The sequence below is a fragment of the Gobius niger genome (genome assembly GCF_951799975.1).
Source record: "Gobius niger genome assembly, chromosome: 10".
In the NCBI taxonomy this organism is placed as follows: Eukaryota; Metazoa; Chordata; class Actinopteri; order Gobiiformes; family Gobiidae; genus Gobius; species Gobius niger.
In genome coordinates, this window is record NC_136861.1 from 23,797,019 (window position 1) to 23,938,069 (window position 141,051).

General features: G+C 41.1%; 12 protein-coding genes across 14 annotated transcripts; 9 read left to right on the forward strand and 3 right to left on the reverse strand.

Annotated features, from left to right (window-relative positions):
* The first annotated feature begins 7,562 nt into the window (after window positions 1–7,562).
* On the forward strand, window positions 7,563–24,738 carry baiap2l1b (BAR/IMD domain containing adaptor protein 2 like 1b). The gene is made up of 14 exons (XM_079565000.1): window positions 7,563–7,895; window positions 11,279–11,354; window positions 11,628–11,714; window positions 14,398–14,459; window positions 15,360–15,431; window positions 15,572–15,706; window positions 17,024–17,176; window positions 17,266–17,421; window positions 17,487–17,571; window positions 17,693–17,909; window positions 18,953–19,015; window positions 20,371–20,584; window positions 23,766–23,815; window positions 23,889–24,738. The coding sequence occupies exons 1-14, from the start codon at window positions 7,842–7,844 to the stop codon at window positions 23,959–23,961; spliced, it is 1,497 nt and encodes a 498-aa protein (XP_079421126.1). The 5' UTR covers window positions 7,563–7,841; the 3' UTR covers window positions 23,962–24,738.
* A 933-nt stretch (window positions 24,739–25,671) lies between these two features.
* bri3 (brain protein I3) lies at window positions 25,672–28,493 on the reverse strand. The gene is made up of 3 exons (XM_079565001.1): window positions 27,947–28,493; window positions 27,323–27,431; window positions 25,672–25,978 (listed from the first exon to the last, which is right to left on the reverse strand). The coding sequence occupies exons 1-3, from the start codon at window positions 28,092–28,094 to the stop codon at window positions 25,846–25,848; spliced, it is 390 nt and encodes a 129-aa protein (XP_079421127.1). The 5' UTR covers window positions 28,095–28,493; the 3' UTR covers window positions 25,672–25,845.
* Window positions 28,494–29,685: 1,192 nt separating this feature from the next.
* Window positions 29,686–40,635, forward strand: tecpr1b (tectonin beta-propeller repeat containing 1b). The gene is made up of 26 exons (XM_079565378.1): window positions 29,686–29,843; window positions 30,023–30,125; window positions 31,455–31,686; window positions 31,759–31,941; window positions 32,033–32,155; window positions 32,236–32,358; window positions 32,765–32,939; window positions 33,143–33,243; window positions 33,323–33,424; window positions 34,095–34,219; window positions 35,033–35,571; window positions 35,834–35,940; window positions 36,072–36,227; window positions 36,955–37,104; window positions 37,178–37,335; window positions 37,645–37,751; window positions 38,240–38,333; window positions 38,408–38,504; window positions 38,584–38,663; window positions 38,742–38,798; window positions 38,872–39,046; window positions 39,124–39,259; window positions 39,338–39,430; window positions 39,506–39,612; window positions 39,685–39,804; window positions 39,915–40,635. The coding sequence occupies exons 3-26, from the start codon at window positions 31,462–31,464 to the stop codon at window positions 40,050–40,052; spliced, it is 3,471 nt and encodes a 1,156-aa protein (XP_079421504.1). The 5' UTR covers window positions 29,686–29,843; window positions 30,023–30,125; window positions 31,455–31,461; the 3' UTR covers window positions 40,053–40,635.
* Window positions 40,636–40,791: 156 nt separating this feature from the next.
* lmtk2 (lemur tyrosine kinase 2) lies at window positions 40,792–57,030 on the reverse strand. Its single transcript, XM_079565377.1, has 13 exons — window positions 56,537–57,030; window positions 53,277–53,410; window positions 53,031–53,184; window positions 52,817–52,893; window positions 52,613–52,731; window positions 52,416–52,503; window positions 48,852–48,982; window positions 47,662–47,746; window positions 47,451–47,572; window positions 46,944–47,093; window positions 43,620–46,515; window positions 42,855–43,177; window positions 40,792–42,558 (listed from the first exon to the last, which is right to left on the reverse strand). Exons 1-13 carry the CDS (start codon window positions 56,628–56,630, stop codon window positions 42,534–42,536), a joined length of 4,398 nt encoding a protein of 1,465 aa, XP_079421503.1. The 5' UTR covers window positions 56,631–57,030; the 3' UTR covers window positions 40,792–42,533.
* A 667-nt stretch (window positions 57,031–57,697) lies between these two features.
* pvalb5 (parvalbumin 5) lies at window positions 57,698–60,302 on the forward strand. 2 transcript variants are annotated; one of them, XM_079565393.1, is made up of 5 exons: window positions 57,698–57,818; window positions 58,106–58,182; window positions 59,035–59,167; window positions 59,628–59,737; window positions 60,102–60,302. In XM_079565393.1, exons 2-5 carry the CDS (start codon window positions 58,122–58,124, stop codon window positions 60,122–60,124), a joined length of 327 nt encoding a protein of 108 aa, XP_079421519.1. In that variant the 5' UTR covers window positions 57,698–57,818; window positions 58,106–58,121; the 3' UTR covers window positions 60,125–60,302. The 2 variants fall into 2 exon arrangements, with proteins under 2 accessions (XP_079421519.1, XP_079421520.1); XM_079565394.1 differs by having other exon boundaries at window positions 59,041–59,167.
* Window positions 60,303–64,082: 3,780 nt separating this feature from the next.
* On the forward strand, window positions 64,083–66,389 carry LOC306969696 (parvalbumin beta-like). Its single transcript, XM_079565391.1, has 5 exons — window positions 64,083–64,166; window positions 64,816–64,883; window positions 65,411–65,543; window positions 65,767–65,876; window positions 66,096–66,389. Exons 2-5 carry the CDS (start codon window positions 64,823–64,825, stop codon window positions 66,119–66,121), a joined length of 330 nt encoding a protein of 109 aa, XP_079421517.1. The 5' UTR covers window positions 64,083–64,166; window positions 64,816–64,822; the 3' UTR covers window positions 66,122–66,389.
* Window positions 66,390–67,511: 1,122 nt separating this feature from the next.
* On the forward strand, window positions 67,512–69,143 carry LOC306969695 (parvalbumin beta). The gene is made up of 5 exons (XM_079565390.1): window positions 67,512–67,668; window positions 68,000–68,064; window positions 68,197–68,329; window positions 68,675–68,784; window positions 68,872–69,143. Exons 2-5 carry the CDS (start codon window positions 68,004–68,006, stop codon window positions 68,895–68,897), a joined length of 330 nt encoding a protein of 109 aa, XP_079421516.1. The 5' UTR covers window positions 67,512–67,668; window positions 68,000–68,003; the 3' UTR covers window positions 68,898–69,143.
* A 2,643-nt stretch (window positions 69,144–71,786) lies between these two features.
* On the forward strand, window positions 71,787–73,740 carry pvalb8 (parvalbumin 8). The gene is made up of 5 exons (XM_079565392.1): window positions 71,787–72,193; window positions 72,556–72,621; window positions 72,946–73,078; window positions 73,217–73,326; window positions 73,488–73,740. Exons 2-5 carry the CDS (start codon window positions 72,561–72,563, stop codon window positions 73,511–73,513), a joined length of 330 nt encoding a protein of 109 aa, XP_079421518.1. The 5' UTR covers window positions 71,787–72,193; window positions 72,556–72,560; the 3' UTR covers window positions 73,514–73,740.
* A 6,808-nt stretch (window positions 73,741–80,548) lies between these two features.
* aimp2 (aminoacyl tRNA synthetase complex interacting multifunctional protein 2) lies at window positions 80,549–83,225 on the forward strand. Of its 2 annotated transcripts, none has more exons than XM_079565133.1 (4): window positions 80,549–80,797; window positions 81,313–81,531; window positions 82,020–82,254; window positions 82,467–83,225. In XM_079565133.1, the coding sequence occupies exons 1-4, from the start codon at window positions 80,669–80,671 to the stop codon at window positions 82,850–82,852; spliced, it is 969 nt and encodes a 322-aa protein (XP_079421259.1). In that variant the 5' UTR covers window positions 80,549–80,668; the 3' UTR covers window positions 82,853–83,225. The 2 variants fall into 2 exon arrangements, with proteins under 2 accessions (XP_079421259.1, XP_079421260.1); XM_079565134.1 differs by having other exon boundaries at window positions 80,549–80,683.
* Window positions 83,226–84,308: 1,083 nt separating this feature from the next.
* On the reverse strand, window positions 84,309–86,944 carry zbedx (zinc finger BED-type containing X). Its single transcript, XM_079564898.1, has 2 exons — window positions 86,628–86,944; window positions 84,309–86,365 (listed from the first exon to the last, which is right to left on the reverse strand). The coding sequence occupies exons 1-2, from the start codon at window positions 86,817–86,819 to the stop codon at window positions 84,674–84,676; spliced, it is 1,884 nt and encodes a 627-aa protein (XP_079421024.1). The 5' UTR covers window positions 86,820–86,944; the 3' UTR covers window positions 84,309–84,673.
* Window positions 86,945–90,479: 3,535 nt separating this feature from the next.
* LOC306969693 (voltage-dependent calcium channel gamma-4 subunit-like) lies at window positions 90,480–102,505 on the forward strand. Its single transcript, XM_079565388.1, has 4 exons — window positions 90,480–90,994; window positions 99,194–99,277; window positions 100,415–100,555; window positions 101,731–102,505. Exons 1-4 carry the CDS (start codon window positions 90,772–90,774, stop codon window positions 102,255–102,257), a joined length of 975 nt encoding a protein of 324 aa, XP_079421514.1. The 5' UTR covers window positions 90,480–90,771; the 3' UTR covers window positions 102,258–102,505.
* A 5,180-nt stretch (window positions 102,506–107,685) lies between these two features.
* On the forward strand, window positions 107,686–125,978 carry cacng1b (calcium channel, voltage-dependent, gamma subunit 1b). The gene is made up of 4 exons (XM_079565389.1): window positions 107,686–108,056; window positions 119,086–119,160; window positions 123,099–123,236; window positions 124,534–125,978. The coding sequence occupies exons 1-4, from the start codon at window positions 107,816–107,818 to the stop codon at window positions 124,764–124,766; spliced, it is 687 nt and encodes a 228-aa protein (XP_079421515.1). The 5' UTR covers window positions 107,686–107,815; the 3' UTR covers window positions 124,767–125,978.
* Window positions 125,979–141,051: the final 15,073 nt, after the last annotated feature.

The following is a 141,051-nucleotide window of genomic DNA, read 5'->3' on the forward strand; positions in this document are numbered from 1 at the left end:
GCACACTCTGAATCAACAGCATCACTTCAGCCTTGAGTGAATCGTCCTGCATGTTGAGGAGGCGATCAGTGAAGCATGAATGAGCATGACACGGCGACTGCCCCGATGCCAGACTAGCATAAGCTTTGTGTCGGAGCCGCTGACTCCTCAGACCCCACAGATCACCCCCGGACACAAGAAGCAACCAGGTATGTGTGCAGGAGCGCTGTCTTGAATCCTTATGAAACGATAATACACAGCTCCAACCTCCAAGGTCAGCGATGTAGCCTGTACGCTCCTCCTGTGCACTCCACGTGCGCCCAAGAGCGTGCTGGGTAAAGCTGAGCCAGATGCAAATGTTGTCTTGGCGTGAGCTTAACAGTGCAAAAGTGAACCGCTTATCATGGAAATGCAAGCACGCCTGACTTGAGCCCAGGCAAATCTATGAACTTTTGCATGCTCTTTGGATCGGAGTTGGAATGGCCTCAGGCTTCATAACAGGGAGAGTGTAGTGTACATTTGTTAAAAAACTAAACATTTTCTGTCTTTGTCATAGTTAAACAAAAAGACAAGAGTTTTTCCTCAATAAAAGGAAGATGCATCGTGTATAGAGAAGAATCAAGCAGTCGTTTGTTCCAAATGGGGGACAGTGATGTGCCATTGATATGCGCGGTCAGGATGAATGTGTGGCAGCAGTTTTCTTGGTGCAGCCTCGCTCGGTGCCAAGAGCCCATTGCCACCTGAGCTACACCTGAGCTACACCATCGATCATGGCCACATGATCGATCACAAAAAGCAGGGAGGCGGAATCGTGATGCCAAAATGCCCCGACAGCTCCAAGGTCATCCGTGTTAACAACAATACATTTAGCGTAAGTGGAAAAACAGGCGAAAGCAAGACAAGCAGTTCTTTCCACAGAGAAAGGTCGCCGTCGTCGTGGAGCTGGAGGGGAACATGACCATGAAAACTAAAACAAGATCAGAAGTTCACTTCCCTGTAAGGTTCTTGTTTTTTCCTGTCAATGTAAAATTATTTCCTATAATGTGCATGCTCTTTAAAGCAGTACTTAGTAACTCATACCCCTAGTTAGCTTTGCCCGTTAGCCTTTTAGCTTCTTCTTCGTGATTCCATTAGTGTGTATAGAGTTCGGGAATGTCCACAGTTACCATGGAGATCCGCCATCTTTGCAGCTGTTAGCATACATTTCCATAGACTAACATTAGCTAAAAACAGTATAAAAAGTGGAGAAAAAACCAGTGGAACGACTCTGTTAGCTGCTGTGATACTGCTTGTAAATACATCTAACACACTGTGGTCTCCAAGTGTTTTAATGTGAACAATAACTCCAGTATTTTAACTTTTAAAATCTCCATTAGTTTACAATGGCTGCTAATCCCATAATGCTTAGCGATATGACGTCACATTCCCGAACTCTATTGGTGGCTCTGGGTCGGAACAGGAAAGTTGCAATTGTGGTTTTCTGGGCAGAGACACCAGGGGGAGATGAAAGACCCCCCCCAATCATCCCATTAACACTTGTATTACCCCCAGACGGACTATGAAAAGGATTCATTAAGGAAAACAAGTTACTTTGTACTTCTTTAAAGCACTGGCTCCAACCTACAACAAAGGCAGAGGAATAGCATATATGATAAAGTGCATAATCCTGTCATACCACATCACAAGAAAAACTCGACTGAAGAAAAAGGCTCTGATTGAATCACAAACAATCAAAAAGCTCTGTTATAGTTACACACGACCTGTTGCCATAGATACCAATGCAAGGCCACTGCACAGTTTTACTTTTGTGTTAAGCATGCGTAAGAATATCAACAATATCCATCCAGAAAAAGGCGATGGTTCTGCAACAGAGATGGGGAAAAAAAGTGAAAGTCATTAACAGCCATCTGTCAACACATTTCCGGCATACAATAAATATGCAAGTCCTCGGGGTGGGGAGCACAAAATGAATTCAGTGAAACGGGTCTCAGGTGATGGGAGGAGTGCGGGCCTCTGCCTCGACTCTTCTAATTAGAATCTGGCCTAAACAGAGCCGGCGGGACACAATGTATCGGCTGCACTTTGTCCTGAAGGCAGCTCTGTTTCTAAACTGACTCTAAAGCAATGTTAGCTACAGCAATAACAACTTTTCACACCTTTGGTTATATATATATGTATCTTCATTGCTGAGTATGCTACAACCATTTAAATGTGTGTGAGGGATTGTGTGTTTCCCAGGATCAGCTAATGCCCTTGCAAACACTGAAATGAATATTACATGTTTTCTGTAAAATCACGCAGGCCTAAAATAAACCCAGACACCAACCTTCAGAGTGTACTGAAGGCCACACAATGACAAAGAACGCAATTAGAGTGTAACTGTGCTTTCAAAGAGACTGTGTCCCTGAGTACTAGGCTTTGTGGAGGTGAATGACAGCTCTTCAAGACAAGAACCGTGGGCGACCGGACTCTGTCCCGCATACGGCTTTAGAGATGTTTGGTGTGATCAAAACGTCTGGATTCCACGAGGAGCGGGTGTAAACGTGGTGATTACGGGATCAGATACAGAGGTAATGTCGCCACCAGGCATCGAGGCGTGTCTCTAAATGTTTACTGATCACCCAGTGCGCCGCTCCAGGCTAAAACAAGCACAAAAAGAAGGCTATCTCAGTAAATTGGATGTTTTGGCTTGGCTTGTGTTAATTTATGGTCCGGTCTTCAGTATTTTCTTGTAATGATTCAAGGACAGAAGTAAACTGGACCTCAATGTATGTATCTTTTTATTTGAAACTAGTGAATTTCTCCATTGTGAGATCAGTAAAAGCTTATCTTATCTTGATCTACATCTTTGGAACCCTAGCGCAGTGCCCTGTGACCCTAAGGAGTGGTTCCAGATAGATAGATAGATAGATAGATAGATAGATAGATAGATAGATAGATAGATAGATAGATAGATAGATAGATAGATAGATAGATAGATAGATAGATAGATAGATAGATAGATAGATAGATAGATAGATAGATAGATAGATAGATAGATTTTCAAGCTTTAACTCCAATATAAGAACACCATATTCTCAACATCTCACTATCAGAGGCAATCAGAACCATTCACTGTAATTTCCCCTGTTTGCCTCACAAATTCTGGGGTCCCACAGCAGTGAGGCGTGCAGAGCCGCTCCCTGGAGTAAGGTTTGGGATCATGACGGCTCTGCTCACTGTGGGTAAATGTTTATGGTGTCAGTGCCACTTGCTGGGCCTGTACATGGCAGGGGACCTGTGTATCCCCCCCCCCCATGCCGCTGCTCCAGTGAGATGTGCCACTTGACATCAGGAGTGTTATTAAATTTTCACACACGGCTGACCACAATATCAGCAGAAGCACACATCCATGCGGAGTGCCCTCAGGCTTGTGTGTGGGGCGGAGAAAAGCCTGAATTATTCTGTTTGGGAAACACAGCCATCATATAAATATTTCCTATACTTGCTGTTGTCCATAATGTCATTCTACAAGTTTAATCTGGGGTGCTTTGCCGTTTCATTGTAGCATTTACAGTTGCATATTTGCAGTCTCAAAGACCTAAAAACCAATGTACCTCTATGTAAATGAATGAGTTACGACATTGAAGTGAGCTGGTAATTGTAGCGTGGCTATAATTGAATGATAAACTTGTTCTGTGATTTTGCCAGAATTCTGGAATCTCTGTGTTCAATTCTCAAAACAAAGTTTGCGTAAAGCCTTGAAAACAATGGACCATTTCTTCTGAAAGTACCCCCTTGAGCATATAAGTTTCCCCCAGGCACTCTGCTCTCACCTCCATCATCCAGATCAAGATCCGGGTCCTCAGGTGCTTCACTGCTCCTGACAGGTTGTAAAAACATGCAAGTACAATAACGTCTACAAATACAAGCACTAAATTTAATCGTAAGAATTAAATAATTCATTAAACTTATAAAGCGCTTTTCTACTTTTATCAGGCCCAAAGCGCTTTACAGTAAGTCACCCATTCACTCTCTCACCAATGTACGCACACACTGGAGGCAAATAGGGTGAAGTGTCTTGTTCAAACCCACGACCTTCCGATCATGAGACGACCCACTCTACCAACTGCACCACCGTCGCCCTTAAAAATGCTTTTTCTTTTCCCGATGCTGATCTATGTTTCATGCATCAAGGTGTGTTGCAGCTCCATACAGCACCATCACACAGTGTGACTGCTGCTCGGTCAGTAGTAAGAGTGTGATACAACATCAGTGACAACAGATTGAGGAGTGTAGCAGCTATATTGGAACTCATTACTCAGTTATCTCTACCAAGCCTGCTATACATCATATTAGTCTGTCTTTCTGCGCATAATGCTGCGCATGGGAACTGGCGGCTCAGCATTTTTCACTGTGAGCCAGCAGTTTCATCTCTATACAAAATGAGTCTGGTTGCATGAGGCACAAAGTTAGACAGTTTGTCGATTTTGATTTACATTTAATTTAGGTATTCATTGCCATATTTGACAAGCTTTAGACATGAACTATCAACACCAACAAATAATTATGTTTGCATTAAGCGTATAAACTTTGAAAAAACATCCTAGTTGCACTTAGAGCCCAGCATGAGAATCGGCAGAAAACTGGAATTAAAAAAGTGTAGGACACAGTAGTTAAAGCCACACTACAGTGTATTTCAGGATAATGTGTTGCTATGTTGCTAAGAGACCTACACATTTCTTCTTCTGAAACACTGAAGAGGCACCAAGAGCCTCCCACACCTGCAGCACAACGAGGCATCCGGGAAAGACTCACAGCTAAGCCACACATTAACTGCTACGCTCTTCACAGAAGATGGTGAAAGACTGTTGTCTGGAGTGGAGGGACCTGCGCAGGAGGAAGAGGAAGGAGGAGGTGAAGGAGCTGATCAGTGCAGGACACCATGCTCTGAAACCGGGACAAACCCAGGAGGCGCTGCACCATTTCAGGGGATCAGAGGAGCACTGAAGGCAGTACTCAGGTTTTTCCGACCTCCATAAGCATTCTGGCCGGTCCACAGTGGCAGCGCGGCTCAGTGGCAGCGGCTCAGGACTAACACCTGAAAACAATTTTGTTGTACACACACCTCTGTTTCACGTTAATATGTTTGACTCTCGCCCAGTATAAAAAAGTACCTTACTAGTGCAATTCATAACTATTTTTTCCCTCCTCTGCTATCCTTACGTGCCATATTTAAACTGCAGAATGTTTAAAAACTTAGATCAAACGGACACAATGCACTCAAAGGATTCTGTTTTGTAATGTTGAGAAAATGCTGTTGGCTCTACATTCCACTGAGCTGTGATTTCAAAACGTGCAATTGGGTTTCAGCTTAAGGTCTTAAAATTCACCCAACAGATTTGTTATTCATTTCATGGCAGAAAATAATGAGCGTCATCGCGGGCGTCAAAAACAGCTCAGAGCTAATGGCACAAACGAACGAAGAATGTTTTGCAGATTTGTTGCATCCTTGGTGTGTTATCAGCGCAGTCATGAAGAGGATGATTAAAGCACATGAGCTTTACCTGTTAGAACATGATTTTTGAATAATGTAGCTTTGTCTAGGGATACAAAAATAATGCATTGTTAAGCCACAGTCTGTGTTTTAGCTTATATGAGCGCTTAGATAAGACATACGATAGAACTTTATTGGTCTCACAAAGGAGAAATTCACTCGGAGAATGTCTGAAAAGGAAGATGGCCTTGCTGGAGTAGCTGAAGGAGGCTCTGTTGAATATGACAGCAGTGGCACAACGCGGTTCACAGGCTGCTGTCCTTGGGGAGTTTGCACGTCAGAAACAATAAATGAGTGGTCACATGGCAAGAGCACACGCAGGGCTGGAATAAGCTGTCCAGGACTATGTACGTAAACTATAGATGCTCAAAGACAGATAATATTGTTAATATTGTTTAGTGTAAAGAACTCAAAATGTCTGAACTCAGTAAGATTCATTCGCTGTTATGCATTTTATGGTGATGTACAGATACATGTATGTGGATTGGTCGACTCACTGTGAATATTTTATGCTGCAGTGCAACAGTTTCCAGTATGAATAGAAAAAAACAACGTATTGCAATGATGATGTGTAAGATGTGCAATCATTGTCAAAAATTGAAGTACTTGAATTATCATTTTGAAGTTGCTGAAAATGACCCGTCTCTTGACTGATATTTACTATTTTGCATATTTTGAATAAGTCACAGTTTCTTTTCATATTTACTCGACATCCCCCATAGACATGGACAAAGGCAAGGTGGGTAAAGTGTCTTGCCCAAGGACACAATGACACTGGTAGGAGCCGGGATTCAACCCGCCAACCATCTGGTAATAAGGCAAACCACTCTGCAGTCTGAGCCACTGTATTATAATGGCCTGAGCTGTGTTTTTTGTCAGCCATCCAGTGAGTTGAGTAGATAACGAGAGCCAAGATAGAAAGAGGAAATTGACACCAAAGCTGTTTTCTTCTTCTTCTTTTTTTCCATTCAGAGCCTAATTAAATCGTACGCACTACTACACGGGACATGGACCATTTCAGAGCCCCGGGCCCTAATCACATAGTACATTCAGCTGCCTTTGTTACAGCCCGTGACTGCAGGGAGCTGTCCGATGTCTCACCATCAAATGACATTTACAAAGAGTTGGATTTTTTTTTTGGCCTCACACAATTGAAAATCATTCGATCTGGCTTTGAGGTGGGAGTGAAAAATGTCAAAAGCATTCCGCATTAATGACTCTGATAAGGTGAAATCTGGACGATGATAGTTTACTCATTTGCTGCTGCTACAATAGAGTGCTGTAAGGTTGAAAAAAATAAAAGTGCAACTCTATTGATTAGGAGAGTGCTTATTACTTAAACGAGGGTGACATCTAGTGGTGAATAATTTCATATGTAAGAAAGTTGAAGTAGGTTGTAAAATTTGGCATATAAGCAATACAAATAAATAATAATAATTAATATTCTAAATGAATAAATAAATGGTAACATTGACAAACTAGTAAATTAAACGATGTACAGCCTATGTGGGCTACTGTACATCCTTATTGTTTTTCCACGTGGCGACACATTTCTGTTTAGCACATTTTTAAATAGTTGTGCTGGGTTTCAAATCGGTTTTAAATTGTTATTGTTTTTTCGGTAAGCTCATCTCGAGATATTTAAAATCATCCATAAATTATTCTGATTGTAATAATGGTTATTGCTAACCTTTTTCTTCCCCCCCCCCCTGCCTGTAGCCTGCAGAGAGCGTGTCCACCTCTCCACCTGGTCCATGGCGCTCGTGTTTTTGTCAAGCGATAATTATCTGGAGCGATTCAGAGATTTCAATGTAAAACCATTTCAGCCCAGCGCGTATGGCTATGGCTGGCTCATGGTCGACATTGCTTTCTCTTGAACATGGTTCCTGTTGGACGCATCTCTAAAACTCGAAGCCATGCGTAAATCCGCTAATTGACGCAGCCATTCTGAAAGGCGCATACCGGAAAAGTAGCTATATCTTTTGTTTTTTTCCCCTCCACGTTCTGCAACTTGACTCCTCCACCTTTCACTACCTCCGCAGGCCCCTCCCCGGGACAAGTTTGACAGCTTTGGGGCTTCACTCGGCAGGACTGCGGCGGCAACAGGCGGCGGACACACTCTCACTCACTTTTACCATCACCTGCGACTGTACTTATCGGATACGCGCGGGTTTTGCGTCTCTTTTCTGGCTATGGGGAACTACAGGAATCCACACACGTAGTCCCTTTTCTTTCCCCGGTTGAACATTGGAGTTAGTCGTTTCTTTCTTACTCTTTCTCTCCCCTTTTTTTTAATCATTGGAAGTCACGGATAAAACGGGTCAACATGTCAAAAAGCGCCAGTGAGGAGGTGAACAAGCTCACGGAAGGGACATACAAGGTGAGTGTGAAGAGTTTGTGGAAATATTGGGGGGAAATGTAGCCTATCCTTGAAACGAAGAAACGTGCGGGTCAGGCACTCTGCTATACTTCACAGGTGTTTTTTAACGAGTGTGGCACGTGAATGCACCAGCTTTCAACTTTACTGAAAAGTTTACATTACCAGGCTATCCCTTGTTATTTTCAGTGTGTATATATAACGATTTTCTTTTGATTGTGTAAAACGGTCACAGAGCAATATGGAAACTCGTTCTCTTCTCAGGTAAAATGACAGTTGTTGAATCACTAGATTGAGGATAATAGATAGCCCCACCCGAGGAGTGCCGTGAGTGCTTACTTTTTGAGATAGGCTGCCAACCTGCCCGACCCACCCTTTGCGTAACACTTCTGTGGAATGATGGCATCTGTTCTGTGTGCGCATGCTATTGACGTGTGGATGTTGTGGCTCATTTAACTGGAAATCCTCTGCATTGTGACTTGGTATTTTAGATATTGTTGCTACACAATTGCAGCAGTAACCCTCTTTTTATCCCCTCTGTTTTACTTTTCTGGGCTAAAGTAGCCTAATCCATGAGGCAGCAAATGACAAAGCAAATGCAGCAAAATGATACATGTCCAAAAACTATTATAATAAAACAGTTTTAAAATCCACTTTATTTCTTGCACATTATATAGCATAATCAGTTACCAACGCGCTAAGCAGTTTATGTTAAACAATGAAACATTTCCCATATTTGGTTTCACAAGTCCCCGCTAAAATAGTATAAAAGGTATTCATTAATCTAAACTGATTTAGCTATAACATTATATTTACCATTGTTAACATAAATTGTGTCAGTATAGCAACAGTTGCAGCTTTTTCTTCATGACACCTTAGGTTGAAAAAACAATTTTAAGTTTTTATAGCTCTCTCTCCCTTGAGACAGCCAGTAGCTCCTTGGTATGATGAAGCAGCCAGAGGTTTAATAATTTAGCTGGCTGTGTGTGTTGTGTGGTAAGATTATACAGCAAGTGTTCAGTTGCCATCACAAAATGCACGCTGCCCTATGAGCTCTCTGTGTGTCAGGATATGTGTCAGTAGTACAATGCACTATCCAACACCTTTACAGTGATTGATTCTGGGCAAATAAGTAAGTAAGTGCTTTATTTGTCATTGTACAACCGTACAACGAAATTGTGTTCAAGTGTTAGTCCTGACCTGCAGCGGAGGAAACCTGGCTGTCCTCAGTCTCCCCTGATCCTCTGAAACGTTGGACCTCCTCCTGGGTTTGTCCCTGTTTCAGAGGGTGGTGTCCTGCACTGGCCAGCTCCACCTCCTCCTCCTGTTCAGCTCCCTCCGCTCCAAAACAGTCTTTCACCATCTTCTGGGAAGAGCTTAGCAGTTAATCTGTTTTATTCTCCAGTGAACGTCCATTAGCCAGAACACTTGGGACAGAAGGCATGTGTGGCTTAGCTTTGAGTCTTGCCCGGATACCTCCTCGTTTGTCCCTATTTTTGTTTCCTGTAGCGCCTCTGGTAACGCCTCCACTGTGCTGCAGCTGTTGGGGGCTCTTGGTGCCTCTTCAGTGTTTCAGAAGAAGAAATTTTGTCCAATCCAACTTTATTTTTATAGCACATTTCATAAACAAGAGTTTCTGTTTAGAGAAGAAGACATTTGTAGATCTTAAATGTCTTAAGCTCATAAGCTAGCTGTTTGTTTACTTTTAAAAAGCTGCTTTCTTCTTGCCTGGCACAAGCCAGACTGATCCTCCATGTTAAGAGATACATGGGGGATACAGTCTGGAATTGTGCGATTTCAATTTCGCTGGCTCCGAAATTACCAAAACAAGCCAATCATAGCACAGGAGGCGGGAGTTAACGGTGCGTCCTCTTCCGCGCTAGGATTTCCCATCAAACATGTGCTCCTCCTGTAGCCAAAACAGTGAAGATGGTGGCCGCGACACAACGATCTTTTACCAGTGCCCTTCTGTTTTAACTGGACTTGTCCTTAAAGCCACAGTAAGAAGCTGCTCTGAGGGCTTTCACCAGAACATTTACTCAACTGCACGTGTGGACGACAAACAATCATGGCGGTGTTTGATTGGTTCGCTCTTGTTCAAACTGCGATCGTCAGCCCCGCCTCCAGTCTCGATTTGGAAATCGCGTCTTATTGTCACCATTTCCTGACTGTCTTTATAATACAGTCTGGCTTTGAGCCAGGCTAGCTTTCTTCAGGACCTTTATGGAGTCTTTGCTGTAAAAAGATCCACCGATCGCCACAAAAACACAGCAAAGATGTACAAAAGTATCCATTAAAACCATGTGGAACACAGAAACCACAAATGCCGTTCGCAGAAAAAGGTTAAAAACACAGCAGTGTAGCGAGGGAGGTTGCTGCTTGTTTACACGTCGCCAATATAGAGGGGGTTTACCCTGGACCACTTCCTTCTTTTGGTTTTTCAGGTACCCAATAGAATTTTCGTTAATAAAGAAAATTTGAAATCGCCAAAAATCAGGGGAGAGCGGGGTGGGTTGAGACACATAAAATATTTCTAGCTTTACTGCCAAGGCTTTCAACATTTTCAACACTCTCCAAAACACTGAATATATAGCTCTTAATCATGAGGCTTTGATATTCAGTAGAAACAGATTAATACAAATTTTAATTATTGTGATGACATGACCCGAGTCAGTAAGGGGTCACTATTCTGAAAACGTTTATCCATAACAGGAATATCTTATAGAATTGTTATTGTTTATTTGGCAAAGGTTATTAAAGCATAGTGTTCGTCATTACTGAACTTGAATTACTAACCTCGATAACCACCTACCGATAAGTCTGATCTATTATGTTTCCTGTAGACCTGACAGTTCCTCCTACAGATAAAGGGATACCAAGCATGACAACAGCAGTCTCTGGATTCACAAGTTCTATTAAGGTCTTCCTTGTCTGGGTTCACAAACAAAACAGAAGATCCACAATAACAGACCATCCACCAATTCTTCAAAACATGTTTACCAGGTGTCAGGGATGAAAGGTTTGGGACATCAATGTCATCTGTGTGAGTCAACTCCCACCACAACATTTGACCCAACGCTCGCTCCCCTGTCAGACATTGTAGATTTTGTCACCAGCAGCCAAAAAACAATGATTAAGATACCTACTTAGTCTTTAGATTATGACTATTAATTATGGAAATTATGATGAATTGATGGGTTTTGAGGTGTGTTTAGGATCGTTATCCATTAGAAGCCATTGTCTTTGACCTCAGCTTATGAACATATGGTGTTGTATTTGCATTCATAATTGGTCGGAACTGAATTGAAGTGAAGACGCAGGAGAGATTTTCTGCTGATGACACAACTTTTGCATGCCACTGTATTGAGTTTTGTTTCCTTCAACAGAATGTAATGGAACAGTTCAACCCAGGGCTGAGGAATCTGGTCAACCTGGGCAAGAACTATGAGAAAGCTGTGGCTGGTAAGAGGTTTCCTTTTTATATTGGATAAACAAATGAGGACATATTGAAATAACACTTATTTATTTAGTGTTTTACTTATGATTAAAACACACAATTTTAACACAAATGAACACAAGGGGAATTAGGGAAATTCGCAAATTCATTATAATGCATAAACTAGCTTACTTACTTGCATTACAAGGACACATTCTATTCTTTCCATACTCACATTCATCCAAACAGTACTTTAGTTATATGCTGCCTTACTAATAAGATTTTCATTTTATTTGTAGCGATGATTCTGGCCGGGAAGTTATATTTCGATGCTGTGTCAAAGGTTGGAGAGAATGCTACAACATCCCCAGTTTCTAGAGAATTGGGTAGGTTTTCATGTTTTCATGTTGGTGGCTTTATGGGTTAGTTAGTTAGTTACTCACTCTACTATGGTAAACGGTGAATGATGAAAAAGCCTGCACACTTACTCCAAAAAGACAGTATTTATTGAGACAATGTTTAATTTTTTCATCATTCACTATAACGACGCAATGGTAATGACTAATCAGTAACCATTTGGGTCCCTTGCTTGTTGAATTTGTAAAACCCATCGTATGTCATGGGTATGCTCCTGGTTTCTCACATCAAATGCACTATGGCTTAATCCTCCAGCTATTTGAACACTTGGTCAAGAACCTGAAGGCTGACAGCAGTCATCTTCCAGGGGACCATCCCATCCTTTATTATCACACATTTTTGTTTTAATAACCAGCAGTTTGGCAAATAGTTGTGTTATGCTTGTATGCAAGCAAGGCCATGCCTAATTTACAATTCAATTATGTTGGCACGTTGAGTCACAGCCATTAGTGGCATTCTTTGATTAAACCATAATTTGTTGGTCAACTCTCAAAAACTGCTAATTAATTTCAGCATCAGTGTAAAGCACCACCTGGCACTGCACTGTCTGGTTCCTGGCTCTGCAGTTCAGTGCATATTTGTTTTTCTAAACTATTGATGTGGGTAGAATATTTAGAATAATCATTATAAGTGACCACAGACAATGCTTTTAGCTTAGCAGAGTTATTGTGGTTTACCCACTGAAAATGCACAAACCTATAATACTGTTCCAGTGTAGTAGCTAAGCGGCTACAAAGTTGCTGAATGAATCTTGGGATTTCTCATGCGGGACAGCTCATGGATGTAGTGAGGCAGATCTGATGGAAACCTGAGCTCTAGTGACGCGAAGCCGGCTCGAAACTTGAGCCACTTGAGAGTCACTGGAGGACTAGTGCTCCTTGCCTGCTTTACCTTTGCCTCCTCCTGCTTCTGTGTCCTAGTTCAGATGTCAACACGGCTTTCATTCAAGCACTCCAATATCCACTCTGTTTATATTGTGAACAAACCATCCGATCCTCTCATCGATCAGGCAGGGGTTTGTACCAGAGGAGTTTGCATGTATATGTTAAGTTGCTTTATTTGTTAATATACAACAACTGTACAATGACATTTGTCCTCTGCATTTGACCCATACTTCGATGCTGCTGGGGGAAACCTGTCCGGAGCAGGGGGCAGCCTCATGGGGCGCCTGGGGACCAATCTCCAGATGTCAAGCCAGGTTAATGGTCAGAACCACCTGACTGGAGGATAGTGTATGTTTTCGGTTGATGGGGGAAACTGGAGCACCCGGAGGAAGCGCATCCAGACACAGGGAGAGAAACATGCAAACTCCACACAGAAAGGCCCGTATGGTCCGGGAAATGAACCCAGGAACTTTTGCTGTGTGGCAAGAGCGCTAACTGCTCAGCCATACCATTATTATTCACTGCACTGTTTTTGGTCTTGTAAATGTTGTAGATCATCGTCTGCTAAACTGGCACCAGAACCACTTTACATGATTCATGTTTGCATGCTGTGTCATGTGGCTGCAGCCAGTGTGGGTGTTTTCCTCGTTGCCCAAAACCACAGAGGACTCTGTGATGTGTCCTGCCAGTGATTTGACAGTGGCCAGGGTTGTCTGAGGCAATAGGCTTTATTCATTTATACACATTCAGAGGCATGTTCAGTTTGGGCTCATCCTATAAGACACCAGTGTTCTCCTCCGTGTTTTTCGTGAACTGTATCCAGGTATGACTTCATGAGGCAGGTTGGAGCCTGGATAAACAGGACTGTGACCTGCCTGCTTTTATCAGGGTTCAGTGTGCTGAGTATTGGCACTAGTGACTGAGACTGTCCACATAGTGACACAATCTCACAGTCTCGCTCCTCCTCATTACTTAGCACACCTGTTACTTGGCAACAGCAATCACAATAAACAATCTCGTCTCAATGGTTATGACGTGTAGCATTTGATACATAGGTATGAAATAACTGCAGTCCATTTAACCCATCAAGTATGGGAATACTGTTAAGTTAAGGTTTTAGAGTTAAATTATCTAAGAATGTTTCTTTTGTAGTGTATTTTTAAGCCCAATTGTCATAATGCTTCTTTTTTCATTATCTTGTCCTGTCAGTCACCAAAATGAGCTGCTCTTCTTTAGAGTCAGGTGTGGCCGAAGGCAGTGACTGAGGAGTTTGTTTACATGTCCACATGACAGTACAGCTGTCAGATAACATATTCAAATGTCTGACATTTCGGAACAGGGCATAGGCGTTATCTGTGTTTTACAGATAGACACAGTAATATTGTTCATGCTATACATTTGCATCACATTTACAGGTGTGTGGATTATGTCTCATCAACTTGAAGAAATGCAAATGAAGAAAAAAATGCAATGGGAAACTGCTCAAACATGATTCGAAGTAGTGCATCGGTACATGCTGTGTTAAGCTCCTTATTGCTGAATAGAAAAACTCACACAATATGTTGGAAAGAAACTATTCATCTTGGAGGCCATCTGGTTTGGACAGATTGCAATCACAAGTATTACCCACGACATTTTATTAGTTTTCGTTCTACTGAGGTCGTAGTTTTGTCACACAGCAGCAAAACCTAGCTCTGTATTTCAAGTAATGTCTTTCAAAGTAGTCATTCTCCTCTGACTTGAATCTTTGCTCTTGTTTTTGTGCCAGGTGTGGTTCTGATGGAAATCTCAGAGGTTCACCGGAAAGTTCATTATGAGCTGGAAGAAAATGTAAGTGCATTTATTTATACTGTACAAATATATATACATATATAATATATATATCTTTGACTAAGGAGATGCATCTCTGACATGCACAGAGATGCTTGGGGAGCTGCAGAGTCTGTGTGGAGACGCGTACAGGGTGGATACAGTAGATACACCTGTTGTGTTCTTTCCAGAGAAGACTAGACAGGCCTAAACATGCCCTCAGAGCACCAGCGGGGGTTCCTGCAAAACAATGCAGAGAAATAATATGCATGCTATTCTGAAAGATAAAGAAACTTGTCAATTGTGATTGTTTTTGTGCTTTATAAATATAGCACAAACCCACATCAAGGAGTTAAGAGAAACGACAATTCTGATTCATATAAATTGACAAAAAAATCTTTTGAATGTTTGAATCTTAAGGGGCATGTGGTTTTGTAAATGAAGGTTTGTGCCTCAGCTCTCTGTGTGGGGTTGTCTTATTAGTGAGTCACAGAATCAGTTCACAGCGTAAAATAGAAACAGTAAAGCCCTGATGAACCTGACTGAGGGTGTGTGCTGGATATTTGTGTGTTTAGTGAAGCCTGGATGTGCCCCACGTGGGTGCTAACTGTATGGCAACACGGTTCTGGTGATGGAAGCGCTTCAACACCCTCACAGTAACGACAGCGCTGCAGAAGGCTGTGGGCTTTCCCACGCTTTGTCACTGACTCATTCAGACGCGCAACCTTGGACTTGGCTCTCACCCCCGCACACACGCTCCATACTCTCTCCCAGTATCACTCCACTTCTCACTTTGAGACTAAAAGTGCTTTTCCTGTTATCTCCAGTGACAGAGAAGCTGACAAACTGGTCCATCCTCCTTATTGTATTTATACTCACCCATGTCTCTGTGTCCTTCTCTCCTCACGCCTCTTCATGAAGTTTAAAAGGTTTCATCGGGAGATCATCACAGAGCTGGAAAAGAAAACTGACATGGATGTCAAATACATGACAGTGAGTAGACTGCATTTTGAGCGTCTGTCAATAACAAAATAACTTTGTTCTAAAGTGCTAACAGAAGTTAATTTCAGTATTTAAGAATGAAATAACTTTTTTATAACATGGTCTGATGACATTACAATACATTTTTCTAGGCCACTTATAAGAGGTACCAAATGGAACACAAGATGAAGCAGGATTCTCTAGAGAAGTCTCATTCAGACTTGAAGAAACTAAGAAGAAAAAGCCAAGGCAAGAACGCCAACAAGTATGAAAACAAGGAAAGTGAGGTGAGTAGAAGTTTTAGTGTGTGCAGGCTCATCAAGGCCGACCGCTGTGCTTTGCAAAATCATTAAATAATACATTCCTCACTCACACACAAACTGGGACTTTGTGCTATGCTAATTGTAGCTAAAATGTCAGTCTTGTCAGCAAATTCCCTTGGGTGTGTCTGTACATCTGTCATTCACAGGGACACTTTGAAGTTAAAGGAATTAGGAACAGGTTCAAGACAGTACCAAGTGTCCTTTTTTTTCCTTTCTTTTTTAATAACAATTTAGCTTCTGAAAGTTGACACATTCTTGAAGCCCTTCCTTGAAGCTGAAGCTACCGGTTTGCAGAGAGGCTAAAGGATAAATTGTCTGAGCTTAGTGAGTCCAATTTGAGGATCGACTTTGCAAACTAACATGTATATCCACTCAAATGTGTAGCTACATGCTCTCCCTGCGCACCAAATAACTATTCAGCCGTGAGTCACCATTGGGTAGACGAAGGTGCGTACGTAAGCCTGACCAGTGGCTGTTTTTCTCCAGCACCAACTGCTCTTGATTCAAGATTCCAGCATCTGAATAGCACTTTATTTTTGTATTCACAGTATTCATTATCTAGAACCACCAACCGGAATGAGCAAAAGCAATATTTTTGTGCTGGGGCAAACAAGTGACTATTTTGTACTATCTCAAACCTACCACACGGCATCAAAACTTAGAAGCTAAAAAATCACTGATCGTTTTGGAAAAATGTATGAAGGTGAGAAGCAAAGTGGGGAAACTAGGCAGATTATTTCTTTTATCTGAGCTGACACTGTTGTTTCAATAGGGACTCACAGATATAAATGTGTTGTGTTGTGTCGCTGCAGCCTTTGTTTTAAGAAAAGAAACCAAAAGAATGTAATGACTAACTTATACTAAATACTAAACTAAAATCACAATTGTTAACGGTACGTTGTATAATTGCTGATCACCTTTTTATTGTCAAATGTACATTTTTCCATTTATGTCCCATAATTTCCCACCGAGCTGACTTCTGTTTAAATGGTTCGCCAACACACGCGGTCTGAGCTGATAAGTCGGAGCTTCCCTTTGAAGTGTAAGCCGATATTTTATAATGACTGCAACAGCGAGTAGGCTATTTGGAAGGAATACATCACCTTTTGTTACCCTGCATCCTTTGTGTTGCTTGTGTATTGTCAATAAAAGGGAACACATTGATGCTAGGCATGTGGCTCTCAAGATAAGCAAACCTGTTTTATCAAAAGAGTTTCCGCATTATTTAACTTATTCTCCAAATGTTAACTAATGTCATCTTTTCCTTATGCGTGTTGGCAGTGCCTGGAGACCTTGACGACGCGGCAGATGGATATGCAGTTGTTTATTGCAGATGGCTGTAAAGAGGCGTTACTGGAGGAGAAAAGACGCTTCTGTTTCCTTGTGGACAAACACTGCATGTTCGCGTACCAAACTGCTGCTTTCCATGACAAGGTTATTCCAATGCAAAATGCATGCTGATGTTTGTTTTTTTATCTCTGTTTGCTCAACTCTTGTTTGTGCTTTCTGTTTTTGTTGAGCAGGCCAAGGATATTCTCAAAGCAAAGATAAACACGTGGCAGGATCAGTGTAACGATGCCACAGACATGCCCGACAATGTCCTGACCATGATCGAAGCTCTGCGCGCACCAGTGTCCATCACGCCTATGCCCTCCCCCTCGCCATCTCGTCATAGTGTGGTAGGTCTTTACCTTTTCCCACATGAACTTATGTGTCTCTAAGTATTTCCTTTTGTCACCGGCAGAACATATCTGATCCCCCGGCTCCCCCGAAAAAGGCTCAAATTAGTCCACTAGCAAACCTGTTTGATCAAGGAAACCAGGAACCAGGTAAATGTTATTTGTACAATGATATTTTCCACACCGCTCTGCTGAATCATTTAATAACATAGTATAATGTATTTTTGATTGACTGCGTGTTAAAAGTCCCATGTGTGCTTGCCTTTGTCAGTTTCAGACCATGGTGATGACGGGGGCCTCTCCAGGTCTGTGTCTGTGGCCACAGGTCTGAATCACGTGGTCAAAAGGCCTCGTGTGCGAACCATCTTCCCACACAATGCTGGCAACAACAGCACTCTGATCAGCTTTGATGAAGGGGACTTCATAGTTCTGCTCATCCCTGATGAGAGGGACGGCTGGATGTACGGAGAACTGGAAAAGAATGGAAAGTTAGTCAAATAGGCCTACTCTCTTATCACTGCACATTCTGCTCTATGTGTGAACTAGAAGCTCTCGTCACACATTCAAACATGATTGTTCTGTTTGAGTCCCTTTATGTGGTCAGAACTGCTTTGTCCAGTGAGTTAAATGGTTCCAGTCTCATAGTTGTGCAAGCACTGTGTATAAAACACACAACTGTAGGCTCTGAAGAAACGCGTTGTAATGATGAAATCCAAGTGCAGATTCAGGCTATAGTGAAGGTGATTCCAGTGAGGGAGAGAGAACCACACAAACCCCATGCTGCTCATTTCCCTGACAGATTTATGCTGTAACTCATGCCACGTTAAGTATTAATAACCCGATGTTTGTCACTACAGTTGGCATCACCTAACTGAAATCTTCATATCATCCAAGTTGTTGGATTTCTCTGTCAGCCCCTTTTATATTTGTTCAGACACATGTTGTGACTCACTGAATAGTGCTACATTTATGGTGAAACCATAAAAACCAAAAGTGCTTTGTTCAAAATGTATTGTTGTAGATCCAACTGCAATGTGTTTCCCTGAAGCAAATCCAAACAAACAGCGCTGTTTTTCTAAATACCTTACCCTGTTGTTACCAATATCCAGCGCGCCTTTATCCCAAATATGGAGGGGAGTCAAAAATGGGGTGGCTGTATTGTGTATTACATGTACTAATTTACATGTAAATTCTCAGATATTTTCTCCTCTTCTGTTTATCCAAAATGCTGTGGCATTTCTTAGCTCACCATTCTGAAGTCAAGTTTATTTTTGAACATGTGTAGGCTGTAACAAATGACTGTATGATTTCTCTTGGTGAGAAGCACCATAAGTGCAGGTCATTGGTGTTGTGACTCTGATACATTATGCTCATCAGAATAGTTTGTTTTGCAGTACAGACTATTATAACAATTATAGTCTACTCTAACCTCTAATCATGTACAGTTCTGTCTTAATTGTGAATGCTTAAAATATTATTGTGTGTACTGATTTCAGGACAATATCTAATATAAGTGTCCTCGTCTGTGCAGGAGGGGCTGGTTCCCTTCGTCGTACTGCCGTGCAGTCACTGAGCCACTGGTGAATAACAACAGGTAAAGAAACGTGTCCAGTGTCCAGGCTCATGTTGCAGCCAGCTGTATTGTTGGCAGGGCTTCCTCCTGTTACTCCCGTTAGACTGATAACCTTTATAATTCAGTGCTGGGCTCTCCTCTTCCTAAACCTTTGATTCCCAAAGTGTTTTATGCCTTATTCATGTTTTAATTTAATATGGGGAGTTGTCTTCAGGCTTTTCTTGAATTAGGTAATTCCCTCTTGCTTGAACATCTTAGATCTAACATACTACTCCTCCCTCAGAGAGACTCTTACAAAGTACAGAAACCACAGTTTAGACTACATCATGCACTGGAGACACTGATGATACCTTACTGTACATTACACAAGGCTATTCTCTTTCGAAAAGAGACATGTGTCATGATTTATAGAACAAAGGTAAATGCAAAATCCGCTGAGTTTGTTGTTAGTTGAGCTAAGATTAAGGTGTCCCTAAGGTTAAAGTGTCCCTGTAGGAACATTTGTCCTCGCCACATAATCCATCATTCAGCACTGCTGAGGCAACCTGCCAGGAACTGTGGCTGTGTTTGTCGAAACGTCCAGAGTTTTGTCATTCAAAACAATATTATTAAAGGAATAGGCCACCGTTATTACATACCGAGATATGTTCTTACCTTAGCTTTGACGAGTTCTTTAGGACCTGTCTGATCTTCACCCGTGCCTTCAATCACGTAAACACAGCACAGACGGCGTTAGCATTTAGCCTCTCCCTCTCTCCACTATAGCTCCAAAACAGGTCAAGATAGAAGCTACCAAGCTCTTCCACGTTTTCCCTATTTAAATATGGTTACGTGAAGTGTTACACTACAAAGTATAATTACACAAAATTAAACAATGTGGATTTTCTAAGCGGATAAAAGGGGGAACTATAATGTAAGGCGTAATAATACCAGGAGTAATTTGGCATCCGCACAGTAAAGTGAAGATTACTGCGCAGTAAAGTGAAGATTACTGCGTGGATTTGGTAGCTTCTATCTTGACCTGTTTTGGAGCTATAGTGGAGAGCAGGAGAGGCTAAATGCTAACGCTGTCTGCGCTGTGTTTACGTGACTGAAGGCACAGGGGAAGACCAGACAGGTCCTAAAGAACTCGTCAAAGCTAAGGTAAGAACATATCTCAGTATGTAAAAACGGTGGCCTATTCCTTTAAGTAAACAAAGAGTTAACAACTCTGCATGGCCACAACTGTTGCATACCTCTAACACAATACAGCATGAGAAATCATTATTTAATTAATTACTGAATGTAAATTTGGAACAATGAACAATGTGACTGCACAATCTCCATCTATGTTCTCCTCAGATATTTTCTTTACATGTCTGTCATCTTCTTCCCAGCGTCTCTGTGGCCCCGTACCGCAGCAGGAGTGTGGTGAACCTGCACCATCAGGACACCGAGACTGACGAGGCGACCATGGTGCTGCCCCCTGCGGACTACTGTGACACGTCGTATCAAAACCCAGCCAAAAACAGCATCTACTCCACAAACAACCACCACCAGCCCTCACCCACTCCCTCCGCAGCCTCTTCCTCATCATCAGATCCAAACACGGCAAGTCTTTCATCTCATGTTTGTGTCTTCTTGTATTTTAACTGTATAGGAAAGAAGGCATGTGTAAACTGACGAAGATAGTTGCCCTAGAAGTGAGTCAGAAACGTGAATGAACTGAAAGACCTTTCGCCAGTTTTGTAGCATGTGACATTTGACATTCCTTGCTACTTGTTGTCAGGTGGCTGAAGGTGTATACAGTAGATGCTTTCCTCAGCTCTTTTCTGTTGATGAAGGCCTTTGAGTGTAAATTGGTGGTGTCATTGCCTTGAAACTTGAGCCCTCTGTGATACATTTGGTGTCACCTGACTTTCCCAATAATGGCAGCCAAATATTTCTATGCCGTGAGAGACCAGTACTCTAGTTTCATTTGACTTCCTTCATCTTATTATTCATTACTAAAATAATAAGTCTTTTTCTTGTGGATTTAAAAACTAGACGTTTCCGAAATGGGAATAGCTGGCACAAAACTCCTCCAACTTGTGGTTAGTAAAACCTGCTTACCGTTTGAATTATACCCTCACTTCTCTTTATTACAGTCTCATGTCTGACTAGTGGCCAGAGCTTGTTGTTCAAGACACTGACATGTGCTATTACTGTATCCCCGAGTCTTGATTTACATATTATGCAAAGAAAGAGCAAAAGCTGTGGCATTATTTTCAGAAGCTAAATGTAAATACTTGGCGGCCAGTGTTTGCACCATCATCCGAGCAGCAAACACTGGCTTCACTTTTATGGACGAGGTGTGGGCTGTTCATGGTGTTTCTGTTTCTCTGCCTCTGAGTGTTGTTTGTAAAATAACGCCTTTTATGTTTATAGCTGGGCGCATTAATGTAGGCATGTGTTTTGAAATGCATAACCGTGGTAAATGCTACAGAGACAATAACGGTGTCTTTTGCTTATATCTGAGAGAAGTGACGGACATTAACGCAAAACTTTAATGTCATTTAAGTTTGAATTATCTAAAGGTGACTGTAGTTTTTCTTCCTCCTGCCTGTGTAATATAAGGAGCAGTTTTCACAGTGTTTGTTCCTCATTCCTTTGGGCTGGTCCCATCGGTTTTATCTGCACATCCCCACACCTGCCCTTCTCCTTTGCATACCTATCATTTCATCACTCTCTGTCCAGACGACTAAAGGTTGTTTCCACATTAGCTCAACACCTATTTTGTTTGCAGTGACTCAGGAGTTTGCTTTCTTACACAAACAAATCTCAGAATAGAACAGGTTTATGTTGCGTCCAGCAGAGGGTCTGCGTTCCTCCTCTTATTGTATTAGTGCATTGTTGGTTACTAATGTGTATCTTTGTCTTGTACTTAAGGAAAAGGGCCATTGATCATTAAGTTTATTTTTGAAGAAGTATGCCATGATTGTTGTGAATACTAGAGCCAGTTTCCGACCAAGCAGGTTGGTCCAGAGAGCGAAAGGTGAGAGGTGGCAGTCTGGGGAGGTGGGGTTACCCAGGAATGCACTGTCACTGTAAGGAAAAATGCTCCCTCGCTGGTTTGGCCTTTTGTACCGAGGACGGGTAAGAGGAGGGCGTTTGTTTGGAGATGGGTCAGGATAGGGCTACAACATTTTGAATAAAATGTTGCGATTTGTGATGGTTTTGAAATGTTTTCTTTTCATATTGCACTTTATTAAATAAGTTCATAAGCTTTTACTTGAGAGAAACTATGCACAATTATTGACACAAGGACATGTATAGAGAGATCTAAACTACAAGATCAGCAGTGTCTATACATGAGAAATCCATATGGAGAAATACGTTATATTCATATTCATCGGATATTAATACTTAAGTAATTGGTGTTGTTGCGGTAGTGACCTGAACTGATACTGAATCAGGATCACTCACTAACATTATTGTTGCTTTTATAAGAAAACATGGGTGTTTTTATCTACGCATGATGCACTAGTCAGGCTTGAGAAATGTCTGTTTTACACAAATGAAGGCAAAGGGAGTGGATGCTTCTGAGAGATAACGCTACAACAGGGATTATTTGGTGCACAGTTCCTTCGCATTCACTGCGATCCACTGTTGACACCTAGTGGTAGCTATGACACATTACAGGAATGAAAATGCAACCACTTCCTTGTTGTGCTGTATTTCAGTTACAGTAATGTTCAAGCAGAGGTGGGTAGTTCTCAGTTACATGTACTCAAGTACATTTACTTGAGTAACCTTTTGACATAATTGCACATTTGCAAATACTTTTTTCATACAGTATGTTTCACTTCTACTTGAGTAATGTTAAAATGAAGTATCTGCACTCATGAGTAAAAATAAAAAAGTAACTTGTGCCATTGTGATTAAATCTTTAAGTGAAATATCTTCATTTTGATTCACATAATAGATGTGTTTTAGTTGAAAAAGGAGAATCAAGTGCTTCACAGAGGATCACAAAAACATTACATTACAGAAAAATTAACATAGAAAAAATCACAATCACAGCCTAGTCAAGTAAAAGCTCGTCTGAAGAGAAGTGTCCAGCTGCTTTTTGAAGAATCAACAGAGTCTGCTATACGTAGCAACAGAGGAATGACGAGTCTCCTCTGGTTTTAAAGTGGGTCCTTGGGACAGTGAGGAGGTTCTGGCCCGAGGACCTAAGGGTGCGACTGTTCTATCATGTTTTGTTTTGTTTCTCATAATTTACGCCACGACTGAATCGTAAATCAGACTTTTATGCTGAAACAGTTACTCAGTACTCAAGGAAAATTTTCTCCAAGTACTTGTTTACTCTTTCTTGAGTAAATATTTAAGTCACTACTTTTTCCATGCCGTTGCCATGGGAATACCTTCAGTGAACAGCTGATTGTTGTTACGTGGCTGATGATGCGTTGCACGAGTGTGAACACAGACTGAACTAACTTGAAGTGAATTCAGCTGAAACTAGGCGGTCTTGGGTCGACCCATAAGGACCACCAACATGTGTGAAAACGCCCCACGTTTTTTGCTCCCACCCCTCTCAATCATCACTGCATTAGTGGAACCAATATCGGTTCAAGGCTCAGGTCACAATAATATACACATCAGAACCTAGTTTAAACTCCTTTTCCTGTGGCTCTTACCCTCAGAAATAGTCTAGTTAAATTTTAACACAAGCCTCTTGAGATGGCCAGGTCTGAAACGCCAAACAATTGTCTTTTTTGATTGGGTCTGAGATGTGTTGTGTTTTTCACAGATGGCACAATCCAACGGCACCTCCAGACCAGCGTCTGCCCCATATCTGGCGTAAGTCACTCAGATCCCTCAGTAGCATTATCCTTCCTGCATTTGTTCTGATGCTAAATTCTTTTTCCCACAGTGGAGGAAACCCTTTTGCTACTGTCCGGCTACGTCCCACTGTCACCAATGACCGCTCGGCACCAGTCATTTGATGTGGCCCCGTATGAGTCTCCCACCTGCTGCAGGACCCAGACTTTGTCATTGAAAAACTTTTGGTCCAGTCCAGGTGAAACGGAACTTGGCCAGCACTGACTTGAAAAATGCCATTGGATTATGAGATCTCCTGACTGCAAACTCTCAGACACTCCTATATTTAAGACTTTTTCTCTGTAAGTTCTGTAAGTCTTTAGTTTGTGGTGGTGATGATATGCAAGTTACCACGTTTGGACCTGCACTTGACACATTTAATAAATATGGTCAAAATACCTGTCGCTTTGCATAGTGAATGTTACATGTTATTATTGTTGCCATAGGACAGTAGAAATTTGTACTGTTGAGGACTGTATTTAAGATGTGTGTGTGTCACTATTGCTTATGATAAAATTAACTCTGCTGCAAAAAAAAAAAAACATTTTACTCCGAATAAAAAGCCCAGAGATGATCTCCATCCAAGTGTCTTATACTTGTACGACAAACGCAAATGCAAGTGTTTCTGCCTGTTTCTGTAAGATATCAGTCTACGATGGAAGTTTCCATCATCGACAGAGGTTCTTTAGTTGTCATCCGGTCTTGGTAGTTTACAGAAAGACAGTGTAAGAACCTTTGTCTACAGTGTTTATTGCCATCAACATTTTTTGTTTTAAGATTATCACGTCTTTGCCTTAACCATGGACATACGATTCTTATTATAAATATATTTAAATCAAATTGTGGACAAATATAGTGCAATTATTTTTGCTTTAATTATTACAATTATTTTATTACCGCAGTGTGTGTGCACTTTTTGGGTTTAAGCCCAATACTGCATATGTAAATAAAGATTATTTCTGCATTGTGTCCTCCCCTTTGTAAATAAATACACAGATATGTGTTGCGCTGGTGGATGTTAATGTCATGCAATTAAGACTCCCAATCAATGTTTTGCGTAGCATTATTTAATTACAGTAACTTGTGTATAAAAGAACCCCAAACAGCATGTGCAGTTTTCTGATGTAAGGTTTAAAATAATTCCCTATTTCTACCAGACAGCTTTATAACATGTTACAACAATGGAAGACATTGACTATTGATTAAACCCAATAACTGGAACAGACTCAGTTGATTGTCTGGGTTGGAAATAAAAAGTCCACACATAATCGATAACTGGCGTGTCTGATTCTGCTCCACGTGTCAAACGAGGAGGCTGCAGTTTGAAAGTACACCCAGAAGTGGAGTAAAGTCCTACAGTGATTGGCTGTAAAAGCTGAGAGCTTGTCTGATTGTATGTTCCTGAGGTCTGCATTGGCCCTGGAAAAGCACAATCTAGCAGATTAAATAGTCAGTGCAAATATGGCCCCTACATCGATAAAAATAAACAAGTATTTACATGGTATTATTATCCCCATCATTTAGAAAAGTTCTCATGCAATCATCAGTCATTTTGAATATATGATTTGTATTGGCTAATTGAGCCAAAATTAATCCATTGGCAAAAATTAAAGCACTTAATCACTAAGCAGAAGGGAAAAAAAAGAATATTCTTATCAAAATATTAGGTATGTAATATACAACTGGGACAATCTGCTCATATTAAAATAACTCAACTTAAATCACAAAACAAAAAAGTGGAATTTCTGATGATCTACATGACATGAAGGCACTAACATTTCCATTTGCTAGATAATATAATTCTCCAGCACATGATCCACATCATTTAACTGTACATGCTCTAAAATGTCAACATAATTCATTGTAATATCAGGTTGGTAATAACGTACTGTCATCTATGTAAAGTAAAGATTACAAAATCAAGACACAAAGATGTCACATTGAGCGCGGTACTGTAGATGTGAGCAGTGAAACAGGAGCAAATTCGTGTTGGAAATGGTTTGGTCTCTTTAACCAAAAGTGGCCCCACAGTTGGGACACCTTCTCTGGCGCAGTGCAAAGCAGAATAGGATGCCCAAGGGAAAGAAGAAGATGGCGCATAAGATGCCCAGACACGTGAAGTCATCTTCCAAGACCCCCACTCTGCAACAAATGGGGTCAGATTCAGAATTGGAAGATTATTCCAAGAGAAGTTGTACACCAACACAAGATGTATCGTATACCCCTTTAAACAAGTTAATTCAACAGTTCCAGTCAGAGCCTGCTATTAATACTTACCTATACTAGGTTAATATCTATCAATTAATCCACCCATCTATTATCTTTCTAGCAATCTCTCTCTGACTGTATTGAAACAAGACTTGAGTGGGTCAAATTAACTGAGAAATCAAAAGCACAAAGCTGTAAGTTCTGTAAACTGTACAGCACACGCTTCATGGTCTCATGACCTCAACTACATTAGCTGGAGGTTTATCAATTTGACACTGATACAGGAGGAAGTGTACACATGAGAATGAAGAACATAGGAAACCACTGGTTCTGCTATTTAAAAATATTACTGAGAACAATCAGGGCAGAATATATATTAAGAATATAATTAATAATAATTCTCAACAGAATTGTCTGCAAATGTGTGAAACATAATGTGAAATCTCATTTTCAGTACTTGACATGTGACTTGACTGTACTATTAACATCATGGCAAGTTACACAACCTTCTTTGTACTCCTGCTTCATGCTGTTCCTTATTTCACAGCATGTGTTTATTTCAATTGTCACGTAAGCTCAGAAACAAAAACCTGTGACCTGACTCACCGCCTGTCAGACGCATTTTCAACAACAAGATCATTACTAGTCCTGGTCATTCTATGATAAATAAAAACTAATTATTTTACCATGTTGTTCAAATGGGTCAAATGTCTAAGAATAATTCTCAGGATATTATCAATCTCCACCCACTTATTTGTGCCGCGTGGCGGGGCAAATCACACTGCACCAGCCCATTATGGTTCCTTCAGCAAGTGGTGGGTCCATGGCCCCCATGAAGCTCCTTCAGACTCTCATCATAAGGGGCTTTTGAACCCCTCTTTGTCTGACACATCACCTGGCTTGGACTTGTGTGACATGGAGACTCCACCGGGGTAATGATGCCCTGGCAACATAGTGCTCGGATCATTCGGGCGCTCAAACCCTCCTCCACGTCTAGGTGGTGATTCGATGAGAGTCTTACAATATTACAGACTATAGGCAATAAATAAACAAAACACCGTCTATGACCCATGTCAGGGCATTCATGGCCACACCTGTCCATCACATGCCTGCAGCTGACATCAGCTGACAGTAGGCTGACTCATTTGCTATAAAACTATTCACAGCATAAAACCAGAGCAGAAAATGTTTTAGTCACAGTGAACATGAGTTAACTCTTATTCAGTGAATAACACAAGCAGCTGAATAGTAACATCACATGAAGAGGAGAGTGCTCACCTGCAGGCCGGACAGCCACCCACCACCACCACAGAGGGCTGAATTATGGCATATGTCCCGGGATAGGGCTGCTGGGCTACAGCAGGGGCCGTCTGGGCAGCAGGGTATCCTAGATCGAAAAATACTATTTATTTTCTACCTTGACCCACAAATAGCATTTAATATAAATTGAAGAAAAATATCAGAAATAGGTCTACGATTGAATAACATAACTAGTGTCACACGGAAAATATCCAACAATGTTTTTATTTCTTGTGTGACAGTGAACTTTGAAACCGTTATCAACAGTCAATATGTGGCCATGTTCTGATAAAGAAGGGTTGACATGGTTCATACAGACCTTATGACAGGAAGCTACACATTCATTATGAGAAAACGAGCACTTCCTTCATGCAACCTGCACCCGTCACAGTCACTGGCTGTTGCATGTCAGAGCAACAACTATAGCTTACTGTACAAATACTGTCCCTTCCCACATAGAGTTCATATCCTAAAATGTTTTAAAACATCTAATAGCCTTATTGACAGCCGCTTGGATACAATGAATCAAACTACTTTGTTTGACTATGTTACTTCGTCGTAAACGGAAAGTAAAAGTTGATCACTCAGAGATTCAATACTTGCCTTGGCCCTGGGGGTACTGGTACGGCGGAGGGACAGCGGCAGGGATGGCACCATAGCCTTGTTGTGGTGGTGGGCCATACTCGTGGGCTCCCGGGACAGCGTTATAGGCGGGAGGTCTGTCCTGAAGCAGAGGTTTATTGTCCACCATCTCAGATGTCCGGTAATGCCTTGGGTTGCCCTACAATCTACACTTGAAAATACTTGTAAATTAAGTAAAACACAATGTGTAACTATGTTGCAACATGTAACGTTGAGTCGACAAGTGCAAACAAAAACCGCAGCGAAAAAAAGGAAACTTCGTCTCTTTCCATGCGCCAACTTTCCCCTCTGGCGACAAAAAGAAAACGCAAATCTTCAAATATCCACTGTCAAGATCGGAATGTTGTTAAACAGTCTGGTAATGGTTAAAATAGCTCCATTTTGCTCTTTATAATTGGTCCTTTGGCACCAAGACAACAGTTTTCAGCCATCACAACGCCCTGAAACTAAGCTGAACTCTGGCTTTTCCTTTCTGTCTGGATTGTCACAAGAGAAGAATCATGTGACGCTCTGCTGTTGCGCCTCTGCGCAACAAAAGCCTCTTAAAGCGACAGTGCAAGAACATTGCAGCTTCTTCTTTGAGCATACTGCACACGTAAGGTTGTACTTCAAACTTGAAATACCAGAGGTTGATTTAAAAAAAAAAAATATTGTTGGCGTATAGACTATTATACGAACAAATGATGGACACCGGGATTTATTTTAGAACGCCATGAAGACCTATGTTCAGTGCACCCTCTGACATTCTCTTACATAACCCTCCACGTTTCATAATATTTGTTTTCTGGTCTATATTCTCAAATAAATTATTCTCAATATACAATTATTATTAATAGGCAACATTATTATTATGATTATGATTATTTTATTATTATTATTATTATTATTAATATTATTATTCTCGTCGTCGTCATCATCATCATCATCATCATCATCATCATCATCATCATCATCATCATCAGTAGTAGTAGTAGTAGTAGTAGTAATAGTAGTAGTAGTAGTGGTAGTAGTAGTAGTAGTAGTAGTAGTAGTAGTAGTAGTAGTAGTAGTAGTAGTAGTAGTACACATTTATTTTATTGTATGTATTTATTTAGAAGATCAATTATTGAATGTATTATTCCAGACTTTCATTTCCAATCGGTCACATGCAGACACTTGTCCGGCTGAACCTTGGAGACTGACAGCCAACTGTCATGTCACACCTGGTACCAGAGTAACAGCTTAGACACTTTTGTAAGCATGCGAGTCCAAGCACATGAAAGATGAAGTCATGGAAACGCCGAACAAGACTAAGCCATTATTTGGTGGAATTAGGCCCTATATCAAATAAACAATATGACCATTCATCTCATGGCATTCATTGGGTTGTATTATTATACTGTTGTCATGGCTGTTGGAGGGCAGATTAATTAATTTTATTTTAAATAATAATACAACAGTATCACAAAACTGCTGTGCTCTATCCAAGGTGCTGAAACGCGAAGTCAATTACAATAGGTCTTCGTTTACAGCTTCATCTGCTGTTCGAACAGGCCTAAGTGTAACCGAACAGGTGAAGACAATCTCGCAGTTCAATAATTAATTTAAAGCTGAATAAATTATTGAAATATGCACGTCCATCAGCGGAGTCGGACAGACAAAATATTCCGGGTGTCCAGTGCAGGACCAATGGAAAAAGCGCATCTCACGCTTCTTGTTTCGCATCGGCCAATCAGAGACGCGCTTCCTCCATTTCCTGTTGTGGACTCGGAGTTGAGCCGAGCATTCCTCTGCTCCAGAGTTCAAATCATTGTGGGAATGTCTCATTTCTTGACTTTTCCCATCCAGAGGCTTGAACCCTTATGAGAAAGCTGACCATGTGAGTTATTTTTTTATATTTGCCTGTTTCCTATGTGTGATCTTTCTTGCAGTTTGTAAACAGCTTAAGACTCAATTACGTTTTGTACATTTGCTGCTAGCTGTCTTTTTTTGTTGTTGCAAATTTGCATTTTCTATGCACATTAACATTTTAGTTGTTTCACTGTGCTCTTTGAACAGGCTGCCCAGGCATGGCCCTCAGAGGTAATGCTAGTAGCTGCTGCACCTGTGTCATGTCGCGTCCACTTCTCCCTTGACAACCGCGGCTCGGATACCTACACAGGTAGATCCTTATGGCAGGGGTAGATCCATATGGCAGGGGTAGATCACTGAGTGCCTGCGACTATGGATTAGTATGTGCTGCATAGCGTGTGCTACGACTTTACAATAGTAAACTAAACAAACGTTGTAATGTAGTCCAACCAAACATTTGTATGAGGTAAATGGATGCATCAATCAAATAGGCCTGCTTCTCATTCAGTGGGTTTGACCATAATTACTTTTTCCAAAGAATACCCTGAGGGTTTTAAGACGTCTTTTGAGGCGTCTTTCGACAGTGGAGGATTAGTACAGTATCAGTTTCTGAATGTAAAAGTAGCCAGCAGAACAAATTCTACTTCCGGGAAATTTCAAGTTAAGTGCAGTCAATCAAACGAGCAACAACTGTCAAAATAAAGGGAACATTTTCTATCGGAAAAAAAATAAAACAATGAAAAAAAAAATGATAGATAGATATATATTTTTATTTTTATTTTTTATTTATTTTTTTTATATTTTTTTTATTTTTTTTATTTTTTTTTATTTTTTTTATTTTTTTTATTTTATTTTATTTTATTTTATTTTATTTTATTTATTTTTTATTTTATTTTATTTTATTTTATTTTATTTTATTTATTTGACACATACACAATTTACAATTAACATAATGTGACAACAATAAATGCAGTAACAACTAAAAGTGTTCACAGGCCTGGTTTTCCTTTAGCCACAGTTTAAAACGTGCTTTAAAAGTGGCCAGAGTTGGAGTCTCTCTGACTCATAAAGGGAGACTATTCCAGTACTTGGTGCCTTTTACAGAGAGCACAGTCTGTCCAAAGGAGGTTCTCCTGTGTGGAACCTCACAGTCTCCTCGAGCTGATGCCCTGGTGCCCATCCCACTAACAGACTTTGGCTTGATGAAATCCTGCAATGGAGGTGGAGCAAGTCCATGCAATACTTTATATACAAGGCAACCATATTTAAAATTAATGAAGTTATCAAAATTGAGTAAATGATGCTTCTCTAAAACAGTGCAGTGGTGAAAGGAGAACGGTTTCTTGTCCAAGATTTTTATGGCTTTTTTAAAAAGAGACTCTATTGGTTTGGGTGTTGCACCAGCAGCAAGTGACCATGTGGTTATACAATACTCTAATATATAATATATATGTATATATATATATATATATATATATATATATATATATATATGTATATGTGTATGTGTATGTATATTGAATGTATTTTGTGCACTACCATCTTTCCAAAAGAAAAGAATATAATAGGTCATTTATTATTGTTTGCATTAGTATTTTTTTGTACTACATACCATTTCTATAAATATATATCTGTTCAGGGTCATCATGCCCATCACTCTGCTCTGGGCGGTAGATGTGTACGGCAGGGTGTACAGCCTGTCTACAGCCAGTGAGCGCTGGGTGCGTGCGGATGACATGCTACTGGAGCTGAAGCGAGTGTCCGCAGGGAAAGGCCGCTGTTGGGGGATAGGCTGTGACCACCATGTTTACCTCAATGTAATGCCCAGCGAGACACCTATTCGCTACAGAGAGGAGACCTATGAAAACCAGGTTCAGATTATAAGTAAAACATTGTAATTAGTAACAACATAGGAATAATAGCTGAAAATTCCTGTGTCCCAGAGGTGGAACCCAGTGGATGGCTTCACTGATGTGCTTTTGCCGACTGATCGCTGGCCTTGGAGTGATGTGACAGGTTTGAACCCACAGCCGCTTCACAGCTTCCAGCTCCCATCCCGCAGCTGGGAATGGGAGGGGGACTGGTACGTGGATCAGAGCTGCAGCGGAGAGCCCAGCGAGACTGGGGTAGGAACACTAATTTGTACATTTAGAAACTTTGCTTATAAATAAAAGTTTCTACTTACATCCCTTATAACTTTTCTATTCATCTCGTCAGGGCTGGGAGTATGCTGTGGATTTTCCAGCCAACTTTTCTCCAGATAAAAAGTGGAATTCTTGTGTTCGACGTAGACGCTGGATACGTTATAGGAGATACATTGCACCAGGGAGCTGGGCAAAGGTTTGTGTCTCCATTTATTACAACTTAAGTCACATATGACATAAGTGTGTTATGTTCATATATAAATATTTGTTTTGCAGATTCCTTTGGAAAGCCCCAGAAAACCCCCACTGCCTCTTTGTGACATCAGCTGTGGTGGCTGGGAAATGAGTGACCAGTCTGGGAGGTACCCATACCTCTGGGCAGTGTCTCAGCAAGGGCAGGTCAGAATCACAAATTAAACTAAAAATATGTACAATATGTTCTCCTTTGGGGCCAGGACTCCCCTGGAAAATAGATTCCTAATCTCAGTGGGACTTTCACTTTTATTTAACCTGGTTAAATGGGTTCCACCTCTGGGACATAGGTTAAATAAAGGCTTATTTAAATAAAGGTGAAATAAATAAATTACATACCTGTCCGCCCGCAAGCTGCATGTTGTTTATTTACATTGCAGTATTTCACCAACCATGTCTGACCTCAGGAGGGCAGCAGAGCTCCACAATATGTGAAGCTTGTCTGTTAACTATTTTGGTGTCACTCTTACTAAACATATCTTGCATGACAAAATAAGGATATCTGTTGTATGAACCAAATTTTCTGCCATCTTTCTTCCTCTCTACTGTACAGGTGTGGTTCAGGGAGGGCATCCATCCACGGGTCCCTGAGGGCACCAGCTGGGAGGAGGTTGAGGTCCCTAAGGAAGTGGCTCAGTTATCAGCTGGCCCTGGAGACCTGCTGTGGGCTGTGGTCTGGGATGGGAACCTCTTGGTCCGGATTGGCCTCAGTCTGGACAGCCCAAATGGTTTGTTTGTTTGTTTGTTTGTTTGTTTGTTTGTTTGTTTGTTTGTTTGTTTGTTTGTTTGTTTGTTTGTGCATTTTATTAGTGACTGATTTCTGGCCATCTGCTTTGTCATTTACAAGCTTGATTTCTTTGCTGAAAACACTTTTACGTCAGTCAGTTTATGAATTTGATGGTTGTGAATGATGATGTGGAAATGTCGACAGGCACATCATGGACCGAGGTGGAATCACCAGTTAAAGAAGTAGAAGTCCTCCACGTTTCTGTTGGCGTCAGTGTGGTGTGGGTAGTCACTAAAGACTATAAGGTAAACAGCAGTTATCACTGAGTGATTGTTGTGTTTAGATGTTGTCAAATCAAACATGTACTTTCGTGTTCATGAGCAGGTGTGGTTCAGACGAGGCGTGAACTCCCACAATCCTTGTGGCTCAGGCTGGATCAGCATTGGTGGAGAAATGATGATGGTGGATGTTGGCCTCAATGATCAGGTGAGTGTTTGTTGCTGTTTTGGTTTTATGTTGTTGTTGTTGTTTTGTTTATTTGTTACTGCTTTTCCATTACATTTTAGAAATCAGTCACTGTCTAAATTAATTTATACATCAGTTTGCACTTAAATGGTATCGGGAAAATGCATCCCTGTGTTCCTTAAGGCTTGTTTAAACTGTTGCCTGTGTCTCCTGTCTCGATGTTATTTCTAGATAAGCTTGAAGCCGGGGTCAGAGGGACTCTCTGTATCTCTGTCTGTCGCTCTGAGGACTTTGCTAGCACTGCACTCCCTGAGCTGACCCCACCTTCAGTGTAGCTCCCCCTCTCTTCAGTCCCTCTTGTAACCCGAGCACCCCGGTGTTCCAGCCAATGTCCCCGCAGTCGCATCTCAGACCCCAGCCTTATATATCCCCAAGTGTATTCCTACGAGCCTGACATATGGGAGACTCCCTAATTAGAAGCTGGCCAAGCCGTCATCATGATGTCCCATATTTCATATTTCAGGGGAGAGGGCTTGTGTGAAGTGGCAGGTGCCCGTGTTACAGTATATGACCTTATAAAGTAACAGTGGCTTCTGTCCTGCTGCAAAGGGCGCACAGATTATTCTTCATTGTATGGCATTGCATAATATTATATATTGATCTTTCACAAAACATTTTCTACTCTTGTCAGGTGTGGGCTGTGGGTGAAGACAGAGGCCTGTATTTTAGGGTGGGTGTGACTCCATTTGAGCCAAGTGGAAATGGCTGGATACCAATTACAGCACAGTGGGGAAATAAAAAAGTTGGTCCGCACAGGTTGGTTTAACTAAAAGATGCATTATATTTGTTGTTTTGTTTTGTTTGTTGTCAAACTACAGTGTTAAGAGAGGTGAACTACACTGGAATTTCCCAGAAATATTGTGTTACAGTTAACGTGCTCTTGCAGCTGGAGTAGACAGACAGTGAAATTTAAATCTGCAGTTGTTTTTCATTCCAGCTTTCAAGGTTTTAACAGAAATAGCATGACTCGCCAACTGACTATGCGACTTGTTAACACTTTCTAAGATAGTTTTACAGCAGCAAAACCAATGCATTCCACTTTAGGGACGTAGTTGACTGGCCCATTGAAATGCAAGAAAGAAAGTGCAATAACCGTGTGTAGGCTGTTTTCTGAAGCAGAGATGCAAAGGGTTCAGAAAGTATACATATCCCTCTATTAAGTTCATTCAGTTCAGTGTTAAATTGTTGTTTTTTCAATCTCATAATTTCCACATCTAGACTTTTATGAATATTCAAAAATAGGTCCTATATAATATACTAACCGCAATAGCAGGTGTAGGTGTTGTTGCCTGTTCTCAGTTGCATTATTTATTTTTTGTCTTTTTACTTGAAAATAGACTGATCTTATAATCAGTGCAGACCTTTGTACCAATTTAAAAGAAATGTAAATTGCTACATTGTATGATCGTTGCATTAAACAAAGACAACAACAAAAATCAAATTTCATGTTTTCTTGTGATTAAAAGAGACATTGGGATAGGAAAGTTCCTGGAATGAAAAAACTCAGAGAAATTAGTTTGTCCAGTTGTTAGTAAAGTTTGTCATTATTTCTTTCTGATTTGACAACAGGGATGATCAGCTGACAGAAGCGTCTCAAGGCTCTGTCCTGAGCTGCACTGACTCGGACTCAGAGCTGGGTCCGGCAGAAGCAAAGAGCAGCACTACAGACACCCCCGCCCTGGAGGCAGCAGCCCCCTCTGTCGTGCCTTTGGGGGGAGAGAACTCATTAACTCAAGACACCCCTCAAAACACCCCTAAATCTTTCATCCCAGCCAGTGACAGTTTTATCAACAGCCTGGTTTCCGATCGGGACAAAACCTCAGCATCTCAACCCTCCATTTTAGAAGTCCCACAGGAAGACACGGCCGAGCCCTCTCCTGCACCAGTGCTTCTCACACCAGACGGTGTGTCACATGACCTGCCATGGAGCAACGTGGACTTGGAAGCACAAGCAGCAGGAGGCACACTGGCCAACAGTAGTACAGGCGTGTTGGCGTTGGAGAATCCCCAAAGGGTGGGAGAAGAGGATGGACCGGTGTGGGCCTGGATCTCTGGAGCCGGCTGTGACGTGGATGCAGAGTCTAGAATCAGCTGGCTCAGTCCAACAGGTAATAATAATACAGATGTGCAGTACTTGGCATGATTTTAGCTACATCAGAATCAGAGTCGATTTGGGGGGAAATTATTTTCATGAATAAAGCTAATTAAAGAAACAACAATTTTGAGGATAATCACAAAAACTCAATATTCCAGCACTTGTTTAACTAAAATGCATCCTTTTTATTTATTTATTTTCACATCACTAAAATATTTGCTTGCCCCAACACACAACGTGATTGATATTTTGTTGTAATATATTCTTTCCGTCAGGTGTCCTCACTAGTTCCGTGTCCCTCACTCCCGTCCAATCAGCCGCCTGGAACGAAGAGCATGAGCGCAGAGAAACCACAAGCAGAAAACCACTGGAGAGAAGCAATGTAGGGGCTAGTCTTTCAATTGTTACTAGCTAATGATTCAATCAGTTTCAACCTTTTTTTTTATTTTTTTTATTTTTTTAATATATATATATATTTTTCTTATTGCTGATGTTTTTTGGTCTCCTCCTCAGTCCGTCTGGGTGCGTAAAGGCACTCTGCGATGGTGGAGGGACTGGAAGCCTCAGCGCTGGGTCGATGTGAGTGTGGCTCTGGAACAATCGACGAGGGCCGATGGAAGGAAAGACAGCATTTTCTTCGTTTACTACACACAGCACGACGAGAAGAAGGTTGGTTGTACATTATTTTTGTTTTACAGAGTCCCCGCAACCCCCTGCTGACACGTGCACAACGACACACAAAGAATCAACAACTTAAGCATAATTCAACACAATCCAGCCCCCCCTCCTGAAAGACAAACTCACCAACATGCAGGTCGACCCACTCCTCGTGTCCTAGATCACAGATTACCTGACCGTCAGACCACCATTTTTTCCAGTTGGGGAGTAACATCTCTGACTCCGTCACCAGCAGTACCGGGGCTCCACAGGGGACGGTTCTTGCGCCTCTCCTCTTCACTCTGTACACCGTGGACTTCAGGCACAGCACTGAACTGTGTCATGTGAGAGGGGAACCCTGGAGATGCTGCTTTCTGTGATGGACAACAGCGATCACCACACTATATGAGCTGGTGATGGGGCAGAGTAGCTCAGTGAGAGGCTGCTCCTCCTCAAAGGATAGACTCAGGAAATCTTCTTGCCCGGAGTGATTAGGCTGTATAACAAATCCTTGGGTGGGAGGGGCTAAATGGGAATGATTGCTTTACAGTACTTTTATTTATTCTCTGCACTGTCCTATTTACTGAATGTTGTCTAGGTTTTAATGTTTTTATGTATGACGTATGCGTGCAGCTGATAAACTGAATTTCCTTTGGGATTAATATATTGAGTATATTTAAGTATGTTGTATCGGATCGGATAAATTAACATGCCTTGCCTCTTTCTGTTTTTGTTGTAGTACCTTCAGGTGTTCATAAGTGAAATCACAGCACTGGTTCCAGTTATCAGGGACTGCTACTACTCTTTTGCTGTGTACACCTCCCAAAGAACCAGGCAGAGGTGGCCTTTGGTTCTCGCCGCACAAACTGAAAAGGACATGAATGACTGGGTAATATTACAAGCGCAAGCTCACCAAGCTGTCTCATTTAGCATACTTGAACATTTGATTGTTTATCTTTTAGTTGTCCCTGTTGTCTGACTGCTGCTGTGAGTGTCGAGGGATCAGCGGTCCACCGTCCAGACACGCCCTCTGGTCCACCACCTCAAAAGGAGACATTATGGTTCACGAGCCTTCTTTCACACTGGAATCCCCTGCAACTGCATTCTCCTGTGATCTCATGTAAGATCACAGAGGCGGGCAGTGCTGAGTAGCTTTTATAAGTAACTGTACTTAGTGTCTGTAAGTGACAAAAGCTTCAAAGTTTGTTTAAACTTCAATTCGATTTCTGTATATTTTTCAATCTACTCTTCTACTGTCTTTTTTTGCAAATGTTTGTTACTTTTTTTTCTCTTTTGGCTGCCCAAACCCTGCTCTAGCAATAACGTCTAGTTCTTGCACGCTAACTCAAAGCTAACTTACTAACAGTTTCTCAAAGTGACTAACACATAACACTGGTGTGCCATTGCTTTGTGCTGTGCGGTGCTGCAGGTTCTGGCGGCAGGTCCCGGGACACCTGCGCTGTGTAGAGTCCAACAGTCTGGGTCTGGTTTGGGGAGTCGGGTGGGACGGCACCACCTGGGTCCACAGTACGCAGGGTAAACGCATGCATGATTATGTTTACCCCGAGACCCTAATCATCTGCACGCTGCTGAGTGCCTGTGAGTCATGGTTGAAGGAGTGTGTGAGGAGCTTGCAGCTTGGGTTTGGTGTCGAATGCTGAAGTAATCCCACTCAATACAACAATATCACTTTCAATGTAATGATTGATAAGTTAGTTGCTTGCCCTACTTCTATTTCACACTTTCTTTTTCTTATTTTTTTGCTTCTTAATATTTAAGTGCCATATTTATACAAACCCAAATTAAATTAGATTGGCACAATACTGACACCATGATTGCAGAAATTTGAGATATTTTACAATTGACTGAAAATCTGGTGGCAACACAAAACAGTGCCAGACAAGGCAAAACAAAAAAAAGAATGTATATTTTATGAATACAAGCATACAGTGTATTTAAGTTTGTATTAAACATATCATATATCCCCAAGATTTGTACAATCTTACTGAGCGCTGTGTTTTTAGATGCTGCAGCTGAGATACCACAGCAAACAGATGTCCGAAATATATATGTGTATGAAAATCAAAGATGGAACCCAATGACTGGATACACAGACAAGTATAAAATCTACATTTTTACTTGTTTCACTGTTTCTCTTTACAAAATCTTTTTTTTAATCATTATTATTCCAGGGGACTTCCTACAGATCGCCCGATGTGGAGTGATGAGAGTGGGCTGAAGGAATGCGCTAAAAGCTCAACTCACCCGCCCTCCCCTCAGTGGACCTGGGTAAGAAATACCAAATAATGCACAAATCTAAAATACTTATCTGCTTTAATAATGCCTCTGTTACCCTTTTTATGATAAGGTTTCTGAATGGGCTGTGGACTACAATGTCCCTGGTGGCACTGACAAAGAAGGCTGGCAATATGCAGCAGACTTCCCAGTGTATGTAGCCACTCTAGTGGACAATCTTACTGAAAGTAAATGATTAAACAACGTAATAGCTCAAGTCTTCTCCTTCAGAACATTCCACGGCCACAAAACCATGAAAGATTTTGTCAGAAGAAGGAGATGGATAAGGTGCAGGCTTCTCTCCACTTTTTCATTTTTTTTTTTTTTTTACTTGCACTCATTTATGATGCTTTGATCACAGAAAGTGCAAGATCACACTGCGAGCACCATGGCAACAGGTCCCGCCCATCCCTCTGAGTGACATCTCGCTGATGCCCTGTCTGGCCCAGTGCAGGATGGAGCATGTGCCTGTGTGGGCCATCAGTGAGAAGGGGGATGTCCTGTGCAGACTGGGAGTGACCCCACAGTGCCCTGCTGTAAGAACATAGAGTGAAGCTCATGTATCTGCTGAACAGGAATCATTTGAGAAGTGTTGTTTGTCTGTATTCCACAGGGGAGCTCCTGGCTACACGTTGGCACAGACCAGCCTTTTAAGTCTGTTTCTATCGGTGGAGCTCACCAGGTGTGGGCTATAGCCAAGGATGGATCTGTGTTTTACAGAGGCTCTGTGTCGCCTCAGAACCCAGCTGGTGAGGCTAAAAGAATAAACTGGATGGTTGCATTGCTTTGTATCCTTTCACTGAGCCATGTCTCTGCTCCCCCTACAGGGGAATGTTGGTATCACATCCCATCTCCTCCTCGTCAAACTCTGAAACAACTGTCGGTGGGTCGTACGTCAGTGTTTGCTGTGGATGAAAACAGTGAGTAGAATCAATCACCATGAGAATTTACCAATACAAAGTACTTCAAGTAAAGTGGCTTTATTTTGACTGCAGGTAACCTGTGGTACAGACAGGGCCTGACCCCGAGTTACCCTCAGGGCTCAGCCTGGGAGCTCATCTCCAACAACGTCACAAAAGTCTCTGTGGGCCCCCTGGACCAGGTCAGTTCATGTGAAACTTGATACAGGTTCATGCCAGTAAGTTATCCTCATGAGCTTTACACATTTTCCCAGGTGTGGACCATAGCAGAAGGGGTGCCAGGATTTCCAATGGAGACCCCAGGGGCCATATGTCACAGAGTCGGCGTTGGACCAATGCAGCCTAAAGGACATTCCTGGGACTTTGGTATTGGGGTATGTCGTTTATGTAGTTATTTACTGACTGTTTATTTGAGCTTACAGTAAAGAAATGGTGTATAGCTAGAGCTGAATAAATCTGATGAGCACTGTATATTTTCCTTTAGGGAGGATGGGAGCACATCACTGTCAGGGGTAATTCAGCTGAAGCACCTCGGAGCACAAACCCACCTCCCTCTGGCCCTCGCAGCCCAGCTCCTTCGCGCCTCCCCAGCCTGGAAAATGGTGGAGCTGTGGGTGTGTAGCAACCGGTGCTTAACACACTCCCCTTTCTCTCAAATTTGGAGATTGAAAGCCTGAGAAATATAGTGTCCAAGGAACTTCTGACATACTGTACATTTTAAGCACCGGTAACAATCTCCCTGACTTCTGGATCCGTCTTTAACTGAAATTCACAGACCGTTCTCTGCGATCACTGGATATACGCGACTTTGTCGATGCGATGAATGTTAAAGCTCTCTTGATTCCAAAGCCAGATGCAAGTGTGGGAAGGATGCAAGAACTTAAAAATCCAGTGAAGTATTAAGGGCTACGGCTTGGGCATCACTTAGTCTTCACAAAAACCCAGTTACACTTACTCATCTTCAACCTTAGTTTGTTTGGTGTTGCGTGATTTGCCTGTTATTTAATTGCACGTGTCTAATTAAGCTTTATTTATTTACACGCATTTGTCAGTTTGTTCTGTCATTCGTCTTGCCTGTCAGTATTTTTGCCCACATTAATGAAATACTTCTTCCTGCGAACCCATTTTAAACAGATATATTATATTGCAAAGTCAGAAAGATATACCTTCAGCAATAACAAAATCTATGTCTACTTGGAATAAACTGTTCAACCTGAATCCTGTCGCTGACATCAATTTTACGAGGGCATTGAACTGCAAAATAAAATTAAAATAATTAAAAAAAAATCAATGTTTGGAGTTATTTTATGTTTGACACTGTTGTTTGAGGTCCTAAAACCAAATGAAACTGCTTTAGCTCTAGTAGAAAAGGCTCCACATACTCTAGACCAATGTGTCCTAGTATTGTACAGCAGGCACCAGAGTGATGTTGAAGGCAGAAGATAAAATACTGCATACACAGTAAAGTATACCTTAACCTTAAGTCCATGTTTATTTTTATTTTTTATATTAAACAGTGTAATTATAAACACTTCATTTAATTACACTAAGCATGAACAGTATGAAGTAAAAATATCACCGTTTTAAAATCTAAGGACAGTTCACATCTGCATTCTGTCTCGATATATCCGCTTTCAGCTGACGACTGATTTGAATCCGTTTAAATTACAAAATGAAACCTCATACCTTTAAATCAAATAGACTGTTCCCATTTACAAACAAAAAATCAACATTTATATACATCAGTACAGTTCAACATTAAATTACAGTTTTCAAATGTGCAAGATTAAGCAAAAATGTATACTGAGATCAAATAAAATTTCCTTAAATATATCTTCAAGTTTAACTGAAACACAGACTGCTGGTTCAACAGAGGTTTGTCAAAGACGCTGCGGTGCCAGACCTCCCACTCTTCAGATCCATAACCAGGCGGAAAAAAAGCCATCACTGCATGAGCTACAGATTGAGAATATTCCAGGTTGTGTTGCGTCAAACAAACAATCTAACACTTGATATTTTTTTCCATAGCAGTTCATCATAGGAAGAAAAGCGGTGACAGTAAAGTAAAGGCAGTAAGTCTGTAGGTGAAGCACGATGAGAAAGCAGCAGTCAGTTTTGTTCTTAGTGTCTCGTGTCGTGTGTGTGATGCCTGAGCTCCTGCACCAGAGAAACGCCAGCTCGTGCTCTGAACAATAACAGCCAAGACAAACTGATTAGCAAGAAGTCCAATGCACAACTGTACACAAACAGCTTAATACATTTTCATTGTGTAAATAAAAAAATAAAACAATCCCCACTGAACTAGTTTTGTATGGTGTGTAGGAGTATACAGGCACTACCATAAGTCCAGTGATAAACAGCACAAAGCAACATGAGGACAGTTTCCTTTTCTTGAATCTCTTCTTGAAGAGTTAATCCAACACACATTCACAGAACTCTCCAAAAGATCAAAACTGCACTTTTCAAGCGCGAGAACTGCCGAGATAAAGTAGTGATTCTTCCTAAACGTGGATTTAAACCCATGTAATGCTACAGAAGTCTCCAAAGCGGAGGATATGAAACATTAATTTACTCTTGCAAAAAGGCAACCACTGAAATAATTACACAATATGAGCAATATGAACGTTGATCAAGAAAAATCATGTTTTCTTACACAAAACCAAACAGCTTATTCCTATGAGGCTGCGTTTAACTCCAAGTGGATTCTTACTGTTGCCGAAGTACAGGAGGAGTGAAAGTGGAGACAAAAGCCCAACAATCTGGAATGTGCTTGATGAGTCTTAAACCAAAACATTGAGGAGCTCCATTTAGTGTTTTTTTTTTTTATCCAAGAGAAACTGCATGAAAAATGTAATTACACAAACGCAGACAAGAGAGTAGTGGTGTGGCACAGATTGCTACTGGGCCTCGTCTGTCTTATGGAGATGCAGCCATTTAATTTATGGTCTTGTCAGTGTAACGTACAATCTGCCTGAGAAAAACATCACCTCCGAATCCCCATAAACATCCCTCCTTTTTTTTCAGCCAAAAAAAATCAGTCGACAAAAGTGCAACTTTCAATTGTCAGTTCAGTTGTTTGAGGATTGAAAACTCTTCCACCTCCTCAGTCCCTCTCTCCATCTTCCCCACTTCCTAAAAGAAAAGAAAAGAAAATGGTTTTAAAACAAATGCACCCACAACACAGAAGCATATTTTCTTCGGAACAGTATTCTCTAATGTAATTGTTTTACCTGTAAATATATATGTGTGAATAAGTATCAAACACACTACCATTCTGCATTTCTGTGTTCTGACTTCTATGATTATGCTTCTTCTAAGGGTTCACACAACGCTAATCACCCTGTCACTCGCTCAAAGCATGATGGCCAATAGTACCTGAAATAAATGATGTGTTTGTGTGATGGATAATAACCGAGTAACAAACTTGCCTCCCTGTTCCATGTCCGAGTCTGTGAGGTGCGTGAGGGAGAAGCTGGCGATGCTGGCAGGTGAGATGGAGAAGCGCGAGTAGCTGGAGGTGGAGGTCCAGCGCGGCTCTCCGACTGAGGAAGCGGACGTGGACAGGGCTTTAGGCCCTGGAGATGAAAAGTCATCGTCCCACTCAAAGCCGCCACCCTCTTCGTCTGTGGAGCTTTCAGAGTTGGTGAACCTGTTCAGGAGGCTGGCAGTGGAACCCGGGCTGCTGAACTCTGGGACCTGACTGTTTGAGCTTCCCAAGTGGTCCCCCAGTTCTTTGGTGGGTGTTTCCTTAAAAAAAAAAAAAAGTTGAGTTTAATAAAATAAAAAATTCTCATACTGTAAGGGTTGCAAAATTAATCAAAAAAAATGTTTCATGTTCACAAAATGTCAAATCACAAAGATAATTCTTAAGGCTGTACAAGCCATAAAAAACACATATTGGCTCCTTGTAGTTAAGAAACTTAAGAAGTCTAGAAACATGTTTTGAAATGCTTGAGATTCTTGTGTAAGTTCCGACGTTCATATTTCAGTCCTTGCGTAAGTGTTAACACTCCTGGGTATGTCTAAAATGTGTGAACTGAATGTGGATTTTAAACAGGCATGAGGAATGCTAGTTAGAAAAATGTCAACTATTTTCATTTTATCCAATCTAAAAATCAGCTAAATGTTTGTCGCAAGATTTTTAGCAGTAGTGGTGGGCGTATGACATACTCCCATCATCACTCAATACCTGGTCAAAGAGGTACACGGTGACATCATCAAAGAAGGACACAGCTCTCCTGGCATTATCCGCGCTGACTCTCGCGGGCAGGACTGGAGATGTGGTGTCAACATGGAGCGAGGTGGGCTTCAGAAGGCTCCTCAGGTTCTTGGCCCCGGTGTCGTCTGATATAACGAGCGGTACGGGGTGCGCCGTCTCGTCCTCGCTGTCCGAGCTGGAGCTGTTGAGCCTGTAGGCGCGTACGTCCTCATCAGAGTCGTCGCTGTTCTCGTCCTCTTCGTCCGCCTCCATGCCGTCCTCGTGCCCGTCCAGCCTGCCCAGATACCGCCCCTCCATGTCGGGCTCTTTGATTTTGGGGCCCGCGCCGGCATGCAGCCTGGTGAGATTGGCAAGTTCATGGTTATCAGATGGAGGCGAAAGGTCATCCGATTCAATGGATGGTTCTGGTTGGTCCGTGGAGTCCAGATTTTGAGAAAACTCTGCATTTTCAGTGACATCGTTGTGGTTGCTTATAAATGGGACGGGTTCTTCTTCATTATTTACAAAAGCGTCATGTTCTGCAGTATCTAAACTGTCACCTTGTGTGTCGGAAGTGTCTACAACTTTGACTGACAGTTCAGGAATGTCTACAACCATATTCAAGTTCTCCTCTACAACCTGCGCTTCACTGTCAATCAGTGTATCCGCACTGCTCAACCAAGACGTGACCTCCGCAGAGCCTCCCGCTGCCGTCTCCTCCGGCTTCTTTTCCGGCTCGGATTCATTGTCCGAGAAGTAGGCGGAGTCTCTGTAATGGCTGCTTATGATCGGCGGATGAGGGGGGGTGTCGTTGCCCTGCTCTTCTGCGTGCTCCTCCGAACTGGCATCGTCAAGCCTCTCGGCGTCCGATATAACTATTTCAGGTGGGACCAAATTTTGAGACTCAGCCCCGAGCTCGGTTTCACTGTCGCCGATTATCCCGTTCTGGACTGGATCTTTGACTCCAGGTTGGGAATTCCACTCTGGAGATTCCAAGTTTTCCGTTTCATAACCACTATCCGCTATTTTATACGGAGGTTGGAGTTTGCTGGAGGCAGCTTGGACAACTGAATCTTCTTGCTTCTCGCCAATTGTGTGGATATCATACGAGTCAAGAGAATCTGGTGTTTCGGCAGTGTTCTCCATCGTTGCTAATGTTGTAGATATGCTGTCTTCAAGTAAACTGTCCTGGCTGATTTGATCCAAAGACGGACCAGAGACCAGTAAATTTGATCTAAGCAGTTGTTCTGCGTTATTGTCTAAAAAAGTTTCTTCATGATCAGAAAGAGTGCTCTCCAACTCGATGTCTGCATCCTCGATCAGCTCACTAAAAAGGTCATTGCTGGTCAAATCTTCGCTGTGTCTGATATTTTCAGGCATGTCACTTGCTAAAGGCTGGACGCCACTATCTGAAACGAAAAGCTCATCCTCAGAGTTAGGAGATTTGGCATCTGCGCACACAGAGTCTAGAGTGGCACTTACAGAAATCGTTTGGTCCGCATCAACTGCTAACGATTCAAACCTATCCGAGGTAGAGTCAAAACCGGAGTCTATCCCTCGGTCAGTAGACTCGAGGGGACTCAAGTCTTCAGAACGGCTTGGAAGGGGCAGCGTGTCAGTCGTGTTGTCCTCGTTTTCCACGGTGATGGAAGGCACCAGGGTTTCATTTCCACCCGGCGACTGACCAAACTCCTCGTTGGTGTGCAAACCCTTCTGTCCTGTGCTACTCAAAGTGGGTTTTAAATAAGAATCTGCGAAGCTCAAGTTGCCCAAATTGTCAAAGTTATCCCATGAAGTCATTTTGAATCTTTCCTCCGGTTCATGCGTTACACCGGGCGAGAGAAAGTTCTGCGGCAGACTGGAGAAACTAGACCTTTTCAAAATGTTGTGGTCGTTTAAAAACATAAAATTGTCCGTGAGGTTTTCAGTGTTATGAAGCCTTGTTGTGTTTGCATCTTTATCGACTTGTGCCAAATCCGCAGCGTAAAAAGCCCCTGAGCTATCCCCTATAAACGATGCCCCATAGTTTTTGTCCGTGTCTACCTCTGGAGTGATATCTTCATGAAACGGGTTTCTACTGCGTTCTGGAAGCTCCAACAAATTTTGTCTCCACAAGGGAGAGTCGTCATGCTTGGATTCTTCTGTGAAAATATTTGTGTGGTACGGGCTGTCGTTTTCTAAGGATGACCAAATGTGACTATCAGGTAAATAGGAGTCCTTGGAGTCAATACTTTGGTGGAAAAAGTCTGCATCTGTGCTCGACTCATCCAACCGGACGTCCTGCAGAACAACAAAGTCTTGTCTATTGTCCATGTCTTTCCCTCTTGAGGCATTTTCGCCAACTGCACTTTCCCCTTGGTCTTCCAGTTGGATGTAATACTCATTCCCATTGGACGGTTGCTGGGCGTCGAACACAGAGACAATCCCTGGTATTCCTGAAGCATTGTTACGAACGTCGGCAGCTCTGTTTGAAGGCTCAGGGAAATGTGCCTGGATATCCTCTGTAGACACGGGGAAGAACATGCTGTGGTAGTTCAGAGTGGTGTCCATGCCTGAACGTGCCTGGTTTCCCTCATAGTGGTCGTGCTTGGCTGCTTCCCAAACGTACTCAAAGCTGAGGCCTTTACTGGTTTCAGTGACAGTGAGAACTTCATCTATCTCCTGGCGAAGCGCATCGTCGTTGAACTGGTCCAGGATGGGGAAGGAGGAGTGGCTGATGGTCGTCTGCCGCGCGGTGGGGTTTGGCTTCAGAGCGTCCCAGCGCTGCTCAAAGTCCTCCTCCATGTCCTTCTGGCCTTGCATGCGCAGATAGATCAGCAGGCGGTGAACCTCCTCAGCTGTGGCGCGTTTATCAGGAGACAGCCAACAGAACTGCAGGACTTCATACCTACAAGTACAACAGTCAAGCAGGATAATGTTAGAGGTACGATTGTGACTATTATTACAACATAAACATTGCCCATCATGTCCACAGACATGAACTCAACACTTTCGAATCTAACCTTATTTTACAGATATCAATTAAAATCCAACCCACACCCACAGCCAATTGTCCAATCAGAAAGCCCAGAGAGCCCTATATTTTTGGTTTATTGCGTTTAGAAGTCATCTTTACAGTATAAAGTTGTAATGTAATGTAAGTACTGAAAAGGAATCTAACATTTACTCTGCAACATGTTTCTGGGAAATAAAAACAAATACTGTATTTTAAGTAAAACATTTTTATCCACTGCCATTGACAGCGATTTACTGAGATTTGGCACCATTGTTTATATTATGCGTCATCCCTGACATCCATACATCTCTCGTACTCACCATCTGTCAGAGTACGGGAGCTCCAGCTGCGGCTTAAACAGTTTCAGTTGTTGTTCTTTGATCACATGATTGAGAACCTCGCGGTCAGAAAGATGTGGATACGGCTGGTTGGCATTTTCAAAGAGCTCCCACAAAGTCACCCCCAAGGCCCTGCACAAAGTAAAATACATTAACATCCCAAGGAGTGCATGATGTGACTTCATATTCAACTGATTGTTACTTCATTAGGGTCGTTTCCCTTTCAACATAAAGATTTTTAATTTTTAACAGCATATAGTTCCTTATTGATTGCTTAGTATTTGGGCAAGTGAAGTCAGGGGGCGCTGAAAGACTTTACATTGTGGAGAGATGCTGGCGTATCAGAGCATTTCTTTTTTTGGACAAAAGCCAATCTTTGCTATGGGAGAAAAGCCGGCAGCGATATTCCATGTTGACTTGTAAAAAATATTTGAAAATCTTCACTGGGCCTAGTAACGTGCTACACACATCTAAATTAAAACAACTTACCACACATTGCTGGCCTTAGTCTGCTCTAACGTAATGACACCTCCATGGCGCTCGCGCACCAGCTCCGGTGCCAACCAGCGAAGAGGGGCAAACACATCATCCTCTGTGATGATGTAATCCTCCTATTAAAAGCAAACGTTTTCAATGTCATTTGTCAAGTACAGGATTTCTTCAGGCTTATTGTCCCCTATCAATCAAATTGTTTACTTACCTTATATCTATATGGTCCAATTCCATAGTCTCCCACTTTCACTGTAAGATCAGCTGTCAGGTAGCAGTTTCTTAGGGCAAGATCACTAGAAAATTAGAAAACATATGATTTTATTCTCATCATTAAATATAAATAACAAATAATTACAGTCTTACAGGCATAAGTGTACGTTACAAAACCTAGGTTCTACTGAAGCACCAGAGGTCATTCAGTGCCAGGACATTTGGCGTGTCTGTGTTTGCCACAAGAGGATGTCTTGTGCAGGCCACTGGACAGGCAGGTGTGTGCTGTAAGCGTAGAGGGAGGCTTTGGTTTCCCCTTTGCTCAGAGGCATTCCCTTCACACAAGGTCCAAGTTGCCGTTACTCAGCTAACGTCAAGCGTCGGTGACTAAGTGAAGCAGTCAGTGTCAAGCCCCTGAAACCCCTGGATGATCGATGGAGCCTTTCTTTAACCTTTGCCACAGACCGTGAGCCAACATATCCCATTATATCATATCCATTATACATATCCCATATATATATATATGAACTCTGACATCCTCAACAGAATCCGCTGTGTTCATGTCCTTTTCAATGATGTGACAGTATTTATCTAATTTAGCAATTGCAGATAAAAAAGTCTTTATAACACTGTTGAGTTGTAACCAATGGTATAAAGCTACCACAAATATGAGGCTATCCATTTACACTCAAAGAGCAGAATCATCATATCCCTCTGGCAGTGGACAGCTGACACTGTGGCAATGCATGGGAGCTGTGTAATCAGAGCTGCCCCGGCTTATTCTGAGCATGCAAAATAGAGCTGATGAGTTGAGCATCGTATGTTACCCTCAATCCACACACTCCTGACACCCCCGTAGCTGCGGCTGCGAGTCCGCAGACATCCCATACACGCAGGGGTAAAAATGAGAATGAAACACAGCCGCTCTGCCGCACACACCTTTTTTGGAGAGGACTATGACTGCAGCTTTCACTGAAGTGAAACAAAAAGTCTTTACAATTATTTATTTTAAAATAATTGTTTTTTGTTATTGCAGACTTTAATGCTAGGGGAGTAAAGACACATTTTAGCGTGGCTCTTCTGATTGGGAGAAAATATTTCTATGACTTAGACTAAAAATATGTATATACCCCCAGATTGTTTAATTTTACTTTAGAGAAAATCAAAGCAGACGATGGGGTTTGGTACCTGTGCAGGAAGTTGTGCTTGTGAAGATGAGTGACACCAGCTGCAATTTCACAGGCCATCTTCTGCAGCTGCAACACCTCAGCATTTCGGTACATCCAATCCTGCTGGGACATGTAGCCCCGCAAATCCCCCTGAAAAACACAAATCCTTTAGCTCTGAGTTCGAACCCATAAAAGATTCTGTAAAAGTAAGTCATGACATGAATGACCAGTTTATAGATTAATTGCAATATGAGGAGCTGCCACAAAGAGGCAGTAGACTCTCCTGTAAACTGCTCAGGAAGGGCACCAAATAAGGACAACCCTGTTTAGTGGAGCTTGATGAAGTGTCACAGACATTTATAAATAAAAGAGGCCAGTTCATGTCGGTTGATGCCACTCACTGTGCCCAACCCAAGACCAGCTGAGACTTGGCGCTTACAAGAAAAGAGAATGATACATCTATGTCAGAAAAGTACAGTATTAACAGTCCATGTATTAAATCCATTTGTTCTTCTGTTTAAAAAGACACACCGTTTCTTTTGTGGGCACAATGATCTTTACAGAGAGGAGCAGCTCATCTGAGCAGACACCTGTGCTTTTCATTCATGTGTGTAGGGTAAAATATAGAATGTGTCTCTCGGCAGGCTGGTCTGAGGGTTTGAAACTGTCTACAAGTGATATAACATTTACCATTTACATTTGGGAAATTTACATTTGTAGTGACTATGTCTAACAAAACAAACGAGAGCAAGAAAAGGATCTGTCAACGGCATCAGGATTAAAAGACAGCTTACCACCAGCCAGCTTGAGCAAGAATTAATGTGCCCATAGTCATGTCAAGTGTGCACTTTACTCATCTGAATGGGTTTACAAATGTTCATTTCCTGGGGTCACCCCAGGAAACATGCAGAGCAGACTATTAGAGGCCAAGTGTGTAATCACTTGAGGTTGGTCCAACCCCCAAATCATGCAAAACAAGTAAACAGACACACATAAACAATACAGCAGGCTTCTCAGAGGACCTCTTCACAGAAGAGCTATATTCATTGTATGGTAACTGATATGGGTCACTGTCTTCGGGGTGAGGGCTCGGCAGCAGGTGATTAGGTTGTGTTCCAAGTGGCTCAGATGTGGTGAATGAAACAATACGAGTTGTGCTTGACAGGACAAAACAATTAAACCTTTTCGTATGGTCATTAAGCCGGAGTTGGTGCACTTGTAACTGGTTCAAAACAACAAATGACTGTTACATAAAAAACAGTTCAGTTATTTTAGGCTTGTGTTACTGGCAGTCAGTACAATACAGACCTACTATAGAGTTGCGCAATTACACACATAGCAATTTTAATGTCCAAGGGTCAGATGAACACAAGCCATAAACTGCATGGTCAGAGGCGGAGTGTAAGCGGAGAAAAACATTAGGCTGTGCGGCCACACTTTAATAGCCACAATAATTGAGGAAGTCTGAGAGTTTTGGGGAGCCAAACATTTGCTAGCTGGGTTCAAACACTGTGAACCAGAGAAGGGTCTGACTAATGTCTTGGCCCAGCACCAAGAAGGAGACCCGGGCATTAGATGCTGCCACTCACATTACGGTATGTGACATTCTGTGGCCCCAGCACCAGTTGCCTGATGTATTTTGATGTCTAAAATGCTTTGAGTCAGGGTTACCTGGCACGGGGTGATATGGGACAAAAAAACACTGTCAATCAGCAGCTTGTCAGAGGGAACGTCACAGTATATTAGCTTTTTTGGGATTCACCTTGTACACTACTCAGCTCCGGTGTCACTTGCAGTGTTTCAACATCGAGTGACTGAGATGACCCAAAGAAGTGTGAGGCCAAACAGTCTTTTACATCGAGTAAGAGGGAGGAGATTTTAGAGCCCACTACAATATTCAATAAAAGAAAACTGGGTATTTTGAGAGTTGGTCTAAGGCCTAAAACGTATTTAACCAACCGTGAATGACAAGCATAGACATCACTCAGTTGTGCTTTCCCTCACACATTATCACCTTCGATATACAGTACCGATTCCTCAACGTGGCATCTTTCCTAATGGCTCCCCGACACTTGTGATAAGTCATTCACCTTGACTCATTTCCATGTCCTGTCGTTACTACAGGCGCACGTGGAGCTGGCCAGGGCATACACAATGCCAGGAGAAGGGCCAGGTTTGGGCAGCTGACAATACCCTGGGCCAAACAACCAAGTGCAATGACCGGCCTGGCATGCTCAACAAGATGGGCTGCACTTGTTACTATGTTGCACAAATGACGAGGTGTTAGGGATGAGTGGGCTATTAATAATGTAAATGATTAAAAAAGTGCAAGGGCATTAGAACTTCATTCGATATGTATGGATTTAGAAATTTTATACTAAATACATTTGGATGCTGCACAAAATGCAACACTGAAATTACATAATCAAGTATATTGTTAATCAATGACAAAAAACAAAGTATAATGAAATAACATTTCTGCACTTTTGTAGCAGAATGTAAAGTCACTTCTCTTTTTGGGCCAGACCTTGTGCCTGGCGAAAGGACTTTGCCAGGCATCTAGCGATATGGTATTTCCCGAGTGGCGGAACGGTTGTGCTATAAGCCTTCGCCACTTTCGAGAGACGAAAAAAAAAAAGACGTTGACTGAGGTGTGGTTCATTACAAGCAGCACTGATGGGAGCCTCACATTCATTTCCTCGTTTATATCCTTGTGTTTTTCCTTATAATCCTTAAGCAATATAAGCTCTCACAGGTCAAACAAGGTCCCCTCCTCTCCAATCAATTATTCGGTCAATTATTCTAAATATTATTATTCATCTGCTGCTCTGGAATCGTAACATCCCCCCCGTCATCACTTATGTGTTTTACCTGTCTGCCCAGGTTTGTTCGGATGAAAATCATATGATAACCCAATTATGCATCGTATTTGCACGTTTCTAATGGTTTGGTTAAAAAAAAAGTTTTTCTTTATTGTTCTTGTTATAATAAATGTACTTCTCTCAATATCATCTAGTACATGCATTACAGGGCAGACAAGGTGCTACCAATAAAAATGTACTAACACAGCAGCTGCTGGAGCTGACACCAGAGGAGCGTAAATGAAGCCCGTTGCTTTACTGGGCGAGGTGGGAATGTGAGAAGTCCCGGGCTTAGACTAGCGCTGGGATTTAGGAAGGAAGAGCAGGACGCGAGGAGACAGGAGGGAGCTCCCGCCTGTCAGGGTGACAGCAAGAAGCCCCGAGAATAGAAAAAAAGAGGAAGAGAGAATAAATCAAATGCCACGACGGAGTCCGAGGCATATGGGGAAACACCAAAATGCAGGAGGCTAAATTTGGGTTCAGAAAGAAAGCTCTTGAAAGTTTAGACAGACGTGTGGATGGGTCAGCTGCTGGTCAAGTCATTTGAAAGAGTTGTGCCCTGTATAACTGTGGGCTTAACAGGGTGACCGGGGCTAATTGTCAAATATCTCGACTAATGGCTTCGACAGAATGAAGAAGAGCTGTAAATAAGTGGACATCTTTAGACCAAATTCACAATAAGAACTGGTGGACTACACCGCTGAGACCATGCAGAGACTCACCATCTCACAGTATTCGAAAACAAGCAGGAAGGGAATGGCTTCGACACACTGCCCCAAGCACTGCAGGATGTTTGGATGCTGCAGCACTCTGGAGAGACAAACAAATAACATTTAACCACTCTACTCCGTTTAACTCAAATACCCAAAAAGCAGTGTCATATTACATTAAAACGTCATTAATCATATTAGTGTGTTACCTGTATGGGTCTCCTTGCTGCAGAAACTCATTCTGTTCCTTGGAGCCAGCATTAGCCTTTAGCTCTTTCACGACCACTCTGGTGCCCCCAGGGTCTGTGTAGATTTCACTTAGAAGCACCTTATCAAGACACACAGACAAGGGGCATAGTTTAATATTAGCAAAAACAAAGCAGCAGAGAATATTACATTCCCATGACACAAACCTGTCCAAACCAGCCGTTACCAATCTCCTGGATGTAACTCAGACTGTGGCGTGCTATTTGAGCTCCGGTGGGGCCTTCTGCAAACGCAAGGAACCGTCAACACAGACACATTTTTTCTTGGTGGTAAACAAACACCTTGCAGAGAAGTGGAAGAGTTGCTGCATTTGATGATAATTTAGGACCAAACGCCCTTTTTACGATCTGTTGGTCTAACCTGTTATGTGAGAGGGAGGCTGGAGGTGTGGGGGTCCTGGCAAGGCCACAGGGGACACTGCCAGGGTGTACACCTCAGCTGGAGACTGCACAGAAGGAGTATCCTCTGCCGGCGGGGTGAAGTCAATTTCATCATCAAAATGGTCCTCGAACTCCTGACAGAGGCAGAAAAGAATGATTGACAAAACGTGTATGAAAAAGTATCTACAGTATGTCTCCTTTCCGAGAGTCACCCGAGCAGTCCCACCTTGAAGTTTATCTCGTTTTCCTTGCAGCAGGTAACACAGTTCACCACCACCACCACCAGAGCCACAAGCACTGTCAGTGACACCACCAGAGACAAGCAGACGGACACAGACACAGAGTCTGTGGGGGCTCCACCTAGAATAAAAAAAAAGAACAATTAGAGTCATAAATACGGAAAAAAAATATTTGTTGTTAATGTGTTTCTTGTGAAAGGTAGGGACAAATGTGGCAGATGATTAAGCTGGATAAGAGGGCTGACTTGTGCGTGACAACAGCACAGCAGACAAAGGTTATAATGCTTTATACTCAGCTGTATTCCAATAAAAGCTCTAAAGTAAAAGGTATTCAGTCAGCAGTTTTATATTACATTTAAAAGCCTCATAATGCACGTTCTTGAACAGAGGCTCATGCTTGTGCCTCGTCTCTCACAGCTCAGAGCATGTCAGGTACATCATGTCTGCTGCAGGCGGCCTTCATGACTGCAGGGCTCACTTAGTCAAAATATTATGAAAACGCTTTTTTTGTGAGTGAATAGCATCAACATTGACATCTGAGAAAACAACAGTAAAACACATTTCACACAAAGCCTAGGGCCCTCCACATCTCGTCACATGTAATAATTGTCCAGGAAATTAGCTGCACATTGGTGTGAGCGGAGGCATAAATTAGGCCATTTAATATAATGCAGAGTGTCAGCAGTGTCCAAAGTTTCTTTCCTGCCTCTGCTACCAGTGACACACATTCAGCGGGCTGCTTTATTTAGAGCCCAAAGAGTAACCAAAATAAAACACAGCTCCAGATATTATTATGTCTAATTGACTGGATGAACGAAACATCAGTGTCTGTGAACAATGTTAAAATGACAAAGCTTTCAGACTAGTTTTCATTTCAGGCAGAGAATATGGAACAAACAGCCAAAGAATATCTCATAAAATACTGATATGAGGAGGGATTAAAGATTAAATAACGTCCTCCTGGTGGTCTCTACATCCCATTGATAACAACAACTCGAAAACTCTAATATTAATAATCATATCAATAACATCGATTACTAGTATTATTATTATTTAACTGGAACACAATATTGGCAACTTGGTAAGTAATGTCTTTGTCATTGTACAAATGTACAATGAAATTGTGTTCAGGTGCTAGTCCTGAGCCGCTGCGACTGATCACGGCCAGGATGAATGATGTGTGTGAGTGAATGTATGGTGGTGGTCAGAGGGTCTGTTGGCGCAGACGTGTGTAGTCGCGAAAGCGCTTCTGACAGTCTCCCCCAGGGGAAACTGAAGCTACAAACGTAGCTTTCCACCACCAAGTGTGGAGTGAATGTACAATTGTCTCATGTAAAGCGCTTTGTGACCATGTCTGTGAAAGGCGCTATATAAATAAAGATCTTCTTCTTCTTCTTATGACGCCTCCACTGTGCTGCCTCCACTGTGCTGCAGGTGTGGGGGCTCTTGGTGCCTCAAGAGAGTGTTTCAGAAGAAGGAATTTGTTGATCTCCAATGCCAACAAAAATAATGCGAAATCCACCAATCTCCAAAAAAACACGGCAAAACCCGACAAAAGCATCCAGTAAAACAATGTGGAGCACATAAACCACAAATGTAGTTCACAGAAAAACGCACAAAAAAAAGCAGCTGTACTGAGAGAGGGAGGCTGCTGCTTGTTTACATGTCGCCATGATGCTAAACAGTAACATACCAATACAAAACATTAATGCAACAGTGACAAAGATTGACACTGTCAGAGCACCCATGATGTAAATGAGGGGGGGGAAAAACATCACTATTTTGGTGAACGTATTGTTTTAGGAAAAAAAGTATTAGTAGTATTAGTAGTAGTATTTTACAACGTAAAGGCAACTGTGTGTCTTTCAAGTGGATACCCAAAGCTCTGACTGGTCTACACTTTTGTTTTATCTGAGTCATATCATTTCATGACGAGGGCCTAGGCACCTTCAAATGACTCAACTGTTTTTGGGACTAACACAGCGGAAAGCTGCCAGGTCCTATTTTGGATCTACTGCATATTGTAGGAACCATTCAAGCAGAGAAGGAGCTGACCCATTTTTATACAGATTACCCTCAAAAACAAGGATGGTCTGTTTAAACTTTAAACTTAGCTAACCAAAACAATGAGCAGAAAGGAGTTACAAAACCACAATGTAATTACCATGCAACAAAGAATGACACACACAGTACCCAGCTACGCCTAAGGTTAAAAATCAATGTATAATAGGTATTAAAGCAAAATAAAATAGCAACTGCCAACTAGTTTCACAGCCATAAATCTCAAGTGATCCAGGGCTGAAGGTCAATGTTAAGTAACTAAAGGAAGTCACTACTTGCCTGTGGACACCCAGGTTAAATCATTGATATTTTCACTGAACCTTTCTTTCTTTACACTAAATGCATTTCCATTATACAATTTCTGACAATCTGTGACAAACTCAAAACTGTACTTTGAAAATATAAACAAAGACGTTGCCATGTGATAAAAGCATTGCCAAATTGACTAGTAAAATATTATGATAAAGCAAACACAGCTGATAATCATTGACTGGTGTTGATAAGGTTGGCATGTCTTACAGTTACACATTACTGAGTGATTTGGGAAAACACTTTTCTTCTTAACAGGGCTGTTATAGGCCGAGACAGAAGGGCATTTGCTGTTTATAAAAACATATAAAGTATAATGTATCTGTTTATCAGTATAAAGATACACATGTATTGTTACTACTAAAATGAGCTGACCACAGATTCATAAAATACTAAAGATACTTAAGCAATCACACTTTATATAATAACATAAATACATGGAAGTTGAAAATGGGATTGGAAAAGGAAAATATTTTCATGTCAACGTCAACCATTATTTGTATTCTAAACGTTGGTGTGTCTGGACTGTAAACGAAGCAGGCAGGTTTCATTGTTTTGTAATAAATTAGTCTTAGCCTTTATGAACAGGTGCACTGTGTAGTAAATCTGAATTGAACAGGCATGCCCACATTTGACACGTTTCCTCTTGATGTATGGAAAACGGAAAAATATCAGATATACGTAAATAATACAGCTAGGTTAGCCGGCATAAAGCTACTAGTCAATAATCGTGTTGATATCTTTAGCTTGTTAGCAATCACGTTAGCACTGAACACGGAAAGCACTGAACACTGCCTGATTTCAAAAATCACCAAACACATTGACGTAGTGTGTAGTGTTAAAAAGGCGGATTTGTTTGTGTTACCAATCTGCATACCTGATTTGTGGTGATAATGAAGAGGTGCACCATCGGACACTGTGAGGAAAATCCCCAAGACCAGCAACAGAGCAAATCCATTACGGATCCCCATCCTTTCAGCTAAGCTAACTAAACGTTAGCTAAAGAACAAAAGCGACCAAAACAATAAGCGACCTCTCTGAATGCCTTATTATATTCATTTGTTTCCGTTGTATGCACGCGTATCGTACAAAACAGGTATATCTTTAGCGTTTAGCTTGTGGCTACAAACCAACTAAAGACCTAGCTACGAATGCTAACAATTTTAGCTGACGGCAGCAGTCACCGATGTCAGGTGTAGTGTTACGTTGTCCGTACAGCTCCACCATAAATCCACACTTCGCCACCTGTCATTTTAAAGGTGGGTAAATCCGTTTAATTAAATAAGTCATAAAAATATTCGATATCATAGACTTTCATGAAACGCCTCTCATCCTCAGCGCCATGTTCCTACACAACGTCACATCAGGAATGAGGCGTGCACCTGTGAAAGAGTGGCAGGCTGTTCAGCCAATGGCAATAAACAATAGACCCAACACTTTATTGGTCTGTAAATCTGCGCCTTTGAATCACTTTTTATAGAAAAGTCACCTGCCAACCATGCGAGTACGTGATAAAGCCACACATCCTAATGGTGTGTTTATTACAGATAACTGCACTATAACCATTTTGCTGAGAATTAATGGGAAACGAGTCTGCAATACATCACCAGCCACACTACATTATATTTTATGTAGCCTAGGTTTACTTGCATTTATGTTTTTAAAAATTAAACAACGCAGACATACCTACTCTTTGAATCAGCCCGGAATCTTGGCATTGTAATTTTATGATTTTCAAATCATCCTTATATGGGTTAAATCTTCTGATGCAATGATTTGTTTGTGTCAAATGAGGTTGTCTGGTAAATCAGAAAATCTTTATTTTGGTGAAAAAAATGTGTATATTTTGAATAATCTAGAACTTCTACATTCGTATTTTATCATTGCTGAAGTCACTTATTTGTAAAAAAAAAAAAAAAAAAAAAAAAAAAAAAAAAGCCATTATCATGGGCTGGTGAGCATCATAGCTGTGATTAAGTGATGAGGGAGGAGCGGGCTTTTGTCGCGTGGGGGAAATCTCTCTGGGTTTAAGGACAGAGACGTCAGGTTGGTTTTTGCTTTGTGGATTACAAACTAGCAAGAGGGTGTTGGTGGCTTACTGGCACAAATAAAAAGAGACAGAGGATACACAAAAGTGCAAACATCACTCCTAAAGCACGGTGAGTATCAGATATTTCTTCCTTTTTTACTTTTTTTGTAAAATTTTATTGAATTGTGCGTTTTCATTTGTTGTAATTAAATATTTTTGATTTGTTTTTATTTTGTCCGTTGAAAATAATGGCATTTGAGTTCTCAAATATTAGTTATGTAGTGCATTATGATTTAAAGAGGACATACCACATAAAATGAAGTTCTTGAGTATGTTGCATCACAATTAGTCTGCTTGTGCCACTCTCTTCTTTTACTGTCACTTTTTATTCTTGTGTCTGTTGTTTTTATCCCCCAGGCGGCCACCGAGGACCATGGCATTTGCAGGGATTCTGAGCGACGTAGACATCAAGGCTGCCGTCCAGGCTTGTCAAGGTGAGTCAGAAAGGCCGTGTTCTCGCTCACATCCTAAACGATACCACAAGGTTTAAGTGATTTTACCAGGAACAAGTTCCACCAGAGAGCACCTGTGTTAACCCCACTCTTTCCCATTGGGAGCACTTGTATGTTTTTCACTGTGGGAGCATGGGGCCTGTTGGTAACTAAGCAGCCATGTGGAAGGAGAACAGTTAACACCCAGAAACCAATGTTTAACTTGAGCTTTCACACACACAAACGAGGCTAAAGGGCTATTCTTTTTTTTTATATATCCCAAAGCTCTTAATAATTCATCTCTCCAAATTATATCTGCATGACAAGGCAGCCACAGTTCAAATGCTCACATAAAAGTCCTGGTGGTCTTTGTAAACCCATGGTAAGAAACATTTAGAACTTATACAGTATTTATCTACATAACATTTCAATGCAAATTTCTGCTCTTATATAAAGCCGTTCCTGATTTACTTAACCCATTTTTGCAGTTTATTAATTTTAGGCAATTTGAATAGACATTTCCGCTCTCCTAAGCATGCTGAATAAATGCCCCAAAAATGGCATTACGGTCGTGCACCCGCCACCAGCCCCATAGACTTTAAGTGTTTTGAGCACTTCACAGGCCTAATGACACGGGCTGTAATGGCAAAAGGCAGGGATATGCTACGGGGTGTATATCAGTAAATGTCATTGCCCGATGAATGAAAGTCATCTGAGCGAAAGAGTACATGTGACAACTCTATTCATCCCCCCCTCTTTTTCTGTTCTGGTTTCTGCAATGACCCGCTCACTCGACCCGCATCTGTCTGCCTCTCTTCCCTTGGTCTTTTTTGTCCTATCTGTGTTTCTCTGTAGCTCCAGGCACCTTCAACTACAGGACATTCTTTGAGCAAATAGGCCTGACCGGCGCGAACCATGCTGATGGCCATAAAGTGTTCCGGGTCCTGGACCAAGACAAGAGTGGCTACATAGAAGAGGAGGAGCTCAAGTAAGTGGCCTACATGCTTTGCTTACAACGCATGTGTGGCCTGAGGCGGAGGCCTTTGTTAAAATGGTATTTCACTGAGGATGACAGTTTGCATGAATAGGGTGCATATATACTATGTTGTACTATACTATACTATTATTACTATACATATATTATAATTATATTTATCTACACCATATTTTTACTGTGTCACCATTTCAACGCAGTCAATTCCCATTAAATGTGTTTCTTCACCCAATCTATGTCAAAACAAGATCAAGGACCAAAACACCACAGTGATATTACAGTATTGTCATCCCAATTGTCACCTATTGCGAAAGATTGTGGTGGCCTAACTGTTATACTTCCCTTTTATCTAGATGCCTATTTATAGCGAGTGACACATCAAAAAGTGACTCAGGAAAAGTTCTTTTGTTCCTTTGATAAAACAGTAACTGTTATCCGTGCATCTCCTCGCCAGGTTGTTGCTGCAGAATTTCTGTCCTGAAGCAAGAGAGCTGACAGTGTCCGAGACGAAGACGTTGATGGAAGCCGGAGATAAGGATGGCGATGGGAGGATTGGCATGGAAGGTGAAAGAAAATCTCTGCACTGTTGATCTAATGATTATCCAAGTGGGGCCGGGCAATATGAGCTGATTACATCATGATCTGATATGCTAATTTGGTCGTCATATTGTTATTCAGTGGGGGGGGTTTCTGTTTAGTGTGGCTCAATGCTCGAATACAGACACGTTTCCCTCTCACTCATCCTATCGGTCGGCCTCAATTATGCTTTGTGTGAGTGACAGAGCATAATAGTATATATCCTATACATATATGGATTTATGATGTAATGAAAAATTAAGCTAAACAAATTCTAAGTAATTCATGATATGGATTTTTTTAATATACATGTCTCACATTATATGAACCCTGTGTTTACTTCTTTCTGCAGAGTTCTGTGACCTTCTGAAATAACAACATTACTGCAACGTCATTCCTAATACGAACCATTGTCTCAAAAAAACCTGACCCTCCAGACTGTTACAGAATCTGAACAACAAAAGATGTGCACCTGCCTGCTACTTTCCCTGTACATGTGAAGAAATCAAAGATGTCAAGATCTGATTCTAGTTGGCGGAGAGTTGATCTTAGTTGTGAGTTTCCCAAATGTTTTCCCTGAAATGGAAAAATAAATGTATGTGAGAAAAAAAAATCTCGTCCTCTTTGTCTATATGTCTAAAATATATAGTTCAGTACAATCATCAGAACAATATATACATAATCAATGTTCACAATAGCAAGAGCGTCAGAGTGTGTAAGGGGTGTGAATCTATGGGCCTCACACGTTTAAATTTTGGTTCAAGGGACTCACAACAGTTCAAACACTATTTTTACTCAAGTGACTGAAAACCTATGAGTTAATCAAATGTATCCAACATGTATTAGTGTGTTATTATTTCTATTTCAAATCGGACAATTACTTAGAATGTTTTTTTTTGTTTACCTGGCCGTTATGAGGGTAAAGAAATACTGCACTTTGACAGCGCATTCACAACATTTTGGTGCCTCTAAAAATCAAATGCACCAATTTAGATTTTACTCTTTGTTTGTTTTTTCTTGGATGTCACCTGTATAGTTTACCTTGTAATGTGTTATCATATTTTAATATTATGAGACAGCGAATGGACGTGTGTGTTGAGCAAAATAGCCATGTACATAATAGTATAGTTGCATATATATATACATATATATATATATATATATATACACATCCATCCATCCATCCATCCATTTTCTTCCGCTTTATCCGGGGCCGGGTCGCGGGGGCAGCAGTCTCAGCAGAGATGCCCAGACTTCCCGATTCACGCACACCTCCTCCAGCTGTTCTGGGGGGACCCCGAGGCGACACCAGGCCAGCTCGGAGACATAGTCCCGCCAGCGTGTCCTGGGTCTTCCACGACGCCTCTTCCCACTCGGACATGCCTGGAACACCTCCCGCGGGAGGCGGCCAGGAGGTATCCGGAACAGATACCCTTGCCACCTCAGCTGGCTTCTTTCGACGTGAAAGAGCAGCGACTCTACTCCGAGCTCCTCCCGAGTAACTGAGATATATATATATATATATATATATATATATAGATAGATAGATAGATAGATAGATAGATAGATAGATAGATAGATAGATAGAGATAGATAGATAGATAGATAGATAGATAGATAGATAGATAGATAGATAGATAGATGGATGGATGGATGGATGGATGGATGGATGGATAGATAGATAGATAGATAGATAGATAGATAGATAGATAGATAGATAGATAGATAGATAGATAGATAGATAGATAGATAGATAGATAGATAGATAGATAGATAGATAGATAGATAGATAGATAGACTGCGTTCCAAATAATAAATAAATAATGAAACTAAATGAGAACAAAAGACGAATCATGACAGGTCTAGGTATGAAAACCTTCGATATTTCATGAAAGATTAAGCTTAATCATTGTACTGGTAAGAGATTTGTGGATGATTCAGAGCACACTCGGGTTTGTGCAGATAAAGGCACAATATGGACGGTTTCAGCCAGACAAACACATCAGATTAAGAGAACAGATGCTACAAAGCAGCACTGTCTTATATGCTACAAAAAGAAGAGCCTTTTTTTCCCGAACAAAATCATCTTCATCATGACAACGCACCATGTCCTGCTGTAAAGAACACCTCTGCATCACTGGCTGCTATGGGCATAAAAGGAGAGAAACTCATGATGTGGACCCCCTCCTCCCCTGACCTCAACCCTATTGAGAACCTTTGGAGCCTCAACAAAAAAAACGTCTATGAGGGTGGGAGGCAGTTTTCATCCAAAGAGCAGCTCTGTGAGGCTATTCTGACATCCTGCAAAGAAATCCAAGCAGAAACTGTCCAAAAACTCAAAAGTTTAATCGATTTAAGAATTTTGAAGCTGCTATCACACAAGGGCTCCTATGGTAAAATATAACTTGACCTGTTAATATTTTTTTTATTGAAATAGCTTTTGATTTCAGTAAATATGACCTCCTAATGCTACAAATTCAACAAATGACAATTTTCAGTTAATTACAAGCTTTAAAATGTATTGAAACGATGAGTTGCATAATAATTTGGAACAGTAGATTTTGAGGTTTTTACTATATTCATTTTTGAAAAAAATACTGTTATCACTGGGAGATTTTTTCCACCACATTTAAATGATCCTCTACCAGCTAAAGACTTGAAAATTATGCTGACTCTCATTTGAGTTGACAATTTAGAAAATCTTAGAAAAATGTCATTTGCATAATAATTTGGAACGCAGTGTATATATATTTATATATATATATATATGTATATATATATATATATATATATATATATATATATATATATATATATATATATATATATATATATATATATATAAATTCAAAACAAAAATAAATTTCCAACACATTCTACTGTTGCTACAGTTTTAGTTTTTGGGTTCTTTTTCTTGTTCATGCACGTCGGGAGACGCCTCTGATGACGACAGAAGTAGTTCCTTGTCCAGCGAATCGCGCAAGGTATTACTAGGTTTTATCTAGTGTCTTTCAAAAAGAACCCAAAAACTAAAATCTGTTATTCAAGAAGACATAATGAATGTAATAAAAGAAAAAGTGTTACAGACTTAGTTAATATACTTACTTTTATTCTGTGTTAATTTTAAACTTGGGAGATTACCAAACATTCACTTCCTTGCATCTCTGTCCTTCCTTAAGCGTATCTATGGTTTAACTATGACAAGTCCTTCCTGGGGAGAACTCAGTTTAGGTTGGAATTCAATACAATACAAATATCTACAGAAGAGGAAACCCCTCACGGGCCATGCGCCGTATCAGTGATGTAACTGGTGGGACAGGGTTTCTGATGGCTCATTATGATTTAAAGGAAGTCATAAAACTGTGAGACCAAAAGATGAAGATGTCACATGGACCATGACATATTTAGGAGACACGTCAGAAAAAGACAGACAGTGACATGCTTCCAAAAATGACTGGGTATGAATGTAGTGGACAAAGCGAAAGTGTCAGCGTCTTGCAAACGTGTTTACATGTTGAAGTGCACATAGGTTGAATCATCATTGCGTTGCCTACTAAGGCCTCGGCATTCCTTGAAATTTGAGTCTCAGCACATGGGCTTCGGTGGATGTGTATGGAAAACTATGCCTTAGGTATAGACTAGTTAACAGTACAGGACAGCGGGGAGGAAGGGCAGCACATGTCTATCATCTGCAACTATCTCAGGGTTCCACTGCAGCTCAACAGAAATAGACTCTCAACCCTCTGACCCCACATTTTTTACAAAGAGTCTCCCGGAAAACCCAAAGCACATTCTGAAAAACCCAAGGTTGATAATAAAACTAGTTTCAAAAGCAGTCAAAATGCAACATGATAATTCCTATAATAAAGTAAAATATGTCTTCTGTAGGACATTACACATTTCAAAACACAAAAAATACATTTATTTGGGTATGAAATCTTGATTCTTATTTATATATGTAATTGGGGCTAACATAATACTGAAGTTCTCCAGGCCTACCACACGAAAGATGCACTCTGACATCAATATACATTTCTGCGACCTGTGCATATCTGTATTCAAATCTATTTTATAAAGTGACAAGTTTACAACATCAAATGGAGCATCTTAAATGTTGGTCATAAATCTTGTGCGTGGCAGGAGCCAGTGAAGTCAGTTAGCAGCGGGCCTGCTCAGGTTTCCACACGTCTAGCTATAGGCCTTTGCACACATGGTAGCATCCTCATTTGTTCACCTAAAAATAGGCCTAGACTACTAGACACATTTTTTAGAAACCTACGCATCTTGGTACCCGATACTGAGACTCAAAGCTCTGTAAATGGTGTTGCTCAAGGATATATAAGAGAGAGCGTTCAGGGTGTTCTGACATTCACTCGAGTCCGCCTTGGTTTTCACTCCCCTCAACGCAGCGCAAAAGGTGAGTGGACTGGAGGCCACACTTACACAGCTCCAAGGAGAGGGATTGAGATACAAGAAAAAAGATCTGGACCACAGGGAGAAGACATAGTCCACAACTACTAGGAGCACAAGTTTGATAACTCAAAGGATCAGAGGAACGACTTTTGTGGATCATAAAAAGCGCTGTTTTACAGTAAATAGGTTTGTCAGTGGATGATAAACACCAAAGTGGAACCATGTGGCATCAGTATTGTGTTGACTGAGCTGCTCTACTTTTCCAAGGCTTCCTAAAGCTCTCAAAGGAACCACCATGCATTTATGCACTTAGATTTGTATACTGTGCATATGATCAGGACTCCAAGAAGACAAGCCATTGTTAAGGCAATGGCTAACAAGGGAACTAATAAACAAAAAAACCATCTATGTCTACTTAGATCTGGAATAGAGTAAGCAGTTGGGATGAGCAAACTCTGAGGTGTATTTTTGCATTAAAGTGCTTTACAGCCTGAAGATGGTTATGTATCAAACATAATGAGTGTTTAGGGCATTATCCTTGTTAGGTCAATTCAATTGTTTTGTTGCGGTTTATTTCACTATCGTTTTTTGATGATATTTGCATTTTGTGAGTTCATTTTATCTAACTAGAAACTCTTTCTGTTTTCCCACAGATAAAAAATGGCCTTCGCTGGTGTCCTCAGTGATGCTGATGTCAAAGCCGCCATCGACGGCTGCGCAGGTAAGCACCACTTCTGCTCCCGTGGAGTCAAGACACACACTGAGGTCCAGCATGGGCAAAGGCAACCTAAGTTTTCAGAGACACAAACAGATTTTCAGCCCTGCTGAAAGATTGTCTGGTTTCGTCCCGGTTTGGACATGCTTATCTGAAGACATTACTCATTTAGACCCCATCTAGCCTTGTAGTGCCGGTTTAGTCCTCATTTTCACAATAAAGACATTTAATGGTTAAAAAGTGGTTATAATTATAATTGGTGTTTTCAGGGACAATCAACTCTTTGGATCTATAAGACTTTAGAAACCTGTCCTAGCACAATACTGCTGGTATCATAGGCATTTTCAAACAGCTTATTTTTATCAGTTGATACTGATTAGCCAAATCAACTGAGGCTCAAATTCTCACTTTGGGAATGTGTTTCACAAACTGACAGGCTCAGCTCTCACATTACATCAACAGTGTAGTGCCGTGTGAAACTTGTCCAGTTGCCCATGTTTGAACTGAGTAGTAAAACATATGATGTTTTGCAGCTGCTGACTCCTTCGACTACAAGAAGTTCTTCAAGGCATGTGGCCTGGCTGGCAAGTCCGCTGATGATGTGAAGAAGGCCTTCGCCATCATTGACCAGGACAACAGTGGCTTCATTGAGGAGGAGGAACTGGGGTAAGACTTGCACTTTTCCCTTTAGAGCTTAAGGCCAGGGAAGCCCCTCACTGAAGATAATGCCATGACTCAGTAGCATTAGGTATAGCCATAAAACTGGAATCTTTCACCCAACATTACTCACTGCTAAAATGCCCTTGTTTTGAGGTCTTAGAGTCACAAGCTGAATTAAACTTCTGTGTGCAGATGCATATAACTGAACATGTGTTTTGCTTCTCTCCAGGCTGTTCCTGCAGAACTTCTCCAAGAGCGCAAGAGCACTCACCGCCAACGAGACCAAGGTCTTCCTGGCCGCTGGTGACAGCGACGGTGATGGCAAGATTGGAGTTGATGGTAAGTTTACTTTGAAGATTATCACATCATTAGATTAGCACAGTATCTGGCCCTGATAAATACCTTTCAATTTGATGACAGTAAATTATTATTTATCTAATTTGGATTCTTGGTAAAAATAAAATAAAAAAAAGAACTTCCATAAGGGCACTTTACTGACTTACCATTCTAACTATACTTTGTCCTTTACTAATAGACATTTTATTCTACTTTTTACAGAGTTTGCTGCCCTTGTGAAGGCATAAATTTTCATTTACCAAGAACTTCTTCTTTTCATGGAACTACGAACTCTGCAAGATACAGTAATCATCAGCTGAAAGAATATTTTTTATACCTTATTTATAAATTTGCCTGCGGACTGTTTCTCAACATTCAAACACATATTTACTGCCTATGTAAATACTGCTGTGTTAATGTTCTGGAATTACTCGTGCAAAATGTACATCACCAAAATGCACTTGAGGAAGAGTGAATAACCAGGAATAAATACTCTTTTGCTGTAAAGTGAAACAATCCAGGGCGGTCGTCTTTTTTCTGTACTAGCAATATAATAGCTGTATAGTGATGACAGCACAGATGGTGGAGGAACAGACCTACAGCTCACTTATCTCATTGCTCTTGTGAATGGGTGGGAAGCACTGACAGATTGATGGGCTTATCTAATAATTGGTTAATGGGGCAGGGGAGTGGCCACTGGACCAAAGCCAGGGCACCACACAGCACAGAGGGGCGCTCTGCTCTGTTCACTCACTCACTCTGCCCACAAACAAGCTCTACACCCGATAGCTGTCACACATAGTGCAATGAGCTGCTCTGGTCCAAGGGCTTTTTCCTCCAACCAACTGCTGTGTAGTCAATTAGGTGATGTGCTGTGGCAACAGGAGAGCTATTCGCAGTCTCTGTTGCATCAGCAAGTCCTTCCAGCAGCAGCACAAATCTGGTGCCGAGTTGCAGATCTTTAGCAAACTCAGGACTTCTCAAATCATCTACTTGACTCTCTTCTTGTGCTGGGAGAAATTCAGAAAATTGCATGTGAATTGTGAGTAAAGTGAGTCATATTATTATCAGAAGGTAAAATATCACAATGAAAATCCTCAAAGCTGATCAAATGACACTCAGGTCTTGTTACTTTAGAGTGGGAAAAATAAGTGCCTCTCCATTTGCCATACATAGCAACACTGCCACCTACTGGCTACAGGTGTGAGTACTCACCCTGAAACTTAAGTTAAAGGCAATAAAACATAAAACGTCTTTCTATATTCTTCGGATATCCACTAGTTGGGAAGATTATGGTGAAGGATGATCACTTTTAACTATAGTCAATGGTGCAGTACCTATATAAAGGTTAAAAGTAGCAATTGTTTAAAACCACCAAGAGAAACAAGAACTTTACCCATTGACACCTAACGATACTGGTCAATATAAATTAGATCGAGCAACCAATAATCAGCACACACACAGACACCAGTGTCCACCCTCGAGAACATGGTGCGTGCACTTCCAATTCGCCCTCCTCAGCAGTGGCCCGGCCTATTCTTAGCACCGGGGCAGAGGGGGGGATATCACAGACTTCTTCAAACGCACCTTTTAAGCGTCTTCATTTGTGAAACTTAAAATAGAGCTGGTCTTTTTTCGCCAACCCCCTTCTTCTTCGCGCGGTGTCAGTTGTCTTGTGCCCCGGTGTTTGGATGGAGACGAAACTATAAAAGGTCATCGGGAGCAGCAGCTAAATCACTGCAGTCGACTTGAGTCCTGTCCGTGTCATCCGTACCCTAGAAACAGAAGACAGAAGGTGAGTGAAACACAAGATAGAAAAAGACAACAGATGGGGAAAAAAAGGGATTCGTGTTGCCGCCCGCCGCTTCATCTTTGAAGAAACATTTAAAATAACGGATTTCTGGAGGATGTGTGGGGATAAGGATTACACCTGGAAGCAACTATTGTTTTATGATGAGAAATGGAAATGGCTTTCAAATTGAAGTTGCTACTTTTGGATTATTTCAGTTCTATTTATTTTGGGCCCATGAACAAGTTTACACAATAGATTTTCACTTCCCGCTGTTTTACACTTTTTCGCTTCGTTTGTTAAAACTCATGTCATGCTTACACGTTTTGTCTTTTAGCACAATGGCCTTCGCAGGTGTACTGACTGATGCTGACATCACTGCAGCCCTGGACGGGTGCAAAGGTAAAGCTTCTTCACACTTAAATGTAAATGTGTGTTAAATGTTTTGGAAGTGAAGTCAGTTTCTGTATTGCAAACTGCCCCATAGTCACAGACGGTGGAGTTTTATCTTATAGCATACCTTGTTTGATTCAGACGCTGAATCATTCGATCACAAGAAGTTCTTCAAGGCTTGCGGTCTGGCCGGCAAGTCCGCTGATGATGTGAAGAAGGCCTTCGCAATCATTGACCAGGACAAGAGTGGCTTTATTGAGGAGGATGAACTGAAGTAAGCTTTCCATACTTACTGTGCACGTCTGGGATAATAGGAAAGTCAAAAAGGTTTAGCCACTTACATTATATTATAACCCTGTCTGTGCTAATTCAAGAGTCTAGTGTGCTAATATAAAACTGTGAAGTGGAGGCAGTGTCTTAAAGAAACCGGAGAATGTATAGTTTGCATGCCATAAGAGCCAAGGTCACTTATTCATAGCGAGCCATTCAGGTGCCTGACAGAAGACTACAGTAATGCTCCTCCACTTCAAAACAAAGCCTCTGAGAGCTCACAGTAACCGCTGTCGTTATGTGTCGTGTTTGTAGAATGCTTTGACAAACCCATGTCCCGTGTGTTCAGGCTGTTCCTGCAGAACTTCAAGGGAAGTGCACGTGCCCTGACCGAAGGAGAGACCAAGACTTTCCTCAAAGCCGGAGACAGCGACGGTGATGGCAAGATCGGCGCTGATGGTCAGCATCCTGTAAAACACATTCCCAGGATGATTGTGCGCAAAATAGACTGACCAACTGTGCTTTCTGTCTGTCTGTCTGTTGCAGAGTTCGCCGCCATGGTTAAGGCATAGAGTGGCAACCGACCAACACCTACTCTGATGGAACCACCTCCCCTTTTCATCCGGATATATAAATAATTTTTATACATTTGCTTGAGAGACAATTCCTCCTATACAACACACTGTCCAAATTGATTGTGAATGTCGCTCGGTTGTGTTCATGTCTTAAATATGAATTTTGCTTATTGTAAAATTTATGATGCACTTTCCAGGAAAGAACAGTTAAAAGAATAAATATTCTTTTGCTACGGTCCCAAATTTTCTTTCATTTCTCATACCTGCACATTACACACATTCCTGTATAAGAACACCTGCCATGTAGCAAATTTAAGGTAATGTGATATATTCACATGAACAAAACAATAATAACCACTGCATGTTGTAGTTTTAATTTTATGAAGAAGATGTGAAGATCTTTTGTACCGTGGGCTACGCAAGAAGAAAATACACAAGTCATTCAAATATATGTATTATACAACCATTTATATTCAGGTCTGTGCTATCAAAGCTTGGGAGAAAGTGGCCTACCTGATGCGCATTCCAGTAATGCTCCAGTTGTAAGGTGGTTGAAAGAGTGACTACGGGAATCAGCCACTAGATGGCGCTACATCAGCTCCTGTAAGAGATGAATGCGTTGGATGTGAAGGTTCATGAAAGGTTCAATCAGTTTTCTTGCAACACTTGCCTCCTCTATCAAGCACTGATAGTGATGTAGCTCATTGTAAAATACACTCTGAACATTGCTGTAAATGTTGTTCATCAATGGCAGTATTTCATGTCATCATTTTTGTGGCAAGTGATGATCATGCCAGGCGTAGTAGTGGTTCTTGGTTGATATTTTAGATCCTTTTTTAGGCACTGGTTAGGTCTGATTTGATCTTAATCCAGGCCTGGTTGTACTTGGACAGTCAAATGTTTTATGGGGTTGTGCTTGACGTGAAAAGTTAGGATCAATGCAGAAGTTATTCCTCTATATATTTGTTTACTTATGGGGGGTCCCAAAGCAACACAAGTTGAGAACCACATCCAATTAAAAGTGGTGTTACAGGCTACAAGACTTTACACTCTTGACAAATATTCTTATCTGGCAATGCTGCCTTTCAAAAATGCAAATGACACTAATAACAGGGTGTAGGTTTCCCCATGCTTTTCAACACGGCTTTTCAACTGTGTAACACCACCTTTACTTAAATGAAGCTACAGCACCGCACAGAATGGTCATCTTCCGGTCTATACATCCAGGTCCAGGGCTCCAGAGAACATTAGCAAATGTAAATGAATAAATGATCACTCAGTAACACTATAGGGTGGACAAGGTGTCAGGATAATATGCAGGGTGCAGGGTGAGGATGGGCTTCTGCTCCCGGGTTTTGGCGACTAAATTTCACACAAATGCATTGGTCATTTTCCCCCCACACCACTAGCTTATACTACCAATATAGACATAAAGGTGAGCTCTCGAGAAAACTGCTGATGTTGACAAAATAAGATAACATAATATAGTATGAAAGTAAATTAGGTTGCAATACACATTTTGCAGATAGTACTATGTAGTTAAATAACTATATTGTTGTCATTACTGGGAAGAGACTGACCTATAATCAAAGCAAGCATAGGGCATATTAACATTTATTAATCCACTGCTGCAACATTGGTCATGCTCCATGTGAGACAGCTTTAGTGTCTTTCTACATGAAGTATGGAAATTGGTAAGTAATATTAGTTGTTCTAGATGGCAGTATTGAAGGTCCTTCCCCTCCTGTGGATGTGTTCTAGGATATCCCCCGATTAAATTTCAGGACCTACTTTAGTGACAGCTGAAGGAGATGCAGTGAGGGGAGGCGTGTGGTTCTATGCTGAAACGGTGAGCACGCAGCATGATCTGAGTTCAAGTTCAGTATGGCAAGCTGCGACCCAAATAAGAATGAATGTGTCTTATATAATGCTAATTATTGTGTTTTCCCCACAAATCATAGTTGAACTCATTTAAACATATTCAGACTGTGTTACTATACTTTTCAGGAGATAAATATTAAAAGAAATGTACCCAGGTAAAGGCTCATGGCCCACTGGTTGAGAACCAAGGATAATAAGGATAGTGTAAATCGGGTGGTAGTGCTATGGGATCTCCCTTTGAATTGCTGCATTGACAAACCTTCAACTCACCTTACATTCCCTCTCTTTCTGCAGTGTCCCCTCTCACAGGACTGCATTTAATGACCCCTCAGTTTGTTGGTGTGTCCGAGCTCCTGGGGGACACACATGCCCTCCACTGAGGGTCAATATGCAAATGTTAAAAACATATATACAATTGTTCCTCATATAAACTTTTAGGTTTCTGTTAAGTCATGGCCTACAAGACATGCACTATCATCAGAGAGGATGACCTCGGCAGCCCTCCCGTTGACAAATCTGTTTTCCAAGTCAGTGTGAGCTACATCGTACATTGTACTGCACAAGAGTCAGTGATCAGTATTTTAATGTATTTGTTTAATCCAGTGCTTCTCAAACCTTTCAAACCAAGTATCCCCAATATCTCATAAAATATTTGACCTTCCATGTACCACCAAGTTAAAATCAGTATGTGAGCTATGGACAAGCCAGAAAAAACACCTAACCTAATGCATTTGCCTACTATACCATACATGAAATGATCTGGAATGAAAATGAATAAAGTTAAATATAGCCCTAGTGGTACTCCTCTCATAGTTTCTGCTTTAATCCATTAATTCCGTATAACTTTGACATATTAATTGAAATAATAGAGAATAAGAGGAGCTGAGTTGGTGTGGCCTGTGACTCAAACAATTATTTTTCACAAAACATGATGCATTTACAGTTATGCAACTAGTTATGTGGATAAAAAAGGCATACAAAATAGAGAGATAGAGAGAGATGGAGACTGCAGTGGAACTTCCCTGCATTTAGGCTACTTCATGATGTTGGAGGTGGTAGTAGGAGGGGTGCAGAGTTGACAGAAGGGAGCGTGGAAGAAGAATAGAAGGCAGAGGACGACGCAGTTTTTTTTTTAGTTTAATTTGTTGTTTACATGGGCTTTACAGATGTCCAGGGCGTGTGTGTGACTGCCTAGCAGCGTTATAAATAGTAAAGGTTAATTAGTTAGCAGAGAAATTAGATCAGGGGCGGGCTTTTTAGAATTTGATCCCCAGACAGGTAACTCAAGCGATCTCCATTGTCACTGTAATCAGACCTATATAAATCCCACGTTGACGGACAGCAGTCACCACATAGCCTTACCACTCTCTGCTGCATCACTTCTCCGGCCGGACGAGAACACACTCCACACGGTAAGTGAGTGGCTGTGCGTGGATGAGCGCGCGGGGATGCGGGGTGATGACAGAAGCAATGCCTCGCGCTGCTTCCCTCTTCATTTATGCGCGTATTTTTGCAAAACTTCTCGCCAAAATTGGAAGTCAAAAGTTGCGCCTTGAAGTGGGAACGCATAGTGAATATAGCCTTTTACTTTTATGAGAAAATCGCACACGGACAAGATCATTTTCGAAGACACTTTGCTGAATTGGCTGAGTTGTACATCACTTTATCCAGTGTCTTAAAGGGACAGTACCCCTTTTATTACATGTGGGGTTTCCTCGCTTAGATTGTGGTTTCTGTGCATGATTACTGATGCATTTAATTGTTTTCTTTGCAGGAAAAATGTCTCTCACATCTGTCCTCTCTGCTGATGCCATTGACAGTGCTATCAAGGACTGCCAAGGTATCAGCTTCCATCAATATCAGTATTGCATACAGTTTCTATTGTAAACCTTAAAGCGTTTTGCCGCCTGTGATGCTGATTTTACCAGTGAGGTTGCAGAATTTTCCTCCCGTGTGGCTCTGTGGTGCCAAGAATACACCACGCTTATCATGTCTTCAGGCTACCTCTAATCAGCTGTGCAGTGGAACTGTAATAATTCCACATTTTACCATAGGGCCTAACTGGTCTAAATTTAGGTGAAAGACATTTCAGCGCATGACTAATTTTGTTTGTTGTGCATTAACTGGTGACCACAGCAGTGACAAGGTCTTTTTGTTTGTATAGCACCAGATTCCTTCTCCCCCAAGAAGTTTTTCCAGCTGTGCGGCCTCTCCAAGAAGAGCCCTGCTGAGGTCAAGAAAGTGTTCTCCATCCTAGATAATGACAACAGTGGCTTTATTGAGGAGGACGAGCTCAAGTGAGTTCCCTGTGACTTTTCCATCCTAAATCCAGTCTGCCGGTCTGTCCTAAATCTTCTGCTTCAGATGTGATGTTCTGCGATAACCACTGACCTGGTCGTCTCTCAAGCCTGTAATTGTGTGCTGTTTGTGCTCAGGTTCTTCCTGCAGCGGTTTTCTCCCGGTGCTCGGGCCCTGACAGACGCTGAGACCAAAGCCTTCCTGTGCGCCGCTGATGATGACAGCGATGGCCGAATTGGAGCAGATGGTGAGGGAATGAACTATGAAATTCAACATTAAGTGGATGTGTCATTTGGCTGATATGACATCTCACTATGGACATTATTACATTATAAGGAAATAAAGTCTATAGTGAGATGGAAATACGCAAAGGTTTTCAATACCGACGATCTTTTCTTTCGTCCACAGAGTTCCAGGCCATGGTTTCATCATAAATCGATGGAGAGCTGCCCCCATCCCCTGCTCCAAGGGCTCTGTAGGGGAAGTGAATCATATCCCATCTGACTAGAAACAATATTCTTGTTATTCCCTGTAATGTAATGGAAGTTGCTCAGGTCTTTGAACATCAAAAAAATGACATCACGGATTATTATGTATGCACGCCCGAATAAATGTACAATTTACCAAGTTAGTGGTGAATAAAAATTAGAAGAAAAACAAAAAACCCCAGAGGCTTTGTGTGTTTACTGAAGTGTTGTTGTGTCAAAGGAACTAAAATAAAGGGCATGACGTCAGCCTTCGAGAATAAATGCCAACTCATTGGTTCTCAGACTGTGGTACTTGGGCTTCTTCAATCTGCAATTTTAGACACGAGTGTAATGCTAATGTAATGTAAAAATGTAATTAGTTAGTTTTTTTCCTGATTTACACTCAGTTTAAAACATTTCTGACAATTTTAGACGCAATTCAGTCCTGATTTGTGTTCATCTAGACTTGGTACCTCTTGGAAAGTCAAATATTATAGTAGGTGACTTTGAATGAAATGTTTGAGAACCATATACTAAGATGGTAAAATACAATAAAACACAAGACTAAGGACATAGAGAGTGATATGCAAAGATGCAGGAGTACGAAACTCTGCAGGTGGATGATATGCAAATCAGACTATTCTTCACAGCTGGCAGTCCAGTGATTAAACTAAGCTAAGTATATAAGAAATAAGAGAGACTGCTCATGTCAGGTATGTGAGACGGGTCTGTGCTCAAGGCTTGAGTGGATCTGTTTCTCTGTCGGCAAGCGGAGGAAGTGAAGGGGGCGACCTTGGACGCCACCTGAGTGACATTACGGCAAGATCGAGTGACGCCTGACCTCAGCTTTGTAAATAAACCCACATGAACCAGGCAAGGGGGGGGACTGAACGAAAACAATAAAAGACACTAAACATATACATAATAAAGCAACACAATGACCCTTATGCTTCAATTGCAGATAATTATGTAACCGTGCAGCTCAAAAGAATGAAAGAAAAACACCCTGGAAGAGAAGGGAATGTCTCAATGTAAATCTATGCTGCTGATATGGATGAAGAAATTAGTTGAAATAAAAGTGGATGGTACAGTTTTGGTGATGATACAAAAATAATAAACCAACAGAGGCTGAATTTGAAAATGTGGAGTGGATTTTTTTTCTCATTGGTTTGTTTTAGCCCTCCCACACAATTATTTTATGTCATATCTTCTATCATATATGGATCAGAGGGAAATCAGAGAAGCGTCCCAGAGGTTGTTCAAATTCTAGGATGATCATATGTTCAAAAGCGTTATGCAAAAGAATAGCAAATGATGAACTTGATGAACTTGTGTTTAGGTCCCAAACCTGATAATTATCTACCTCCTTCCTCAACTAAAGATTATAGGTGTCCACAAAATAGAGAGAACCAGTGATTGGAGCCAAATTCTTCATACTCAGGAATCGCCAGCACACTCTTGCCTCATGAACCTGGTCATTGTGAGGCACCCAAAGGAACCCAAGGCCCAATGCCCATGAGGGTCTGACAAATGTTCTGAAACCCTGTCCATGCCGTCTGTGCCGGGAGACATAGAAAACCTTAGCAATGCCAAGTTTCACGGTGCTGTCCTGAAAGAGTTTTCCTCGCTGTGCCAACCCTGACGGGACCAGTGTCGCCTCACCAGGAGTGAAGCTCAGGCCACCCAAAACCTGTACAAAAGGTAGTCAAGAGGAGGAGGCAAAACAACATTATCAGCTTCAATACCTCTATTCATGACAATGGGGTTTTGTTGTTTCACTGTTGCCCGTATTTTTGGGCAGACACCATATGCTGAGTTGAAAAGAAAATTGTAAATATGTCGAATAGACATCACATCAACTCAGTATTTCCCTTTAAATAGCATGTAGCTGCTTTCTCTACACTTACCGGATTAAAATTAACCACCACCTCACTGTCAAACCGCCTACTAGATGCACCAAAATACAGAGTAGAGCAGCACATCTTTCACAGCACACTCATACTGTCTATGTGATCGTGATTATATGTAGAAGCTGACAATTAACAGACTCCTGATCCTCGCCATGACAAGTCAAACCGAGCATTACCTGAAGTCACTGCCTCAAATGGAGCAGAGAGTCAGAGAGATGGAGCCTGGATTTAGAGTGTGCACCATGACTTTTGTTTCTTTTGCACCCACACGAGCAGTTACATAAAAATGTAAAAGTCAGAGTGAGCGGATAGCACTAGTCTTTACACAGGAGAAATACAGTAGAGCTGAAGGAGGAATAAGAAATAGTGAGGTATCTTAACTGGATTTAAAGACATGTTGGAATTTCCCTATTCTTACACTAATCATGTTGCTTCAGACATGGCAATTAAATAATACCATACAACTTAGCTGTTATCTAGCTGATACATATGAGCCTAATATTTTATGAACTCTTGCTGAACTCAATTGCTAATAAATGCTTGGGTGATGGAGTTCAATGTCTTCCAATTAAAATACAAGCATTGTAACTCGCTCTCTTACTTACATAAAAAGAGGGCAAAAGGGAACTAACATTGTAAATGACAGTGAACGAATCTGCTCATATCAGGACACATGGGGGAAGCCGACAGGTAACAGAAGCCATGCACTCCCGCACAATGGTGCCATGACCCCAGTGGGTCAGGAGTTGTAAACAGGAAGGAAACGTGAGCTCTTGACACCAACTGCTGGATGGGCTACAGAGGATGTACAGCTATACCTTATAATGTGATGAGTAGATACTGTAAGGACCAGAGGCCTCAGGTGAGACAGCAGGAGTGACATGTAGCAGATACAAAAGGAGATACTGTCTGCTGTTTCCACAACATGACGACGACCAACCTGCCATTTAAAGTGCATATGACACATCAGACACATTTTGTGCTAAAACATTGTTGACACAATTATATTTAATATTTTGCTAAAGATTGTACCCAGCTTTCTATAGTTTGGCCATTTTTTAGTTTATAGTTTCACTTCCTTATTGGACACTGACAGGAAATGACATAGATGAAAGCGAACAATTTTAAACTGTTGCCGTGCCAACCATGTTAAGTCAATGGGAAATGAGTGAGTCAAACTGCTGTGGAACTTTACCTTTTATCTATGTCAGCCGCTAAAAAATTCTGAGAAAACTAACTTTTCTACCCAACATTTCTCCATTAACATTGCTTCTTCAAAGAAATAAAACAATAATTATGCAATTGATGAACTTGTCACTGATGTTATCCTTCTAAATAAGTCATATTTTAAAAAGCATTAAAACCTGTCATAGGCACTTTAAACAAGTGGTTATAAGTCTGTTGCACCGGTATAGAAGTAAAGGGAAAAAAACAGGATTTAGTGTTCTTTTCAGGGATTGCATTACAACACCTTTATTGTTGCGTATTAACTTATTGAACACATGAACTTTTCTCTGTCTGTGAGGGAATTCTCCACAGGTGAGGATTTGGGTGTGTCGTTCTTGGCCAAAATGACTTTAAATGCTGAAGGATTTCCAATGACCCAAACACATTTAGCAAATCAACATTAGCAAGTCAACATTTTCAGTAATGACAATTTCCCCTTGATTGTGCATCGACATAGGCTTGGACGCTGCATGATTTGATATGTTTCAGTGAGTCTTGTTCTATAGAGACAAAGGTTCCGCACAATATTTTGCAACATAGGAAAGATACAGATTTGATATTTCAATCCATGTATTGGAAATTAGTTTTCTTTTTTGCTTTTTGTCACATAATGTGCACCTTTACACAGCATATTTTCCCATTGTTTGTGCTGCCGTGCATTGTACTCTATTGTGAAGGATGGACAGAGTCTCGGCCTACCTGTCTGCTTGACTACTTCAATAATTGATGTCTTTGCTTCATTGTCACAAAAACTCATTTCCAGGAATGAATATCTGTCTCACCTTACAGATTAAGTCAATGTGAAACTTTAATGTGATCGCCCAATCTTCAGCAATGCGTGTTTCTTCGTATAACCGCCTGCTGCAAAGTACCCATCGGCATTATTTACTGTATTGAATATCTAGCGGGACCTAAAACTTTGACCAGAGAGTTTGGGAGGCTGCAGCAGGTACTGGAGATGCGGCTACCCGATAGTCTGATTTCGAGGAGCATCGTGAAAGATTTAACTGCCGTGTTAGGATGACTGAATGGGCTTTGTGAGCTCTGTGGAGGAACTCTATCCATAATGCAGGGGATGACTACACTGCTTCTGTTCACCAACAAGCATCAGTCCTGAGTCTCTACTTATGTTGACATTAATGAATGATTGACCATGTACATTTCACATAGTCGCACACACAAGATTTGGGGAAAGTGGAATATGTTTCCGTGTCAAGTGTGGGCTATTGTTGACACTCCTTGTCAATAATAAATCTACTCAATTTTAACTCCAAAAGCCACACCCGGCTCGTGAGTCCTGGACAGGTGTAACATGCACTAGAGGTCTGAGAGAGAGAGAGAGAGAGAGAGAGAGAGAGAGACAGAGAGAGAGAGAGACAGAGAGCGGGAGGGAGAGAGAGAGACAGAGAGAGAGACAGAGGGAGAAAAGAGAGAGAATGAGAAAGAGAGCGAGACAGAGCGAGAATAGAGAGAGAACGAGAGAGACATAGAGAAAGAAAGAGAGACAGAGAGAGACAGACAGAGGGAGAAAAGAGAGAGAACAAGAGAAAGACAGAAAGAAAGACAGACAGAGGGAGGAAAAAAGACAAGGAGAGAGAAAGAAAGAGAGCAAGAGACAGAGGGAGAAAAGAGAGAGAAAGAGAAAGATATAGAGAAAGAAAGAGAGAGAGACAGAGGGAGAAAGGAGAGAGAAAGAGAGAAAGGAAGAGAGAGAGAGAGGGGGAGGGAGGGAGACAGAGAGAGAAAAGACAGAAAAAGAGAGAGAGAGAGAGAGAGAAAGAGAAAGAAAGAGAGAGAGGGAGAGAGACACACAGAGAGAGAAAAGAGAGAGAACAAGAGAGAGAGAGAGAGAGAGAGAGAGAGAGAGAGAGAGAGAGAGAGAGAGAGAGAGAGAGAGAAAGGTGCTCTTTACAGACTTTTCCAAGTGAGAAGCCACAATCAGATAAGATGATGCTGCCTGTTTGTCTGGGCAACACTGGATAAACCACGGTTTCACTGGCCAACCATTGTCAGGTATAAGGTTTACTTTAGAAAAAACAGGTCTTTATCATTGCAAGACAAGACGCTGTATGTACACCTCTTGTTACCAGTATTTGTGCTTGAGTACTACTCAAGCACAAATACTTGAGTAACTTTTTGAAGAAATTGTACTTATAAGAGTAGTTATATCATGCAGTACATTTTACTTCTAGTTGAATAATACTGTAATAAAGTATATTTTCTCTTACTTGAAAAAAAAGTGACTTGTGACTAAAATGTAGGTAGTATGTGTTTTGTACCCCGTTTTCCATCAGAAATATATACATTATATATACATTTTATGGTATTTGTGGAAATAGTACGATTTTCCCATTAATACATGTTTTGTTTCTCATAATCTATAACTGAAACCTAAATCAGAATTTTACGCCCATACTGTCGCTCATTAACTCACAGTAGGTCTACTTCTCCAAGTACTTTTTTTTACTTTTACTTGAGTATTTACTTGAGTATATTTGGGTCACTACTCTTTACTGATACTTGAGTGAAATTACTTCAAAGTAAGTCTTATTTGAGTAAATATTTTGGCTCTACCCACCACTGCTTGTTACACAACCGCCTGCAGTGAAGTCGTGTCTCAAATGCATGCGTTTACATTTTGGGCCATAGTTGTGAAAAATAATGGACCAAGAAGAAACAATAGCTAAAATAAAATAAAGTGACAATCACCCTCTCTCTGTCCGTGGAAACAAGTTAGTGTACAGACATCTATTGAAGTCGCACAGGTGGATTTATAGATATATTATTGAATGCGAATGGATGTGTTATCCACATAACATAATGTAACGTATGGTATCAAGACGCAAACACATGTCTAATAGGCTTTCATTAGAACCTCATGTCAAGTCTTTATATGGGATCTGACTCTCTTCTTAAATGATTCCATATAAAGCTTTAACATTGTTTGTATTTTCACCATTGTAAAGCCTGCGTCTAAGTGATTTTGTTTTTATAGCGATAAAGTATATTAATTGAACATTTTGCTAATGCTTACCCCAAATGAACTCCTCTCTAGGCTGCGCCCTCTGCTGCCAACAAAGCAGTTTTGTAGGCCTATGGCTGAGATATAGGTCTGAATTCTTTTGCACCAATCGTCATAATGCAAAAAGGTTACGTTGTTTAAAATGATTAAAAGAGCTTATAATTAAGCGGTTAGTGTTGTTTATGAAACGCCTGGAATTAAGGCCATATCACGCTCTTGTATGGCCAAAACCTGTGACTCAAATGATAAAAAAAAAAATACTGCAAGTTATTGTTACTTACTACTAGTTTACTAAAAGTGTGCAAGTGTGCAATATCGGTTTATTTTGTCACTTCTCGCCGGAATTTAACAGCAGATCAATAATTCAACTGATACACAGGCGCCCCCTCGTGTTCTCTAAAGAAGAAAAAAAATAATAACGTGGATAATTAATCAAAGAAACGCTGACTTTATGTCGTTATATAATATTATTCGTGCTTAATTAGTAATAAAGTGACCGAAGAAATAAAAATAAAAAAAGGGTTTTTTCCCCCGTTTTTTTTTTTAAATCAAATACAAACAAAAAAGGTACAGCGTAAAGACCTCACTATGTTCAGTGCACAATTTAAAGAAAATAATATATATTAAAAAGAACATGGGGCAGGTTATATATTGAATAAATTCACATTATTAAATCAAATTAAAAAAAATTAAAAAATAAAAAAAAGTAAAGGGGCATTTCATTCTACAAGATTGTCTATAAAAGAAGCCAGTTTTTCTGCATTTTGGGTGTTGTAAAAAAAAAAAAAAAAAAAGATTTGAACGACTTGAACGCACCTTCAGTAAAGACGGATGTGACGTAATGCGGCCTCTTCCGCTTCGGGTTGTGCTGTTGCTGCTGCCTGTCAACATCAGAGCCGCTGAGGGCATCTGTGGCCAGACCTAGATAGAAATTAAAGATCGTTCCGGGGTCCGGTCATCGCCATGCCCATGTATCAGGTAAAGCCAGTGTGTGGCGGTCACATGGAGGTTGATTTACCGACGTGCATGTACAATTTACCAAATATCCACGGGCAGCACGGGAACAGCTGCGGCTCCGACCACGCGCTTCAGGTAACTGCTAACTCTTATGACAACTACGTCCTTTCTCTTTCATGATTTATGCGTAATGATGAAGTGTTATCTCATTGTAATCTTTAGCTGTGTTTCCTCAATGGTCGAGCGCGTAAAGTTCTGAACAACAAATCTCAGTGTTCCTTGGCTGGATGTAGCATGCCTTTGTATCCAATACGAATTCCGTAGCCATTACACCTGTTAAAACCTGTTAGATTAATATGGTCTGGCATGTTTACAACACTGTCAGTGTATTCTATAATCGCTGGGCGTGGTCAAATGATCCAAAATACACTGATTGAAGTAACCAACACACTGCTCTTCTCAAGAAGGGTAATTGTTATTCTGTCAGGTTATTACAATTTTATCTGTTCATCAGGATGGGTTTGTTGGTACAGGACTTTGCATGTTACAGTTTGTGCAAAATTGTCTTGTTAGGACGTGCTTCTTCTTCTTTGACTGAAGGAATATGATGTTTATACCACCTGCATCTCACTATTGTTCTTTGACTACAGAATGGTGAAGTGGACCCAGCGGTGAAAGCCCTGGAAGCTCGTCAGGATGAGATTATGCGTAAACTGTACGAGCTGAAAGCAGCAGTGGAAGGTCTGGCGAAGACCGTGACCACTCCGGACGCAGATCTGGACTTGACAGTCAGCAGCAGCCTATCTTCACCGAGCCCTTCTACTACAGCCTTTAAAGCGCCTGCAGACCTGGAATCTCTTCTGGGCAAGGTAAAGTCCTTAAAAGTCCTATAAAGTCCCATTAAATCACGCTGTCGGCGCCACTCCCAGTCAAATTATGTGGTGTCGTTGTATTGGCAGTGAAGCTTACAACATTATAGCTTGAAGCAAATGTTAAGGCACAGTAATGAAGGATTGTTTGTAAATGTTTAAAAAACAACATGATCCATCAGTGTCCACCTAAGATACAAGATCAACATGTTCAAATTTAATTGAGCATCTCCTGTAGTTAAAGCTCAGTAACTGAACTCTGAATGTCCTTAGCTTTCAAATGAGGATATAATGAAGCTTGTGTCCTCAGTTGGGGTTAAGGTAACCTAAGTTCAGTTGTGGTTGTAATGCCTCTCTTAAACCGCTAAGAGCGCATCCAACAGCCATTATCTACAAAGTCCTGTCTTTCAGTTTGATCTTTGTTTTTGTGTCAAGAGTTGGTAATGTTGTTAACTCTGGGTTGTATTTGCCCTGCTTTATGTCACCAGGACCTTGGAGCACTCCGTGACATTGTAATAAATGCCAACCCTGCCGAGCCACCTCTGACTCTGTTTGTGCTCCACGGCCTTCTGTGTCAACATTACCGGGTTCTGTCCTCCGTTCATGTGCACTCCTCTGTAGCCGGTGTGCCCCCACAGCTCTTGTCCTGCCTCGGGCCACGCCATGCAGACGGCTACGCTCGGCAACTTTTCCAACTCGGCTTCACACTCATATGGAAAAATGGTAAAGCCACTTTACATTTTTACATTTAATTGGCAATCATTGGTTTACAATCGGTTCCATGACGGTGAAGACTAGCTGTATGTTTTCCGTCTGGCCCATGGTCCCCCAAAGCCTAAACTATTTGTGAAGCAGTTTATTGAGTGAAATTACAAGAGACTAGTGGGATGATTTAAAACCATAGTTATTTGTTGTCTTTTCTGACCTTTCCACAGTTCCGAAACTCCAGATGAAGTTCAGCATTCAAAATATGTGTCCCATTGAAGGAGAAGCCAATGTTGCCCGTTTTCTCTTTAAGCTGCTCAGCTTATACCCCTCTGATGCTGCGATGGCGACGCAGGTGGATAGTTGGGTGGACACCGCCTTTTTTCAGCTGGCGGAGGGTGGCCCCAAGGAGCGAGCTGCTGTCCTGAGAGCCCTTAATTCTGCTCTGGGACGTAACCCATGGGTGGCTGGGGCTGACTTCTCCCTGGCAGATATAGCATGTTTCTGTTGTATGCAAAAGAATGGCTCAGCTGCCACTGCTCCTGCTAATGTCCAGCGCTGGTTAAAGTCATGTGAGAATCTAGGCCATTTTACCCATTCGAAAGTCCTCCAGTGACATTAAGTTTTATTAACTTTGATCGTAATATGTGTCAACTTCGAGAAAGGGAATTACAAATAAAACCTAATTTAGCCATTTGTTTCCTTTTAACTGCATTACCTGGTAACTAAACAAGTAACACGAAGACCAATGTTAGAACATTTAAAATGTAATTATCAGAGACCATGCTCTTCTTAAAGTAAAATCACATTTATGCAATAGTTGAAGCATGGGAGTTTTTAGATGGGCCTAGGGAAATCATAGCCCACACACTACACTTTACATCCACGCTGTGCCTAATTTAATAGTGTGTGTTGACATGAAAGGAACATTTTGAAAACTTAAGATTTGTATGCTGCTGTTGATATTAATAAAATGTCTCATTTGGTTAGATTTGAGCTGAGTTTTCCTTCCTAATGTATACTGAGTTATTAGGGAAGTGAGTTTTTGTTACAATTCTATTATTTTTGTCATATTTTCCAACTCCAAACTGTAAAATTGAAAGTGTGTTGAGTGAGAATGAAAGGAAGATGTGGCTGAGGGAGGTCCATGTCTGTATTGGATGTACAGAATCAATAAGCAGCTACTTTTTGTAGCCCAACGAAGGCAAGAAAGATCTAAAAGATTCAGCAAAGTATTAAAACATGTTATAAATCTGGTCAGAGAGATGCAACACAAGGCATTCCGTATCATAACTATTGCCAACATATGAAGGACTGAAGCTTGTCCAACAATACAGGTGACTAGGTCAAACATTATGGGCTGATAAGATGACTGACTGGACAGACCAGGATGAGGCAACCAGGAGGAGAAGGCACTTTTCGAGCAGTAATACATGGCCAGTGTCTGTCTTTCAAAAAAGTAAAACATGATTACATTATGTTCCATTATACATCAGTTTTCCAACTTATGTCAGTGCCTTATTGCCCATTTATTGCATTTTTGTCACACATTCTCTGAAGAAACTTGGCTTGGCCTTTAACTTGCAAAAGTGCAGGTGTGAGGTTTATTAATATTTTAGAATGACAAAGACCACTGTTGCTTTGATATATTTTAATGAAACAAAATATCTCATGCCTAATAATTCAGCATGGACACATGTAGGCATACTACAGATCAATCGTAAACCTGCATTTGATCTTGGCTATTTCATGTTGAGCTCGCTATCATTTCTTGTATCATTTCATGTATTTGTTTATTGTTGACGGCAATCATGCCAAAATTGTTAGTGCTATATTTATTTATAGCAGACCATTATTATATAGCTATTAATATTATAATATTGTGTGCTTGTACAGCACAAGACAGAAGTCCACCAGACACAAACATTTATGTTCTAAAGACTTAAAAGTATTGAGGTCTGACACATGATGTTTAATGACATAACCTAAAAGCGGGTGAGGTAAACTTGTATCCTGCTACACTATGAAATGCATCTATTGTACTTAACCAATCAAACATGTATTAAAAGGCCAAGGCACAAAGTGTTGAGTCAATTTTTATACATATTAAAAATATATAAGTGAAGGTGCATTTGCATACAACAATTGTAGAAAAAAAAATCATCAACAATCACTTTAGTTGAACCCTGTGACAACCTCAAACCACAATGACAGAACAGTTGGTCAGAACAAAAAGATGGTCTCGCTTCAATGTATTTTTGTTTTTTGGCTTAAGATTGTCGGTTATCATATCGTAAATACAAGAAGGCAATTATAGAACTGAACATATGCAAATGAGCAAAAGTAAAGAGTGTCTATAAGGTTGACTTTGGTAATAACTTCATGATGATTACATTTGATCCTGCAAATGAAGAGAACTATATCATGAATATAAGATTTACTTGGTGACAGCTGTGTACAGCTGACTGTTGTATTTCAAGAGCTGAATGCGTTCGAAATAGCCGTCGGTAAGAACACTTCTCTGACAGTTGACCAAATTGCCTTTCTGACTGAAGAGGCGCTGCACTGGCGCTGTGGAGGGCAGCATTGTGTTGTACTTCAGAAACAGCTGCTTGACTCTGGGAAAGTCCTGTAGGCACTCGAGGGTCTTTCCTGTTCCTTCAACAAACTTCTTTATCTCTTCTGTCACTGTTCGTGGCTGCACTTGTTGTGGCGGCTTCACGGGTCCATAGTTAAAGAAGTCATCCTCAGACTGAATGGTCGGCAGAGTTTCAGTGCTTGCTCCATCTGTAACCACACTCAGATCCACTTGGGATGCCATTGAAGAGAGCATAGCACACATCTCCTCTCTCTCAGACGCTGCCATCCACCACAGTCGAAACTGAGGAGTTGTAGCAGTAGCAATCTTTGCCTCTGTGCTGGAAAACAGTTCTTGGAAACGCAGGTCAATGGCCACCACAATAGCATTTATAACATCGCCAAAGTAATTTGCTGCATCTTTATGTTCATTCAACTTAGTTTTGAGGCTGAGGACAGTTGGAATGACCAGGCCAAAATAGCATTTTTGTTCTGCTTGGAAAAGTTCCAGTGCAAACGCCAGTGGGTGGAACACTGTCACATACTCTTTGAGGAAGGCCATCTCCTCCGGCTGTAAACGTGAGACCTCAAGACGAGCACACAGCTCTGTCAGCTCACGCTCACTAAGAGACACAATCTTCTGAATAGCACAATACTCCACATTCCAGCGGATAACATTGGGAACAACGAGAGCCATCCTGCCAATCTCCTCTGCACAGCCCATGCCCACTTGCATGTGATGACATTTATTCCACATGCTGTACAGCTTGGACATGGCACTGTAATGCAGCTGACACATGGGCCCTTGTGATATAGCCCTCCAAAAGTCCTCTGTGACAATGTGCTCCAGCGTATGAGAGGCACAGCGCTGCACAGGAGGCAGGAACAACAGCATCTCCTGCTCAGGCTCCCCATCCAGCACAGCACTAACATTCTCAAAGTGTCCAATGTCATCCTTCTCTTGGTTATTCAGAGCAAACTCTTTGAAGACACTGATAAACGGGCTGCCATTGTCAGTAAATGTTGTTTGAACTTTGCCTTCAATATTGTATGCCAGGTGAATGTCGTGTATTCGTCCAGCGATAGTCTCATAAGTTATTCTGCCCTGAAGCCTGGCAAAGCCCAATGCTGCAGACTTTCTCTCGAGGGTGTTGGGGTCAATCCAGTGACATGTCATTCCAAGGAAGCTTTCGCTGTTGGCCGTCCAGATGTCTGCTGTAGTGCAAACATACTGGATATTGTTGAGTTTGCTCATCAGCTCCTCTCGCATTTTGGAGAAAGCCAGGTCAACCTTTGTAAATAAGGTAACTCTGTCTGTGACCTTAAGCCCATCACTTAAGCCTGCAATTAGTTTTTTGAAACCAGGCTGTTCCAGCAGATAAAAGGACTGGCAGTCCTCCACAACAAAGTCAAAAATTAGATCGTCAATACGTGTTTGGGTCAGGCATTTGGAGAGGATTTCTGCTTTAATTTTTTTCAGTTGGCAGTGGGAGCTTTCGTCTCTCCTTGCCCTCTTGGCATCAGGTCTGGCATCACACCCCAAATGTGTTCTCTGAAAAAAATATAATAAAAATAAATAAATAAGAACGTTTGTAGTTTTTATTTCTAAAAAATTGCATCATATCTTCATTACAACAGATCTGCACTGGCAGCACTAGTACAGCAAACTATAGGAAAATAAAGTGCAGACTGCAGACATCTTGCAGCGCCAAGAAGTAATCGACAAGCAGACGTGTAACGTAACTGGATTTTCACAGCGTTTTTACGCTTAAACCTACAGGTTTACACTGTTCACATAATGCCATAGAACTTACGTCTAAGTGCTTCTTTAGATTTGACGTGGACGTCTTCGACGTGGACAAAAGGTTAACCTTCGGCAGGCATAGATTACATTGAACGATGATATTTTTCCCTTGGTCTGCCTTGTACGTGAAATGGTGGCGGTATCGCCAAGAATTTATTGCCGTTTTAGTTTCGGTGGTGGTATCATTTTGAACCACTTCCATTTCGGTCAAAGGGTCTGTGAATACAGAGGTCTTGATATTTGGTAAAAGTAGCGTAATCCTATTTAGTAATCGTGATTACAGGTAAAGTAACGATGGCGGTGGAGAGATCCTCCTGAAAAGGGGCAGGTCTTTGTTAAATGTGGGCGAGAACATAAACCATGACCAGTGACGTATTGAGCGTGCACGTCAAGTGACACATGTAGGATCCCCGCCGCGCACGGCACAGCTTCTAGTAACGCATGCGCAGAATGATTTAATGACGAAGAATAGGCTACCTTGTTTATAGACAGGACTTTGGCGCCATCATCTGGTGTGTGAAGGTAAATTCTGTTCTGGATCCACCAGTGGCTGAAAAGTTGGTTACATTTGATTCTGGGCTGAGATGTCGGAAGTTTCTGGGATCTGCTGTAGCCACTCCTCCATGGGGTTACTGCCCCAAATGCCCCAATGACCTCGGGCACCACTGATGCCTTCACCCCCCAGGGCTTCTCCAGCTCTTCTCTGAACCCTTGGTATTTCTCTAGTGTCTCATGTTCGTTTTTCCTGATGATCACTTTGTAACGCTATGTCAACCACAAGCTTTCTTCTCCCTTTCTCTGTCTTGTTTCTTGCATAATATGCCTAATTAATTATTTATTGATTATCCAGTAGAGCAGGAGAGGCAGCATGTAGGTCTCATATATGACATATGATGCATAGCTACAGACTTGGAAATAATGATGAAAAATAAAAATATAAAGAAGAAACGATGATAAATGATATGTGGTTTCTTCTTTATTTTATCACCATGGCTGCACAGGAGAAGGCCTTGAGCATCAGAGCAATAGAAGCCCAGATCTATCACACCAGACAACCTCAGGTGTTGACTGTGCAAAGAGGCTGCTACCAAGTGACTGCAACACCAGGAAAAAGGAACATGAGAAACTAGAGAAGTACCAGGGGCTCAGAGAAGAGCTGGAGAAAGCTCGGGGTGAAGGCATCAGGTTTGGGGCATTCGGGGCAGTGACCCCCAAACTGGAGGAGTGGCTACAGCAGATCCCAGGAAATACATCAGACATCTCAGTCCAGAAAAGTGCAGTTCTAGGAAGAGCAAAGATACTGATTTTGAGGTAAGAAAGTCAATGTTTTGACCAAGACTATTTTGTTTAGTGCCGATACTATTGCATATAAAGCCACATGACTTACATAAGATTAAATTGTCGTTTCTGCGGCTAAATGTGATGCACATTTCCCCTGCTAATTTCAAACCATAATACTAATACAGCAAGCTAAACAATGGCTGACGGGGTGGGGTGGGTTGTAACACAACCATCCCCTTACATACAACTAATGACACTTTCTTGATTTTAATACTTTTACAATGCCTAGGCAGTGGAAAAGAAAGACTGGCAGAGTTGTGTCTTCAAATGTAAAAAAATAAATAAAATAAAATGAACATCTGATGAGGTCACAAAGAAGGGCAAGTCAGTCAAATCAGTTGTGAAGGCACATGGGCTCTGCCATATGACACTGAACATACTGCAAAACACTGCAGAAGGTGAAAGACCAGGGGTCCAGTGATCTTCCCAGCGTAGGTTATTGGAGCATCAACAACTCATCAAGTTTTCTCTGAGGTGCAGGATGAAGTGTTGGCTGAGTAGGCCTATTTGACTCAGGCAGCAGACCTGTATTGTGGACTCCACGAGAGGTAAGCACAATACAGCTTAAAGAGAGAGACATTTTTCTGCATTGTTCTTTTATTTAAATAAACTTCTTTTTGAAGCATATCACATGGCGAAGCCTCTGTGCTTCTTTTATTTAACTGATACAACTTACCCCATCATGTGTTACAAGCTACTCCGGTAGTGGGGTAGGTTGAAACAAAGGCACACCATGTATTTGGCATCCACTCACAAGGTCTGTGATATTCTTGCAGAAGTTTGAATTGGTGCCATCTGCAGTTAACAAATGTGGGTACCTTCAATGAAAATTTGATAAAAATTCAATGTACTGAAGCAACCATACCCGGGTCTCCCCCATATGCGAATGTAGTGAGTGAGTTTGTGGTTGGTGGTGGTCGGAGGGGCCGATGGCGCAGACTGGTTGCCTCGCTTCCGTCAGTCTACCCCAGGGCAGCTGTGGCTACAATAGTAGCTTGCCACCACCGGGTATGGAGTGAATGAATAATGCAATGTAAAGCGTCTTTGAGTGTCCAGAAAAGCGCTATATAAAACCGATGCATTATTATTATTATTATATATATATATATATATCCATCCATCCATCCATTTTCTTCCACTTTTCCGTTGCCGGGTCGTGGGGGTAGCTGTTGGAACTTCCCAAATCACATTGCACCAGCCCCTATGGCTCTTCCTGCAGGTGGTGGGTCCACAGAAGGACGGCCTCATGGTTCTAACCAGGCCTGTTGGTCTCTCATAAGGGGCTTCTGAACCGCTCTTTGTCTGACCCGTCACCTAGGACCTGTTTGCCATGGGAGACCCTACCAGGGGCACGAAGCCCCCGACAACAGAGCTCCCAGGATCATTCGGGCGCTCAAACCCCTCCACCACGTTAAGGTGGCGGTTCCTGGAGGGGTATATATATATATATATATATATATATATATATATATATATAAAAAAACAAAAAAAACTCTTCCTCACCCTCCGCGGGCGGTCTCTCTTTTTCCTCCTGCTCGGGTCCTCTACCAGAGGCCTGGGAGCTTGAGGGTTCTGCGCAGTATCTTTGCTGTTCCTAGAACTGCACTTTTCTGGACCGAGATGTCTGATGTATTTCCTGGGATCTGCTGGAGCCACTCCTCCAGTTTGGGGGTCACTGCCCCGAGTGCCCCAACGACCACGGGCACCACTGATGCCTTCACCCTCCAGGTTTTCTCCAGCTCTTCTCTGAGCCCCTGGTATTTCTCTAGTTTCTCATGTTCCTTTTTCCTGATGTTGAAGTCGCTTGGTATTGCTATGTCGATCACAACGGCTTTCCTCTGCTCTTTGTCCACCACCACAATGTCCGGTTGGTTCGCCATTACCATTCGCCATGGTATATATATATGTATATATATATTTATATTTATATTTATTTATTTATTTATTTATTTATTTATTTATTTATTTATTTATTTATTTATTTATTTATTTATTATTATTATTTATTTATTTATTTTTATTTATTTATTTCCCCTAGCAGTGTCATATAAATGGCTCTAAGTGAATCATAAAGCCTTTTACTTCCTGTGATACAGCAAGTGGTATCAACAAGTGTTAAGCACATGTGTGCAATGGGTAAGCCATCTGCCCATACGCCTATAGCATATATATATAGGTGAATGTATCCGAGCAGGTGTCACCTCTTGGGAAAATACATGATTTACAGAAAGGTGGTCTCTGGCACCAGCAAGATTGCTCTGGGGATTGACGTTTTTGCTTTTTTTTTGGCTTTTGATTTACTAAAATTCCGCTAATTTCTCTGGAAACTTCGCCACCCCATTGAATGACCAGCTACTAACTGTGTCATTAAAGCGTGGCCTACGTGTTTTCTTACATTTTAGCCCTCTTCTTAAACTTTAATTTACATTTCTGCTTCCAATCCCAGCACATTGTGTCCATTGGCTGGATGTTGTGTGGGTGGGGTTTACTTTTAGAGCCTTGACGTCGCCGATATCGGTAATCGGTTTCAGAGCCCGTGTAGTGTGGGGAAAAAGTCAAAAGTGTGTTTGATAAAGATGAACATCGGGTGACTTGGGTAAGGAGTGCCCTGGAGGTCCGTGGTGCGTCTGAGTGGCTTACAATGCTCTATGCGCGCAGACCAGTGCGCTTTTAACATCTGTGGAGCATGTGGACTGGACACAGGTGGGGTCCTCACGCGTTTCCAACAGCCAGTCTGTTGAACATCAGGCAGAAAGCGCGTGTTCCCCTCTAATCAGAGACACTGAACCGAGGAGAATAGGCTATGTGGCACTATGGCTTGGTGTGAGCGCGGGGTTCAGACGTTGTTGGCCACAGTGGGCGCTTTCGCCGCTTTTAGTCTCATGACGATCGCCATCGGCACGGACTACTGGCTTTATTCACGGGCATACATTTGTAATAGCACCAATTTAACCACAGACGACAGTCAACCTCAGCCCAAAAGCAAAAAGGGAGACCTGACCCACTCCGGACTTTGGAGAATCTGTTGCATAGAAGGTAAGCTTCTTATGTCCGCATGCACTTTGGCAGGGTCCGGTTGTTCTGCAATTTACGCACTGGCAAAATTCAATAATTTGCTCTAATTGGTCTAGTTAAGACTCTCGTACTTTGATGAATGTTTTTCTTTAGAGTCGTTTTCGGGCTTTTAAGACCATTGCTGTTGATTTGTTTTGTGACTTTTTGAGACATGAGAACTTTACGCACGGATATTTCTGCCATTTAAAAAAAGCGAATACAAATGATCTTCACTAGCTTGTGTTAATATTACCTCTCAGGAGCTATACGCTCACTACAGATGCGCACCTAGAAAGACATTGTGCCGAACACATAACTCAGTGCCAAGTGGCGCGTCTGAGTCCATTCAGTTGCCGGTCGCCGGTAATGTGCGCGCGCTGTCGACTACTTTCATTCATATCTTCTTTGTATCCGATGCTGTTGCTTGGCAACATCCCTGAAATTGCTATGGAAACATGTCCGGTGCTTTAAAAATAGATGACTCTGGGTTCACGTCATGTTCATTAGGCTAAATTAACACATGTATTAGGCTGATATCAAAGTAACATGCTTTGTACAGATTAAGTGTTTCCGTTCATGATTTTTCCTCGAGCGTTTGTTTTTGGAAAGGAGGTGCGCTCGCTGTGACGTCTTGTTTCAGAGGCAGACAGACACTCAGTTGACCAATCTTCCTTCCGGCAACCTCTTGACTCCTCGCTTCAACTATCAATGAGAGAGTGATGTAGCTGGGTGTGTACCAGTTCAATATTCAGTATACTGCCATTTGGAGCTTTCTTTACATCAAACTTTACTCAAGAGAAAATAACAACGCAAACTCACAGATTGTGTGTTCGAACCGAAAGATTGATTGTTTGGTAATGATAACCAATTTGACTCTTTGAAAACTAGCAGACCCTATCCAAAAACACAGCACTGTGCACTCAGCACTTTCTATCAATATCAACAATGTATACAACAATATTTGATTATTTCATTGTTATTGAATCCTTATGAAATAGGTCCAGTTATATTTCAATATTTGTAAAATTGTTACTGGTTTTAATGTAAAGCCCAAAGCATAATTATTTATTGGCTGTTTCCCCATTTCTTTCAAAGACCAGGCAGAATACAAATAGTTTGCTTAGAATATAATAGAAATAATGTTTCAAAGTGCTATTCTGGATCCTTTGGTGACTCATGCAGTTCAACTGCCCTTGCATCTTAGGCTGGCTGCCTGTTTTTAAGGCAAATCTTAAGACACTCCTTTTTTCCCAGGCTTTTTATTGTAATTGACATGTGACTTAGTAATGATTTTGTCATCGCCTTTGTTTATGCCTACTATGAGTTTTTTTTTTTTTTTTTTGCCTTGTTTGCCCGTGTAGTTACTGTTTGCCCTGCTGTGTGTGTACTGCACTTTTGTCAACAGAGCTGTTTTTAAAGTGCAATATAAATAAAGCTGGATTTGATGTAGCCAATAGATGCATGAGCACCTGCTTGTAACACCTCACCCTATTTCTTTTTGATAGTCTTGTCAATCTACACTACATTAAAGCTATACATTGAAAGGTTATTTGGTATTTCAAAGAGTGTGACAAAGGTGTCTTCCATGAACAAAATCCGCCTGTGATATAATTCTCGTTGTAATTCCAAGTTTGTGTCTCTTCAAGCTGTTGGACTGTGGCTCTGTTGTCATGGAGACTCATAAGTACAGAGCAGGAGACAAGGAAATAAGCCCCCACCCCGCTGCCCCTCCTCCCCCCATACACCCCTCCGGTCACACTGGCCTGTTATTGCGGGGGGCAGCTCTGAGCAGAGAGCAGAAAGCATAGGTTTATTATGACACAGCAGCTTGCACTGACATGTGCAATTCCACTTGGTCAGTAAACGTATTATAACAAGATCAAACATTTGTGAATGAAATATCTTTAGAACTTATTTGCTATGTTCAAACATTACATGCACATTGTGGTTATAGGTCTTAGCAATGTAATTTCTAACTTGAGTTGTACAGGATGAGTGATCCCAGACAAGAATGTTAAATATTGCACTGTTCATCATCAAGTACTAATGCTGCAGCATGGTGAATAACAATCTGCACTAATCAAGCTAAGTGCCAATATCGGTCAATAATATTGGCCTGCCGATATATCAGTTTGGCCCATTTAGGCAACAACATCTCTGCATTTAGTGAAGACATTAAGTCCGTTAAAAGCTTAATCAAGCTCCAAAAATATAATGTAAAATATAATATAGTATTTCTATCTTTCGGCAAATTGTTTTCACTTCTGCACTGCCTACGCCAGTGCAATGACCAGTACTAATTTGCATAAAAATTGGCAATGTATTCTAACCCATGCGAGACTCCAGTAAATGAGGCTCAGGAAACAAAAAGGAGGAATCCAATTAGCAGGTGTGTCTATTTACTGTAAACATCTTCTTTGGAGGGAAATGGTTGTTACTTGTGTGGCATTGGTTCTGTTAAGGTTAGATGCAGTGAGCAGAAAGTGCAGGATAATAGGAGAAGGGCTGTGTGGAGGTGTGTTTATAGAGACAGGTTTGGATAAAGTAATGGGTTTAGGCCACATTGGCCTTTGCACTATGCACTACATTAATAATGAGGCGAATGACCCCAGCCCCATCACGTTATACTCTTCAGCTGCTTCTTGCACAGTGTTTTTAACATGATGTAATATTCTGCATCATATTTTGACGTTATCCCACAACACCTTAAAATGATGCCAAATATTTTTTTCCTTTATTTATTAACTCGAACTCCATTTGGTATGGCAAACATCCAATGCATTTTTACCAAATGGATAAGTCAATCAGTGCCTAGAATATATACTAAAAGCAAGTCTTTGTGCACTATTTAAAATGAGGGATTAATAACACAGTTGGTTCCTGTCCTCTATTGATTATTTTTAAAACAGAATCATAGAAACAGACCTCATAGACTTGCTGCTTTTCCAGTAGCGCAGACACACAGAAAACTCAAACTGAAGCCATGCTTAAAGAAACTGCAGCCTGGTGACAATTTAATTAACTGACTGTCAGTCATCTCGTCGCTGAATCACAGATTTATGTTTCAAATTGCTTTTCTTTCATCCTCACTTGGACTAGAAACATATTGTATTACTTTGAACAATTAGGCACCAGTGCACCTTTCTGTGATGTTCCATGCACAAGTTAAATAAAGCAGTGTTTACTTTTGTACAAGCTGCCCACCTTGCAATTTTGTCACCAACCATGGCCCTTTAAAGAAGTGAATTGATTATTTTTGAAACTGTCAGCCGGTGACATCAAGTAATGCATGCGATAATCTAGCTGCATCTGTTTATTGTACTTTGTTTATATCACCCTGAACGTCTGAGAATTCCTGTTTGATCACAGTTCATAATTTTCTTGGCCTATTTTAGTCAGAACGGCGTGCTGTCACACCACCTCAGACACCGAGTGCAATAAACCGCTCTTTTGATCATCTCCAGAAAAAACCTTGAACACATGTTACACAGTGTTCACATTCAAGGCCAAGAAGTTAAAGCCAAGAGGACAAGAATAACAATAATAATCACTTTCTTAGTCTGATTGGTGTCTGTGCTTGGTGAAGATAAAAAAAAATAAAAAAATAAACGACAAACCGTGTCTCTGCGACATACTGTAAACTGATTGCAATAGCGCTATTCGGCAAAAGCTTTTCAAAACCAGCTCTTTTGCTTGTTGCTGCTCGGCGGGTTTGTTAACTGCCTCCACACGGGCATAAAGCAATGTGTTTGTGTGTTTTTTTATGTCTTGTTCAACGCTGACACATCTGAGGGGATGCTTGTGACTGCCAGCTCATTTTGTCTCTTGTTGGAATCCTACAAAGATGTCAGAGGTACTTTGGAGATAGTTTATGCAAATAAGCTCATCAAAGACTAGAGGGAGTGAAAAGGACGGCAGAAGAAGCAGCAGCAGTATCTTTATTGTCAGAACATGTGGGTTTTGTTGACACCATTTTGGTCGGCCTGGCGATGAATTCAATTATAGCCATATGTGTTTTTATTGTTTATCTGTTATTGTCTAATTTAGGGTTTGTTTTTTTCTCATCTTTTGTGTGAAATGTCGTGAGGTGCGAGTTCAAATTGCCTCTTGGTCCGGACGCTCTTGAAAAAGACATCTGCGGATCTCAATGGGACTTTCTTGGTTAGATTATGGTTCAATAAAATAAGAAAAAAAAGTACGGCTGGATGAGTTGTGCAGTTTGTTGGGACATAGAGGGACACATTTGGGCTTTGTATATCTATCTGCTGAGTCTATGGAGATTTTAAAATGTAAAAACCTGGAGTTAATGTTAACAGAGTCGTTCCATGTCTTTTTTTTCTTCACTTTTTGGCTAATGTTCTATGGACAAGGTTCGCCATTTATTTTTGGACTGTTTACCTGAATGAGATAGCAAAAGACTGCAATATACTTGAAACAGGTCCAGAGCAAAACATGTTTATGTTTGACAGAAGTAATCTTGAGACTAATCAAAAAAAAAGTGTGACAGAGGCCTAAATGGCAGCTGCAGCACGACCAGGTGGTCAGTCTAAGTGCGGCCCTGTTTTTGTGAGTGACTTATCTTTTTCACCACCGCATCGTACAACCATCCTGACCTTTATCCGCACACACATTTGCCCTTTTCCTCTGCCGCTGTCTTTGGAGTTTTCTTGACTCCTTTGACCTCAACAGTGGGTTTGAGTATACCCTCTTTTCACAAACACAAGAGGTGCCATCTGCTCACGCTGAATTTGACTGTGAGAGCAGTCTGCATAAGCAAAGACCTTCCACCACCTAATAGTTATTTTAATGATATTCGTACAATTATTATTCATTCAACAGTACTGAATGACATTATACATTAATTCAGGTTTGACCATTTAACCAGGATATACACAGAGAGAAAATGCCAGGAGATGCAGAAATATCTTTTGTTTTGTAGGGATTCATCTATAATCACTGAGCGTACAAACAAACGGCTGTCATTGTGCTATGAAACAAATGTTCTGAAAGAGTGCGGTGACAGTATCTGGACTTTCGGGGAATAAGGGAGTGTTATTTGTGTTGCACTTTTCATATGACATTAGTCACCCAAAGCGCTTTACACAGGGAAAGGATTTTTTCATTCACTCCATAGCCGGTGGTGGTAAGCAAGCGTATGTAGCCCTTGTGGTAGACTGACAGAAGGGAGCGCGGCTGCACACATCTGAGCCAACAAACCCTCCAAGCACTAACCACTTACTCACAACTTTGAATAGAGAAGCACTAGCCCTTGACATTAGCAGCATTTTGAGTACTTGAGAAACAAATGGACTGAACATGTAGGATTACTCCAACATGCATGATTGTGCTGACACACCATATATGTTTATCGATGAGGAACACGTGTAAAACTTCAGTATGTATGAAGGACCACTGCTTCTATTGTACCGGAAAATAGACAAATATGAATGACCCTCAAGTGTACTTCCAATACATATACATTATCAGCCCCCATAGATACCCTCTCGGTGAATCTCCTGTTTCCGCCATCTCCGATTGCCACTGTGGTCTCTCCGTTGTATTCCAACTTTATTTCATTATAGAGTCCCAGCGTACAGCACTCACACACAGACGACGGACTGCTTGTCACTCATACATCATCAGGCTTAATCACAGTGACCATTATGGAACGTAGTCTGGCTTCGGAGAGACCACTGCTATGTGAGTACACTTTATGAGGAAAAACAGTGTCAAGAAACATGATGTTGTTGTTGTTGATGATGAATAAAATATGCAATACAACGGAAATGGTACTGTGTGTCAAATCAAATACCGGTAATAAATATAATGCAGACTTGCCGTTGCCATGTTGCTGAAATGTGACCTCCACAGTTTCAACTCTAGATAGACTGCCATGTTAATCTCTGTCCAGCTCTGGCGGCCATATTGTGATTGTCCAGTCATCTCAAGAACTCATGCCAAACAAATATAAGACTCTACTTATGGTTAAGATTTTCTCTTCATTGACTCCAAGATCTAACTTCCAAGTTGATGACAATGGTGATAGTTGGAACATATTTATACTAATTTGTGTAAATAAATGTATCAACACAGGCACATTATTGTGATGACATGTAAAGATATTGTAATTCCACATAGGACAGAGCCCAGTTGTTTGTTGTTGATAATGTTCATATTTCAGTGAAATTATGTCCCGCCAAGACTGATTAGAACTCCAAAATCACAACAGTAGTTTTGTTATTTTGCAGAAATGTCTTCCTGTCTGCCATTTTTGCCATGGCAATGTTGGGAATATCAGGAGTTTTATTATAGCTCTGTGGTCATCGCCATAAACTATATTGTAACCAATGTAGCACATTTAATTCCAGCAAAATCCAAGGCATAAATATTTATGATCAACCACATACTGTAGCTTAAAAGTGCAACTGTGATTTGGTGTTACAGCAATTAACAGCCTGACATGGTGTTTTTGTGTGTGTGTGTTTTTTCTCGTTACCCACATGCAGTTGATGTGAGATTTGCACGAAGTCTGACATCGAAGCTGAAAATAGTCGTCTGCTATATCCCATCAGTGATTAGACACAGAAACGTGTGCCCACTGATTTGACGCTAATTAATTTGATGTCCTTTATTAGTGGCAGACCCAGTTAAGAGACGAGAGGGTGGCCTTAAAGCAGCGTGTGGCAGACATGACGCTCATGAGGGACATTGATTCAATATCGGCAGCCTGTCAGTGTCCATGTCTGCATAGGTTTCCTTCATGTTTTAATCCACAAAACATGACTCATAGGCTCATAGCAGGGGTCAACTGAATCCTTCCTGGTCTTAAAACACTTGAATAACAAGCATAAAGCAAGTTTTTTTCCTTTGGTCAGAAGAAACATAGTCAACATAAAGCAGAACTAAGTACACAATACACACTGATAAAATCATGAAAAAGAAGCTAATAGGCGAACGGGCAAAGTTAGCTAACAGCCAAGTTTGAGTGATTGAAATGATCTCCATTGTGTAATTGGGTTGTGGCACAATGTGCAATATCCCTCTCCACCTTTGTTTTTTCTGTCAGTCTAGTATTTACTCTCACGGACAATTCATGAGTAATAAAAACATGCTATGACACCTGCAGTGGCGCTTATGGCCTCTAGGGGCATAAGTTACTTAGTTCTGCTTGGATCATTTGTTTGAACTAAATAGTGTCATCAAATTATCATTGTCAGCCTCATTGCACAAATGCCAAAGACATATTTTAAGGTTTTCGGGGGAATTAGGAATAACACTTCTAAACCTTATTTGAGATGACGAGACAGAAGATGTTGTTTTATCAAGCTTTCTGATTGGTTGAGGGTGCAGACAAAGATATATGATACAGCAGTGCTTGTAGAGAGTGAAATGTTGAAATGTAGCCGTGACTTAGGCAATGCTATTGTTTCTTGACTTTCTAAAATCATGGATTGACTCTGCAGTAAGTGATGGGCTGACGTTTGCAGTCAGTTTTACTAATAACAATAAGAGGATATAATCTCTGACACTTGAACATCCTCTATCTGTGCACGCCGTTGCCCCGGACCCACCTCTCCTCTCTCCATGAGCTATTGTTTATTTATTCTGCCCACTTACAGCCAGCAGCCTCTGGCCTCCATCTCTCCCGCCTATTCCACTCTCCATATCTGTCTGGGCGTTAAAAGCTCAGGGCCGTGTTGTTCAAGCAGGTTTTTTATCCCATGAGCATTTAGCTAATCTGTTGACACTTGGCGCTCAATGCCTCAGGAAGATACAGTTTTAGTCACGGCGCGAGAATGTCCCTTGTGTGGACATGGTCCGACTGGGCTCTGAGCTTTGTACAAATCATCAAAGAGCTAATTTCACAATCTTAATGATAACTTATTTGTTGCATGTATAATCACCCATGTTCACTGAATGACACCCAACCAGAATGTTTGACTATTGCTTTGAGAATGCAGTAGACGTTTGCTCCAGCATGTCCTTGTTTACATCAAATTTGTTCGTCAAATAAATGGCTCAAGCTCAAAGTGTTTTGTTGGTTTGAGGGTAACTACACTAAAAATAAGTTTAAGTCTACTTCCTGCTCCAAAGCCCTAATTAATTTGTATCCTCCAGACAGTCGTGCATGTGGGCTGTGATTCATTATTTGACCCAAAGTGTCTGTTCTTTATTTTATAGGCATCAATCAAGGCAGCTGTTACCGAATCAACCACTTTCCCGACGACAATGACTACGACACAGACAGCTCGGAGTACCTACTGCGTAAGTTTCTGTCTGTCGCCGAATTCATGAGTCACCTTTAAGATTCACTGACAAACAATGAAAAGCAACTTGTGAAGGATTATGAAGAGTTTGGCTGCACCACGTCTGAAGTCGCAGCCAATTTTGGATCGGCGTGTCATGTCAGAGAGAAGAAACCGCTCATCAGCGCGGCCCATTAACCAGACTAAATACAAGCGCGGCTTTACAGTTGAATAGCCTCGACCATCCTTGGGAAAATGTGTAAAAAAGGACAGTGATCAAGTGAGAGGCCGGATACATACTACATCCCACTGTGCTTGCTTAACCCTGTGGTGGTAATACTTCATGTAATATGTCAATGATCAACTACAATCAGTTACAAAAGCAATACAAGTATCAGGCGCATTTTATCCCAGAACATGTCTGTCGAAGTCTAAACCTCCAACTCAGTCGCTTTTATCAATGTTTTTGTCCTCTTTTGTGTTAGTCCTGGTTTTATAAGCGCGTAGCTGGGGTCAAGTTCTAGTCTAGACCTGATTCAGCCCGACCTTCGACCAGGAGAGCACCGTATGTTTTCTCAAGTGCTACTTGGTGAAAACATTGAAGAAACACAGGTCTAAGATACAGGGTTAGCAGGTTTAGAACTGAAGACCACATTATATTTGGTCTCTGGCAAAGGTTATTGAAGTGCTCAATAATTGGAGTCTTTGTGATTTGCTAATTGTAACCATTCCAATTCAATAAGAGTTCTCCAACGTCCAGGATGAGTCCACTAGATTGAACCAGCTGGACATTACTAGACTTAGACGGCAGACGTTCCTTTCAGTTAGTAGTAGTAGTAGTAAGTTTCTCAGCTAGTGATAGTGACTGCGATTTATTTATTGACACGGAATAACTTTAATTAGTCAGATCTTTATTTAATCTTCCCTAACTAAGTGTTTTGTTAAGCTGTGTAGAGAAAGCTGAGGCACTTTGAATTTGCGTAGATTTATTTGACGCGTTTCGACTCCCAAGGTCTTCATCAAAAGTGTTTTTTGAAGTGTTATTTGAAAGCAATAGCTTCCATTATTTACTAAACTAAACCAGAATAGATGGCATGAATAACAAAATACTCATTTAGGTCATTTCAGTTTTTTATTGTGATGTTTTTGTTGGCAGGTATAGTTCGTGCGTCCAGCGTGTTCCCCATCCTCAGTACGGTCCTGCTGATGCTCGGGGGGCTATGTGTCGGAGTGGGGCGTCTCTACAATAAAACCAACACCGTCCTCCTAAGCGCCGGCATCCTCTTTGTAGCAGCCGGTGAGTGTGTTACACCAGGGCAGGGAGTACTCACAGAAGGGGGCAATCATCGGGGAGTTTAGGTCCAGGACGAGGGGCCAAGCTGATTGATAGTGCAATCATAAACATGACCGCTAGTGGACAATGTGGGCCTCTGTCAGTGATCAGGACTATGATGAGAGTCCAGCAATTACAAACAAACAAAACAATAAGTGACAATAAGTATACTGTACATGCGTTTCCAATGACATCACGCATAGCTCCGGCGGCCATTTTGAATATCGAAGGAGCATTATGCAGTACTACAACGTGTAACATTATCTTTACTCAGGATGAAAATGAAAGACAACTGATTGACAGTGGCCTTTTTAGGTACTCGTAATCATTTCTCAAGAAGATAACATTAAAAAAACGTCCCCAGAGACGCACGTTAATGTGATAAAACCAGCAAATGTGCCAAACGTAGCAGCTCTGTCTGTCGAGCTACAGCAGGATTTACTAAATATCTGCTTCACTCCTCAGACTAAATTAGCACAACCATGGCTTCAACATGATAAACACGTGTGTGGCTCACATCTATGAACACTGAGGAAATACTACAGTAACAGCTCAGCTCTGACCTCTGTCACATGTTGTAGCCAAGGTTTGGAGTGTGGTTCAGGGCTTCGTCTTGGAGAGGTCGGAGCTCAGCTGTTGAAGCTACATACTAACCGGCCGCATGCTAATATCTTAAACACTGACTCACTGGTTTCTTCACATGAACGTGCGTCTCTGGGTTTTTACTGTTATCTTCTTTAGCAATGATAACGAGTACATTAAAATGCCACTGTCAATCAGTTTGTTCTTTTATATCCTGAGTAGAGATATTGTTACATGTTGTACCAATATCTCAATAATTGTACTTCAGGATTAAAAATGGCCGCCATAACAACAAAAGTCACATGACTGGAGTGTCTATTATATGAAATGGTATCAATAGTAATCACATGGTACCATAAGAAGTCAATGGTGGGTAAAAAGTTGAAGATGGAGTTGATTCTAATTGACTTCAATTGACCTTATAGCCATTGAATGAATAACAAATTACTGGATTGCGGTGTGTAAATTGTAGTCTTGTTTTATTCAAACTATTGATTTCTCATGACAATAATGTTTGTAGGCACGGGAGTAAACTGTCTTTCTCTTTGTATCTTAAGGCCTAAGCAACATCATCGGGATTATTGTGTACATCTCCAGTAATGCTGGCGACCCCAGCGACAAACGGGATGATGATAAGAAGTACACCTACTCCTACGGCTGGTCTTTCTACTTTGGGGCCCTCTCCTTCATCGTGGCCGAGACTGTGGCAGTGCTGGCCATTAATATTTACATTGAGAGAAACAAAGAAATCCGTTGGAAGGCACGGCGGGAGTTTATCCGTTCACTCTCCTCCTCCTCCCCTTACTCCCGGATACCCAGTTTCCGTTATCGCCGGCGGACGTCCCACGCGAGCTCTCACTCCACAGAAGCCTCACACGAGAACTCCCCGGTCGTGGGCTTAAAGAGGGCGACATCTTCCAGCGGGCCACTGGACGAGCTGTCTATGTACGCGCTGGCCCGGGACAGTGTCACCGACAACACGTACAGCCCGGAGCATGAGGCGGCAGCAGAGTTCTTACAGGTCCATAACTGTTTCCCCAACGATTTAAAGGATGGGGTCAATCGCAGGACAACGCCAGTGTGAGGGACTCTGCCTTACCAAGATGGCTGACTGTTGATTTACGAGTCTTGAAAAAAACAGTTAACCCCATGTGTTGTTGTTTTTTGCTGCTGAAGAGACTTTCATGCCAGGATTCTCATAGTTTTCTACTGGTACCTTCCCACCACGGCTCAGCTCGACGCACATCTACCTGGGTTTAAAGGAGCAGGCCACCGTTTTTACATACTGAGATATGTTCTTACCCGAGCTTAGATGAGTTGATGCGTACCTGTCTGGTCTTTGTGCGTGCGCTCGGTCACGCAAACAGACCAAAGATGTTGTTAGCATTTAGCCTCTCCCAGCATGTTAAAGGCTACCAAGCTCTTCCAAAGTAACGTGACTACTAGAAGTAGTTCTGAAGATATAAGATAAGATAAGATGGTACTTTATTGATCTCACAGATGGAGAAATTGCATTCGATGAGAGAGCATCCGGCAGCAGCACCCATTCAGTGCGCACCACTCTTTTTTTTTTTTCTTTGGTGAAAGATCGTTGTGTCGCGGCCGATGATCTCGTTGGCCTTCAGCCACTCCACCCGCATGACCTTGGAGGATGGAGAAACTGTAGCTGCCCTCTGTCTCCTCTGATCATATTACTGCACGGACGTCGAAGTGCTCCTAAGGTGTTATCACGCTTTACAATTAGAAAATTGACATGTTTAATTTTGTGTAACTATACTTGGATCGTGTAGGGAAAACATGGATAAGCGTGGTTGCTTCTAACTTCATCCTTCGTTTGGGTCCATAGGAATATGCTGGGAGAGGCCAAATGCTAACAACATCTTTGGTATTTTTGCGTGACAGAGCGCAGGCGTAAAGACCAGACAGGTACGCATCAACTCGTCTAAGCTCAGGTAAGAACATATCTCAGTATGTAAAAACAGTGGCCTGTTCCTTTAAGCTGACAGCCGGCCACTGATACATCAAGAGGACCTTTAGCTCAACTCCCTTCTTTTAGCAGCCTGTTTTTTCTCATATTGGGCTTGGCACTGTGGAACGGGGGTTCCCGAATTGGCAATCCAGTCAAATATCAAAACAAAATGGTTGTATGTTATTTACTTGATTTAAAGTAGTATAAGAGGCAATAACTTTCCAAAAGGTGGGTCCCAGGATTGTTGCAGGGCAAGTTTTCGGGTTAGGTTCAAAAACATTTGAAAAAACAGTGCTCTAGAATACCATGAAAAACTCCACAGGCCTGCAGGCTTACTACAACTTTAGTTTTTGGGTGATCAAAAAAAGGGCAGAGCAAGTATGCACACACCCCCATGGATGTTGTGGGTTGCAGCATGAGGACTGGCACCCCATTTTTGTAGTATAAGGGTGCGGTACATGCAAGTAGAGCTGGTACTATTTAAAAAAAAAAAAAAAAAAGGCTTTTTTATGTGTCATTACACAAATCAGTGTTATCTTTTAACTGTGGCTGGTGCACTTAACGAACAGTGCGCACTCTCCCTGTAACTGTCAACACACATCATAAAGAGTGCCATCAGCGGACTTGTAAATGACAAAATGGTGCTAATGAAAAGTAGATTCAGCATGTCTCCATGGGGTTAGTCTTGCCTTATGCTCTCTCTCTCTCTCTTTGAGCCTATAGGAGAGTGATTCCCCGCAGTATATGAACATTTCTTCTCTGGCATTTACACTGTCTTGTCATCACACCTCCATGTAACACTGTGCATATGCCAGTCACAACAACAAGAGGCAGCGTGAAGAACAGCTTTTGTTATGCTTTCCTAATAACTCCATGGTATAAAGCGTTTTGTATTCTTACTGTGTTTTAGTTTTCTCAGGTATTCGCCTACTGTGTATTTAGATGATTTCTTAATAATCTAGTAAAATTGGGAAAAATGCCATTATTGTTTTTGAGAAACCCTGTGAATGAAACCAGAGTGTCTTCACAGTTTCAGGGCTAATTCAGCGGATGAGCGAGCTTACAGAGCCTGTATTATACCGTGTTTCGTGTGTTTAGTGGCATTGTACAAAAAAGGGAAACTAAACCAAGCCAATGTAAAAGAAAGCCATCTGTACAACCCACTGTGCACTTTTCCAGTGTGAAGAAAAAAAAACTCTCAATGTGTTTGTAAATGTAAAGTTGTGATCCTGTATATAACTGTGTGGAAACATGCTCGGACATGCACAGGAGAAGATGCCTGAAGTAAAGCTTTTTGTGATCTGGAATCGTTCTACAGTGAAAAAGCACCGCTACATTCGGCTTGCAATGGCTCTCAGCCCTTAAGTACAGGATTGTTCTGTTGTGTAAGGTAAGATGGCATACAAAAAAGAGAAAAGAATATTTTTTACTCTTTGCTGTATTATCCGAATGTGCTTATAATCGTTGTGGAATTGGTACATTTTGTTTGTCAGAAGCACAAATGGTAGAAGTGATTGGGCAGAGGAACCAAAGGCAACGGAAAGTAGAGAATCGACAGATACATTACTCACAAAACATCAAAGAGTAAACGATTGTTGGTGCCTATTCTCATTTGCAGCTGTTTTTTAGGAGCCAGGAGTAGGTAAATAGAAACGGGCCATATAGTTTCATGAAACTTGGTGAAATACTGAATTTGTAGAATGACAAAAAATAGCTTTGTAAAAAAAATAGGCAAAAAAAATAAAACAAAAACTGGACTTAACCCCATGAGAATAAAATGATGGAGACAACCTTTATTTCACTGCCTTAAAGTGAGCGCTAATTGGATATTTCCAATAAGAAAAAGTGGACAGAAGGGACGATTTTCTGACATTGAATAGTAGAGTGCCTTTGTTTATTAACCACACTTCCTGTTACACGTTGCTGTCATTTTTATCGTGTAAATATATATATATATATATATATACATAAACTAAATTAAAGTTACTTTCTTCTGTTCTGTGCGTGTCTGTTTGAAATCATTTATTGTCCTTTGAGAGCGGTTAATTGTGGATGACCTTCTGTGAATGGGGATCTCAGCTGCACAGAGCGGAGCTGCCAGACACACCTCTCTAAAGTTACATTGTCTTGGAAAAAGCATTTTCAGCTGACTCTAAACACATCAGATGCATTTTTTTTTTCCTTATTTCAGACAATGTCACGTAAGCTGACTTGATATTTAACTGTTAAGTGTTTGAATCCATCATCCCTGTTATCTGTGCATTGATGTTACGCCTCGGGTTAGGGTTAGAATTGGGTTAAGATTAGGGTTAGGATAAAGGTTAGGGTTAGGGGCTCAATGTTCAGGCTTAGGGTCTGGGTAATACATTATGTCTATGAGTGTCCCCACTAAGATAGCAGTACAAGATCGTGTGTGTGCGTGCGTGTGTGTTTGTCATGTTTAGGCTACCAAATATCTACCAGAGCAATCCCTTTCTAGAGGAAGCTGTTTATCTGACTACAGAGAATTAATCCTTTGATTGCTATGCCCAATGTTGCTACGCAATAACATTAGCCCTTTTGCAATTTCATGTTAATTTTATTTTTGCTCAATTTGTGCTCATTACCTCTTAATCCTCCACCCCACAAAGCTTGGTGACCAGCAGCCCCCATGTTGTGAGGTCAAATGGGAAAGAGCTAATGCGTACAAACGGTATGTGTTGTTTTTAGAGTGAAGGAATATTAACATGACCCTCATAGAAATGGCCTGGGGGCCTGGCTAATCTAATTCTACTTGAGTAATGTTGCCTGTCATTTGCAAATGAATACAGTTGGGTCCTCTCTGAAGGCAATCTATTCTGCTACGGGTAAAATTAGCCTCCAATTAGGCATGTTTTTCCAGGAATAAAACCCTCACATGGAGACTGGCAGCCATAATTGAAGCTAATCACTGCTGAGTTCATGTGTCAATCCTCATTTCAGTGATTTTCACCATTTTCCTGCTACTTAAGGAAAGCCGGACAGTGGGACACGTCTGACATGCGTTGAATGCAACACCCTTTTGGGCTCTCGAGGCTGCCATGTGTTTGTCAGAGATTTCTTTGGTCTCAATAAAAGACAATCCCTGGAGTACGTCACGCTCTGGATTGAGTGACGAAGTGCTCACCGCCGCGCGTCCCGGGCTGATTGTTGCTTGGAGACGCAGCAGATGTGTTTGGTGTCCGTTACTGTCACCATTTGAGGGCTGCGAGCAAATGAAGGGGGGCAGAAGGCCACTCGATGAAACTTAATGTGCTATTATTACACACCTAAGGGACTCATGACCGTAAACAAACAACACAAGTCCTCAAGGAAGGCTTTGGTGCAAAAGTATAACGTACTAATAATGACTATGGGTCATGACTGATATCCTTGAGATGATGGGATCACTAATAAAAGTGGCTGAAATGAGTTTCATACAGGTGACACATTGCTCCCTTAGAGACAGGGTGAGGAGCTCAGTCACCCGGACGGAGCTCTAGGATGTGGATGTGTCCCATCAGGATGAGGCCCAGGGAAGGTCAAGGTCAAGGACATGAGGAACTTTTTACCCGTTTCCAAATTTAACAAAAGCTCTGGTTCTTTTTCAATTCATGAAAATATACTGTCATTCAGTATTTTAAGAAGCTCAAGCTGCGTCTATGTGTGTGACGGGGCAGAAAAATGGGCCACAGTCCCGTCTCAAGTGGGGCAGGGCGGTTTATAAAAAGCTTCATCATTTACTGGGGTATTTTCGGGTGAAATTTTCATTCTGACTTCGAGATACATCTCCTTATTTCTGTCACTAAGACTCAAATGGACACATCGTTACACTTAAAATCTTAGTTTTGTGATAAACATTCAAGGAAGTTTTGTCTTTGAATGAGCAAATCTTTGAATGATAAACCTATTTCAAAGTCTCAAAATCTCAAAGCCTTTTCAATCTTCCAAAATGTGGATCAGCAGCTGGCATCAGGTGGGACCTGTTTCTCAAATCATAGGAGCTGATTGGTGGAGTAAGTAGACCAGCTCATTCAGAGGCGACATCTAATAAAGGAAATCCTCTCAGGAGTCCTCTGGCACGGAGACAAATGTGCTGCCAGCACGTTAGAACCAATAGGAATTTGACACAGAATATTCAAGAAATGGGTAGATCGGTATTGGGCAAATTGAATGGCAAGTTACTGGAAGCTGCTTATCAAAACATAGTATGCTTTAGTGCAGTCTAATATCTGATAATATCTTGTGCTGGTCCCCAGCCTGGGAAAATTAAACCGTAAGCCTCACAGTTAAATTGTCCCAGGCGTAAGGGTTCCAGTTATGTATACATGTGCACAAATACATTACACCTGTTGTACAACTCTGCCGTTCATACTGAAGTCAAAAATGAAAAAAAGCATTTCATAAGAAGCTTCAGTTAAGCATATAACACTTTAGAGTATCTTCATGTAAGCACAAAATGGCTTCAGCTCTACAAGGGCAACTCAGGAGGGAGAGGAGGAGAAAACTAGGCCAATGTTATCTGGCCCCTTTTTACGGAGCAATAGGCACAAGGCGGAGAAGAAGAAAGAGTGAGCGGTGGACAGGACGCACACAGGGACACTCGGTGAAGCCACCTCCAAGCTGAAGCGCCCCTCTGCAGTCCAGCGACCTCAGCTGACCCCACAGCAGCGGACATGTTTGAGGAGCAGGCCACCAAGGTGAAGATCACGTCGGTGGTGATTGTAGTGGGCATGTCGTCCATGCTGGCGGCGGTGGTGACAGACCACTGGGCCGTGCTCAGCCCTCGTGTGGAGAAGCTCAATGCAACCTGTGAGGCAGCGCACTTCGGCCTCTGGAGGCTCTGCAAGAAGAGTATCTACATCGTACGAGAGGACCCACAGGGCAAAGGCTGTGGCCCCATCAGCTTACCTGGAGGTATGGAAGCTCTTCTTTCATTACTCTCAACAGGGGTTGGAACTTTTTCACTGTAAGTTGTAAAGCAGTGACTATTTGAGATCACTACAAGATCATATTTCCACTTTGTTTTTGTGCAGATGTTTACAATTATAAACCAGGAAGGGTACAAAACACAAACGGCTTTAACGTCAGGCAACTGAGGCGACTGAAATACAAATTAGGGCCTTCTTTCATTTCCTGTAAGCTGTGAACAACTTTTCCAAGATCCAAAAGATTAACATATTTTGGCTTTGTGAACATGTCCATAGAGCCAAAACACGGCCCTGAATGCCATCCCAGGATTTGATGGAGAGTGGAAGAATTAATTATTAATGAATAATGTCTGCAAGATGGAAGTAAAACAAATTAAGAAATGAGTCTGCTATGAAAGAATATACAGATATATTGCAATCTGAGTTAATATGCTATTTGGGATTATTATTTGTGAAAGATACCTCAAAATGCACGTCCTTACTGTGGGGCTTGTCTTTCCTATGACCTGACTGTGGGCTCGGGATATCACCTGCTTGTCCCCTGTTATTGCTTTGACTACAGGTTTGACATTTGGATTAAACACATAACACACTTCTGGATGTAGCAGAGAGTTTGCTTGTGATGTTACAGCATACATAGTCGATTGTTATGTTTAAAATGAAAATGATGTAAATGTGTGACTACCATAGCTGAGCATAAGGCACATGATGCGATCTTCTTCAAACAAGAGTATTTGATTTGAATCAATCTTTTTTGTCCTCACTGAAAATAAGAAATTCCATCATCAATCTCATTTTACTTTGTGCTTTGTTTTTTCTTCTTCTAAATACAAAAAGACTTATTCCATTGGCAGATTTTAAAGCAAAGGTCAAATATTCTTAATTCCTGTCATTTTAACTTATATTCATGTTTTGCTGTGGAGCAGCTTATAACCAGGGATGTTTTGCTGTGTGGCGTCAAACATAAGTGTGATTGCAATATTTCCAAAGAAAAAAAAACAATGAATTGGGCTCCTCAGAAGTGTCGGCTCATAGCGACAACATTGGCGGGTGTCCTTACCATCATCTGTCTGTTGTCCTCCATCTGCCTTCCTCTGCTCACACAGAGGCACATGCCAGCAGCACATACAGTATGTTGGCATAAGCGCACAAATGGACAAGTGGACCGTCATTATATTTAAAAGGGCAAAGAACGCACCATGCCAATTATACTGCCTTCATGAGTAAAGCGCTATGCTCCGTGCAGCACTGTTGATCTCGATCTGTTGTGTTTGGCCAAAGAAATGAAAGATCAGAGCAGCTCAGAGACTGTGCAACTCTCACATCTCTAAAGTTCGTGTTACAACAGCTGTCAGAGCTGGGTTTGCCCCACTCGAGTGATGTAAGCTTCAGTGTCACGGCAAACTGACTTCGCCTTTGATCAAACCACAAAGCAAAGACAGAACTTCTGCACCTGATATAAACTGTAACATGAAAAACATCGCGAAATGTTTACATTATTTATAGGCCATTACCTGTATTTAAATAAATGTAAGCAGAAAAAACACTTTGCTCGGATCAATAGACCTATGGCAAACTAGTGAGTGACAGTTGAGCAAGTTCACACATTTTGGAGCAAACACATCTCTCCTGCACGAATCCCCGGGTACTGGCACAGTTGGTGATTTGGTTGGGTCATTTCCAGACATGCTATAAGCAGTGTTAGGGAGAACACACAGAAATTATATTTTGTCCAACACTCTGAATACTTGCATTATCTTCGTGCATAAAAGCAACTTATATGATTAAGAAATAAAAACAAGTAAGCTACACCTGCCTGTTACACACTTATTTACCACTAATTAGGAATGCAAAACAAGCACTTTGCAAATGCCCACTGTCCAGAATGACATAGAGCTAGACTTTTCTCTAGTGGCTTTGATCTTTCCTTTCTTATTGTAACTCAGTACCCTCAAATGAAAGAATACAGACTAAAGTTACTCAAAATGAGTATCCGAAATATGTATAAATAATAAAATATAAACAATTATTTTATAATTGTTTATATTTTATAATTGTTATAAACACTGTGCATAAGGTGACAGCCTCGTTGACAGTGTATGACAGTGGTGCCCAAAGTGCGGGGGACCTAATGTGGCCCTCAGACCAATTTTTGGTTGCAATTTTTTGCACATCTCACTAGAGGTGGTAGTTTTTACTGCAAATGTAATCGTTCTACACAATTATAGCCTCAATGTTTTTTTTTATAGGAGCATTAAGTTTCCAAGTCTAAATGAAGGTGTGAGACACAGTTAAAATCTTCATGAAATGCATCCAGTTTTCACCGTGTTGTCTACCCGTTTGTGGCTCTCAATGACGTACAAACTTCAAAATGCGGTCCTCAATGGAAAAGTTTGGACACCCCTGGTGCATAACATTGAATGCTTGTAACTGTGGTCCATTCTGAATAAGATCATTATCATTATATTATACAGACCATGAATGAATTACATAAATCTTAAAGTGGAGATATCATGCATAATTGTGGCTTACAAATGCTCATGCTCAACTATTTAAAAAAAAAAAAAAATTATCTTTGCGAGGATATTATCTTTCCTTTTTTTTCCCTTTTCAGCATGCTAGCAAATCAATAACGCAGTAATAAAACAACAAGAAAGTGTGAGTGCTGAACGGCTGTGTGCCCCTGTGAAGCGCTTTGTGCCATATGAATCAAGCACCATACACATTAGATTCCCTTAAGTCCTTTATGTTTCTCTTTATTATTTGAAAAAAGAAAGGCAACGCTCACCAAAAGTTATATCAGAGGTACAGATGTTGAGGAAAATCTTCAAAATTCAAAAAAGCGCAAAACACTCAATGTCCAAGATATATTTATTCGGTCGATAAGGTTTCTGCAGAGCCTTCTTTAGATTGTTTTTTTCTTTTTGAACCAGTATTATTTACCATGGGAATATTCTACACAACACAAAAATGCCTAGAATGGCCTTGTAGCTTTAATTACCTCCGGTCTGAACAGCGTCTGCCTGTAGCTCTCTTCTCCCTGGCCTATGGCTGGTGTGTAGGTCTGCCGGTGTGTGTATGTATGTGTGTGTATGTGTGTGTGTGTTTGTGCGCGTAGGGGGATGCGTGCCCGGCAACCTAACTCTCCCATTTTGATTCAGACTCTATCATTGACTTGGCCTCGGGCTGCTTCAAGATCAGTACAGGCCTTAATGAAGTGTGGCTTTCTGCTCGAGCTCAGGAGTTAACAGTTACACCTTGGACACTCCGGGGACTGAAGAGAAGGAGCAGGAGAACATGTGAGGTGTCCTTGGCGGCTTTACATACAAAACATGTACTACCCTCAAAACCATGAGCCAAACAGTAAATAATGCAATATCAAAAATCTACAAATCAGTGTCCAAGAGGGGGGCGGAGGTTTGTGATTCAGCTTTGTGATTAAGCTGTCCTTCAGCTGGCTGTTCTTATAACAAAAAAGGCCAGTTTTTGTTATTTTGTTCTGACTTTAGTGATTAGTAACACCCAACAACAGATCGCAGATAGATTTATAGGATTCCTGGTGCATTACATACATATAACATACTCGTGTAGATTTTAAATTGTAAAAATGCTCAAGTTTCATTCACATAAAACCATAGATGCATTTACCATTGCCTGTACTCTCTACTCTTCCAATCGCTTTTTTTCTTTTTTGCAAATGTACTGTATCTATCTCTATGTATCAATGTTTACTCGTTCCACCTCATCCATATGGTTTCATCTAACATGGTGATTTCTATGGTTACTTTCAATTAATAGCAATCCATACCGAACTCTAAAGATACAGACGGCATCTCTGGAATTGCCCATATATGGTCATGTTTGAAACAGTTAAGGGGAAAACAAAGAAGAGAAAAATCTTAACATTCTCCAGCCCATAACTACATAAATAACAGAGAATGCTAACATGATGCTTTATGTTAGTGTCAGGTGTTAGTGTCGCTTTTACTGAACAATCTGCTGTGAAAAAATATCCATATGGACCCGATTTAGACTGGACTTTATTTATGTGTGATAAATAAGAAAATGGACAAAAAGAGTGGAAAATTGTGTTTTCACAATGGATTTTGTTTTCCCCCTCGGCGAAGCCACGCCCCCTTCTATGGTGCGGTGCCGTCTGTATCTATTATAATTCAGTTCTTTTCTGACACACTTCCTGCTTCTGAAACTTCATCTTTAAAGGCACATAAGCCCACGGTGCAAGGATGCTTTACTCACCCGTCAGTGGTCATTATGATATTTCTGATTAGTAAGGATGATGCCCGGTTCAGAACGTGAAAAGACGGGAGGTTTGACAGTCCAGTGAATACTACAGTGTACAGAATAATACAGTGTGTTTCAGTAGACTTGTCCCAAGTGTATAAATGAATGTTGCAGTACCAGACAGTTTGACAGCGGCAGTAAAACGCTGTCTTGTCTCAGCTCAGCTCAAACTGTCTCTCCAACGCACCTTAACACATGAACTGAAAGGGAAAGGTATGACTTTCTTCCCACAAGTGCTGCCAGAGGTGTTTAGCCGAGCACTCGCGGCTCTATTCAGCCTGTGACTGTCAAAAGGACTGCTTCTTTTCCTCGGTAAAGTGGAAGCCTCTTGTATGTGGGATGACAAATACAAAAGGTCTAAAACAACCTGGCTTACATTTCAGTTTTTAAAATTATACTTTCTATCATAGACAAAGGTTTTTAAAGAAAAAATAAGTAACTTGTTTACCTTAATAAATCCTTGTTGTAGTCCCTCTGGCACTGTTAATGGGATGATTGGGGGGTCTTTCATCTCCCCTGGTGTCTCTGGCCAGAAAACCCCAATTGCAACGTTACTGCCTCTAGTCGAAGCCACCAAAACACACTAATAGAATCAGGAAGAAGAGGCTTACAGGCTAACAGGCAAAGCTAGCTGCGGGCTAGCACCACTTAAACAGTGTTTACAGCCAAGTTTGAGTAAAAAAAATGATATCCATTGTGTAACTGGATGTACAATATCCCTCTCTCCCTTTGTCTTTTCTGTCAGCGTAGTATGTACTCTCACGGACAATAAATGAGTAAAAAAACGCAACATGCTACGACACCTGCAGTGTGTTTATGGCCTCTAGGGGCATGAGTTAATTACCTCTGCTTTAAGCATGATATGTGCTTTTTCGCCTCTCTTCCAAGATGCTTTGTCAGTAACTAATGATCCTTTTTGGGTAAGAGTTGTTGAAACTTAAACTCACTAAACAATAAATTTTGTGTTTGTTGTTTTTGTTCTTATCTAAGTTGGGCAGTAAATGTTACATGTCAAACCTCTCCGGATCGGTCACACAGCATCATCAGTAGCTGACGAAGCTTTTTGGATGAGCGGTAAATGATCCATAACACTAAAACTACCAAGTACAGATGACAGTTCAAGAACTCTTGTCTGCAATACAAGATTAAGTGTCCATCCCAGCCTCTCATCCTAACCATCAGGAATAAGCTCCACCCACACGAGACCCGAGCAGCTTCAGCTGTAATATATCCAGGTTGTGGTAAGGATTCAGCATTGGCACCTTTTTAATAATCTGTGACTCATTTGACATTATCACAGACATGCAGTACATTATATGCATACATTATGGTTGCACAAGCATATTTACAGTATGCGGTTAACTTTCATTACCAGACAATTATTATAGCACCACATGAAATAACTGTTTCCATTTAAATTATTGGATAAGTTAAGATAAGATAAGATAAACCTTTATTGATCTCACAAAGGAGAAATTCACTTGTTACAGTCGGCGTTACTTCACAGTCTTATTGTACAGTCTGACAGCAGTGGGGATGAAGGCTTTGCGGTAGCGCTCCGTCCTGCACTGAGGGTGTCTCAGTCTGCCACTGAGAGAGCTGCTCAGCTCTTCTACAGTCCCGTGCAGTGGGTGGGAGGTGTTGTCCATGATGGAGGTGAGCTTGGCTAACACCCTCCTGTCCCTCACCTCCTCCACAGAGTCCAGGGGGCAGCCCAGGACGGAGCTGGCCCTCCTGACTAGCTTGTTCAGTCTGTTCTTGTCCCGCTCTGTGCTGCCCGGGGCCCAGCACACGGCAGCGTAGTGGAGAGCAGAGGCGACCACAGAGTCATAAAAAGTCCTGAGCAGAGGCCTGCTCACTCCGAAGGACCTCAGTCTCCTCAGAAGGTGGAGGCCACTTTGGCCCTTCTTGTACAGGGAGTTGGTGTTGTGGGACCAGTCCAGTTTATTGTTGAGGTGAACACCCAGGTACTTGAAAATGTCCACCGCCTCAATGTCCTCCCCCTGGATGATATAGTGTTCACAAGTTGTTGGTGTACAATAAAAAGAACAATCTTCTCTTCTGCTACAGCCAATTAGAACTTCTAAGTGTTGTCAACTACAATGTGTAGATGTTCACCTTTCTTTTCTTTCTTTTTTTCATTCAGGCGTAAAATCATTGAAGCAGAGATAGGCTAATTTAACGGACCACTTGCTCTCAGAATAACCACAACTACACTGAAAATAAACATTGATGCATTGATAAATAGGATGACCAACACTGCTGATTTTATCTACTTTGAACTGTCACAATCTGTTTGTATTTGTTTGACAATAACCAAACCTGATATTGTAAAATCTGAATATTGACTTTGGATCAAACCTGTAACAGAGAGGCGCAGCGTTTGCACATGAAAAGTGAACCAGCAAGTACTACAAATTGTGATGCAATATGCAAAGACCAGCTAAATTTGCTGCACGTCTTACACCATGTTCACTCCTACTCTCTCTCGTCTCTCACAGGCACACCTCTGTACGTAGCTCCCAGTTTAATATGTGCCGTAGGTTTGCGTACTAAACACAGGAGCGCGGCACAGCGGTGCTCTAAAGCTCCCCAGGTCGATTCGCCGTGTGTTGTACAGATTACCTCTTGATGAACATTATACCCAGGCAGGCAGCGGTGATTGGACTTAATAACACACATTTGCATTTTTTTTCTCTCCAAACACTGAGGGAGCTGAGAGCAGAACACACCTTATTTCCATGCTTGTGGTTAGAGTGCATATGTGAGGGGCTCGCGTAATGACGGCACCAATGCATCGAACCCAACAACCTTTGAAATTAGCCCAGACACATGAAAGCTTGAGTGCTGTTAAAACAATCACTGCGTTTAACTCGGGAAAACATACCCTTGTTTTGGTTTGTTGCATTTCTATTTGGTGCCAGCATGTCAGACCATTTTGAGACCATCTCAGTTGTTGATACTAAACGTTATGTCAACAAACTGATTTGACAGAGGATGATTGTGGAGAAAGTTTAGGAATCATCACCTTTGTATTTGTCCACAGTCACGTGAAGTTGCTCCTCTGTCCTATTTTTTTTTTTTCTGAGGACACTGCTGTTGTTTGACTTTGACCCATAACTTGGTTCCTGGGTGCAATGCTGGCTGCTCTTTGAATTAAAAATAGGTATAAGATATCTTTGAAACTGTGCTGACACGGTGAGTGAGGTTGCAGAAGAGCTGAAGCAGTTTGTTCTGTGTTAGCCACAAAAACAGATGTTGTGTCTTACTGACAGTAACAATCTACTTTCTATTCCGTAATGCGTTAACAGTATCAAGTCGTCTCGCACTTTTAGGCTTTTTCTTCAGTTGCTTTAAAACATGTGAGGAAAAATAATTCAGATTTTTGGGGGTTTAAGAAAAGTATATATTATGCTGACAAGGAAACTTTTACTTGAATAATGTACTATTGTCCGTTGTACACTAAAGTAGGGTTTGTTAACCCTTTATTCTTTTATTTTTTTCTGGAATCATGTTGGAATGACATCCTCTGGGTATAGGTTGCGATCACATGACATCACAACATTTCCAAGAGCCTATTCACCTTATTCTGCCCCGCCCACTTTTGCCACTTTTTGCGTTGTCTCGGCACTTCCGTTGTCCAGACACTTCCGGTCGAGCGCGAAGCCCGTTCATTTTAACGGAAAACGAGGGAAAATATTCTCCGCTCAAATCTGATGTTTAGTCGATTGATTTGTGTAAAATGTCCGATGTTCATTTGCACTAACATGTCAACACTGCACCGTTTCTCTGCACGGCCGAAAAACGGCTTTGTTTTCGTGTAGTGACTGATTTTATGTGGACTTCTCCAGCCCCATGTTAACACATAGGAGAAAAGGGGCGGGCATAATTCATGGCGGCGCCCACGCGAGCCTCCGGAATAAGGTGAATAGCTTAAAATTGAGGTGGAGGGCAACTGAAAATTCCATGACGGTAACTATGGTAACCGCAGTAACAGACAAAATGCATATTTTTGTGTCTTTGTTTTTTGGCTCATATCTCAGTCATTACTGGAGGAATCCACATGAAACAAAAAGTGTCACAAAGTTCATTGTCTTCTCTGTCAGCACATATGAACTATTGTCCAATTATTTTCTCAGAAAAATGTCAATAAGTGATGACAACATGTGAAGACATGAGCGATGAGTGATGTTGTCCAATAGAAAGGACTTTCAGACATAAAAATAATATCACAGGTTTGTGAATCCAATCACGATCAAATATTGATGAGGAAAAACATTTGTCAATTTTCGTTTTGGAGATTTCTTACAAAAACTGCATTTCTCCCATAGAGTTGTTTTGGCCTGCCCTCCATCTGACATTATGACATCATCACATTCTAAATCGTGAATGCTACCTATTGGGCTCACACCTGGATTATTTTGTCCTGGTTTGAGTATCATAGGCAGTTTTTAATTGTTTACTGTGTTTTACTTGTTTTTTTGTTGCACACTTAAAGGTAACAGTTCATACAGTCAAACAACTTTTTCTGGATAAGCTTTTTTCTTCGTTTGTAATTTTCACACGCTGCCGCTCCCATGCCTTTTCCGTGGGTAAACACACGTGACCAGTCAGGACCTCTAACAGCCTGTTGCTAGGTTACCTCTTTAGTTATTCCTTCTCATCCATCCAAACAAACTCTCCCTCTCTCTCTCTCTCTCTCTCTCTCTCTCTCTCTCTCTCTCTCTGCATCAACACTGACTGTCCCTGCGTGGACACTGAGTGCACCTGTCTGCTTTATGGGTTTAATCTCAACCTGAAAATACTGGTGGAAAAGAGGGGACTCTTGCTTGGCCTTCACGTCCTCCTCCAATACTTCTCGTAGCAGTTACCACAAATGGATGGATGGATGGATGCTCCGGAAATGACTGCAGTGGGCAATGGTTCTCTATGATGCTGGAGATTGCGGTCAAAGGACTGACATTTGGGAACAGAAACACTTGCAAGGCTATTATTGCTATAGCAGAAGGTGCGAAACGGTTCGGGGGAAGTAAACAGGCAGCTGACAGCAAAATGAAAGCAGCAGATTTACAGGTGGTGAAGTCCCATGAGTATGAAAGACACAAGAGACACATGCTTTCAGATCTCAGTGTGTTTTTGTTTGCTTGCTTTTTTGCTTGCTTTTTTTTGGTCCAAAATTTAAAAAAGAAATATCTACAAAATAAAAAAAATGCTTTTTAATATAATTTTTCCTTCAAATTTTTAGTTATCAGTGAACCACACATTTTTAATATGTTGACTCTTCATTACTTGAGAGAAACATTTGCGATTTTCCAGCCCTAATAGAATGTGTCATTAATTTGAAAATGTAACAAGAGAGTTGCACGTTCTCCGTTTGTCCACACTGACTGAGCACATCCCCCAATCCCAAAACATGTACAGTAGGCACATTTTCCAAGTAAAGCTGACCACGATATCTGAGTGTGCTCTTCACGGGAATATACGTATAATCTCATTACGATTTTTTAAGTCCAAGTCTAAATTCAAGTCCGAATAGAATCAAGTTTATTAAGTTCACGTCACCGATTTGCAAGTCTGTGTCCAAGTCCCAATCATTTAGGAAGTGATTTCTTATTTGTTGCAGTTTTCATTTAATTTTCCCTCCTTTTCAGATAGAATGTGACCACCTTCAAGTTTAACCACTCAACCCCAAGCCTGAACGAGCACATTTTCTCCAGTTTGACTTTACCCAAATCTAAAAGCTTCTTGAAAAAAGTGTGAAAGGAGTGACAAAAACATGACCGAAAAAGCAATGAAAAAATGACAAAAATGTGGCACAAAAATATGACAAAAAGCGATGGAAATGTGGCAAAAATGTGACAAGAACACAACAAAAAAGCAATGTAAAAAAACACAGCAACAACGCGACGAAAAAGATCAGTTTTGATGAGTTTTGTAGGTCAGCTTTCAAATGAGGCCTTACACTGGCCTACAGGCTGTAAACTTCTAGATTTGTGTAATGCACTTGGTTAAGGCGGGGGTTAAGAGGTTCATGCAGTACTAAGTAACTTGTTTACCTTAATATATACTTTTCGTAGTCCCTCTTGGGATAATACAAGTGTTAATGGGATGATTGGGGGGTCTCTCATCTCCCCTTGGTGTCTCTGGCCAGAAAACCACAATTGCAACTCTCCCTGCTCCGACCCGGAGGCACAACACACACTAATGGAATCACGAAGAAGAAGCTAACCGGCTAACGGGCAAAGCTAACTGTGGGCTAGCACCACTTAAACAGTATTTACAGCCAAGTTTGAGTGAAAAAAATTATCTCCATTGTGTAATTGGCTGTACAATATCCCTCTCACCCTTTGTCTTTTCTGTCAGCGTAGTATTTACTCTCACGGACAATTAATGAGTAAAAAAACGTAACATGCTACGACACCTGCAGTGGCGCCTATGGCCTCTAGGGGCATGAGTTACTTAGTACTGCTTTAAAACCATAAGAATAATTTAACAGGTTGTTCTCTAATCACCTGAAGGCTACCAGCAGATGGTCTTCAATGCAAAACCTTTGTCAATAATATGAATTGTTTTTTTGGAAACTCTTTTGTGGATAAACTGCCTCGTAGATGTCTGTGATAAACAACTTACGCATTCACCTCAGTCTATTTCCCCCTCTCTCTCTCTTTTTGTTGTTGTTGTTGTTTGTTTGTTGTCTTTGTCCAACTCTGCAGCAAAAAACTGCTCCTACTTCAAGCACTTCACATCGGGGGAAGAGGCTGAGGTTTTTGAAGTGAAGACGCAGAAAGGTGGGTGCCATCTCAGATTCTCATTAAGCCCCCATTTCCCTTCGGAGCCAGTTGGAAGACCTGTCTGTCTGCGATAAGGAGATAAAGCAGCCATTTTAATTCAGCGGCAAAGACACTGCTGTTAAGTCTATTGCACATTCCTGTACATGGGTTTATTCTTAGACCCTGTGACCTTCACTATCAGCAGAAAACTATCAAAGGCCTTAAATGAGAAATGAAAAACTGAAGTGATTATACTCATGTAATCCACAGTGAGGAAAAGTAATGCTGCAAATTCAAAGAAGTCTAAGAAATCAATGAAGCAAAAAGGAACCAGGGCAGTGTTCATACCATCGCTGTGCGTGAGCTTATTTTACACCCGGCCTTATCCTTCCATCTCTGCTCTGAAATTAAATGAACACGGGATCATTTAATTCGCAGCTTGAGCGTCTGAGCAGCAAACGTCAGAGCCAGATCCTCTTTATAAACTCAACTACATGGAGGTGGGCAGACACTGGGCGTTGTTGATGTGAGCTGGCAGCATTATTGCCAGCCTGGATAAATGGCGGTTGTTTGTTAAGTGAGGCTAATCTAAGGCCTAATTATCTATGTCATAACTCGCCTGTGTGTAATATCAAAACAATTATCTGTAAACGCTACAGCCGCCCCCCCCCCATATGCCACTTCCCACTCGCTGCAGTCTCGATACTTTGTCTCGCTCTATCTCTCCCCAGAGTACGATACTTTTTGCAGGAGCCATTTTAATTTGTTCCAAGATTCTCGTTTTGTACACTTTCATTATGTACTGTAGGGGAGACGGGGGCTATTTGTCACACGGGGTAATTTGTCACATTGCTTTTTATAGCCTCACTAGAGGGCGCCGTACGCTGGTGCTGATATATAAAAAGTGTGTTGGTGTTCATCTTCTCTTCCAATAATAATTTTCTCATTTGGACAAGACATGAGGACAGGGCACATTTGAATTGTTTTTATGCCTTTTCCCGAACTTTAATGTTTGGGTTGTTTCTGTAATGAGAGCTTTCCTGTAGTAAATGCCTTAAACAAAAGACACTGATCTCAAAGACATTTGTTAGCTTCGATTTGAGTTATTTTAGAGCTAGCATGCTGAAGCCGTTTGTTACATTGTTGGTAAAGTGGTCATTTGTCACATGAGGTATAAATGGTGGGACGTTGTTTTCTTTTCTAATATGTTTTTCTGCTCACTTTATTTTACCATTAGCTTTTATAGAGGCTGTTTGTTTGGGTCATTTTAGTGAATTTGTACATTTTGCACCTCATAGAGCATTTTGCAAAAAAATCAACAGTTAGTTCAAATGAGTGTGTTTTAAAGCATATTTTGTCCCTTTATCTCAAAAAGCAAAAACGTTACAAAGGTTTATCAAATTTCAAGATAACATCCAAAACAATAGTGACAACCAACCAAAATGGTTGATAACTATTTATTGCAATATGATAGAAAAAAGAGAGTGAGGTCTACTTCAAGTCAAGGGTTCAAGCTTTCATTTAATGTAGGTCTGACTCTTATGGGGTTTTCTGTTGATGAGCAGCAAACTCTAGAAAAAAGCATGTGACAAATAGCCCCGTTCTCCACTATTCTATTGAAAGAGACACCCGAAAATACACATTTGGTTTTGTTGAACTTGGGCTATAACATTTCACCCAGTTACAAGAATTAAAAAACAAGCTGTCGCATTTAAATGTTCAAATGTCAAATTATTACTTCAGTTAAAAAACACTTACACATGAAAACCTTAGGTGTTCAAAGTTGAAAGTTTAAATAAGCGCTGTGAATCTGAATCATAACTTCAATTCGCCGCTTGTACGGCAACACGACAAGGACAAAACTTGGTCCTTGTGGTAAGCAATGGGCGAGGTAAACACTTCTCTTTGGTCAGCGAGGGGCTGACATTGCTGCAATACCACCCCCTGGTGGCCAGGGAGGTCTCCAGAAACCTTGCTCTAAAATGGAATCTTATGGAAGAAATGTTGCACGAGTCAAAAACAACTGAAAAACCTGGCTGGAAAGAACATTATTGTTTGCAAGGGGATATCATGTTTTTAACCACAACATTTTTTGTTCTGTGGAAGTTTTATAGTTTGATATTTTTCATTTGGTTAACATGCTCTGCAGGAGGAGGTTGAGCTGCCATCCTGGATCCTCTCTCGACTGTTGTTTATCATGTAAATGGGGAGGAGTGTGGAATGATGGTCTACTAATAATACAATATGTTTATGGTTATGATGCAGTGGCACTGACAGTACATCGCCACATTCCCTCCTTGCAGAGCGAGTATTGCATTGTCCCTATAGGCGAGTGGGACATCGCCAGCATGTCTCCATGGAGGTGTTACTGCTTCACTGTGATTACAACTGGCCAAACGTTTGGTCCTCCCCAAATGCTTTATTTTGAAGACACATTGCAAAAACACAGTTGCATATTGATGTTGATGTTGATGTTGATATTGATGTTGGTGTTGAGAAGCTCTTAATCATTAGGAGCAATTCCGGTATTTTTGACATTTTGTTCATCTCGGGTCTCACTCTTCGAGCTCAGCCCCACTTTCCAGTGGGGTTCCACACGGCTCTATCCTGGGGCCCCTCCTCTTTTCTTTGTATATGTTGCCACTTGGTTTGATTTTTGAAAAACACAAACTTTCTTTTCATTGCTTTGCAGATGATATTAAAGTTTATCTGCCTCTAAAATCAACCTCGCTCCAAACCGTGTCAAATTGTCTGCAAGACATAAAACATTGGATGGCACAAAATTTCTTAAATCTTAATGAAAAGAAAACTGAGATGGCGTTATTTGGTAATTTTAACGCTGCAGATATTGCTCTGCTTGGCCCACTTGCTCCTTATGTTCGTCCATGTGTGAGGAATCTTGGCGCCATGTTGGACAGCTCTTTTAAACTACACAAGCAAATTAGTTCAGTTATCCAAACTAGCTTTTTTCAGATGCGCCTCTTAAGTAAAGTTAAATCCTACATTCCTCTAAACGAACTTGAAAAAGCAGTACATGCGCTCATTACCACTCGTCTAGACTACTGTAATGCTTTATACTGTGGTTTGGACAAAGCGTCCATTACGAGGCTACAAATGGTCCAAAACGCAGCGGCCCGCTTGCTGACCGGCACCAGGCGACGTGAGCACATTACACCTGTGCTCGCCCGTCTGCACTGGCTTCCTGTCTGTCACAGAATCAATTTTAAGATTCTTTTAATTGTTTTTAAATGTTTAAATGGCTTGGCACCTTTGTATCTGTCTGAGCTACTCTCTGTCCACGCCCCGTCCAGAGCACTTCGCTCAGCTGACCTGCTCCTTCTGAATGTGCCCAAAACGCACATGAAAACCAGAGGAGACAGAGCTTTTTCTGCTGCTGCCCCCCGACTGTGGAACGGTCTGCCCCTCAGCATCCGTTTGGCCCCGACTCTAAGCAGTTTTAAGTCCTCCCTTACAACCCACCTCTTTACACAGGCCTTTTAATATGTTCAACTTTCTCCATTGTATTTTTGTTTAATTGATTTTGACGTAAAGTTATTATGCCTTGTTTGTATTTGTATTCATAGTTTTTATCATCTGTTTGTGTTGTGAAGCACTTTGGGCAGCCGTGGTTGTTGTAAATGTGCTATAGAAATAAACTTGACCTTGACCTTGACCTTGACAAAGGAGCTAAAAGGTTCTACAAGGTGATATTAATGTCTGAATAATATTTTTTGACTTAGACTTGCTCTGAGACTCAGATGATCACAAGTTCAGATTCCAGTCTGAACAAAGACTTTGACTATTGGCCTATATCCGCCATCTCAAAAGTGTTTCTGAATCCAAATGAAGTCTTATTTAGTTTCATTCTGGATATGATTACGTTTGTATTTGCAATAGCACACTGCATTGTCGCACTTGCAGTTGCCCACCTTCTTTTCTCTTTTCCTTTTTTTCAGAGTATAATATCTCTGCTGGGGCCATCGCAATCTTCAGCCTCTTCTTCATGATCCTGGGCACGCTCTGCGTGGTCTTCTCGTTTGGAAAGGGTCGGGACTACCTGCTGAGGCCTGCTGGGATGTTCTTTGCTTTTGCAGGTCAAACACACGCAGCACCGTGGGCTCTCAGTGCTGAACTAAGTGACTGTGAGGGTCATGCTTGGTGGGATGGTACCTGTGCAGCCTATTTAACACATGACAAAGATGATTTCTCACTTGTCATTTGTAGGTGGCAAGGGCTGATAGATGATTTATGATCTGTAAATCAAATGTGATCGCTGTGACCGCTCTGATTTTTATTTAACATTTTTATTTGAACACGGCAAGGTTCGAATGTAACAAAATATCCTCACAAAAGTTCAAAGGGATATGTTATTTTCTGGATGACATTCCCCCCCACACACACTTTCTTGAGTTTATTGGTTAAAACAATATACATCTCTCAATCTGCTTTTGTGTATCACAGTCATGCCCTATGCATTATTTAGCAGACTTGAGTATTTTGTAAAATAGCTAGAGGCTATAGAGCTTTTAAAATGAGTCACCACTGTAAAGTGTACAGATGTGGTTTTGCCTTAAAAGACCAATGCTGTGAGTGCAATTTGCAATGGCAGGCCTCAGCTGACGCTCAGACACCTGAAAGTATAACAGTGCAGAAAAGCAAAGCATCTGGCACTCAGCAATTAGGATTTACATTTTCAAGGTACATGATGTTAATGAAGTAAATCATGGGCTAAGACCTGCCACTCAACTCCTACGTTTTAGGAGTCACTGAAGCACACTTATAGCTTGAAATGAAACGACACAATGGTTAGAAGTAGGCCTGTCACCACAACAAATGTAAAGTCCAATATATTGAGGTAAGAAAATATCGCGATAAACAATATTATTGACTCGAACGATACCCGATACTGTCAACTCTCAGGCATAAAAATGTAAACCTTTGTTCTAAAAGTGAACAAACATAAACATAAATAAACATGAAATATAATGTAATTAAATTTGCTTCAGTTAGACATTAACGTTTTACAAAGAAAAAATAAATAGCCGGGGATGCTTATAAATGTACAGACGATAAATATGAAGCCCAAAAATGTATTGTTTATTTGTTATTTATTGAACGATAAGTCGATATAGTAATTAGGGTGACAGCCCCCAGTTAGAAGGTCCCGGGCTCGATCCTTTCTTTGCTCACTCTCCTACTTGGGCTTGAGCAGGCAAACTACTGTCTGTCGCCAAATGACTTTTAGCAAGCACAAAAAAAAAATCATGTCATATCAATGAGGATAAATAACCTGTTCAAGTCACCCCATGTTTTGAGGAAAGCCCTTTGAAGTGTGTTTCCGGTTCAAACCGTCGTCATGACTCCCCTCGCCTTGTGGTTTTCTCTCTGCAGGCCTGTGCATCATCATCTCAGTGGAGGTGATGCGCCAGTCCGTCAAGAGGATGATTGCCAGTGACGAGACCATCTGGATCGAATACTACTACTCCTGGTCCTTCACCTGTGCCTGTGCCGCATTCACCCTCCTCATACTCAGCGGCGCCGCCCTGCTGATCATTTCTATGCCGCACATGCCCCGCAACCCCTGGGAGAACTGCATGGATGCTGAGCCCGACACGCTGGATTAAGACGCCGCGTGCACAATAGTTTATAAAGAAAAGAAAAAGTTTGAATGCACAACCCTTTAACAACCATAGAGTTCAGAGACAAACGATTGACGTGTTTAGAAGCAAAGTGTGTAAGAGAGAAGTGCAGATCTTATGTTACAAGCCATCCGTGTCATTTTCTATCCCTTTAAGTTACATTATGTTTTGTGATGAATCAACAATAAGTCAATAATGTCATGTTTGCTTGTTTTTTTCCACAATAAGGAAGAAAGTTCTGAAGACATGAATATTTGCTGCAGTGTAGACCTAAACTGAAAATATGCAAAATGTCCCATCTCAGTTAAAAGCGTTGTGAACAAGTGCTGATGTGGGTTGTTTGGGTTCATTTGCTGTGACAGATGACCCTTCAGGACCATGGGGCCAAACTGTTGAAAGGCCCTTCCAGTGAGGGCTCAGGATCGTTGGATTGATTTTTAAATCTAATTCTCAAGACACTGATTAAGCTGATCAACTTGGCTCACATTGATCTTGCAAAGTTTTCAAAGTGAGAAAAAAAAGGAATGAATATTACAAATGAACAGCAGATCATAGATATACAATATATTCATGGTATAATTGGTAATAGGATGTGCTCTTAAGAAAATACCGCTGTGTTTGCTCGTAATGTGATAAATTAGCAGTTAATTGCATAGTGTTTATAGAACAGTTCTACCCATGCAGCGTATGCTTTGCAGAGCTGTAAATGTAAGAGTGTGTCTACTTAAGGTAATTTACGGTTGTAAATGTAGGCAGTTACGACCCCCCCTGTGCTAAAGCCTAGAGAAACACAGTGCTCTCGATAGGCCTAGTCAGCGCAGAGTGAAGACGTGAATCACGGTAATGCCACTGTCCTGCTGCTCCCCAGGGACGCAGCAGATCAATGTGTGGCATTGATCGTCTGGAGAGACCAAACTGGCCCCACTCCCTGGTTGGGATCGGACATTGATTTTAGCTCAGTCTTCAACAGTCAGTGCTCCAACCCATCATATTATGCATGACGGCCACTGGACCCCTGGACGATAGTTCATGCCAATGTCATAGTGAATGTTATAACTAGCTCAGATAAGATTATTTAAAATTTGTAATAGGAACTTTCTTTGGACTAATTTGTGGAATGCTTTCATTTAAATGGATATTTCAGGATTTTTGACATAGGGCCTCATTTCCTAGTTATCCAGAGTGTTGTTCATTACTTATATTAGGTCAAGAAAAGTGCAGTTCTAGGAGCAGCAAAGATACTGCGCAGAACCCTCAAGCTCCCAGGCCTCTGGTAGAGGACCCGAGCTTGGAGGAAAAGAGACTGCCCGCGGAGGGTGAGGAAGAGTTTTTACCCACCCACTCTGGATCGCTAGGAAATGGGCCCCTATGTCAAAAATCCTGAAACATCCCTTGGACTGGAAACAAAGCATTTTTTTGGTCCTCAAAGTTAAGCAGCTCGAAACAGGGAAAATTGGCAAACATGTCCAAGGCAACGTTAACAAGAACAATCTGTAATGGATCAAATCTTTTCACCTACATAATGGGATTTGTCTAATTCACAGGCACAGTCAGTAAATTCTTAATGCCGAATCCCTGAGTACCAGTTTTATAATATATATATAATTGAATATAGTTGTACTTGTGCTTTTTATTTAGCAGTCAAATGTGTTAGATAACCTGAGAACTCATTTTTGGAATACAGATTTTATACAGTTTTTTACTGGTTGCAATTGTGTCTTTAACACAAGATTTTGTAGGATATGAACACATTCTCTTTATATTATATGCCCTTATGTACGGAATTCAATAGAATGTTTAGTAGTTTTGTTGTATGCTTTTGTTGTTTTGTTTTTATTTACCCAAAATTGAGGAGCTTGTTTAGACAGTATTGTTTTGAGACCCTGAAAATTACAGTACGTCTGCTGTTTTCTTTCCTCAGCAACTGAAATAAACAACATCACGTGACATTTTGCATTGTCTTTGTGCGCACAGACATGGCACAGACAGACACGAACATTCAGAAGGTATCACTAAGCCTAGGTGAAATTGAACTCCCCATGTCATTGCTCACACAAAGTCACCCTGGACTGACGGCTTTCAAGCAGAAAATGTGGTTCAATTGAGAGACAAAGCCATCGGAAATGCATTGGAGACCAAACACGAGGGTGTCACAGTGAATTAAGGCATGACGCCCCACAAATAATTCATGCAGGCGCACACACTTTTATTCCCTATGACCTAGTTGTATTTGCTATTTGGACCAGAAGTAAATACAAACACAACAAATACAACAAATCATATATAGTTATAGAAACATAGACAGTTACATCATGGCCAGCATACAACAGATTGACTCTGATAGTACCATAATTTCAGGACTATAAGACTATTTTATTCTCATTTTTCAAAACAAGCTCACTTCATGTAATGCCCCAAGCCCAGATAAATGCAGAGAAGGTGTCTTAGGTTTTAGCCACAGCAGAAAACCTTCAGAAGTTTTCAGATCATTTCACAACTTCCATACCACGTCAGGTAATCTAGGTAAATATTTGTCCCACATTATCAGCCCACTCAGGTTAAGTGTGCTGAATGTGGGCATAGTCCTGACTCCTGCCCGTGCGCCTGCCTCATGCCTGCTCTTCAGTCTGTCTATCTGCCTGCTCCAGTGCTCTCTCAAGCAGCCACTCTGCCGTCTAATGACTTGGATTGCTGTGACTGTGGAGAGGAGATAGACGTGTAATAAGAGGGTTACAGGATGGAGCTGTGTCTCGGACCTCAAACTGCTGCACTTCTGCCTCGGGCAAAGGTAAGGGCCCAGTCCTGAGAGCATAAATGCTGATGGAAAGCCATGAAGAGTAACTTTCATAAGATTGTTCAGTAAAATTTGTCATGGATGCTGTGGGCGAGTTTCACAGGAAATATTAAAATTCTAAATATACATAAGATCTTACTCCATAAGATCAATTTAAACACAGTTAAGTATCAAAAAGGTCTCGCCAGAGTAATCGTTGATCCCGAGGTCCGAGGAGAAACCACCAGAATTCACTTGCTTTAGTCAAGGAGATTTTATTTCCTATACCAATTACAATCTCTAAACACAGATTTATCTAAACGCTTAAGTCCCTAACAATATACATGGTGCTCGAACGGGGCAGTCCCAGGAAATGGCACCGGCTTATCTTTGCGCTCCCATATTTATAGGAACTGTGACGTTCACAAAGAGCAAGAAGATGAGTGGAGCTTGGGCCAAGGTCATCAGGTCCTTCCTGTTGCCTTATATGGAGTTATTTTCACAACTGTCTCCGGTGAGAGCACCGAACGTCTCCACAGGTTTAAGCAAAAGAATGCAAGAGCAAGAAATGGGGTATTGTTACGGCAATGTGCGTGTGAATAGGTTTCAACTGAAACTTAAAGCACATAGATTTAGCTCACCAAAAACATTCAATAGCATTATAAAATATAACATTAGCTAAAAAGCATCTATTTCCCACAATGCAAAGTCGAAAATAGATGTATCAGGGTGTCCAAATGACCACACTATTAGTTCAAATAGCCCACTGACCACTTTCTGCATCCCTCTCTCTCAATCATACCAACATTTCATAGGTAGAATTCTTTTACTGTAAGTTTTCAAATATATGATCATAAATTAAATAAATGAGTGGTGGCAGAAAGGATCACATCACAAAAATGATCTGGATGCATTCATGTTTATTGTGAGTCTGTGACCGTCCACTTCGGATACTTATCAAAATGAAACAAGTTTGTAGACCCCTGCACCGCAACGCATGAATAAAATAATTTGGGTTGTGTTAAAAAAAAAAAGCACCAAAAATGTATTTTTGTGGCATTGCCACTGGTGACACGAGCAGTCAAAACTCCTACTGTTTAGTGAATTATTAATTCAAGACTGTTTTCACAATCAATGGGAAGTCGAGGAGGGAGAAAAGGTCAGGTAGTAATTGTAGATGCACACTCAAGAAATAATGGCGAAGAACACCAGAGCATTACTCATGTCGGCCTGGGTGGAAACATAGATGAAAAGAGAGCCATTATGTTTTATGAGGTTCAATCGAAAACACATGAAGAGGGAACGAATAATGAATGGGAGAACAAAGGGAAAATGATTCTTGATGTTTGTTGGTGACTATTGCTATACATTCTGTTGGTCAAATGGAGAGTTCATGTTCAAACAAGTAGCTCATTAGGTAGTTAAGGGTTCAATGTTATCAATTGTGACACAATTAATGTCAAAACATATGAAAAGGATTCAGCCCTCTTTTCTGTGCTGTCAAAGCACGTGCAGGACTCTCCCTCTGCTGGTGCAGATGAAAGAGTAAAGCTACTGTATATTCAAATATAGGTCTATCTATACATTTAGCAATATACCAACAAACAACAAGTAGAGCATTTACGTGTTGAAAAGATCAGGCAATTGAAGTTGTATCCTACTTTTAAAACAGCATCACCTCATAATAGCAGATGGAGGACAAGCATTGTGAGCTCGTGGGAAGGAAAAAGGTGAATATGTGAGATTTCTCAAACATATCTGAGCAAAACATAATTTGAGGTGTGAGTCTGATAGGGAAACAATGTGGTTAAAAGCTCAAAAAGACAGTTAAGGATATTTAATTTATGCTCTCTATGTGCAATGATTACCAAAATATCCCCTAAAAGGAGAAAATAGGTTATAAAGGTGCAGTCCCACGCGGCTCATTGGCCAATTGTGCTTTAGCTTGGTGCTGGCAGTTCCTCCTCATCTCCATCACTCAGACCAGTGACTCATCCATGGACTGTTGTGGGAGTAAAGTGCAACCAAAGTTTATTTTTTCCCCTCCAATTTTAATTTCAGTTTTTCTCTCCTCGCAGTACTATACTGCTTCTTATTCAAGCTTTTATCATAACCATGGCAACGGAGAAAAGAAGTAGGAAGTTATGGCGATGGGTGCGGATCATGTTTCGAATGACTAAATAGTTTTTTTTGTAATTTTGTCGTGAAATGCGTCATGAGGATTTTGTAACCGTAGACTCACAAGACAAACACATCAGTGAGGTTCATTGATGAGTGTCTTAAATTTAGTAATAGGCTATTTAAAGGTAAAGTTGCCTCTGCTGCTTGTTGTCCACCCACAACTATAATCATCTTCTAATTTCCTTTGACGCTTCAATGTTTGCTACACCCACAAGTGCGTCACTCTTCTCGCCTGATCTTTTATATTAAGTCTCATAATTTCTTTTCTTTCAAGTCGTTTGCTGCCTGTAATTGAGTTTGTTCAAAGACACAAAATCCATGGCAAACCTGCCACCTAATAAAGAGTTAAAGCATTTCATTCACGCAGACCAAAAGGAACATTTCACAATGGGTTTGACAATGGAAAACAAAGTCAAAGAAATGCATGAAATACTTAATGTACATAATTGAAAAGACTTGTTTGTTACATTTGCTACGTAAACTTGTAGGTGGTGGTTCCAGCACTTATTGAACAAAGACACAGGGGCCATGGAGCTTTTGCACCTCCAATGACATATATCGCTCCGCAACATCAGAAATCCATTCCTCTTTCGACAGTAGTCTCCAGATAAGAAGGTGCATACAGACGGATAAAGGTCAGGTGTACTGTCATTACAGGATGAGCTGAATTAACTCCGAGGCCAGTATTAGTAGAAATGGAGGACGCTATATTAAGTATGCTGTCATTATTAATGTTATCAAGGATGGCCTGCTGGACGTACTATTCCTTATTGAATGGGCGGGTGTTCTGTGTAATTAGGGAGTGTGAAGTAAATATCGCAAACCTTTACAAATCCTTTATTTTGATAATCCACAGCAAAATGGTCATTTTCTGTGTCGAGCTGATCATTAAAGTGCATGACATTAAAATTTGTTAGAGATTGTACCCAGTTTTCTTTAGTGTTGTCATTTTTGTTTCACTTCCTTATTGGACTCTGACAGGCAAGTGACATCGAAGAAGGTAAGCAATTTTAAGCTGTTGCCGTGCAACCATGTTAAGTCAATGGGAAACCATGGAAATAAAAAGGAGAAATGTCCTTAGTGGCTTCGTTCCATTGTCGCAATACAGACGCCACGCCGCCATCTTGGTCCGGCATATGTTATTTTGCAGCCAATGTAATGTAATGGAACTGGCATAATGGCATTTCCGACAAAACCCATCATAACAACACATGCAAGTGTGATCATAAGGATTAAGGATTGCTACTAATAACAGTTTGATATTTTTGCAATGTTCTTGCCACATTTTAAAATGATATATATATTTTATGATTTTTTTTTTATTGACCCATACTAGCAGGAGATGGCAGCCTTGACATCAACATGGCTTGCGTTACATTTTGTTCAATCATATTATATTATATTTATATTTTAACTTAACCAATGTTTTCTGTTAATAATTATTCCTTTTTCCTCATGGGCTAATTTTGATTATCAGTAAACAAACCAGCGACACAAACTGCCATTAACGTTTTGTCAATCTGATTGTAACAACCAGATAAAGTGACCAAAATAACAATACGGTATAAACTTTAAATTATAATTTATACCCGTGAAAAGTAATTCCCTGCTGTTTCGTAATGATTGTCCTTTGATTAAAACAGTCCCAAACTGCACAGAAATATTTGCTTATATTTATACTTTATATACTTTTCTGTGGTTTCTTTATTATGTACATGTCATAAGATGATGTTTAATGTCCATTAGATATGTATTTGTGACTCAGACCCATGAAAAGCCTAAACTTGAACGTGATTTAGCATTCAGCATGTAACTTGGACACTTTTAGATGCTAATTTGTATCTAAAATAAATTATTCAAAGGTCTGTACATTTGTTAATTATTTCTAACTAGGCTTTGGCCTCCCCTAAATGTGGTCGATGGGTTGACAACAGCTGAAAACATCTGAATTGTTCGTAATTTGAGATGTTTGGTGGCTAATGCTAATGGCTATAGGGGAAATACACTGAGGAAGCTAATGGAACCTGAAAAGTATGCCGGAGTAGCTTCTTTGCTAACTGTCCGCTTGCGTAAGTTTAATATAATAGATCCATGGTGCGTAAGGATTGAATGACGCTTCTCCTTTTTATATATATGAGTGTTAACTTCCTCTATGTCACTTCCTCTCAGCAGCTTACAATTTCAAATAAAAGTAATTTTTCTTCATCAAAATTGCTGCTTCACTGAAATAAAACGATAATTATGCAACTGATGTTATCCTTTTAAATAAGTCATATTGTCAAAAGCATTAAAACCTGTCATATGCACTTAAAGGACATGATTGTTGTTGCTGACAGGTTTGTTCATGCATCAGTATTTTATAGCATTCATCATGTAGCAACATAGATTTTTGCCACTTCCACATGTTAAAGATGATTAGCACTCAAGCATTGTGAAAAAAAAAAATCCCTCACTGAATCCTCATTATGCTACATTGTGATTCAGCTCTAATCCTCACGCCTCTCAGGGGAAGAGAGAGTGAAACACTTTTAATCCTGTGTGTTTGGACGCGACGCAGGTGAGCGACAAAACTGCCACAAGCACAGCCAAAACACTGCTGCGCGCGCTCATGTCATTTACAAACCCATTTACAAAGCAGGCAAAGATCGGCCATGCAGAGCGCGGAAAACAAAGCACTTTCGGAAATCTGATTGTAGGTCGTAACCACATTCCCCGGGGCAAACGTATAAATTGTTTACCGAGATCAGACAAAATGAATGGGTAGAATGAAAAAAGTAGATCTGTAAAATGACAAAAATGGACTTTGACCTTGTCTTGCATTGGTAAAGATTTATGAGGTAAAGAATTGTTTTTTTTTGGTAGTGCAATGTCCTATAACCCAGTTCTCAAAATTTTATATCAAGCACCACTTAGGAAAATAATGGGTGGGGATGACCTGGGATAAATTCGAATAGTTCTACCCAAACGAAGACCATCCACTCCAGTCACAGTATAACGTCAATCAACGACATAAAACCAGTTTTCTATTATTTCTATTATGCAAGGGGGGCCCATCTGAAACCTCCTTGCCCTGGGGCCCCAGCAAGTCTGTCGACGGCCCTGCGCGCATAAATGTTGAGAGGTGCTGAATGTTTTCTCAATTATTTTTCCATGATCAAGGTGAAGTAGCTATTGACAAAACATAGCAGAGGCGCCGTTCTCAAGAAACTAAGTGGTTTCGTGTTTTGTTTTGGGACTGGAAAGCACTTACAGTCTTTGTTAAACCTGAAATGGCGGAACGACAGATGGTTAATTCAATCTTGCGAACTTAAAACAATTTGACTTTTTTTTTTTTTGACGGATGCCGATGCTTCGCTTCCCATATAGAGCATAGAGTTGTACAGAATTTGGATATTGCTCTGTATAGCTTTTATTATGTCTTTATCTTATCTTTTAATCGTGGAAAGTAGCACATTTTCTCTGCGTTCTTTGGATGTGGTGGAACTGGACAAGCTAACTGACCTGAATGGGAATCATGCCGTGTTCCTTTGTTCCCACAGTAGAAGTAAGACCTTAAGATCTCACCTTCGCTCCCCGGAGACCGCCTCATTAGCCACATCTAAAGCGTCACTAATTCACTATTCCCTTCACTAACCTCAAAGTCCTTCTGTGTGAACTGTGCCTATGGTTTTCCTTTGCATGTTTCTCTTTGTACCTCACCGAAAACTCCCTTTCAACTCACAAATTGAATACTTCTTTACATGTACATGCAGTTAAACTCACACCACAAACAGTCTGGTTTTCCTCACTCCATTGTTTGCTCTATTTCTTCGGATTGTTCCGCACAGAAAAGTTAACTAAACTTTTGCCGCACTCTGGTACACTCCTTGCACTGACACCTTTCAACTTCCCCTGCTTGGCCGTGATTGGCTGATGTATAGCAACCAGTGTCTCCATAGTGACATGCAGGCAGCGGCTCGGCGGTGAGAGGGGGGTAATCAGAGGGCCCAAAATGCACAGCAGCCACTGTGACAAAGCAGAAATATTACATCGGCCAAAACAGCAATTTTCGCCCCATTTGCTGTGCACAACAAGGGCTCATCTACCGACATCTATTCATCTACATATGAAAACAATCTCCTCGCCGCAAACACTACAGCCTAATAGCTCTGATATTGGATACTTGTCATTTAATCTTCCAGGAGAAATGCAAGCTGAGCCCCAAAGTGAGAAAAAAGATTCCACCTCTGTCTCCGTATAATATCTCTCCAGTAGCAATAAGGTGAAATTTAATTTTACATTTTGCAAGGGGCAATTTGCATCTCTAAATGAAATGTGTTCACTCGATGGCTGTCTGACTTGCTCCTATGGCAAAGGGGATGTATAATTCTGTAAAAAAAAAAAAAAAAAGCATTATGCAGAAATGGTGTGTTTGTGTAACTAATGATGCACCAAAAGCACCATGCTCTGGCTCCATGTTTGGGTTAGAGCCTGAGAATGGATTGGATATCAGCGTATCCATGGAAACAGCCCTGACATGGAAGCGTCAATCACTGCCTTAAAAGGTTGCATCTGCATGATTGATAAGGCGGGAGTGTGCATGAGGGAACAAAACAACATCATTATTCAAAAAGTTTATCTCCGCCACTCGGATAAAAATGAACCACTTTGGTGCCATTGTCCTTGTGTTTTGGTGTAGTGGATAAATTTAACCAAAAGGCAGTCGGGTTGGAGTGAGGGCTACTTGCGGACATTTCATATCAGAACCACTGGACCTTTTAGGAGGCAGTGCCTTAATTTTACATGTTTCTGAAAATATCTGATGTGAACAATGTGTTGGCACTTGTGTAAAAAGGGCACTCTACAGTGTGTGTTCTTGTTTTCTATTAGCAGTTCTGTTTTAAAAATATTTTTTGTTTTATACTTGCCGTGTCTAATACGTACCAGAGCTTTCTGACCAATTTTTCTTGGCCCTGAGGCTTCACGTCAAAATGGTCCTGCGTGCTCACCAAAGTATTTTTGACTTGATCACTTTAGCCTCAGTAACAAGCGTTTTGGTGTCAATCTTATCACTGAAATGCATTGATTTAAAAGATTCACTGTATCACTAACCTATTTCTGCAATGACTACTGTATTGTAGCAGGGTTTAGATCGTCGCCTGGACTGGGTTTGGTTGAGGATAATTCACTTCTATTCACAGAAGCTTCTTCTTAGCTCTTGTGGTCAGAATGTGAGACTGTACCCAAGCCAGATTGGTCATATATAAGACTCTTCAACGAGAAAACCGACACCCACCTAGTATCACTCAATCAGCAAGTAGTTACTCTGCTGCTGAACCAGAGGGCTGAGAATAACCATTAGTATTAATAAAGGAGGGTCGCTCACCTGATCTCAATAAGCCTTTATAGAAAGGTGTGGGGTCCACCCCTGTTGAGACTGGACTTTTGGCTGTTTCACAAAAATGGCCTCATTTACTCCCCTCTCAAACCATCTCTTTTCCATGGCTAATATTTTCCTGGGCCAGTGTTTTGCTGGGTTTCTCCAATGTTCTGCTCACTGTAATTTTCCTGACACTGGATGGAGTACACTACATTACTCTGTTTGTAGCAGGGTGTCTCATCTTTAGGATGGACTACCTTCATTCTCCAAATGGTGACAGGTTTGAAATATACTGGCATTCTGTGTTTCATAAAAATCCACTACTTCTTCTCAGTGCAAGGGAAGCTGAATAAAAAAAAATTAAAAAGCCAAATAAAAATGTATTTTATTTTGCACATGTAGGTTTTAAATTACATGATAACTTCACTAGAGTGTGTTACCGTTTCAGAGGAGCCCTGAAGGTAGCCAGCCAGGTTTCCATAAAACCTGTCATATGAACGCTAGGCATTACTGTTTATTATTTTCATTCAAATATCTTTGTATAAGTAAATACCACTGGTCCCTGTAGACTTGTAGTAGATTTAGAGCTGTCATGGGCAAACTGAGGCCCGTGGGCTGAATCCAGCCCCCCAGGCAATTTGCACCGAATTGCATAGCGGCCGTCTAACTCACTTCAGGTTACTCATGTGGCCCCTTGTGAAAATGAATTGCCCACCTCTGACTTAGAGGAAAGTGCTTACTGTGTAACAAATGTAAAACAAAAAAGCAAGGCAGAAATTAGTCGCTTCACTTAATATGAATAAAACAGACAAAAGATTTAACTTCTTCTAAAGAAAAAATGTCAACATTGTTCTAAGTGTTGTACACAGCTGCAGCACAACACATCAAGTGTTCTGGAAAAAGCAGCAGAAGTTGTCTATATTTTATTGATGCCACTAAAGCTTTTCACAGGTATTCTGGGCTCTTATCAGTGTCATATGCTGCTGAGTGGAAATATTAATGTGTGTATACGACTGACACAAAGCCCACACTGTTCAAAGATGCTCTCTCCTCATTTTTCCTTTCCTAATGTGACATAATCGCCTCACACTCTCCATGCCTTCATTCGGCTCTGAATGAACAGCGCTATGACTGTCCATTCCTGTGTATCATAGGATATGGACTATACACCCTGGCCAAAAACAGACTTTTGGTTGGTAAAGAAAAAATGCTATAAAAGTAGATGTGGAAATTTGGTGCATACATAGTACTGTTGTTTATTTTCCTAATATAATGAAGGTTTTCTCAAATAACAAACCTAACCTCCTGTGTGAGGCAGTGGTGAAAACCTTAATCCTAGGTATTAAAGAGACCTCTGTTAAAATGCATTTGTTATGCTGAAAGAGCTTTTAGAACATCACCACAGTATTCTTTAATTATTACTGTGGCAACATTTATGTAAAAAAAAAACTAAAAAAAACAGAACACTGTTGTTTACAGTGTCCTTCAATTTGGATTAGACTTTTTAATTTGCCTTCGCCAGCTTTTGGAAAGAATATTAGGACATAAAGCCAAACGGCCCACAGAACGATTCTTGGCAACAGACACTGGTTTGAGAGAAGACAAGTACAATTTTCAGTGTGCAACCTCAAGTGAAGATTTAAAGCTTTTATATTGGGAAAAAGTATGCTCTCTCTCTCTCCCGGCAAACGTAAATGAGATATAAAACACTCCACCCTCATCTTTACCCACCCCCTGCACCTGTAGCTGCCATAATGTAATCATGAATCTACCCAGTGACGCCCATGTAATACCAGTGTTTCTCTCTGCAGATATATGGCCCAAATAAACTTCTTATTAATTTTGGCTGGAGCACAACCCCCACCACAGAAGAGGAACAACGCAATGAGACTCAGTGCACCCACTGACTGCTCCAGCTGGGCGTTAAGGTTAACAAAGTGACAGTAAAGGCCATCTAATGATGCTGAGCCGCGAGAGTGGAGGAACCCACGTCTCTTAGCAACAGTTTCTCCTATCGGCTGTGCTCTTATGCTGCTGCTCAAATAAATAACTCTAACAAATGAGCTTGTTCGAAGTATCTTCAGCTGCTTATTGCTGCGGGGAGACTAGAGAGCACAGGTCATGGATGGCCTCTGTGGTTGAGTCTAGACATGATTAAGGCAACACTGCAGGTGAATACAGGAAATAATGTCAATTTAGAGATAACAATTTCAAACTTTTTATGTAGATTTCCTTTTTTTTTTTTACCTGAATAGAGATATTCAGGACATGATTCCTTAATGCCCTTAATTCCGGGCATGTCCTATGGGAGTCATGGAGGACCTACAGGACACACTGGCCTGGTGTCACCGAGGGTTCCCCCCAGAACAGCCGGAGGACACATGGATAGGGAAGTCTCTGCTCAGACTGCTGCCTCTGCGACCCCGCCCCGGATAAAGCGGAAGAAAGATGGATGGATAGGAAAATGAATACCTTTTTTCTCTCAATATTTTTCTATGTATATACAAAATTTTCTGTGTACTCATGGCCATAAATAATCTATATTTGTGGGGACAAATAAGATCATAGAGCCACAATCTATTGTATCGGTTATTACTTTTGTTGACATACAGATAGAAGGGGAAAGAAATCTGAAATAAATGTGTACAAATTTGACTCCCTGTCTTTTGGGGTTCAAATCAGACTATAAATAATCTATCCACATTCAAATTCAGTGCTATAAGAATGGAAAATGTGGTGTCTGTAGGCTTTGAGAAAACAGCCTGTGAAGTCACGAGCTCCCATCTATCAAGAAAAGCTGAATTAGTAAAATAATGAAACAGCTTATTGTGTAGATTCGGAAATGCCCTTGTTTCCAGGTGAAAGTTTATATAAAGAGAGCAAAAATAATCCAAAGCTGAAAACAGAAGAATAAACTAAATCAAGTGTAATAATATGTAGAAAAGTAGTATTCAATGTCACACATTGGCAGTTAAGTCTGTGCGTGATTTTTCAGAGCATGTAAATGTGTTCAATGAAGCTGACTTCTTTTTAATTTACACCTAATCATGTTTACACATTGTAACAGCAGTTGAAGTTACCTGTAGTTCATACATCAACCACTAGGCGGAGCTGTTGCTTTGCTAATGACATTTAGAACGTTTACATTGCGCATTTATTTTTATATGTATATATTATTATTTTCCCAACATTTAAGTACAATTTATAGGGCCATAGAATCAGTAATAGTCGATTTATAATTAATTTAAATTTAGTTATTTTGGTAAGTCTAGTTTAAGGGCACGAAAAGGTCACTTCCTGTCTATCGCAAAGCTAAAGAAAACAGCACAAGTGGCACGGACCTGACATCGAGAAAACTAAGAAAATATGAACCAAGTTAAGCACCGGTTTGTCCACAAGCAGGCCAAAGTGGTATGTTTATTTTGCACTCTGTATGTTGTATACATTTATGTTTAATAAGTAAGCTAATTTTATTTTACATCATTTTTCACCAGTTCTACGGTGTGTACCTGTGATGTTAAGACCAACAAATGACCACAGTAAACATCAGTGAAGAAAAGAACGCTCGTGTCTCTCTTAATTGTGTGCAACCCGGCATAGTAGAACACTACACTGCCCCGGAGAAGGCAACGAGACGGTCGGGACCGAAGCTACTAGCAAGAGATGCTACACACGTGTAAGGGAAGTATCACGTGCACGGATAAATGCATTGAACAAGTAAAGAAGCAAGCTAACAAGTGAAAGCTAATAAAGCAAGCACAAAAGTTCGTGTTTTGGAAGTAGCACAAGCACTTGTAAACTGCTATCAAAGTCTCAATTGCATTCAAGACCCAAAGGTGGTATTTTCAAGAAGTTAAGAAGATTAATCAAGTAAATGTACAAGTCAAGTGAAAATACTAACAAGACAACATGGCAGACAAAGATAAAGATACAGTACAGCTCACTGAGAAAGACAGTGCAGAGCCTAATGTACAAGTTAATGAAAATAAAGACAATGTACAAGTTAATGAAAATAAAGACAATGTACAAGTTGATGAAGATAAAGAGAATGATACAGAAGAGCAGGCAAATGGAGAAGATACTCCAGCGTCCGCAGTATCCACTGAGAGCACACAGTCGGAGAACGTGCGCAGAAGTCAGCGTGTACGCACACTCACTGAAAAGGGAAAATCTCTACAAGAAGAAAAGTTAAAAGATTTGACAAAGGATTTTGAGCGAATCTACAATAAGTGGAAATACCATATAAACTGTTTTAAAAGAATGGTGAAGAATAAAGATGCTGAGTTACTTCCTGAAGCTGTGAGTATGATAGACTCTATAATGACCGACATCGGCGACATTTATGATGAGATAAGAAAGATTGGAAGTCCTGATGTTGAAATAAGGAGAAAGGGTGACATGTGCTGGGCCATAAGTCAAGCAGCCAGAGCAAAGGCTTGGTGCCTTTTGGAAGAAAATGGTGATCCAGCTAGCATTCCCTGGCCCGACTCAGAGTCAGTGTTTGAAAGCAGTTCATCCAGTGCCTCCTCTAGGACAACATACAAGTCAAAGTCTATGTCTGTTATGTCTAAACGGTCAACTCTTGTCACACTACAACAAAGACAAGAAGCTGCGGCTGAGGTAGCAGCGACTGAAGAAGTCATTAAAATAATGAAAACACAGCATCAATGTGAGGAAGAAATAAGAGACCTTGAGGTTGAGGACGCAAAGAAAAGAGCTCAATTTCTAACAGAGAGCACTACAATAAAGTCAAAGCTAGAAGGAAAGAGAAAAGAAGTGGAACTACTAAAGGAAATGCAAAAGCACAATGCAGCACAAGCCAGATTTAAGGTGTACGCCGAAAGCATAAGCAGTGAGGGTGAAGAAAGACGATCTGTTGTCCAATCACAAGTAAAGCAAGATGGTTCCTTCTTGCAAACAAGCTTTCCAAATGTGCACTCCAAACCATTCATCCCTTCTCAAGTTAAAGTTCCCACAAAGCACCGATCTGTACCTCTCAAAGCGTCTGTGCCTCAAACAGCTATCCCAACTGCAAGTGAAGCAACCTCAATTGATCTGGTAAAGACATTAGCTGAAGCAATCACAGCCAACAGAATCCCAATCCCAGAGCCTGCCGTCTTCACAGGAGATCCTCTGCAGTATAACGATTGGAAGCTGTCCTTTCAAACATTAGTTGACCGCAAAAATCTGCCAATTCAAGAAAAGCTCTTCTTCCTAAGAAAATATGTTGGAGGTTCAGCTAAGAAAGCTATTGAAGGTCACTTTCTCGTTGGAACAGACACAGCGTATTGTGCTGCCTGGGAAATACTCGATGACAGATTTGGAGATCCATTCGTCATAGGCAAGTCATATCGTGACAAAATTCAGTCATGGCCTAAAATCAACACCAAAGAAAGCAAAGATCTACGTGACTTCGCAGATTTCCTAAGCAGTGTTGAATCAGCCATGCCCTATGTTCAAGGGTTACAAGTTTTGAACGATTGTGTGGAAAATCAGAGAATAACTGCAAAGCTACCTGATTGGTTAAGCGCACGCTGGAACAGAAGAGCAACACAGTTCCAAGATGATCACAAAATGTTCCCTGATTTCAGTCATTTTGTCAAATTTCTGAATAAAGAAGCAAGAATTGCATGCAACCCAATCACCTCACTGCACGCAATAAAGCCAACCGAATCAGATAACAAGCATCTATTCAAAGACAAGTTAAGAAGAAACAACACTGTGAGCGCCAAAACACTCAGCACAAGTTCCAATGAAAGGGCAATTGTCACATGTCTCTTTTGTAAGAAACCTGGTCACTCACTTCACAAATGCCGAAAGATGATGGAAAAGTCAGTTGAAGAAAGAATAAAGTTTGTACAGTCTGAAAAACTGTGCTTCGGCTGCCTCAAGTCCGGTCATAACTCCAAGAACTGTACTTCCAGAAGTGTGTGTGACAAATGTCAAAAGCCTCACCC

Bases quoted from the DNA above. Each gene is read 5' to 3' on its own strand.
- bri3 (XM_079565001.1), bottom strand. From the start codon at position 28,094: ATGGTGGACAATAAACCTCTGCTTCAGGACAGACCTCCCGCCTATAAC. The intron at 27,432-27,946 runs GCAAGTATTGAA...TTTTCGATCTAG, and splicing joins CCAGTACCCCCAGGGCCAAG to GATACCCTGCTGCCCAGACG. The intron at 25,979-27,322 runs GTGAGCACTCTC...CATTTGTTGCAG, and splicing joins GGTGGCTGTCCGGCCTGCAG to AGTGGGGGTCTTGGAAGATG.
- tecpr1b (XM_079565378.1), top strand. From the start codon at position 31,462: ATGCCCATCACTCTGCTCTGGGCGGTAGATGTGTACGGCAGGGTGTAC. The intron at 33,244-33,322 runs GTAAACAGCAGT...GTTCATGAGCAG, and splicing joins TAGTCACTAAAGACTATAAG to GTGTGGTTCAGACGAGGCGT. The intron at 37,105-37,177 runs GTAATATTACAA...TTTATCTTTTAG, and splicing joins AAAAGGACATGAATGACTGG to TTGTCCCTGTTGTCTGACTG.
- cacng1b (XM_079565389.1), top strand. From the start codon at position 107,816: ATGTTTGAGGAGCAGGCCACCAAGGTGAAGATCACGTCGGTGGTGATT. The intron at 119,161-123,098 runs GTGGGTGCCATC...CCTTTTTTTCAG, and splicing joins TGAAGTGAAGACGCAGAAAG to AGTATAATATCTCTGCTGGG. The intron at 123,237-124,533 runs GTCAAACACACG...TTCTCTCTGCAG, and splicing joins GATGTTCTTTGCTTTTGCAG to GCCTGTGCATCATCATCTCA.
- LOC306969696 (XM_079565391.1), top strand. From the start codon at position 64,823: ATGGCCTTCGCTGGTGTCCTCAGTGATGCTGATGTCAAAGCCGCCATC. The intron at 64,884-65,410 runs GTAAGCACCACT...GATGTTTTGCAG, and splicing joins CGCCATCGACGGCTGCGCAG to CTGCTGACTCCTTCGACTAC. The intron at 65,544-65,766 runs GTAAGACTTGCA...GCTTCTCTCCAG, and splicing joins ATTGAGGAGGAGGAACTGGG to GCTGTTCCTGCAGAACTTCT.
- LOC306969693 (XM_079565388.1), top strand. From the start codon at position 90,772: ATGGCTTGGTGTGAGCGCGGGGTTCAGACGTTGTTGGCCACAGTGGGC. The intron at 90,995-99,193 runs GTAAGCTTCTTA...TTTATTTTATAG, and splicing joins GAGAATCTGTTGCATAGAAG to GCATCAATCAAGGCAGCTGT. The intron at 99,278-100,414 runs GTAAGTTTCTGT...TTTTGTTGGCAG, and splicing joins CAGCTCGGAGTACCTACTGC to GTATAGTTCGTGCGTCCAGC.
- pvalb5 (XM_079565393.1), top strand. From the start codon at position 58,122: ATGGCATTTGCAGGGATTCTGAGCGACGTAGACATCAAGGCTGCCGTC. The intron at 58,183-59,034 runs GTGAGTCAGAAA...GTTTCTCTGTAG, and splicing joins TGCCGTCCAGGCTTGTCAAG to CTCCAGGCACCTTCAACTAC. The intron at 59,168-59,627 runs GTAAGTGGCCTA...TCTCCTCGCCAG, and splicing joins ATAGAAGAGGAGGAGCTCAA to GTTGTTGCTGCAGAATTTCT.
- pvalb8 (XM_079565392.1), top strand. From the start codon at position 72,561: ATGTCTCTCACATCTGTCCTCTCTGCTGATGCCATTGACAGTGCTATC. The intron at 72,622-72,945 runs GTATCAGCTTCC...TTGTTTGTATAG, and splicing joins TGCTATCAAGGACTGCCAAG to CACCAGATTCCTTCTCCCCC. The intron at 73,079-73,216 runs GTGAGTTCCCTG...GTTTGTGCTCAG, and splicing joins ATTGAGGAGGACGAGCTCAA to GTTCTTCCTGCAGCGGTTTT.
- zbedx (XM_079564898.1), bottom strand. From the start codon at position 86,819: ATGGAAGTGGTTCAAAATGATACCACCACCGAAACTAAAACGGCAATA. The intron at 86,366-86,627 runs GTAAGTTCTATG...TATTTTTTTCAG, and splicing joins ATCTAAAGAAGCACTTAGAC to AGAACACATTTGGGGTGTGA.
- lmtk2 (XM_079565377.1), bottom strand. From the start codon at position 56,630: ATGGGGATCCGTAATGGATTTGCTCTGTTGCTGGTCTTGGGGATTTTC. The intron at 47,094-47,450 runs GTAAGTTGTTTT...TACTTTGTGCAG, and splicing joins ACTAAGGCCAGCAATGTGTG to GGCCTTGGGGGTGACTTTGT. The intron at 42,559-42,854 runs GTTTGTTACTCG...TCTTTTAGGAAG, and splicing joins GACATGGAACAGGGAGGCAA to TGGGGAAGATGGAGAGAGGG.
- baiap2l1b (XM_079565000.1), top strand. From the start codon at position 7,842: ATGTCAAAAAGCGCCAGTGAGGAGGTGAACAAGCTCACGGAAGGGACA. The intron at 17,177-17,265 runs GTTATTCCAATG...TTTGTTGAGCAG, and splicing joins CTGCTGCTTTCCATGACAAG to GCCAAGGATATTCTCAAAGC. The intron at 19,016-20,370 runs GTAAAGAAACGT...TCTTCTTCCCAG, and splicing joins CCACTGGTGAATAACAACAG to CGTCTCTGTGGCCCCGTACC.
- LOC306969695 (XM_079565390.1), top strand. From the start codon at position 68,004: ATGGCCTTCGCAGGTGTACTGACTGATGCTGACATCACTGCAGCCCTG. The intron at 68,065-68,196 runs GTAAAGCTTCTT...TGTTTGATTCAG, and splicing joins AGCCCTGGACGGGTGCAAAG to ACGCTGAATCATTCGATCAC. The intron at 68,785-68,871 runs GTCAGCATCCTG...TGTCTGTTGCAG, and splicing joins TGGCAAGATCGGCGCTGATG to AGTTCGCCGCCATGGTTAAG.
- aimp2 (XM_079565133.1), top strand. From the start codon at position 80,669: ATGCCCATGTATCAGGTAAAGCCAGTGTGTGGCGGTCACATGGAGGTT. The intron at 81,532-82,019 runs GTAAAGTCCTTA...TTATGTCACCAG, and splicing joins TGGAATCTCTTCTGGGCAAG to GACCTTGGAGCACTCCGTGA. The intron at 82,255-82,466 runs GTAAAGCCACTT...ACCTTTCCACAG, and splicing joins CACACTCATATGGAAAAATG to TTCCGAAACTCCAGATGAAG.